The sequence below is a fragment of the Phoenix dactylifera genome, chromosome 13, assembly GCF_051530095.1.
Source record: "Phoenix dactylifera cultivar Ajwa chromosome 13, Ajwa_hap1_PhDact_Kaust_v1.1, whole genome shotgun sequence".
Lineage (NCBI taxonomy): Eukaryota > Viridiplantae > Streptophyta > Magnoliopsida > Arecales > Arecaceae > Phoenix > Phoenix dactylifera.
In genome coordinates this window covers 8014132-8158310 of record NC_143202.1, presented here as the reverse complement: position 1 = coordinate 8158310, position 144179 = coordinate 8014132, and the positions used below count along the sequence as shown (strand labels likewise).

Below are 144179 nucleotides of genomic sequence, written 5' to 3'. Positions count from 1 at the left end.
GCTAGAATGTGCCAGAATATTTCTAAAATGTGCCAGGATCGACTCCATCTCTTCTAGGGTCGACTCCTACTCTGTGCCAAGTGTTCCAAAGGCGTGCCACTTCGTTTCAAGGCGTGCCAAATGTATCAGGGTCGACTCCAAACTAATTGGGGTCGACTCTAACCATGTTTTTCTGCACTTTGAAGGTTAGTTATGCACATTGAAACAACAATATGATATTTCAAGCAAATTACGATGCAAGGCACAATAGAGTTTCATACCCTTAATAGTAGAAATTACCAAATTGCCCTTTTAGGTATTTTTAACGTGAAACTTTGTCAAAATGGATTCTTAAGCTTTCTACCATTCTCTATTACAAATTTTATCTCGTTTATCAATTCTTGAGAGTGGTTTTGACCATATAGTCCTAATGTATCATGAGTGTATCAAGGGTGTACCATTTATCAATGATGTATCGAGTTAATTTGCATTTCTAATTTGATATGGCCTCAATGATTGTGTTAATCATCAAAATAACATTATCATCCTCAGGGCTTGGTCCACTTGACCGACGGAGTCTTCCTCCTCCCTTTCGATCGCGATGAGGACTCCCTTGCTATCACAATGATCAGAAGCTCATCCTGATCCGGAGACCGGCCGGATAAGGCTAGGAGGATCTATTTAGAGACCTTCTTCTCCTCCGAGTTCATCCTAGGTCGAGCCATCGAATTTAGCTTTCCCTTAGGATTTGGGTTTTCTTCTTCCTCGGTTTGTTGCCAGAGAGAGCTGTCAGAACCTTGCCGAACCGAGATAAGAGTTTCTCATTTTCTTCTCTTCCTTTCTTGGTGTTTTGACCGTGAATCGTCATGGATTTGAGTCGACAAATCACCAGAATTTGATCGAAAATAGGGTGCCCCGTTTCAGCTTGTGTTCTTTCACCACCGGCCTAGTTCGTCGCTGTCGTCGGCTGCCAGGGTTAGCCAAGCTTGCCTCGCCGCTTCCTACCGCCGTCCAGGCTAGCCACCACGACCCCCTTGGGTCCGATCGAGAAAGAAGGAAGAGGGGTGGATCCCCTATTTTGGAGAAGAGAAAGAGAGAGTCTCTCTCTTCTTTCTCTCTCCTCTCTCCTCCCTTCTCTCTCTTTCTCTTCTCTTTCTTTTTTGACTTTCTCTCTCTTGACTCATATGAAACACGTGGATTGATCCATGTTGACCTATGCCATTGACGACCAAACTCAGATCCCTAATTGAACCCGAACTAAGATTCTCTCCCTTCTCTGTCCTTTCTCCCTCTATAAAGTTTCTCTCTCAATCTGGACTTCCTCTCTCTACCTGAACTTTCTTTCTCTAGAGATGTTAGACCAGTAAAATACTTCTCTTCGTGATTTTGAGTCAACCTTGTTGAAGGATACTGATCTAGGATCGTCAGGCGGCTTGTAAGCCCCATCCTGACCCCTATGCACTACTTCGAGCATGATTCGATGAATTTTACTTTGATCGAACCGACCGGAGTGTCAGGCACTCCTACTTGGTCTGCCTTATAAGGGTGTTGGAATTTAGAATTTTTATTTTAGTAAAATTCTAATAAAAAAATATAATTTTGGAATATTAGAATATGAGAAGGATATTTGGGATTAATTGGATCCATTAGTTGGATCGCATTTGCAATGTAAGTCATGATCTGCCTTTTCTAAATTCTTTATTTATATAATATTACATCGAATAAATTATTAATAGATTTATATGTGATTTATGAATTTTATAAGATGGTGATTTGAATGAAAAAATAATATATAAATTAGAGTAATATTTTTAGGACTATTGTTATATTTACTATTTTTGCATTGTATATGCATATTTTGATCAAATTATGATATATCTATTATTTTACAATTTTTTTTTGATGTGCATAAGATTTGGAACTCTCAGCCTCACTATGTTCTGAACCTTGTCAATTGGAGTTATATATTGACACTCGATTCTGGCCCCACCATAGAGTATAAATGTAGTATTCTGGTTCACTCTGCAGAATATGAGTGCGGTATTCTAGCCTACTCCACAGGATATAAGTGGAATATTTTAGTCCACTCTGCGGGATATAAGTGCAGTATTCTGGCCCACTCTGCCAGATATAAGTATGATTCTATTTCTGGTCTAGCCACAGGATATAAATGTGGCCATATGCTGATAAGTTGAATATGTTTTATTTCGAATCAGATTTATGATTTTGTATATGAATATTTGAAAGATATGAATTTTAATTGATATGTGTTTGAAATAGAATTGATTATATCTTTATACTAATTCATCATAATTTATATTTATATTTTATGTTATTATATGAGTTGTCTAATTTAGGTATTCATTACTTGCTATGTCGTTTGGCTCATTATACGATTTCTTACTATTTTTATAGATTCGAAGAATTAGTTCAATCGAAATTTTTCTAATTTGGAAGAGCGACTAGAAGAACTATGGCACAAGTTATCTTAGATTAGAATTTAATTAAATTGATATATTACCTTAGACTAATGTTAGAATTATAAGACATTGTAAGTTGAGTTAGTTATTGATATAAATATTGCATATTATTAGTTTAAATTATTTCATTGCATATGGATGATATCACGTTGAGATGTCTTGCATGCTCATGGGGAGAGCTTCCTATAAGTGTGCGGCGTTTGCCGTGATCTTTGGATCGTGATCTCGAGCCGAAAGCGTGACAGTTAATATGGTATCAAAGCATGAGTGGATGAATCATAAGTTATAGAATCAGACATAATATGAGTGTAGGTGGGTAGACACTAAGGACCTTGGGGCATTAGTTTGTGATGATTGTGACAGGCCATTCTAAATACTTGTACTTAACTGGTAAGTTGTTTATGGGTGTGCTGCTATCTGATGGATATACGCTAGGATGCCTCCACGTCGGATGAGAAAGACTAGTCTTGGGGCTACTGATGAGACATCGAACCAGCAAGATGGCAGCACACCCCAATAGGTTGGTAGCACCGTCGATCTTGTTTGCCGTCACAGTCGGCAGTTGGGGTTGGCCGAGCTTGCCTTGCCGCCTCCTGCCATCATCGGGGTTATCCACCGCAACCCACCTTGGGTCCGATCGAGATGGAACGGAGAGAGACGGATCCTCTATTTTGGAGGAGAGGAAGAGAGAGTCTCTCTCTCTCTTCTTTCCCTCTTCTCTCTCCTTCCTCCTCTCTCTTTTTTTCCTCTCTTGTTGGACTTTCTCTCTCTTAACTCATGCTAAACACGTTGATTGATCCAGGTTGACCTATACCATTTACGACCAAACTCAGACCCTTGATTGAACCCGGACTAAGATTCTTTTGCTTCTCTATTCTTTTTCTCTCTATCTAGACTTTCTTTCTTTATATGAACTTTCTTCCTTTAGAGATGATAAACCAGTAAGATACTTCCATTCGCTATTTTGGATCAACCTTGGTGAAGGATCCTGATCCAGGGTCGTCGGACAGCATATCAACCCCACCTTGGCCCCTATCAAATACTGTTAGATTTAATCACTCTGATCTTTGTTGAATCATCTATACCCTACTCTGAGCATGATTTGATGAATTTTACTTTGATCGGACCGACCGAAATGTCAGGCATTTCCGTTTGGTTAGCTCTATGAGGGTGTTGGAATTTAAGATTTTTATTTTAGTAAAATTTTAATAAAAAATATAATTTTGGAATATTAGGCTTTGAAAAGAATTTTTGAGATTAAGTGGATTGCATTTGTAAGGTAAGTAATAATCTGCCTTTTCTAAATTCTTCTTTTATATGATATTATTTTTACATCGAATAAATTATTAATGGATTTATATGTGATTTATGAATTTTATAAGATAGTGATTTGAATGAAATCAAAGTAATATTTCTCAAACTATTGTTATATTTACTATTCTTACATTATATTTGTATATTTTGGTCGGATTATAATATATTTATTATTTTATAAAAAGAACTTTGATGTGCATCGAATTTGGAACTCTCAGTCTCACTATGTTCGAAACCATGCCAATTGGGATTGACACTCTAATTTTGGCCCCACTACAAGGTATAAATATGGTATTTTGACCCACTCCGTAGGATATAAGCACAACATTCTGGCCCACTCCTTAGGATATAGGTGCAGTATTCTAGCCTACTTTGTATGGTATAAGTGCAGTATTCTAGCCCACTCCATAGGGTATAAGTACGATTCTATTTCTGGCCTAGCTACAGAGTATAAGTATGGCCATAGTTAAAGGCTGTTGAGTTGAACATATTTTATTTTGAATCAGATTTATAATTTCGTATATGAATATTTGAAAGATATGAATTTTAATAAATTTATGTTTGAAACAGAATTGATTATGTATTTATATTGATTCATTGTAATTTGTATTTATATTTTATGTTATTATATGAGTTGTATAGTTAAGGTATTCATTATTTATTGGGCTGTTTAGCTCATTATACGTTTTCTTACTATTTTTATAGATCTGAAGAATTAGTTCGACCGAGGTTTTTTCAATTTGGAAGAGCGACTAGAAGAACTATGGCCCAAGTTATCTTAGATTAGAGTTTATTTAAATTAATGTATTACCTTAGACTAATGTTAGAATTGTGAGACATTGTAAGTTGAGCTAGTTAATGAAATAAAGATTGCATATTATTAGTTTAAATTGTTCCACTACATATTGATGATATCACATTGAGATACCTTGCATGCTCGTGGAGAGAGCTTTCTATGAGTGTGCAGCAGTTGCTGCAACCCCAGCTCGCAATTTTGGATTAGGAGCATAACACGAGCAGTTTCAAATTCTCATGTAGTAAGTTCAGATGCTAAACACAACTATCCAAAATTTGTAGCAATCGGCCACCAATCAACAACAACAACAGCAAGCTTGCAAGGCGAGTCATCATGAAATCCCAACGTAGCTGAGCTGCCATGTTCCTGCTCGGAGCTTGGGATGGGCTCAATAGAGCTACCATGCTCGTCCTTGGAGCCTGAGGAAGGCCCTTTGCAGTCATCACTCTCATCCATGAAGTTTGACACAAGATTCTCGGTGCCAATCGTCTGATACCCCATCTTGGGAGGAACCGGCATCTAGCCACCTCTCTCCTCATTAGTTCAAGAGAGCATCCATGAGCGAGGTAGCCCTTGATCGCAAGTTGGAGGAGATGGATCGTTGTCTTAAGGCCTTGGGCAGCACTAGGCTGAGGAAGGGAGGAAAGTGGAGTTCACCATAGAAGCCCTATTCTCGGCAAAGATCATGGAGGAACCTATTCCTCCTAATTACATGATGCCGCAATTGGAGACGTACAATGGGACTACAAACCCATTGGACCATTTGGAGAGCTCTAAAAAACTCGATCTGATTGTGGTATATCAGGCTACAGTCGAACTCCATCCATCCATTTGAGTAGTTCGGCAAGATGTTCATTGCCCATTTTATGAGCAGCAAGAGGCAAAGAATGGGTTTTGATGCCCTCTTTGACATCAAGTAGAGAGAGGACGAGTCCCTATGGAACAATGTCAACAACTTCAAAGCAACCACTGGCATAAGCCATGGTAGCTCGGTGCAAGCCTTGTAAAAAGAAGAATAATAAGCGGGCATGGGAGGATCCAAACAAGCTCTACAAGAAGCTGAGGAGGAACGAGGAAAATTTCCATTGACCAAGAAGTCTTCTCTGGAGATTTGAGAATATACTTCTCTTAAGACCTCACGAGGACAAATAGTCATGGAGATCCACAAGTAGACCTATGTAAAGTGGCCCCAAAAGATGAGACCAGCTGCTCGCAAGGATATGGCCCAGTTCTACCAGTTCCACCAAGGCTATGGGCATGACTTTGAGGACTCCAAAGAGGCAAAAGTGGGATGACATTATTTCCTCCTCGAACTCTAATGCGGAGGGTGTTCAGACCCCCCATGATGATTCTATTGTAGCTTCCCTTACCATAGCAAACTTTGATGTAAAAGTATCCTAGTTGATAATGCAAGCTTAGTAAACTTGCCAGGTGATCAACTAAGAAAGATCAGCTCTCCTCTAGTTGAATTTTCTAGAGATCCAATCCTAGTGGAAGGCATCATCACCCTTCCAGTTATTGCGGGCAAGCCCTGGGTAGACCATCATGTTATCGCTTTCTAAACCTCCACTATTCTCCAAGTGTCATTCTAACTTAGGCATCAGAGGCTCCTTGTTGGGCACTCTCTAGTAAGAGGACTTTTTCATCTTTGTTGTTTCAAGTTGAACTCAGTGTTGGACTAAAATCTCAAGCATGAACTCAACCTCCCAGCAGGATTTCGGGTGCCCCACCAATCTACATGACCTGAGGAGCTGACCAATGGGCCCTCTAGCAACCTTTACTGCTCAGCACCATGGTCAAACCAATTCTCATCGACAATAGGTAAGAACATTGATTTTGCATTCAATAGGTAAGAGATTTACGATTAGGGAGAGAATCAAGAGCCAAGAATGGGAGTATCATTGTAGCCTTAAAGTGTCCACTTATCCTAACTTTGTATGTGAGTTTTACCACCACCTTGAGTTCGGGATAGGTAGTGTGATCTCAATTATGAAGGAGGTTGAGATTGAACAAGATTGCTATATGTTGGGATGTATTCTCTGCATGCCTAGCAATGGCACACTCTTGGATAGGTTGGAGAGAGGCGCTTTGGGCTTCGATGTATTTTGCACAGTGAGGATGTTAGAGAGTATTTGAAGGTGGAGGCGAATCAGCTGAGTATTGAGATGAGACTTCTCCACTATATTATGAGCAGGATCTTCTTCTTGAAGACGAGAAGATTTGAGTTTGTATCTGAGTAGAACACGTATTATGTACCATATTAGTAGAGAGATTTCTTTGAGTTTATCCACATTGATGATCCAGTAGATGCACGAGGCTATGACTCGGTCTAAAGCCTCGTTGTCTTATGATATGGGGCTCACCCTAGTATTAAGACAATATGATGCTGATTTTGAGGGAGAGACCACTCATGAGTTGATGTATTTTGATACATACAACAAGCATATACTATATCAAAAGGGATACGCAAGATAAATGGTCATTCGGTCAAGAGTAGAGGAGTTGGCCAAGATGATGGAGATGAGGAGGAGGATAAAGCTAAGGCGGAGGCACCACCATCTCCTCCTAGAGAGGCCGGATCCAGTGGACCCAGTCATGAGTTCTACTTTTCTATAGAGCAGGACATTGGAACTTTCATAATTGGAGATAAGTCAAAGCAGCAGATGATAATTGAGCAGTATACATTTGATACTTTTGGAAGAGATTTTATCGATGCTTTTCAATTTGAGTCAGATTCACCGGCCAAAGAGTATTTCATGACCGACATCCTTCAGGTAGGATAATTATCAGCTCAGGACCATCTCTGAGCAGATGGCTACTACATTGCTGGCAGCCAGAGCACCAATGTAGGGTTCTACTATGGCTCCTCCGTCAAAGATGTCTATTATGCCTCATATTTTTGTTAGAACCCGCCCATGCCACAGAAAATTTAAGAAAAATTCAGATGCAGCGGAAGAGGCATGCGCGGGATCAACCGTTCATCGCATGAACGTTGTTCAAAAATCGTTCGTAGTTAGATAAGGATTAAAAATTTTTAAAACATTATGAAGATCAGATCTTCACCTTGTGCGGGTAGATGATCACCGCAAACTGAAGTTCGTGGTTTAGGATGAAGGTTCGCTTGAAGCCGTTCAAGTGTCCGGCCTCTACGGGTATCCACACGAAGCAGAGATCCGATCAAAGCTTCCTTGTCTTCCCGGAGTGCTAGCTCCCTTGCAGAGACTACTTTAGGTGGCTGATCTCCTCCCTTTTGATCAACCCTTGATTGTGCTTGGGAGGAGGAAGAAGAAGGATGAAGATTGAAGAAGAATCAAAGCACCTTTGAAACCCTTTTCTTTCCCTTGCGTTGGATGAAGCAAAGGAGGAGGGAGGAGGCCGCCAAGCTTCTTTCTTCTCCTCTTCTTGCTTGCGGCTGAACCAAGGAAAGGGGAGAGGGAGGCCCCGGCACAAAGGGAAGAGGGCTTCTTATGAATGCCCTAGGTGCCTCCCATAGCCCTTTATAAGCAAGTGGAGCTCCTAACTTTTAGGAGCTCCTTGATAACCTTCCAAGAGGGGCGCCGACCCCTCTTGTTTGCCGCACCAAGCAAGGAAAAGGAGGAGGGGTGTGTGCCCCTCCTTCATGGTTAACCTAATCCTCATTAAGTAAGGATTGGGATGCCCTAATGTGGCTAAGCCCTAATCTAATTAGGCTTAGTCCAAGGGTAAACCAATTTTGGGTTTGATCCATGCAATGTCCTAATCCAATTAGAACTCAATGAATCATGACTTAATTGAACCCTTCAATTCTAATCTAATTAGGAGTCATTAGATTAATAATTAATTGGGACTTAAGAAATTCTAATCCAATTAGGACTTATTTAATTTTAATCCTAATCCAATTATGACTCTAATTTGAATCCAAAGTCCTAATCCAATTAGGACTTCTAGGAATCCTATTCTAAGTAGGAATCCAAATTGAATTCAAAATCCTAATCTAATTAGGATTGTTGGAATCCTATTCTAAGTAGGACTCCCAGTCCTACTCCAAGTAGGATTCCCAGTCCTAATCCAATTAGGACTTCCGAAATCCTACTCTAAGTAGGATTCGTGTTTAAGTCCAATTAATTAATTCTCATTGTTCCTTCTTCAACTGATCATCAATCAAATTGATTACTCGTGATTCATAATCACATTTCAACCATCGGATCGGTCAATACTTCTAGTATGTGTGACCCCATAGGTTCTATTCTGACTGGTAGTGAGATATATTGCGATCTCTATCACAATATCATTGAAAACTCCTTTCAATGGGTTGGAACGATTCCAACTCAACTCATTAGGGTTTATCGATCATCGAGATATTCCCTGTGAATCTCACCATCCACCGATGACACCTAGCAGCATGTAGTGGCTACCCAGCAGAATGAAATAATGAACTTCTAGGTGCAGTTATCGTATGATATAGTCCTTCTACCGTAGATCCCTATAGAACGGAGGTCATGGACAACTCGTCAAATCTCATCGTCTGTTATATGTCAAAATTTATTTCACTTAAGCTCGAGAGTGGAAAACTCTTTCTCCACTGTACAATCTGCCCCGGCCGAGGTCTTACGAACTCAGTCTTATAAATCACATAGGATCTCTCCTTATCTACCAAGGTCGATAGATTCCATATAGGTGCATATCCTACTTCCTACAGTGAACCTATTGCAGCCAATCTACACTGCATGGACCCGTATGTCTAGAGACCATATATACGTGCAGTCAAACTACAATAACCTCACTGTGAGTAGCCGAAGCACTGCAGGTCAAAGGACCAGTCACACTACTGCAACATCAAGCAAGTCACTGACGAGTGGATAGACATCCAAGTGACTTCTTGTCTTGGTCACGCTCAGTACCCTTGTTCTTAACAAGCACCTGCACTATTACTTCAGTGTCGCCACACTGTGGACTCGAGTCTCGTCCATCCATAAGGAAAGCAATGTGTGCACTGATCGGATCGATCACCGTTCTCGTAATGATCCATTGATCAGGAGCATTCAGAAATTAATCACCAATGATGCATGGCTCAAATTCTTAACTCTTAAGAATATGCATCATCATCTTATTAATTCTTGGATGATTCATAGACACATAAACAATATGAATGAAAAAGATGCCTTTTATTTATTCAATAATAAATAGTCAAGTACAAAATTATGTCCCTAGAATTAACAATGTGTCAGCCAGATTGGCTTCTAGGGCATACATCTAACAATCTCCCACTTGCACTAAAGCCAATTGGTCATATATCTTAGCCTATCTTCTCAAGGTGGGCTTCAGTCTTTTGCTGACTCAGCTGCTTAGTGAATGGGTCTGCCACGTTGTCCACGGAGTCTACTCTCTGCACCTCGATATACTTCTTCTCAACATAGTCGCGTATGAGGTGGAAGCGCCGCTTTATGTGTTTGGACTTCTGATGAGACCTTGGCTCCTTAGCAAGAGCTATGGCGTCATTATTATCGCAGTAGAGTGTTATGGCATCTGATGTCATCACGTCCAACTCTGCAATGAATTTCTTGAACCAGAAGCCTTCTTTAGCAGCTTCAGAGGCGGCGATGTATTCAGCTTCCATAGTCACTCAGCAATGATCGGTTGTTTAGAACTTTTTCAATTCACCGTACCTCCATTGCACAAGAACACATATTCAAATGTTGACTTCCTATCATCGACATGAGTCATGAAGTCTGAATCTGTGTACCCTTCTACCTTTAACTCTGATGATCCTCCAAAGACCAAGAATAAATCTTTAGTTCTTCTCAAGTATTTAAGAATATTCTTCACAGCTGTCCAGTGTTCTTCATCTGGATTTGACTGATATCTGCTTGTGACACTCACAGCTAGAGCTATATCAGGTACACATAGCATGGCATACATGAGGCTCCCTATTGCTGATGCATAAGGGATCTTGCTCATGCGTTGAACCTCTTCAGATGTGTTGGGGCACATCTTCTTAGAGAGACGAATTCCATGCCTTAGGGGTAAGAGACCTCTTTTAAAGTTTTCCATGCTGAACCTTTTCAGCACTTCCTCTATGTACATCTTCTGTGATAGGCCAAGCATCCTTTTAGATCTATCTCTATAGACTTTTATCCCCAAAATATAGAATGCTTTTCCAAGGTCTTTCATGGAGAACTCTTTTGACAACCAAACCTTGACCGAGGTTAGCATGGAAATATCATTCCCTATCAGGATGATGTCGTCCACGTACAGTACGAGAAACATGACAGCACTCCCACTAACCTTCTTATAAACATACGGTTCTTCTTCGTTCTTGATGAAATCAAACGTTTTGATTGCATCATTGAAACGAGTGTTCCAACTCCGAGATGCTTGCTTTAGTCCATAAATGAACTTTTACAGCTTGCAGACCTTGTGATCTCCATCATTGGAAGTGAAACCCAAGGGCTGCTCCATGTAGATATCTTCATCAAGATATCCATTCAGGAAAGCTGTTTTCACATCCATCTGCCAAATTTCATAATCATGAAATGCTGTAATGGCAAGCAATGTTCGGATGGATTTCAGCATGGCTACAGGTGAAAAGATTTTCTGATAGTCAATGCCTTCGCGCTGACTATACCCTTTTGCCACCAACCTTGCCTTATAGGTCTCTACCTTTCCATCCGAACCTATCTTTCTTTTGTAGATCCATTTGCATCCAATAGGTACAATACCTTCTGGTGGATCCACTAAAGTCCAGACTTGGTTGGAATGCATGGAGTTTAACTTTGACTTCATAGCTTCCAACCATTTCTCGGAATCGATATCTGATATCGCCTCGTTGTAGGTTTTGGGATCCTCTATGTGTTTCCTAACTCCAATGAGGAACATTTTCTTAGTATCCTCTTCAAGCATACCTAAGTATCTATCAGGATGATGGGAGACCCTACTAAATCTGCGAGGTGGAGGAACAACGTGTACTGGCTCTATATGAATGGGTTCTATAGGATCCATGACTCGTTGCTTTTCAGAGACTTTCTCTTCAAGCACAATTTTCCTCCCACAGCCTCTATCAAGGATAAACTGTTTTTCCAAAAAGATGGCATGTCGGCTCACAAATACATTGTGATCCTCTGAGACGTAAAAATTGTATCCTAATGACTCCTTAGGATATCCTATAAAACGAGCACTTATAGTCCTAGCCTCTAGCTTGTCCGTCTGTAGTCGCTTGATATGGGCCGGACATCCCCAAATCTTGAGATGACCAAGACTTGGTTTCTTACCATGTCATATCTCATACGGTGTGGTAGGAACGGATTTAGAAGAAACTCTATTCAGTAGATAAATTGTGGTAAGTAAGGCATCTCCCCAAAGAAACATAGCTAAATCAGTGAAACTCATCATGGACCGGACCATATCCAATAGAGTCCGATTTCTCCTCTCTGACGCCCCGTTGAGTTGAGGTGTATCCGGAGGAGTCCATTGTGAGACTATGCCATTCTCTTTGAGATAGTTCCGAAATTCTCTACTAAGGTATTCTCCTCCTCGATCTGATCGAAGAGCCTTAAGGAGTTTTCCAGTTTGTTTTTCTACTTCATTTCTGAACTTTTTGAACTTTTCAAAAGATTCAGATTTGTGTCTCATAAGATACACATACCCATACCGTGAATAATCATCAGTAAAGGTAATGAAGTACGAATAACGTTTTCTGGCTTGCACATCGAATGGGCCACACACATCTGTGTGTACTAGGGTAAGTATTTCAGTGGTTCTCTTCCCATGTCCTACAAAGGGCAATCTAGCCATTTTTCTTAGAAGACAGGACTCGCAAACTGGATATGACTCGAAAGTCAATGAGCCGAGAAGCCCATCTTTATCCATTTTGTTCATTCTGTCTTCTCCAATATGGCCAAGTCTGAGGTGCCACAAATAGTTTTGGTTTATCTCATTCCTGGATCTCTTGGATCCTTTGGCACTCACTTCTTGCTCAGACACATTTACAGATATATCCATATACAAATGATAGAGACTATCAATCATAAAACCACGTGCGACTATTTTATTTCTAAAATAAATAGAACAGTAGTCTTTGTCAAATGTAAAAATATGACCTTCCTGTGCTAGACATGAAACAGAAATCAAATTTCTGCTAGCAGCAGGTACATAATAGCAGTCTCTAAGTAATAAACTAAAATCAGACGGTAGTCGCAGATGGTAGATGCCCACAGCCACAGCAGCAACTTTTGCCCCGTTGCCAATTCGAAGGGTTACCGCACCTTCCGCCAGCCTTCTACTTTCTTTTAGACCCTGCATAGTAGTTCACAAGTGAGCACTAGAACCAGAATCTATAACTCAACTAGAAGTAGAAGAAACCGTTAGATTAGTTTCAATTACGAGCAAGTCAATACCTTCTGAAAGTGTGTCAGCCTTCTTGTTCTTCAGGCTTTCGAGGTATGAAGGACAGTTCCTCTTCCAGTGGCCGTCAACATTGCAGTGGAAATATTTTCCTTTGTCATTAGCCTTTTTCTTTTAAACTTCCTTCTTTAGCTTCTTGTCTTTCTTCTGCTTCTTTGCAGGCTTCTTTTTCTTCCAAGTAGACTTTCTCTTGGAACCAGAAGTCAGCTCAGCAGCAAGGACATTGCCCCTTGAACCTTTCAAGGCTCCCTCAGCAGTTATCAACATGTTTAACAGTTCAGTCTTAATGCATTCAATCTTATTCATGTGGTAGTTTACTATAAATTGTCCAAATGAATCAGGAAGGGATTGAAGGATCAGATCTACTTGCAATTCCTTGTGCATGTTCATACCGAGCTTCTCAAGCTCCTCCAGGTCCTTGATCATAGTCCGACCGTGATTATGGACAGACTGCCCCTCGCACATCTTTGCTTTGAAGAGCCTCTTGGACACTTCAAAACGAGCTGTGCGACTCTGCTCACCATACAACTCTTGCAGGTGTGCCAGTATGTCCCTAGCAGTCTTCATATTCTCATGCTGGCATTGGAGTTCATTGGACATGGATGCCATGATATAGCACTTGACCCTAATGTCATCGTCTGTCCACTTTTCATGCGTCGCACGTTGATCAGTAGTCGGACGTGCTGGTAATGTGGGGATGTCATTGTCGAGCACATAGCCTATTTTCTCGCAACTCAGAACAATTTTGAGATTTCTAAGCTAGTCTCTGTAATTGGTACCGGTCAATCGGTTGGTCTCAAGAATACGGGTCAAAGGGTTTGAGGCTGACATAATGATCTGCAGAGAGTAAAGATTCTAGTTAGACTTTTGTACTTGATCCTAATCTGTTCTAGGGTCTTTTAGAACAAATGTACCTCCCACTATTTTCTCGAATTCCTCACACTCCCTTGGTAGAAAAACGGAAAACTTACACGACTAGGGTTTCTAGTGGGTACTGCAGTCCCACCGATTTACATGCCACCTCACCTAACAGTTATTGGTGACACATAAATAGATGAGTGTACAACTCTTGTACAATGCTTCTCAAGCATGTTGTAGTGCTACTTGGTCTCTAAGCCATGAAGACCTCACCTAACAGTTATTGGTCCCATTTCTTAGTTAAGTCAGACCCACCGTATAACCGTAGAAATAAAGTCGTCATTGGGTCCTCACCTAACAGTTATTGGTGCCCAACCCCACCTTTACCCTACAACATCTCATGTCTATAGAGAGGTCTAGCCCCCCGATGCAACTTGCCCACTGTGTCCAGCCGAGACAAATCAACATCAGAAAGACCTTAGCAGCTCTACTCAGTGGAAGACCTATTGACTTAATATTGGTTAATTAGGTCTTAGTGTTTGCAACTTGAGCTCTTCATAAGAGGTAATCGAACAATTGGCCAGGTAAGCAGGTGGGAGGCTCCCCTTACTTAGAGAGTAAGGTCCTTGAGGATGATAGTGTTATTTTGATGATTAACAAGCAATTATCTAGAGTATGTTATAAGTTAAATCAATACTTCATTTATAAGTCTATTACTCTCGGTATATTTGTATAAATTGATATAGATACATTTTATTATTTATTTGAATGAATCTAACCTTGAGATGCAGCAAAGTGTGGATTGAGTCAACCCAAAGGATGATTGGGTCGACCCCGGCACATCAAGAAAACATTTGGCACACTTCTGCAAAAATGGCACAGATGAACAGTGAGTTGGGTCGACCCAAGGAAAGCATGAGTCGACCCAAACATCAAGATCCTCAAACAACTCAGAAAATGGTTCTCTGGATTTACTGAGAGGGTGACCCAAGATATAATTGAGTCGACCCAAGCTTGAGTCGACCCAAACCCTGTGTGGGTCGACCCAAAGGCAAGACAGAACAGAAGACAGAAAAGGTTCTCTGAAACCCTGTTAGGGTCGACCCAAGAAGAAGTTGAGTCGACCCAACTGAACCTTGAGTCGACCCAACTGAACCTTGAGTCAACCCAAAGAAAGGTTGGGTCGACCCAAGTGAAGGAAAACTGAATTGCAAGTTTCTGTGTTTCTGAGAGGGTCGACCCAAGGAATGTTTGAGTCGACCCAAGTGAAAGTTGGGTCGACCCAAGGACAGGTTGAGCCGACCCAAACACGGGCAGAAGCATAACGGCTAGTTCTGCATATGTACTTTTTGTCCTTCCAAAAGTGAGTAACGGCTAGTTTTTGAATTCTAACCATTGGGGCTTGTCCAATGGATGTAGGAAACTATTTAAAGTGGCACTATTCATCAGATAGAACATCCTTGCCAAAGAATATCAAAGTGTACACAAGAAAGAGAAAGTGTCCTAATCTTCTTCATCCAAGTGCTTCATTCAAGAATCAAAGAAAGGGGTTGAGCAGATTCAAAGAGTCATCAAGAGCTCCATCCTTCCTTGAAAAGTGAAGCATCCTTGACAAAGAAGAGAGAAGTCACTACAAGCGATAAATACTTTCTAAACTCTTCTTTGTAGATTATATTGTTTTATTTGCTCATTTAGGAGTTTAAATCTTCTTTCTTTATTTGTTAAACTACTTGTAAAGGTTGGTTGGTTAGCCCGCAAAACCAACGGAATAGGTTGATTGGTGAACCCGGAAAACCAATTGTAAAGGTTCGTTGGTGAGCCCGTAAAACCAACAAAGGTTCGTTGGTGAGCCCGTAAAACCAACATAGGTTTTTGGTGAACCCGAAAAACCAAAGTGTAAAGGTTTTTAGATTATGAGCCCGGAAAACAATCCAACATTAATCCGCGGGATTATAGTGAATTCCCAAGGGATCGCTTGGGGAGTGGACGTAGGTGCTAAGGAGAGCACCGAACCACTATACTTCTTGGTGTTTGTATTGTGATTTGTTTAAGTTTACTAACTCATCATTTAACACAAGTAAGATAGTTAAAAGTAAAAGAAACCAATTCACCCCCCCCCCCCCTCGTGGCTTGTCACCTTGGGCAACAAGTGGTATCAGAGCAAGGTGCTCCAATAGTACTCATTGATCTCACAATCAAGAGTTAAAGATCATGACAACCCAAGTGGGATGTTCTATGAGTGAGGGGCAATCCACAAATAGACCACCTCTATTTAATGGCACAAACTACACATATTGGAAAGCTAGGATGAGAATATTCATTCAAGCTTTAGACTATGAATTATGGTATATCATTACTAGAGGACCTCACACACCCACACTTAATATAGAGGGCACTATCATACCCAAACCAGAAATGGATTGGAATGAAAGTGATAGAAGATTGGCACAGTTAAATGCAAAAGCTATTAATGTACTTTATTGCTCATTAGATGTAAGTGAATTTAATAGAATATCTACTTGCATCTCTGCTAAAGAAATTTGGGACAAACTTGAGGTCACTCATGAAGGGACCAATCAAGTTAAGGAGTCAAAGATAAACATATTAGTACACAAGTATGAATTGTTTAAAATGGAATCTACTGAGTCCATAACTGATATGTTTACTCGTTTTACTGAAATTATAAATGGGCTTAAGAGTTTAGGAAAGTCTTACACTAACTCTGAATTGGTGCGAAAAATTCTCAGGTCTTTACCAAGAATTTGGGAGGCCAAGGTAACCGCAATTCAAGCAGCTAAGGACCTCAACACACTGCAATTAGAGGAGCTTCTAGGATCACTCATGACCCATGAGTTGACAATGAGGCAAAATTCGGAAGATGAGGTTAAGAGAAGAAAGCCCATTGCCCTAAAGACTACCACCCCTAAACAACAAACTGAATCGGAAGATTCAGATGATGATGATGAATTTGATGAAGAAGGGATAGCTATGCTTGGAAGAAAATTCAGAAAATTTATGAGAGGTAAGAATAGATTTTATAGAAAGAAACCTTTCCTCAAAGGTAGCTCAAGCAAAGAAAAGGGTAAGGACAAAGAAAAGGAAAAAGAAACTCCTATTTGCTATGAGTGTAACAAACCCGGGCATTATAAGATAGATTGCCCAGATTTGAAATGGATGGCAAGAAAACTGAAAAAGAAGAACTTCATGGCTGAATGGAGTGAAAGTGAGGAGTCAAGTTCTGAAGAGGAAGATCATCAAGAGACGGCCCAAATGTGTCATATGGCCAATGACGATGAGGTAGATTCTGAACTTGACTGTGATTTTACTATTGATGAATTACATGATGCATTCTTAGAACTCGTGGAAGAACATAAGAAACTAATCAATAAAAATAAAGTTCTAAAAGAAGAAAATCAATCTCTTATCAAAGATAAGTTAAAACTGTCTCATAACTATGAAACATTAAGTAGGAAACTTACAAATGAAACCAAGAATCTAATTGCTGAAAATATCAAGTTAAAAGAAGATGCCGAAAAATATAAATCCTTGGTAGATAAATTTATACTTAGTTCTACCAGATTAAATATGATTCTTGATAGTCAAAAAGCTGTATATGATAAGGCTGGATTATGATATAAAACAAATAGGAAACAAAAATTCTTAAAGAATATTTTTGTAAAAGCTAAAAGTGAAAATATTACTTGTCATTGCTGCAATAAATTAGGACATAGAGCATATGAATGTAACTATAGAAAGTCCAGTCAAAACAAATTAAGTAATAATCAAAAGATTAAATTCAAAAAAGTTTGGGTTCCAAAAGGAACATCAAGTACTAACCCTAAAGGACCCAACATAGTTTGGGTACCTAAAGCTCTTTCTTGATCTTGATTGCAGGGGTGTCTTGCAGCTGATAAAGTGAAAAAACGATGGTATCTAGATAGCAGCTTTTTAAGACACATGACCGGTGACGTAGATCAGTTTGTCACCTTGGAATCAAAGAAGGGTGGAGTAGTAACCTATGGAGACAATGGTAAAGGGCATATCATTGGAAAGGGTAAAATTTTCATTACTCCATCTATTTTTATAGAAAATGTCTTATTAGTTAAGGGATTGAAACATAATCTGCTTAGCATAAGTCAATTTTGTGATAAAGGGTTTAAAGTCACATTTGAAGCATCTGGATGCATAATCACAAATCCTAAAGATAATAGCATTGTACTTGTAGGACAAAGGCAAAGAAATATATACTTGGTAGATCTTCATGATTTAGGCAAGAAAAATGGATTATGCTTAATTACTAATGAAGAAAAGAAAAATGAAACAAGTTGGCTTTGGCATCGTAGACTAGGACATGCTAGTATGGAATTAATCTCAAAACTAGTCAAGAAGGAATTAATAAAGGATGTGCCAAAATTGATTTTTGAAAAGGACAAAATCTGTGGACCATGTTCATTGGGAAAACAAACTAAATCATCTTTCAAATCAAAGAATATAGTATCAACAACTAGGCCTTTTGAACTTATACACATGGATTTATTTTGGACCCACTAGAACTGCGAGTCTAGGAGGGAAGAAGTATGGACTAGTTATTGTTGATGATTTTTCAAGATATACATGGGTTTCATTTTTGGCACATAAGAATGAAGCATTTTCAGAATTCTTGAAACTATATAATAATATCATAAATGAAAAGAAACTCACCTTAGTAGCAATTCGAAGTGATCATGGTACTGAATTTGAAAATCAACACTTTGAAGAATTTTGCACTAAAAATGGTATTTCACATCAATTTTCAGCACCTAGAACGCCTCAACAAAATGGGGTTGTTGAAAGGAAAAATAGGACATTGGCAGAAATGGCACGCACGATGTTGTGTGAGTCAAATCTTCCAAAGTACTTTTGGGCTGAAGCTATAAGCACTGCTTGCCATATTCTAAATCGAGTTTTAATACGACCAATAACCAAGAAAACTCCTTATGAACTTTGGAAGAATAAGAAACCAACTGCTAAATATCTTAAAGTATTTGGATGTAGATGTTTCATCTTAAACAATGGCAAGGAGGATCTAAGTAAATTTGATGCCAAGTCAGATGAAGGTATCTTCTTAGGATACTCCACATCTAGCAGGGCATACAGAGTATTCAATAAAAGAACTCTAGTAGTGGAAGAGTCAGTCAATATTATATTTGATGAGTCTGATAGTGAGTCTGCTAGGAAAGAAAATATTGTTGATGATGATATAGGAATTATCGACTTTGAAAAGTTGAATATTGATGACGTGCCAATTCAAGATAAGGGAGATGATTGCGTGCTATCACAATCTCAAAACTTGCCAAAGGAATGGAGGTATGCATATGGACACCCTAAAGACTTAATCATTGGTGATCCATCTCAAGGGGTAAGAACTCGATCATCACTTAGAAATTTAAATGATTATCTTGCTTTTGTTTCACAATTAGAACCTAAGACTTATGAAGAAGCTGAAAAAGATACTAATTGGATAAATGCCATGCAAGAAGAATTAAATCAATTTAAAAGAAGTAATGTATGGACATTAACTGAAAGACCAAAGCATAACTCAGTAATTGGAACAAAATGGATATTGAGAAATAAATTAGATGAAAATGGAGTAGTTATAAGAAATAAGGCTATACTTGTAGCTAAGGGATACAATCAAGAAGAAGGAATAGATTTTGATGAAACATTTGCTCCTGTAGCTAGATTAGAGGCTATTAGATTACTTCTAGCATTTGCATGTTTCATGAATTTCAAATTGTATCAAATGGATGTGAAGAGTGCATTCTTAAATGGTTTTATTGAGGAGGAAGTATATGTAGAACAACCTCCTGGTTTTGAGAATCATGAATTGCCAAATCATGTGTTTAAACTACATAAGGCATTATATGGATTAAAGCAAGCTCCTAGGGCTTGGTATGATCGATTAAGCAAATTTCTGCTTAATAATGACTTTAGTAGAGGAAATGTAGATAAAACACTATTTCTCAAAAGAAAGGACAAAAATCTATTAGTGGTTCAAATATATGTAGATGACATAATCTTTGGTGCCACAAATGATACTCTTTGCAAAGAATTTGCTGATTTAATGCATGGAGAATTCGAAATGAGTTTGATGGGAGAACTAAACTTCTTTCTAGGATTACAAATCAAACAAACTAAGGAAGGCATTTTCATTCATCAAACTAAGTATACAAAGGAAATACTAAAAAAGTTTGGGAATGAAAATCATAAGGGAGTAGGCACTCCAATGAATCCTACTAGTAAGCTAGACAAAGATGAAAAAGAGAAGAGTATTGATATTAAGCTTTATAGAGGACTAATTGGATCCTTGCTCTACCTTACTGCTAGCAGACCCGACATCGTATTTAGTGTAGGAATATGTGCTAGATACCAATCGGATCCTAAGGAGTCACATTTAAGTGCTGTTAAAAGAATCCTTAGATATTTAAGAGGAACTACCAATATAAGATTATGGTACTCAAGAGACTCCTGTCTAGATTTGCTTGCATATTCAGATGCTGATTTTGCCAGATGCAAATTAGATAGGAAGAGCACAAGTGGCACATGTCAATTCTTAGGAAATAATTTAGTATCATGGTTTAGCAAAAAGCAGAATTCAGTGGCACTGTCCACAGCTGAAGCTGAATATATAGCTGCTGGTAGTTGTTGTGCTCAAGTACTATGGCTTAAGCAACAACTAGAGGACTATGGAGTTAAGCTAGATAATATTCCTATTAAATGTGATAATACTAGTGCCATCAATCTTACTAAAAATCTAGTTCAGCATTCTAAAGCCAAACACATAGAAATAAGGTATCATTTTATTAGGGATCATGCGCAAAATGAAAACATATGTATTGAATATATATGCACTGAAAAATAATTAGCCGACATATTTACAAAACCCTTGAGTGAAGATAGATTCTGCACGCTAAGGAGGAAATTAGGCATATGTGATCCTTTTTATTGAAGAAATATAAAAGGGAGCAAGTAGTCTCATGATACATTCCTCCAATATCTAAAAACCCATGAAACATGAGTCAAACTTGTTATCTATAGATTCCTTACTCATGTATCATTGTCCCAGAAAGAATTTATAAGGATTGGAAGCAAGAAAAATTTTTAGAAGCAAAAAGGAAGAGAAAAGAAAAATTCTGCACTTGAGTCGACCCAATCTAGAATAGGGTCGACCCAACGTTGAGTCGACCCAAGAAATTTCTTGAGTCGACCCAACGTCGGGACCCCACTGTTAAAGGGGGACCCGAGAGCACTATTAGGGCACTCTTTGCCCTTGTCCTCTTCTGAATACTCTAATCCCCACTCTCCAAACTCCTCCAAACTCCTCCAAACAGTAGATTACCTTAAGATCTTGGAGAAATGGGACCCAAAAGAGCCGTAGCCAAGAGATCCGGAAGAGTCTCACGGATCCAACGTGAGGAAAGGCAACCTACGGAGCCATCTACCGTGTCTCCACAACGTGAGGCACATGCGGAGCCACCTCCTCCTCCTTCCCCCTCAGTTATACTTGCAAGATTTGTGGAGAGACCGGTTACAACGGGGAGAAGGATCCATTCCGAGTTCTTTGATCAAGAAGAGTTTAGGTTGAGGGAATGGATCCAAAGGCAAGGTTGGGAGTATCTTTGCTCCCTAGATGTGATGATCTACCCTGGATTAGTTCGGAAGTTCTATGCCTTCCTTAAAACTGGAATGGAAGGGCTTGTTTCGAAAGTTCGAGGAGTAAGGGTTCGAGTTTCCGAGGAGAGTTTGAGTGAGCTACTTCATCTACCCTGCGAAGGAGCCACTCCGGAAAAGCCTGAAAATAAGATGAGAGCCCTTCAGTTGATAATGGAAAATGAGGACTTCGACTTTTCGGAGAAGGTAATAGCTAGCTCTCTTTCTGCTGAAATGAGATTACTGCTCAGCATTATAAATAGAATTTTATTTCCGAAGAGCGGGAGATTCGATCTCATCACAGAGCGAGATCTAGTAGTGATGGAGTATATTATTCAGGGTATTCCCCTGAATCTCCCGGCCATGATACTGAAGCAGATGAGGAAAGTGATCTGCAACTCCAGAGTATCACTACCTTATGGTATGATACTCACGTTGATTTTTCGACAGCACGGTATATCTGTCGAGGGGGAGGCATCCAGGAGTCTGCTTCATACTGATACATACACTGCACGGACACTTATACGCATAAAATATGAGAAAGTGAACGGGCAGTGGATTAATACTGGAGCAGGGATTCAGGGTGAGGCACCAGAGGGTGATGCACCAGATCATGGAGACCCTATCCCTGAGGATGAGGAGCATATGGATCATCCTACTGCACCTTCGGAGGTTGGACCATCGTCATCTGTTCCTCCGAGAGATACAGATGAGTTCTGGAGTAGGATGACTGAGATCATGTCAGTTCAGGCGAGGACTATCACTGACGGGCTGACGAGCATATTAGATAGTATGTCAGCTCAGGCGAGGACTATTACTGATGGGCTGACGAGCCGACTGGACATCATGTCTGCTGAGATCAGTGATTTGAGGCAGCAGATAGGAGCACTCCGGAGAGAGAGAGACCCATGGACCATCTGTGCCACAGGCTGCTGAGTCAGAGATATCGGCACAGAGTCATCCAGCTCGTCGTGCTCCACGTCAGACACAGTCTCACCAGGCTCGACCTCCCCTCGCCACGTACACTAGGAGGATGAGGACTAGATCCCAGCCAATAGATACTCCCTAAGCTGATATTAGCATTTCTGTTTAAAGCCTAGGCTCGATATCTAGTCTCATATGTATTTTGCTTTTATCATGTATCTTTAAATTTTGATTAAGGAATATTGTATTTGTTTTTGTTTTTGGGCATGAATGTACTAAAATGTTCCTATTTTGATCAATGAAGTTTGAATGTTTGTTATTTATTGTGTCTTTTCCCATGCATCTGTTTGATGATAACAAAAAGGGGGAGAAGTAAAGAAAGAGTAATAGGGGGAGAAGTAAAGGTAGAGTGATAAGAGGAGAAGTAAAGAAAGAAGAAGAAATAACGAAATAACTTGTAAAACAAATTGAAAATTATATAGGAAAGCATATACATCCAAGGGGGAGCAATTTGCAACAATGAAAATGATCAAGTCAAAAATTTCTATCAAATTTCAGAATTTGGCACATAGAATTTCAGAATTTGGCACGCACCTTTCACACCTCGATACATAACCTGAAACTCATGTTTTATCTCAAATTTTTGGAGTTTCATCTTTAATGAATTATAAATGAAAGGGGGAGCAATTCAAAAAGTCAAATTGGCAATATTTGAATGATATAGAGGGAGACTTCACTCTTATATATGAAAAGCTGAAATTCAGCAAGTTAAGCCCTTTCAAAAACTGATTTTAAGATAAGTATCAATAGGCTCATACTCTTTATTTTGTAATCATCAAAAAGGGGGAGATTGAGGATGATAGTGTTATTTTGATGATTAACAAGCAATTATCTAGAGTATGTTATAAGTTAAATCGATACTTCATTTATAAGTCTATTACTCTCGGTATATTTGTATAAATTGATATAGATACATTTCAATGTTTATTTGAATGAATCTAACCTTGAGATGCAGCAAAGTGTGGATTGAGTCGACCCAAAGGATGATTGGGTCGACCCCGGCACATCAAGAAAGCATTTGGCACAAAATGGCACAGATGAACAGTGAGTTGGGTCGACCCAAGGAAAGCATGAGTCGACCCAAACATCAATATCCTCAAACAACTCAGAAAATGGTTCTCTGGATTTACTGAGAGGGTCGACCCAAGATATAGTTGAGTCGACCCAAGCTTGAGTCGACCCAAACCCTGTGTGGGTCGACCCAAAGGCAAGACAGAACAGAAGACAGAAAAGGTTCTCTGGAAACCCTGTTAGGGTCGACCCAAGAAGAAGTTGAGTCGACCCAACTGAACCTTGAGTCGACCCAAAGAAAGGTTGGGTCGACCCAAGTGAAGGAAGGCTGAATTGCAAGTTTCTGTGTTTCTGAGAGGGTCGACCCAAGGAAGGTTTGAGTCGACCCAAGTGAAAGTTGGGTCGACCCAAGGATAGGTTGAGCCGACCCAAACACGGGCAGAAGCATAACGGCTAGTTTTGCAGATGTACTTTTTGTCCTTCCAAAAGTGAGTAACGGCTAGTTTTTGAATTCTAACCATTGGGGCTTGTCCAATGGATGTAGGAAACTATTTAAAGTGGCACTATTCATCAGATAGATCATCCTTGCCAAAGAATATCAAAGTGTACACAAGAAAGAGAAAGTGCCCTAATCTTCTTCATCCAAGTGCTTCATTCAAGAATCAAAGAAAGGGGTTGAGCAGATTCAAAGAGTCATCAAGAGCTCCATCCTCCCTTGAAGAGTGAAGCATCCTTGACAAAGAAGAGAGAAGTCACTACAAGCGATAAATACTTTCTAAACTCTTCTTTGTAGATTATATTGTTTTATTTGCTCATCTAGGAGTTTAAATCTTCTTTCTTTATTTGTTAAACTACTTGTAAAGGTTGGTTGGTTAGCCCGCAAAACCAACGGAATAGGTTGATTGGTGAACCCGGAAAACTAATTGTAAAGGTTCGTTGGTGAGCCCGTAAAACCAACAAAGGTTCGTTGGTGAGCCCGTAAAACCAACATAGGTTTTTGGTGAACCCGGAAAACCAAAGTGTAAAGGTTTTTGGATTGTGAGCCCGGAAAACAATCCAACTGTAATCCGCAGGATTATAGTGAATTTCCAAGGGGTCGCTTGGGGAGTGGACGTAGGTGCTAAGGAGAGCACCGAACCACTATACTTCTTGTTGTTTGTATTGTGATTTGTTTAAGTTTACTAACTCATCATTTAACACAAGTAAGATAGTTAAAAGTAAAAGAAACCAATTCACCCCCCCCCCCCCTCTTGGCTTGTCACCTTGGGCAACAGTCCTAATTAAGTAACCACCTTTCATGCTTTCCTAGGCACCAATTAGATCAATTAATCTAATATGACTCGCTCATGTTGGTTCACTCTCGACTTGATTGAGGAGATTTTAGTTTAGGCCTTATTGGGTTTGCTACATCACATGTAAACCTATCTACCCCGCTCTCATTCACATCACGTGCAAATGGCACATTGGAGGCAGTTATAATCGCAGCAATAAATAAAGCTAAACTTTAAATAGGTGATGATCATGGATTCTAATTAGGTCATATTACAAGCACATGCACGTCAATCGATCAACTGGTCTTCAACTCTTGAATTGGTTCCAAGCCCCCTTGATTCGATCCTTGATCAACTCTTGATCCAATCACCATCAACCGCTCAGATCGCCGTTCATCTCATGCACTATCTTCGACTTGATCGTTGACGCACATCACATCACAAAAATACAACCAGATATAAAATAAAAATAATAATAAATTACATCCCCTTTTAGGAGGCACGCAGGCCTCTCAAAACATCAAATAAGATGCATGCAAGCATATGAAAAATTACATGACATTGCAGATCACATCGCAGGTCTTTACAATTGATACCAAAAGGGTTTGAATCCTATGATCATCACCACATGCAGCAATTATACTTTTCATATCTGAAACTTATTGATTATGTTATGACATAGGTTGCTGATCATGCTAATCATGATTCTAAACTTTATAATCTCATTAGCAATGCATTAGAATCATCATTTTATCACATAAAAATCAGCATGCAAAAATCAGCACCCCTGAAAAATCTGCATGCAGAAAATTTTCAGCATGCATAACCTTTTAAATTTCAGATCTAAGATACCTTTAGATAATTAATCCTTACCTTAATCTACGATGCCTAGGCTCTGATACCACTGTTAGAACCCGCCCATGCCGCAGAAAATTTAAAAAAAATTCAGATGCAGCGGAAGAGGCATGCGCGGGATCAACCGTTCATCGCATGAACGTTGTTCAAAAACTGTTCGTAGTTAGATAAGGATTAAAAACTTTTAAAACATTATGAAGATCAGATCTTCACCTTGTGCGGGTAGATGATCACTGCAAACTGAAGTTCGTGGTTTAGGATGAAGGTTTAGGAATCACTGCAAGTGTGATTCCTTAGGACATGCTTGGTATCTAGCACACATACAAACACTGAATAATATATCTGGTCTACTAGCAGTAAGGTAAATTAGAGAGCCTATCATACCTCTGTACAATTTGCAGTCTATACTTTTACCTTTTTCATCTTTGTCAAGCTTGCAACTTGAGCTCATGGGTGTGCTGATTTTCTTTGCATCCTTCATCTTGAATTTTTCCAGCATTTCCTTGATGTATTTGGACTGACTGATGAAGATGCCTTCCTCTGATTGTTTTATTTGTAGCCCAAGGAAGAAGTTGAGCTCACCCATCATGCTCATTTCAAATTCTCCCTGCATAAGCTTGGCAAACTCTTGACAAAGACTATCATTAGTAGCACCAAAAATTATATCATCCACATAGATTTGTACAAGCAATAAGTCATTTCCTTTTCTTTTAATAAAGAGGGTTTTGTCTATATTTCCTCTCTTAAATTTGTTTTCAATTAGGAAATTGCTTAATCTTTCATACCATGCCCTAGGAGCTTGCTTAAGTCCATACAATGCTTTATGCAATTTATACACATAATCTGGATGTAAGTGATTTTCAAAACCTGGAGGTTGTCCTACATAAACTTCCTCCATTATATAGCCATTTAAGAATGCGCTTTTTACATCCATTTGATAGAGTTTAAAATCCATGAAGCATGCATATGCTAAAAGCAGTCTAATAGCCTCTAACCTAGCAACAGGAGCAAAAGTTTCATCAAAATCTATTCCTTCCTTCTGATTATATCCTTTGGCCACTAGCCTAGCTTTGTTTCTTATTACTATTCCATCTTCATCTAGTTTATTTCTATACACCCACTTGGTGCCTATAATTGAAACATTAGGGGGTCTTTTCATTAGAGTCCAAACTTCATTTCTTTCGAATTGGTTTAATTCCTCTTGCATAGCATTCATCCAATTATCATCTTTTTCAGCTTCCTCTAGTGATTTAGGCTCTATTTGCGAAACGAAAGCAAGATAATTACTAGTGTTTCTTAAAGAGGATCTAGTTCTTATACCTTGTGAAGGATCACCAAGGATTAGATCCTTTGGATGACCATGTGCATACCTCCATTCTTTGGAAAGATCTTGATTTCTTGAAGGAGGTTGATCTTCTTCATCTCGCTGATTTGTATCTTCTTTGATATCATCCTCATGTTGTTTGTCTTGAGTGGAGAGTTCCTTCATTTGGTCTTCAAGTATACCTACATCACCATCTTCTTCTTTTCTAGAAGAATCTCCATTAGTTTCATCAAAAACAACATGAATGGATTCTTCAACAACGAGAGTTCTCTTGTTGAAGACCCTGTATGCTCTACTAGATGAGGAATAACCTAAGAAGATCTCCTCATCTGATTTAGCACTAAATTTACTTAGATTGTCCTTTCCATTGTTTAAAATAAAGCATCGACAACCGAAAACATGAAAATAACTTATATTAGGTTTCTTACTTTTTATCAACTCATAAGGTGTTTTCTTTAAGATGGATCTAACTAAAGCACGATTTAAGATATAACATGAAGTATTTATTGCTTCAGCCCAAAAATACTTTGGTAGATCCGATTCGCACAACATAGTACGAGCCATATCTGCTAGTGTGCGATTCTTCCTTTCTACCACCCCATTTTGTTGGGGTGTCCTAGGTGCCGAGAAGTTGTGATTGATACCATTTTCTTCACAAAATTTTTCAAAATACTGATTTTCAAACTCGGTACCATGATCACTCCTAATTGCTTTTAGTTTAAGATTGAGTTCATTTGAAACCCTATTATGAAACTTGATAAAGGCGGGAAAGGACTCATCTTTGTGTGCAAGAAATGAAACCCATGTAAAGCGTGAAAAATCATCAACAATTACAAGACCAAATTTCTTACCCCCTAGACTAGCAGTTCTAGTGGGTCCAAACAAATCCATGTGAATTAGTTCTAAGGGTTTTGATGTTGAGACTATGTTCTTAGACTTGAAAGAACTTCTTGTTTGTTTCCCTAATTGACATGCAGCACAAATTTTATTCTTTTCAAAGTCTATTTTTGGTAGTCCTTTGACTAGATCCTTTGTAATTAATTTTGAGATTAAATCCATGCTAGCATGCCCTAACCTACGATGCCATAACCAACTAGTCTCATTGACTTTGGGATTCATGGCTACAAGACATTGGCCATCCTTCATGGTGAGATCATCAAGATCTACCATGTAAACATTTCCATGCCTATGTCCTGTGAGTATGATCTCATTATCAATTGGACTACTAATTATGCATAGTGATGATTCAAATGATACTTTAAATCCCTTGTCACAAAATTGACTTATACTTAATAAATTAAGTTTTAGTCCATTGACTAACAATACATTATCAATAAATGAGGAGGGTGATATGGAGATTTTACCAACACCAATGATTTGACCTTTAGCATTGTCTCCGAATGTGACTACTCCTCCTTCTTTTGATTCCAAGGTGACGAAGAGACTCTTGTCACCGGTCATATGCCTTGAGCAACCACTATCAAGATACCACATTCTCTTTTTGTTTCCGGCTGCCAGGCATTCCTGCAAAATGATCATGTGAAGCTCTTAGGTACCCAAGTTTTCTTGGGTCCTTCGTGGTTAGTGTGGTTGGTTCCCTTAGGCACCCATACTTTAGTTATATTTTTAGCTTTCATAAATGTACTCTTGTTAGTTTGGATCTTTCTTTGAATACAAGAGTAGGCTTTATGTCCATTCTTCCCACAATGAAAGCATGTAGGTTTTTCAGTTTTTACATTTTTTGCTTTTACAAAAAAATTCTTTAGGTATTTTTGTTGTGTGTTAGTTTTATATCCTAATCCGGCTTTATTGAAAACAGCTCTTTGATTTGAAAGAATAAGATTTAATTTTTCAGAGCTTTGTGTGAATTTTTCAACAATTGGTTTGTACTTATGTACCTCATTCTTAAGATTCAAATTTTCTTTAACTAGTTCTTCCTTATCTTTTTTAAGGGATTCAACATTTTGTGCAAGTGAGGTATTATTATCAAGTAGGGATTTTACTTTTAGATTTAATTCCTTAATTAGTGTTTTTGCCTTTTCATTTTCAATGCTAAGTTTTGAATTTTTGATTTCTAGGTTAGTAGTGTTAATATTTTTAACGCTCTCCTTTTCAATTAATAGGTTTTCAAAATCTTCCTTTAGTTTTTGATTGGAGGCTTTTAACTCTTTATTCTTTGCTCCTAACATACTACAATCACCCATAAGTTCTTGAAAAGCTTCATATAATTCTTCTAAAGTAAAATTTATAGTTGGGTTTTGACATACCTCGTCGTCTTCGAACGCCATGAAGCACAAATTGGCGGTCTCTTCCTTCTCTTCCTCGGAGGATGATGTGTCACTATCATCCCATGTTGCCTTCAATGCCTTCTTCTTCTCCTTTCCAAAATACTTCTTTTGTTGAGGGCATTTGGAACGAACATGTCTCGGTCTCTTGCAATCATAGCATATGATTGGATCTCTTTCTTTTTCCTTTTATTTTTCCCAATCATTTCTCCCTCCAAATTTCTTTCTTGGGAAAGGTTTCTTTCTTCTCATGAATTTCTTAAACTTCCTTACTATCAAACCCAAGTCCTCATCTTGGCTTTCTTCTTCACTCTCACTACTCTCTTCTTCACACACACTTGAGGTAGCCTTGAGTGCGATTGTCCTTTTCTTCGGCAACTCTTCTTCATGTTGCTTCATTGTGAGCTCATGCGTCATCAATGAGCCCAGTAGTTGTTCTAATCCCAAAGTGTTGAGGTCTTTGGCTTCTACGATCGCCGTGACCTTTGCTTCCCATGCTTTCGGCAAAGACCTGAGAATTTTACTCACAAGTTTTGGGTTAGTATAAGATTTACCCAAACTCTTTAGACCATTAATTATATCGGTAAAGCGAGTAAACATGCATGTGATGGTTTCCTTGGGTTCCATCTTAAACAACTCATACTTGTGAACTAGAATGTTCACTTTAGACTCTTTGACTTGATTTGTACCCTCGTGGGTAACTTCAAGCCTATCCCATATTTCCTTAGCGGAAGTACATGTGGAGACTCTATTGAACTCATTTACATCTAGAGAACAAAATAATGAGTTCATGGCTCTAGAATTAAGTTGAGCCATCCTATCATCATTCTCATCCCAATCCTCCTCAGGTTTGGGAACTCGAATGCCATTAACCATGTGTGATGGTTCTTGTGGTCCCTTGACTATAACCCTCCACAAGGCATAGTCTTGTGCTTGAATGAAGATTCTCATTCTAGTCTTCCAATAGGTATAATTTGTCCCATTGAAGAGTGGAGGTCTATTGGTTGCTTGCCCCTCGGCAGGAACATTGTTAAAGGGTGTTGCCATCTAGATCTTTGGCTAAGACGGTTAGGTCTTTCAAGAAATACACAGAGCACCGGCTCTGATACCACTTGTTGCCCAGAGATGGTCACCCAAGAGGGGGGTGAATTGGGTGTTTTAAAAGCTTTTGACTAATTAAAAATAAAACACACGAATATATGCACTAAAGTAGAGAAGGAGGAATAAGAAAGGTCAATCGCAAACACAATGTTTTATAGTGGTTCGGAGCTTCCACTGCTCCTACATCCACTCCCCAAATCACTTTTGGGAATTTTCACTATAATCCAAGATTACAGTACGATAGTTTTGCGAGTTCACTACCCAACTCGTTGTTTTACACCGGGCTCACAACAAACCCTAAAACCCCCAATTTCACTTAGGCTTGGGACGCCTTTCCCTTGTTCCAAGTCCCTTGACTGGAACAAGCACCACAACGAAAGAGTTTACAAAAGAAAGGAAAAGCTCTAAAAAGCAAATATTGCAATTATGAACAATAGAACCCGGAAGAATCCTTTTGCCGTTGGAAGCATGGGAGATATTGATTCTTCCGATGTGGAGCGCGTAGGATTGAGTGTGAGCTTTTAATCCCAAGCGCACGAGAGTGATTGAGCTTGAAATCACTTGGGAAGCTTGAAAACACTTGATTTCTTCACTTGAATGCACTCACTCCCTTGAACTTTTCTTTCTTACTTCTCTCTTGAATGATCTAGCTTTGGGTTGGTGAAGAGTTGTTGAGAAGCACTTAAGAGGTCCCTTTTATAGCCCAAAAAAGCAAATATAGCCGTTAGAGACAAAGTAAAAAGGATTTGAAATTCAAACCAAACCTGAAAAGCTGTCAGTCGCGTTCCAGGCGCTCCGGGGACGTCTCCGCTTCAACGAGAGACGTCTCGGCTACAAGATTTCACTTTTTACGTTGTCTGGGGTCGACTCGGCACTTTAAGGGGACGTCTCGGCTTGTTTGTACTTTTTGAATAGGGACGACTCCGCTGCTTTAGGGACGACTCCGCTTCTTTATCTCTGAAAAACATGTCCTCTGGAATTCCCTGAGAGAGTCGACTCCGCTCCTCCAGGGGACGTCTCGGCTTGTTTGCACTTTATGCATGGGGACGACTCCGCTGTCTCAGGGTCGACTCCGCTTCCTTATCACCGAAAAAACCATTCTCTGGAAAACCCTGAGAGAGCCGTCTCCGCTATCTTGGGGACGACTCGGGAAGTCTCCTTTTTACTTGCGGGGACGACTCCGCGTACAGTGGGGACGTCTCGCGCATATCTCTTGAAAATTGCCTTTCTGCCGCCACTGAGAGAGTCGACTCTGCTACTGAGAGAGTCGACTCCGCTAGCGCGGGGACGACTCGGCAGGTGCCGGGGACGTCTCCAAGTGTCCCAGTTCTTCCTGTTTGTGCCAGAGACGTCTCTAAAACTATCCGGAGACGTCTCGGCTGTCCCTGATCTGTTTTCTTTAACTCAAAATATTCTTCAATAAATTCATAAAAATTATGGGAACTTGCCTAGACATTTCTTAACAATATTCTCAATTAATCACATGAATTCCTCAATTAAATTGTTAAGATAAATGGAATTATACTCTAGTGTTTTGTATTCATCAAAATCAATTAGGGGTCAACACAATGCATGACATGTGTCCACTTAATCAATTGATTAGAGCCTAATCCAATTAGGTTTAATCCCTATGGCGCCATGATCAAGTCCTAATCCAATTAGGTCTTGATCAATTCCAATTACAAGTCCAATTCCTAATCTCATTGTTAGGGTTTTCCAGTGCCCTAGGGCGCAGCGGAAGATACGGGATTATAAAATTTTCTTATAAAATCCATTATATGAAACCCTAATAAGCCAAGATCGCCTTAATAGTATAACCAAATAATGTAAAAAATATAATCTTGGTATAGAAGAATACCTATCACGCTATATCCAATATATCTGAAGATGTCCTAAGGTGCCCAAATGTTCACCCTCCGATGTTGATCCACACAGGAATGGGTTCAAGACTCTAGCTCCACCAAAACTTGATTCTAATTGTTCAATCCTTCCAAAGGATTTAATTGGCTGATTTTCCTTCACTTCTTCCTTTCTACCTCTAAAACATTCACTAGCCTTTTTGTCCTAAAGAAGACCCTCTTGTCTTGGGTTAGGACAAAAGAGAGAGACTTGTAAGAAAGAAGGGATAAGGGAGAGAGAAGGAAAGGCTTTTTCTTGGATGATCTTTAGAACCCCAAGGCACCTCCTTATTTATAAGAGATGGAGGGATGCATCATAAAGGGATGCATCCCATCCACACACCTCATCATGATGAGGTGTGTGCCAAGAGGGGCATCCCATCATGATGGGGTGCTTAGGAGAAGGGTGTATCAACTTCTTTCTCACATCTCCTTCTTAAATCCTGACGATCCAAGGGCCCAAATGCAGTGAACCAAAGCCAATGGTCCAGATCTAGGCGCCATCTAATGGTCCAGATCAAGGCATCATCATCCAGGGTGCCATCCAATGGTCCAGAAGCAAGATGCCATCACCAATGGTCCAGATTCAGGCGCTGAGCAACGGTCCAGATCTTTCATCCAGAGAGCCATCCAGTGGTCCAGAATAAGGCGCTAAGCAACGGTCCAGATCTTTCATCTAGAGAGCCATCCAGTGGTCCAGAATAAGGCACCAACCAGTGGACCAGATCCTTCATCCAGGAAGCCATCCAATGGTCCAGATGAAGGCGCCAACCAGTGGACCAGATCCTTCATCCAGGAAGCGATCCAATGGTCCAGAAGTGAAGGCCCTATCAAACCCAATCCAATTGGGTTTAACCAACTTAAAGAAAACATTAAACCTAATCAAATCAGGTCTAATTAAAGCCAAATGGGTTTCAACTCTTGGCTAACCCATATTAGGTCATGATCTAATCATATTAGATCAACCTAATCTAAGAATCAGATTCAAATTTAATTTGAATCAGGAGCTAGGGTTTGCAACACGTGCTAGCATGTTCATCTTGCAAACATGATCTAATCCAATTAGACCCTTGATCAATTCCCTTGTGTGTGACCCATTGGGTTCCTTATCTTAGCCAGCAGTAGGTGCAGGTGCAAGTTGACCTAACCTGATTAGAATACCTCTAATCCAATTTAGGTTCAATTTAGTGCTAAACCTGACTTAGCAATCAGAACCTTTCTGATGCTTTGATCTAATCAAACTCTTTGATCCGATCAACCCACAAGACATGATTGACGTCTAGCAACGTATCATGTCTACCCGGAAGATGAGGAATGTATTGGACAAATCCAAACATACCCTTCAGTGGAAAGTTACTGTGCAATTCAATCCCTCAGTCATACTACATTCTGAATAAGTGCTCGAGTATGGATCAATATCAAACTCAATCACTTATTCATGTCTCTCTCAATCTTTTATATGATAATTCAAACAATGAAACATTAGAAACTCTTTCTAATATTCATTTTGCTTTGATCAAAGGCTTCGTGAATCATCATAAGATTAGAGTAAGTAGGATGTTACCTTCTCTTACTAGAAGTGACTGATTCCTTGTTGACCTACTCACAACCTTCGTACAAAATCCACCATATCCAGAATATCCCGTACACAACGCAATGTCGTGAATGAGGGTAAACCAAAACATAGCTTCAAGTGCACAAGGTACCATGGTGATCTCAGGTCTAAGGATCACTTGCACAACTCCCACTATGAGAACCATCTTTTGATAATTAAGTAAGAATCCATAAGATGTTCTCATGGCTGGTCATTTCAGTGAACTCATTCCTCTAATGAGCACCCACATCTTTGTATTAGTGTCTCACACAAGTGATTGTGAGATCAATCACCCTCTTCATTGAGCATACATAAGATGTGCCAGTCTTTCCGGTAATATTGTTCCCCGACTCAATATACCAATTTGACTGGGAATATTCTAAATTAGGATTTTAGGATTTTAGGTCTCACTGGTATGATCTCATCATAACCCTTAAAACCAATGTCCTAATTTATGGGGTTCATCATCCAATAATAAAATAGATAAGCAGCAAATGATGAAACACAATGCCTTTATTGATATATATCGAGTGTCAAAGTACATGATTTGGAGGATTACAAAGAAAAACCCATCAAATGATTGGCTTATAGGGCATCTACTCTTTCAATCTCCCACTTGCACTAAAGCCAATCGCCCTTATATTTTAACCCCATACAATCGAGGTGACGATTGAATTGCTGCTGTGGTAGAGCTTTAGTAAATGGGTCTGCTATATTGTTCTTTGTGTCTACTCGTTCAATCTTGACGTCTTGTCTTTCGATTATCTCTCGAACAAGGTGGAAGCGTCTCAAAATGTGCTTGGATCTATGATGAGACCTTGGTTCCTTAGCCTGTGCAACTGCTCCAGTGTTATCGCAATAAACTGGGACTGGTCCGGCAATCTCAGGAACTACACCCAGCTCTGTGATGAACTTCTTCATCCAGACTGCTTCCTTAGCAGCTTCACTAACAGCTATGTATTCTGCCTCAATAGTTGAGTCAGCTACAGTTTGCTGTTTGGAACTTTTCCAACTCACAGCTCCACCATTCAAAGTGAAAATATATCCAGAGATTGACTTGCTATCATCTGGATCAGATTGAAAGCTAGAATCTGAATAGCCTTCTAGTTTCAATTCTGATCCTCCATAAATCAGAAAAACATCTCTAGTCCTTCTCAAGTATTTGAGAATGCTTTTCACAATTTTCCAATGATCCTCCCTGGGATGTTCCTGAAATCTACTTACCATACCTAAGGCATAAGCTACATCAGGCCTGGTACATAACATAGCATACATGATCGACCCTACTGCTGAAGCATAGGGAATAGAACTCATTCTATTCCTCTCTTCAGATGTCTTAGGAGACATCTTCCTAGAGAGTTGTATGCCATGTCCTATGGGTAAGAAACCTTTCTTACTTCCATCCATGCTGAACCTCTTCAGCACATTATCTATGTACCTAGACTGGGACAAACCTAGCATCCTTTTAGATATATCTCTATAGATCCTTATACCAAGTATATAGGATGCTTCACCCAAGTCTTTCATGGAAAATTTCTTTGATAGCCAAGTCTTGACCGATTGCATCATTGGAACATCATTTCCAATGACCAATATATCGTCCACATATAATATCAAGAAGACAATAGCACTCCCACTAGTTTTCTTGTACACACAAGGTTCATCTATATTTTTAATGAAGCCAAACTCTTTGACTATCATGTCAAAATGGATGTTCCAACTTCTAGATGCCTGCTTTAATCCATAAATGGATTTCTTAAGCCTACATACTTGATTTGCTCTCCCTCTTGAGACAAATCCCTCTGGCTGTGTCATATAGACCTCTTCCTCAAGGTGACCATTAAGGAAGGCGGTTTTGACATCCATCTGCCAGATCTCATAATCATAGTATGCAGCTATAGCAAGCATAATCCGAATAGATTTGAGCATAGCTACTGGCGAAAAAGTTTCATCATAATCAATGCCTTGTTTTTGCCTGAAACTTTTTGCCACTAGCCTAGCCTTGTAGGTTTCTACTTGGCCATCAGCTCCTATCTTCTTCTTGTATACCCATTTGCACCCTATTGGAATCACTCCCTCAGGTGCATCAACCAAAGTCCACACTTGGTTTGTATACATAGAATCTATCTCGGATTTCATGGCGTCCAACCATTTGTCAGAGTCCCTACTCTTGACAGCTTCCGAATAGGTCAGAGGGTCATCGTTATCAATGATGTGGGCTTCATCATTCTCAATAATAAATCCATACCTCTCAGGTGCATTTCGCACTCTTTCTGACCTTCGAAAAGAAGTAGTGTGTAGTGGCTGTACCTCTTCCATGGGTACATCTGGTTGAGGATTATTATGTGTCTCACCTTGTAGGTCTTGAACTTCATCAAGTTCAATTCTTCTATCCTTGCCCTTTTCAAAAAAAAACTCTTTTTCCAAGAAAGTGGCATGCCTAGCAACAAATACCTTTTGTTCGGTAGGATTATAAAAGATATATCCTAAACTATCTTTAGGATAACCTACAAATATATATTTGTCCGATCTAGCACTTAGCTTATGTCCAAAATTTCTTTTGACATAAGCATGACAACCCCATATCTTAAGATACTTAAGATTAGGTTTCTTTCCTTTCCATATCTCATATGGAGTGCTAGATACAGACTTAGATGGTACTCTATTTAATACTAATGCAGCAGTTTCTAGGGCATGTCCCCAGAAGGAAATTGGAAGATTTGTGAAGCACATCATGGACCGTACCATATCTAATAAGGTATGATTCCTTCTTTCAGCTACACCATTTAATTGTGGCGTATATGGAGGTGTCCATTCAGAGAGTATACCCTTTAATTTAAGATAGTCTAAAAATTCACTAGAAAGGTATTCTCCTCCTCGATCAGATCGAAGGATTTTAATACACTTTCAAGTTTGTTTTTCGACCATACTTTGATACTCTTTAAATTTATCAAAGGCTTCAGATTTATGTTTCATTAGATACACAAAACCGAACCTTGATAAGTCATCAGTAAATGTGATGAAGTAAGAGTATCCATCTCTAGCTTGAGTTGACATAGGACCGCACACATCAGTGTGTACGAGTTCTAACAACTCACTTGCCCTTTCTCCATGTCCCGAGAATGGAGACTTGGTCATTTTACCCATAAGACAAGATTCACAAGTTCCTAATGATTCAAAATCATAAGGATCAAAGAATTTATCTTTATACAACTTATGTAACCTTGTCTCACTAATATGACCTAATCGGTAATGCCAGAGGAGGGTATTATTAATATTTTCTCTTTTTCTTTTATTATCTTTGCCAATATGAAACATAACATTATTAAGACATAATACTAAAAGACCATTTTTCATAGTGCCATGACAATAATACTCATTAGATAAAGAAATAGAGCAACCATTGCTCTTTCCATTTATTTCGAATCCTTTCTTAAGCAACAAAGGAATTGAAATTACATTTCTAATGATTTTTGGCATAAAATAACAGTCTTCTAGCTTCAAGAACTTTCCGGAGGGTAGCTCTAGTATGTAGGTGCCAACAGCTTCAGCCTGGATGGATTCTCCTCCAGCGCCATATAGCTCGAAGTCACCTTTCTTCAGACTTCTAATTTTCTGCAGTCCATGCAAAGATTTGCATATGTGAGAACCACAACCGGTATCCAATACCCATGAATTAGAATCAGAAGAACTTAATGTCATATTGGCATGTAATAAAAATATACCTTTTGATGCAACACTTGCATCAGGCTTCACACTTGCAAGAAAGCTCTTGCAGTTCCTTTTCCAATGCCCCGTCTTGCCACAGTGGAAACAGGTACCAGGTCCAGAGATTTTCTTTCCCTTCTTCTTTTTGATGCGACTCTTAGGGTTTAGTTTTTTCTTTGAACCCTTGTTGCCCGACTTCTTCTTTGAGCTCTCACCAACAAGAAGGATCGGACCCTTGTCCTTCTTGATGTGAGACTCTGCTGTTTTCAGCATATTTAGAAGCTCAGGCAGGGAGGAATTCAGTTTGTTCATGTGATAATTCACGACAAACTGCAAGAATGAGTCGGATAGTGATTGCAGGATCAAATCCTGACTGAGCTCACTGTCCATAGCAAAACCAAGTTGACTTAATCGAGTGATTAAGTCTATAACCTTTAAACAGTGGTCTTGCACAGATGATCCCTCGATCATTCTAGCACGGAACAACTGTTTAGATATCTCATATCTAGCAGTTCTGCTCTGCTCACCATATAACTCCTTTAAGTTAAGGAGTATGGAGTGAGTATCCATGCTATCATGCTGCCTCTGCAATTCATTATTCATAGAAGCAAGCATGATACATTTGACAGTCAAACTATCATTTTTCCACATACGATATGTGGCCAATTTCTCCTCAGTTGCATCTTCCCCTGCTGACCCTAGGTCAGGGATTTCAAGAATGTAGGAAAGTTTTTCTTGTGTGAGAACAATTTTTAAATTTCTCAACCAATCCACATAGTTGGGACCAGTCAATTTGTTTGTATCTAAGATACCTCTAAGTGAGAGTGAAGATGCCATTTTTGCAGAATTAATCTATAATTACAAAGAACACTAATATAAGCAGACCAATCATGATGACATGTATTCAATCAGACAAGGACTTTTATCTAATTGTTACTCCCACTATTTTTGTCGAATATCATAACCCTCAAGTATGATGAACGAGAAAATACTAATTTTCTTAGTCGGGTTGAGATCCAAATTCCTTATAAAAGACCTTGTGGGAATCACAACAAGCCCTTATAAGTTCAAAGGTAGGAAACTCTTTCCAATTGCATCCCATGGAATTCCCAACTTTATTCTGTCCTCTAGCACACATATAGTCTTGTGGGAATCACAACAAACTATTGTGTCTAGTTCAGTCAAACCCTTCATTTTTATACAGTCATATTTGAATAATGCTGCCCTTGTGGGAATCACAACAAGGCAACATATTAAAATATGCCATATGCATCATATGCACCAAGATATTACAATATCAATCCCTAATACTAGCCTTGTGGAAATCACAACAAGCTAGCGTAGATATTGACATAATAATATCTAAGCATGAAGGAAGGACCTTTATAGTGTTATATCAGCAATTAGCTTTTCCATGGAGGTCAATCAAATAGTTGGCCAGGTAAGCAGATGGGAGGCTCTCCTTACTTAGTAAGGTCCTAATTAAATAACCACCTGTAGCCTCTTTCCTAGACACCAACTTAGTCAATTGATTCAGAATGGCTCAGCTTAAAGCAATTAACACTACGACTTAATTATGAATTTAGTGAGGGCTTTCAAATAGTAGTATCTTACTAACATTAAGCTCAACCATAAAGGACAATCAAATAATTGGCCAGGAAAGCAGGTGGGAGGCACCCCTCACTCAGAGAGTGAGGTCCTAATTAAGTAACCACCTGTGGCTTCCTTCCTAGACACCAACTGAGTCGATTGTTCCAGAATGGGTCAGCCCAAAGTTTTCATACTACTATATTGGTCTCATTGCACATTCTATAATTTAGTACTAGCAATTATACTGTGCTACAACATGAATATAACACTATCTCATAGCATAAACTAATCATGCATACAAACAACCTAGCTATCTCATAGCATCAAGATAATAGCATGTATTATCATTTGGTTAAACTGATTAAGGATGGCTCTGATACCACTGTTAGGGTTTCCCAGTGCCCTAGGGCGCAGCGGAAGATACGGAATTATAAAATTTTCTTATAAAACCCATTATATGAAACCCTAATAAGCCAAGATCGCCTTAATAGTATAACCAAATAATGTAAAAAATATAATCTTGGTATAGAAGAATACCTATCACGCTATATCCAATATATCTGAAGATGTCCTAAGGTGCCCAAATGTTCACCCTCCGATGTTGATCCACACAGGAATGGGTTCAAGACTCTAGCTCCACCAAAACTTGATTCTAATTGTTCAATCCTTCCAAAGGATTTAATTAGCTGATTTTCCTTCACTTCTTCCTTTCTACCTCTAAAACATTCACTAGCCTTTTTGTCCTAAAGAAGACCCTCTTGTCTTGGGTTAGGACAAAAGAGAGAGACTTGTAAGAAAGAAGGGATAAGGGAGAGAGAAGGAAAGGCTTTTTCTTGGATGATCTTTAGAACCCCAAGGCACCTCCTTATTTATAAGAGATAGAGGGATGCATCATAAAGGGATGCATCCCATCCACACACCTCATCATGATGAGGTGTGTGCCGAGAGGGGCATCCCATCATGATGGGGTGCTTAGGAGAAGGGTGTATCAACTTCTTTCTCACATCTTCTTCTTAAATCCTGACGATCCAAGGGCCCAAATGCAGTGAACCAAAGCCAATGGTCCAGATCTAGGCGCCATCTAATGGTCCAGATCAAGGCATCATCATCCAGGGTGCCATCTAATGGTCCAGAAGCAAGATGCCATCACCAATGGTCCAGATTCAGGCGCTGAGCAACGGTCCAGATCTTTCATCCAGAGAGCCATCCAGTGGTCCAGAATAAGGCGCTAAGCAACGGTCCAGATCTTTCATCTAGAGAGCCATCCAGTGGTCCAGAATAAGGCACCAACCAGTGGACCAGATCCTTCATCCAGGAAGCCATCCAATGGTCCAGATGAAGGCGCCAACCAGTGGACCAGATCCTTCATCCAGGAAGCGATCCAATGGTCCAGAAGTGAAGGCCCTATCAAACCCAATCCAATTGGGTTTAACCAACTTAAAGAAAACATTAAACCTAATCAAATCAGGTCTAATTAAAGCCAAATGGGTTTCAACTCTTGGCTAACCCATATTAGGTCATGATCTAATCATATTAGATCAACCTAATCTAAGAATCAGATTCAAATTTAATTTGAATCAGGAGCTAGGGTTTGCAACACGTGCTAGCATGTTCATCTTGCAAACATGATCTAATCCAATTAGACCCTTGATCAATTCCCTTGTGTGTGACCCATTGGGTTCCTTATCTTAGCCAGCAGTAGGTGCAGCTGCAAGTTGACCTAACCTGATTAGAATACCTCTAATCCAATTTAGGTTCAATTTAGTGCGAAACCTGACTTAGCAATCGGAACCTTTCTGATGCTTTGATCTAATCAAACTCTTTGATCCGATCAACCCACAAGACATGATTGACGTCTAGCAACGTATCATGTCTATCCGGAAGATGAGGAATGTATTGGACAAATCCAAACATACCCTTCAGTGGAAAGTTACTGTGCAATTCAATCCCTCAGTCATACTACATCCTGAATAAGTGCTCGAGTATGGATCAATATCAAACTCAATCACTTATTCATGTCTCTCTCAATCTTTTATATGATAATTCAAACAATGAAACATTAGAAACTCTTTCTAATATTCATTTTGCTTTGATCAAAGGCTTCGTGAATCATCATAAGATTAGAGTAAGTAGAATGTTACCTTCTCTTACTAGAAGTGACTGATTCCTTGTTGACTCACAACCTTCGTACAAAATCCACCATATCCAGAATATTCCGTACACAACGCAATGTCGTGAATGAGGGTAAACCAAAACATAGCTTCAAGTGCACAAAGTACCATGGTGATCTCAGGTCTAAGGATCACTTGCACAACTCCCACTATGAGAACCATCTTTTGATAATTAAGTAAGAATCCATAAGATGTTCTCATGGCTGGTCATTTCAGTGAACTCATTCCTCTAATGAGCATCCACATCTTTGTATTAGTGTCTCACACAAGTGATTGTGAGATCAATCACCCTCTTCATTGAGCATACATAAGATGTGCCAGTTTTTCCGGTAATATTGATCCCCGACTCAATATACCAATTTGACTGGAAATATTCTAAATTAGGATTTTAGGATTTTAGGTCTCACTGGTATGATCTCATCATAACCCTTAAAACCAATGTCCTAATTTATGGGGTTCATCATCCAATAATAAAATAGATAAGCAGCAAATGATGAAACACAATGCCTTTATTGATATATATCGAGTGTCAAAGTACATGATTTGGAGGATTACAAAGAAAAACCCATCAAATGATTGGCTTATAGGGCATCTACTCTTTCACTCATTAGGACTTTAGGCTAGCTAGGAGAGAGAGGGTGTGGCGCCATGCATGATAGAGTGCCATGAGGATTTTAGAGTCCGCATGGTGTGAACTCGACTTAAGTCATTTGATCCTACGACGACATGTGGATTTTAAAATCCGTACAAATCCTGGTTTAATCCAATTGACCCAATCATGAAACCAAATCAATTTGGGTCCAACCCAATTTAATTTGGCTCATTTAAACAGCCCAATTGCAATTCAATTGCAATCAATTCCACTTAATTTTTCTTCCGTTAACTCACTAACACTTAGTGGGTTAATTTAATCACCAATCATATTGATGATTGATTTCTTTTGAGATTCTAAATCATAATTATGATAGTCTGACTAATTAAATCCTCTATATGTGTGACCCCGTAGATTCTATTCTGACTGGTAGTGAGAGTAGTGAGACATATTGAGATCTCCATCTCAATATCACTAAAACTCTTTTCAGTGGACTGAAACAATTTCAGTTTTACTCTCAGGATTTACTGATCATCAAGTAAATGCCTTGAGTCTCACAATCCACTAGTGACACCTAGCAGTATGTGGTGGCAACCTAGTAGAATGGAATGTCTGAACCTCTACATGCAGTTAGCGTATGATACAGTCCCTCTATCATGGATTCCGACGTGACGGAGGTTATGGATAACTCGTTAAACCCCATTGTCTGTCATATATCAAATTTATTCGACTTCCAGTTCGAGATGTGAAAAACTCTTTTTCCAAAATACCTGATCAGAAATTTATCGAACTCAGTCTCATAAATCATATAGGATCACTTCTAATCTATCAAGGTTGATAGATCCCATCTAGATGCAACCCTATTCAAAAATGAACTTACTGCAGCCAATCCGCACTACAAGGATCCGAATGGCTAGGGCTCAAGTTCACATGCTCGTCAAACTACAGCAACCTCATAGTGGATAGCTGAGGCATCGCAAGTCAAAGGACCAGTCATACAACTGCAGCATAAGTAGTCACTGACGAGTGGATAGACATCCATGTGACTACTTTCTTTGGTCACGCTCAGTACGTTGTTCTCTAACAAGTACTTGCATAATCACTTTAGTGTCTCTACACCATGGACTCGAGACTCGTCCATCTGACTAAGTGATGGGTGCACTAATCTCAGTGGATCGATCACCATCCCTCGTGATGGATCCATCGATCAGAAGCATTTAGAAATTAATCCCTAATGACACATGCCTCAAATTCTCAACTTCTTGAGAATATGTGTCATCATCTATTAATTTTTTGGACGATTCATGGACACATACAAACATGAATGAAAAAATAAATTGTCCAATCTTATTTATTAATAAGAGTCAAATTACAAATTTATGTCCCATATTACAAATATGCGTCAGCCACATTGACTTTTAGGGCATACTTCAAACATATTTTGCATGATAATAGACTAAGTTTTGGCAAACATACTTTACTTTATTCCAATTATAGTCAATATTTTGTCATCATCAAAAAGGAAGAGATTGTTGACTGAAGAGATTGATTTTGATGACCACAGAATAATTGAGTAGGTTACTAATTCTTGTATGTTTTGGAGAAGTTTAAGTTATTTCTCAGTGAAGCCTTAGAAGCTTGAACATTTAGAAAAGCATGAGAAAGCTCAAAACATCAAATTCTCAATGTTAGAGATAGGTTTGAAGGCATTCAGCAGGTTTTCTGCACAGGAGCTGACTCCAATTAGCTAGAAGTCGACCTCTGAATGTCCACCAGTTAAAATGATGAAATTTCAGCTTTCTAAGCATTAGGAGTCGACCCCCACATCGACTCCCTAAGAGTTGTTTGGCATGCTTGGCACAAACCAGGAGTTGACCCTATTAATTTGCCACAAGCGACAAACAAAGATTTGAGTTTTTTGGTTTTTTCAGGAGTCAACCCTAAGGTCGACCCCTAGACCTCGAGTCACCCTTAGGGTCGACCCCTCTATTTTGTTAGGCTTATAACAGCTAGTTTTTCTATGCAAAGAAAAGTATATTTAATGAACCCCAACCACTCTGCAACCATCTTCGGCAGCTAGAATCCACTCTCTAGCATCTCTTCTTCATAAAGGGACTTCCAAAAGGTGAGGAAAATAAGCCAAGCATTAAGAGATTTAGCACATTGAAAGCAAAAGAGCTTCATTCATTGAGAAGCATTCAATACAAGTTCAACCACTAATTCAGGAGCACTAATTGAAGATCTCTAACTGAAGTGCACATCAAAGAGGGCTTCTCCTAGCAAAAATATAGGGGATTTATTGGTTTATTTCTACTCATTAATGAGCATTTGTTATACTCATTGTTTATTTATTGTTTTGATTTGTACTTGTGAGTGACAAGTTTCAAGTGTGCTGAAACTTGTAGATATATTGATTCGTATCTTAAAATATAGTGTATGGGGCTTGCTCGTGCTTCAAAAATAAGTTGCTAGCTTAGGATAAGCTAGGGTTCTTGATCAGTGGTATTAGACATTTGTAATCGTTTGTGGATAAATAATGGATTGAAATTTTCAAGTAGAAAGCTTGGGGAGTCAATGTAGGTATTGGATTTGGTACCAATCTACTATAAATATCCTATACATGTTTCTGTTGCCTGGAGTGTTTATCGTATACATTTTATTTTCTATTTTATTTACTACTTATACTTTTTTTTTGCACATCACATATATTTTTGAAAGTTAATTTTTTGCTCCACATAATTTGTAATTTTTTTTAAAAATACAATTCACCCTTCCACTTGGGTTGCTTCGCTGGGCAACATTTATAATTTACTCTTTCTTTATTTATGTACTGCCAGAGTGGTGTTGATGTGGCCAATTATTCATAAAATAAAGGGATTTTAAGGTGAACATGGTAAACACAATGGTTGGTTTATCTGTTCAGGATATATGAGATATGGGAAATATGCTAAATCCTCCATTCCCATTTTTCAAGGTATAGAAAAACAACTAAAAGCTAGATTTGTTCTTGTTGGAAATCCATTGCTTGTTCTGCTTGTATTAGAATTCTATTTCTAATTTATCTTTATTATTTATTTGGATAATAGTTAGAATAGTTTGTCTTTTAGTCTAGTCTATTTTAGTTAAGTTGAGCCTTATGCTTAATATATTTTAAGTTTTTTTGAGTTAGAGTAGGATATTGATGTTTTTGTCTTTTAGCCGGAGATGGTGATATTTTTATCTTATAGTGGGAGAGAGAGAGCGTGATTTCATAAATAGAAGAAAAGAGTTGGCGAGAATTTTTTTTGGTTGAGGGAGGGAGAGAATTCTTTTTGCATATGGAACATCTTTTTGAGAGGGAGTTAAACTCTTTGTTTTGGCTTTTATTTTTATTGGAATAAATTTATTTTTCTCTTTTAATTTGTTTTCCACTATTTTTGCATAATTTAATTGGTGTCTGGTTGGGATCCTGGATCAGCTGACCAGCGACCCATCCGATGACTGAGATTTTATAATCGATGAAGGTGTCAATGATTGTATCCAACAAAATTTGGTGCTAGCAACCAACTAACCCATACTATTAGCTCCCGTAAACTGACCTTCAAATCATACAGGCAAAACGAGTCGAAATGGGTCACCACGGTGTCTCATTTTACTTTTTCCCAGTTAAGTTCAAAAAGAGAAGACGGCATAATAACCCGAATTATTCATTTTGCTTTTTCCCGCGAAGTTAAAAAAAAGAACAGAATAATACCCTAGATTGTTAAAGCGCTGCCAGCCTTTTGTCCTTGTCTTCTTGGTTCCTTTTTCTTGTTCGCTGTCGCGCAGTTCCTCCGGTTCTCTTCCGCACTCCACTCGCAAAGGGAGGCCGATCCGATGCTCCCCTACTCGCCCCACTCCTCCAAATCTTTCCTCTTCTCTTCTCTCTTTTTCTTCGTCGCTGTTTTGCTCGTGGATGTGGCTCTCGCTGGAGATCCGTTTGTATACTTGGACTGGGACGTGTCCTACATCTCCGTCTCGCCTCTCGGAGTTAAGCAGCAGGTCGGTCCACATAAATGCCTCGTTTACTTTCATGTATTCTTTATGTGATGCAGTCTTAATTTTTTTGGTTGGGGGCTCACAAGTCTTCAAGTGAAGCATGAGTACTGTTCTAGTGTTCTTTTTGGGAAGGACAAGTTGGTAGATTGGTATTGTTGAACGTCATTCTATATTATTAGTGCATGCCCAAAAGAAAACATATAATGTATAGGCTCTCCCAAGAAATTCCCCATTTACCTTTTATAATAAGCCTTGAAGGGAACAAAATGAGAATTTTGTTCTAGTGTTGTGAGCTGGTAAGAAAATTGGGTGGTGTGATGGGAATGGAAAAGGGAAGAAGAAGTTGACAGGTTAGTTTTGATTTGGCTTTGGATTGGTTCACTCGTTGATCCATATCCAATCCATATTTGGAAGGTCATATGTCATGATCCAAGCCTAATCCAAGTGTTTTTTATTTGAGTTAGACTGGATTATATTTTTTGGAGTCAGTTTTTTGTCAGAAGTGAATCAGTCAAATCCAGTTGCAGCCCTTGTGACCTTAAGTAAAGATTATATATTTTTCAGCATATTGTATTAACTAGTGGATTTTAGAGATTATCAACTTAAGACTCCTCTATCTAGTAAAGATTTACTTTTCTACAAAATTATTCAATTTTCCTTTTCCTACCTGTAGTCCTTTTGCAGGTGACATGCCCAAAAATTATCAAATGTGCAATAATTTAGTATAGCACCATGTCTCCTAAGTAGGTCTATCAAACAAGTGAGTTGTTCATGAGATGACTCATATTCAACTGTAAATTTGGCTTGCATTGGCTTGATTAATGAAAGGTAGGCTTACCTCACTTGAGCTAGACCTGATTAAGCTCATAGTATAAATAGATAAATAATTTAAGTATATTAACTATTATTTTAGTTATTCTTATAAAATATTATTTTATAATTAGTTATTGCAAAGAGATAAAAACTAAAATAGTTTGTCCAAAATATTTAAACGAAAGTCTTCAAAGACCTTAAGCTCTCACTAGATCTCATAAACAAGCTGTTCATGAATAGAACGAATTTAGGTTGAATAAATAAGCTGGCTTTACCTATGCTTGGCTTTCTTGAGGTCGGTTCAGTTACATTTCTACTGCTAAAGTATCCTAATCTTGAGTATTTTGTAACGGAATGAATCAAAGAGAAGAATAAGCTCTGCAGAAAACATGTTCCTTAATGAACATGGTCATCATCATACATATTGTGGTTTAGTTTTTTCCATTCTAAAATCTTGTTTTCTTAAAGTATGTAGTCAATTATAAATTATCACAATGTTCTCCAATGCCTAGAATATTCTTGAAATATACAAGATATGGAAAGAAATAGAGGGAAAAATATTCTTTAATAGGTCTAAAACTTTGCAGTAAGACTGCTTGGAGAATGATGGACGAGCCATGATTATCTCCAGGAGGCCCAGGTACTTGGATGCGGGTTAGGTTCAATAGGATTAGAGTTTCCACTAGGATGGACAACAATACATGACAAACTTTATGTTCCATGTTAAGTACATGATAACTTCACAAAGGACCACGGATAGCTTCATGTGCTTCACAGCCCAAATTTGAATCTTGAAAGCCATTTTCTCTATATTTGCCTTACTAGAAATTGCTTCTAATGCATAATAGACCTAGAGAGCACCCAAGTTATATATTAAAACTGTTAATTTTTTCTCCAGCAAGTTAGATTTAGCATGTTTTTATCACATTTCAAGAAAAAAAAAATCCAAGAAGAGTGCATCCACCTTCCTCCTTGAGTTCAAATAAGTACTGATTGAGGTTCGACCATTAAGGTTAATGATCTGCTAGTAAAGAGCTTTAGGCAAGAGCCTTCCAACCATGTAGATTTGTATAGAAGACAAAAATAAAAGGAAGGGGGTGCAAATCAGTGGCTTAGCTACTCGATTCTTGTTCAGGATTTTTGATATTTCAACACTTTATGAGAGTAGGAGTGTAGAAAAGAGGGTTGGGTGGTATGATACCATGTACTGGCATGAAGAGAAGCTGACAGGTGCATGAGTTAGCTGTGGAAAGGAGGGCTGGTGTTCTCATGGATTACATCATAAGATAATTGGGATTTGAGAGAGTGATATGATCTCCATGATGTCATTTAATTAGGATCTAAGGAATTCTTAGACACATAGAAAAGAGCCCCTGGAAGTGCATATGTTATTCTAATTGAGAATTATTGTTATTCAACTTGGTTGGTTAACTTACCTATTTTAGGGCTATTTTTTTTAAGGTTTTGCATGGATACCCTTCTAAATATCGGATTTTGCATGAATACCCTTCCAAAATTGATATTTGCATATATACCCTCATAAAATTTTGTTATTGTACAAATGCCCGTAATATAACAGTTGTTCTAACTGTGTTAAGAAAAATCATATTTATATTAATTAAAAATAAAATAAAAATTTAAAATTATGCTATTGTCCCTGTCTTCTTCCCCTGCTATCGGGATCACAATCTATTTGCATGTCTACCCATTAAAAGTATTTTAGTCATTTTAATTTGAAATCATTAATTTTTTAACGTCGTTAGATAGCATGGGTACATATGCAAAAACAAAAATAAAAAAAGGGTAGAATGGCAAAACAAGTGTTTTACGAAGGTATACATGCAAATATCAATTTTGGAAGGGTATTCAGACAAAATCTGATATTTAGGAGGGTATTCATATAAAAAACTCTTTTTTTAAGGTTGGAGGCATCTTCATTGGCATATATTGAAAGACCTAGCATGGAAAGATTCTAGGCTTTTAAAAGGGCCACCAATGGAAGTGCATCCAGAATTCTAGACTCTAGAGTCATGAGATGACAAGGTGGTTTCCCTTTATAATTTCACACAAGGAGGGTAGCTTATGCATGTACCGAGGGTTGGGGGATTTAGAGATTTTGTTGGCACATAAAGAATTGCTCAACTTTGGGAGGACCATCATCCCCTGCATGCCCTTGTGCAGTTTCATCCTTGTTGGAGATAATATCGAAAGAATAAATAGATGATTCTACTACATCTTAATGATTTAACCACCATGTCTATGAGCATGTTCTAGAAAGTGGCAACAGCATGTTGGTGGCTAGAGTATCATATAGTGCCTAAGTAGGTGCTGAGGCATTTCTTATTTAAATAGAGTCAGTTCATAAGAATAAATGAATATAAGTAGAAAGCAAAGAAAATTAGAAATGTGGAGAAAGAGGTGGCAAAGATAGAGGAGGAAAGTGAGGGGGAGGAAAAGGAGAATAAGCAAAAGATGAAGGGAGGAGATAAAGGATTATAGGAAGCAAAGCAAGAAGTGGAGAGGAGAAGAATGAAGGGGAAAAGTACTTAATTGCAAAGGGTAGCAAAAAAGAGGTCGAAACAATGCAATGATCTACTTCTTCATCTTCATTGTTGGCACTCTTTTTTTTAATTACTTTCTTTAGCTTTGTGGTAGACAACCTCTCTAGCTTTCTGCTTGGGGTTGGCATTAGCAATCTAATGGGCCTTATCAGCAAATGCCACCATTTGATTAAGGCATTATACAGAAAAATGATAGCAGATTAAGATGACAGCATGCAAATAACATAGATTCAACACTAGAATACTTGCAGTTATCAAAGAGGAAAGGCCCAACTGCAGTCGGATCTAGTTAAAATATTTTAACAACAATATTGTATCTTCGATCAATCAAAAAGAAAAAGATGAGCAACCTGCTGTTATATTCAGGCAACTGTAGCAGCAAATAAAGCATAAAAATGATTTAGATAAAAGTTTTAGTAAGGAGAAGGGAGTAGATTAATGGAACAACATGATAAGGAGTAGGTTAGAAAGAGAGAAAAGAATAGGGTAAGAAAGGGGTAGAGCAAGGGATGCCTAACCAAGGTTCAAGAAGCTCTTCTTGTCTTCAAAATATTTCTCTGTACCATCCTTTGGAACAGACCTTTTCTTCTCTTTATAGACTTTATCAATCGCCTATAACTTCCTAGGTTTGAGTCAATAAGGTTTTGTACATACATCGTAAGAAATTCCCTGAAATCTGCTAATTAACTAATGGAGCCCTATTAGGACTCCTAATTGAGCCCGGCACCACAGAAATCACTGTTCATGCATCATGCTACAGTGATGCATGAACCGTACCTTGCCCCACATTAGCGTCCAAAGTCCAAACTAATCTGAAAGAACTAAACTAAGATAAGAAATAAAAGATGCCAATCAGCAGTTAACCTGGGGCTGTTGGATGAAGTTAGAGCTTTGCCTTGCTTCAGAAATATTCCTTGCAGCAGTTTGAGACCATAAAATGCCCCGAAGCTGTCGCATTCATGGTCTCAGTCCTCTGTTTGCTTGAACAGCAATCTGATTGCTTTCAAGGCTGATTTTTGTAGCCATTCCACCCTCCCTTGGTCCTTAGCTGCTGATCTTCAATGATTGCTGCATCACCTTTAGTCCAGTCTTGGACTATAACCAAGTTTCCCAACATGGATCATTTGTCAAATATATGAAAGAATGCATGGTACTTTACTCTGTGACTTCTTAGAAGGATATCTTCCAGACTATTCACTATAGCTTTCACTTATTTCTTACCACGGAAGCAAAGAAATGCAATACAACATGTTGGTGTCGATTTAGCAGTCAGATTTTGGTGGTAGTTCTCATAAGTCTAGAGCATAGAAGGGCTAATTTAAAGAAGCTAGAGTCAAGGGACAAGAGATATATCCTTTGCAAGTATGGTGACTATTGTCAATTCTAAAATGTCTTAGCCAGTATCTATCAAGAAAAGCTTTATTGATGGAAAAGATAGTTTGGCGAACCTTTTGCTGAAAAGCATCTCCTGAATGTTAGATGCATAAATGGGTCAATTTTACTAGCAGCCTCTCATGTATGGACTTGAGCAGTGGATGTGGGAAATGACACCTTTGTGGCTGAAAACTATGAGCATCTGCTGTATGCATGTGGAAATCAGCTCTTATGTGCTTGAAAAACACATTTCTAGGAAATATTTACTCGTTGATGATTAAAGTCATTTCATCATCAGCTGTAATTATTCAAGATTGATGTATCATTGAAAGCAATACAGTAGCCATGCTAGGCTGCAGATATGGAAAGTCTCAATGATGGTCTGGTCTGGGTATTATTTGAATTTTCTAAAATCAGTCTGCTGTGAGAGCTAAAATATCTTTTTTTTTTTGGAGGATTTTCAACTGATATCTTATTAGAATGAATCGATTTGCCTAAAAGTTACTTGACCCAAAAAAATGTTGAAATGATTTTGACAAGTGCTGAGATCTAGGGACCTGTTATTTGTATGCATGTATATCATGTGAACTTTTATCTGCAACTTTGTGAGAAAGCTTTTATACCTTACATTCTTTGCTACAACACATGATGCAAGGAACTTTTGTCTTTCCTTTTTTTTGGGACAAAAGTAAACTTCATGAAGACATTTTTGTTGTTGTGAACAATTTATTACCTCTAAATCACAAATGCAGGTTATTGGAATCAATGGGCAGTTTCCTGGACCAATTGTGAATGTGACAACAAACTGGAATGCTGTTGTGAATATCCAAAACAATTTAGATGAACCTTTTCTTGTCACTTGGTATGTTCGAGGGTTGTCTGTTCTTTTAATATTTCATATGATGGTGGTCGTTAATGATAATGGTGATGCCAATTTGATGTAGGAATGGTTTACAGCAAAGGAAGAACTCTTGGCAGGATGGTGTTTTGGGGACAAATTGCCCCATCCCTTCTGGTTGGAATTGGACATACGAGTTTCAGGTCAAAGACCAGATTGGAAGCTTCTTTTATTTCCCTTCGATCAATTTTCAGAAGGCTGCAGGTGGTTATGGTGGAATTATAGTAAACAACAGAGATGTAATTCCACTGCCCTTTGGGACACCAGATGGGGATATTACAGTCTTCATTAGTGACTGGTATAACAAGGGCTACAAGGTCAGGCTAATCTCTCTTCTAGAAATTAATGATAATAAATGCAGGAAATTTGCTTGGATCACTTTTACTTTTACTGACAGTTAAGGTAGACAGGAACTCAGAAAAACTCTTGAAGATGGAAGTGATCTTGGGATTCCTGATGGGGTCCTCTTCAATGGTTTGGGACCCTACCACTACAATGAATCAATTGTGCCTGATGGCATAGCTTATGAGATAATAAATGTGGAGCCAGGTAAACAACCAAATATGTGTGTAGGTATAATTATTGCATATTGTGTTTTGCTAAATACATCAATTGTCACTGTCACATCACATGCCACTTTTTATCAATAACACAGCCACTACAGGCTCTAGCCCAGGAAATAATCTCAAAGAAAGATCCATAACTAGCACCGGACTGTTTTTCATTTATCCTTTTTGTGTGGAGGCATCTTTCTTTAAGATATATACCTAGCTAAATTATGTGGTGCAGTTCCAAACAAAATGTGGCATCTCAGATCATTATCCTGTATGAACTTTTATTAAGTGGTAAATATGGTCAAAATAGTAGCTTGGTTCTTGAAATATTAGAATTATTTTATTATTTTATTCTTCAATATTACCTTCAATATTATGGTTTTCAATCCCCTAGTAAGCAAATGATTGATATTTTGTTTGTAGCTTTAGTTAATTTAACTTCTCTTTTTATACCAGGGAAAACATACCGAATACGAGTGCATAATGTTGGCATATCAACTAGTCTAAACTTTAGAATCCAGAACCACAACCTTCTCCTTGTAGAGACAGAAGGATCTTACACTGTTCAACAGAACTATACAAACATGGATATCCATGTGGGACAGTCTTATTCATTTTTGGTCATAATGGATCAAAATGCTAGCAGTGACTACTATATTGTGGCAAGTGCTCGGTTTGTTGGTGCAGATACCAGGAATAGAGTAACAGGGGTTGCTATATTGCACTATTCCAATTCCCAGGGTTCTGCTTCTGGTCCACTTCCTGACGGCCCAGATGAGGCTGACACATACTTTTCAATGAACCAAGCAAGGTCCATCAGGTATCCTGGAGTTTTGAATTCAGGTGCTTGCAAATGCTTTCATTTGTATGGATGTTTGTCACTGTTTATGTTCCATCTTGTAAATTTTCTCTACTCAGATGGCTTGATATGTTACTTAACCCTCTAATGTGAAGCATATGGTGTCTCATAATTCTATTTTAGATGGAATGTTTCTGCTGGTGCTGCTCGACCCAACCCACAGGGATCTTTTCGATATGGTGAAATCACTGTCACTGATGTGTATGTGCTACTGAACAGACCTGCAGAGCTTATAAATGGGCAGTTGCGAACTACTTTGAATGCCATTTCTTATGTTGCCCCTTCAACACCTCTGAAGCTCGCACAACAATTTAATGTGCCAGGAGTATATAAGATGGATTTCCCAAATCAAATGATGAACAGACCTGCAAAATTTGATACATCTATAATCAATGGCAGCTATAAGGGTTTCACAGAAATTATATTCCAGAACAATGACAGTACTGTTCAAAGCTATCACATGGATGGCTATGCATTTTTTGTTGTGGGGTAAGGTTTTGAGGACCAAGATATGCATTTTTGGTTATTTTTTAATATATTTCTAGAAATTGATTCCTAATCTTTTATATTTGATATTAGGATGGATTATGGAAACTGGACAGAGAATAGCAGAAGTACCTATAATAAATGGGATGGAGTTGCTCGTTGCACAACACAGGTATAGTGTTTTTAATTTTGAACTTGCGTCCTTAAATGGCTCCAGTGACCTAAGTCATTAACATGAAAAGAGGAAAAAAAACTAAAATATTCGCTAGTCTCGAGCATAATTCACAGGTAGGAGAAAATATTCTCTTGCTGGAGTTTGATATTCTATTACTATCCATCCATAATACGATGCCATATTATGCCTAAAAATTCTAGCAGGGTCGGTGGAACCGTTCCGAACCGGACGGTTTTGGTCGTATCGAGCCGTCCCAACGGCGGACCGGAATAAAAACAAAATCCATCACCGGAGGGAGAGAAGGAGAAGGAAAGAGAGAGCGAGCGGGAGAGGTAGAGGAAGAGAGAGGAAGGTGGAGGCTAGCTGGCGGAGTGCCGCTGGAGGCCGGCGAGCTGCACGGAGGAGGCTCCTCCGGGCTTCGCAGCCGAGTCCCCCATTTCGTTCGAAATAGGGGTTCGACCTTTTTTTAATTTTGCGACTTTTAAGTGAAGTTGAGAAATCTCTCTTCTTTTTAATTTTACGATATTTAAGTGAAGTCGACAAATGGCAAGCGATTTACCGACTTCAGTTAAAAGCCGCGGAGCCCTCCTCTGCCTCCTCCGCCCGGGTTGCCGGCCCCCTCTCTCCCTCTTCTCCTCTCTCTTTTTTTCTCTTTCCTGTTCGCCCTCTCCCCTGCCTCCTCTACTTTGTCTGTACGGGGCTAGCAAGAAACAGTACGGGGCGAACCGTTCCGTGCCGCTGGGCAACCGGTCCGGGCTCCGGTTTCGGCAAACTAATAAATTTTAAAGCTATAATATCTTGATGTTATTTGTTGGCCAGGGGCATGGTATGCTGAATCGGCCCATACCGGCCGGTCCGGTACAGCGGTGGAAAACGGTACGGAATTGTATCGACCCCTGTACGGGCCCACAAAGTGGTAATCTTTTTTTGTTAACAAATACGATAATAGTCTTAGATTGCCTTATTTAAGTTGGATTGTTCTTCATTATTTGGTTAGCCAATATTGTAAATCAAAGAAAAATGGAGCAAATTCTGATCAAAACAAAATGAAAGAAATGGTGGAAATGCATTAAAAGGTCCATCTTTACTAAAGGAGATATATTAGTAACATCTGATAGGTTAGTGCTACTATTATTGCTGATAGCTTTCATGTTAGATGTATAAGTGAATACACCTCTTTTGTTGTGCTCGAGATTCGTCGAACTAGCCCTAACCACCCAGTTTAGGTGTACCAATACCGAATTGGTGAGTAACTGGGATGGTAAGGCCTCTTAATTCAGCCGGGTTTGAATTGGGCTAAAGCAGGCTAAATTGATCGATTTTTCTAGGTTCTAAGTGGTTTTAGGCAGTTCTAGGATCGATGCCTCTCCTATTTATACCTCCTCGATCTCTCTCTCTCTCTGTATGTGTCTCTCTCGAGCATATTGCCCTGGCCAATCTTTCTCTCTCAAGCATGCCGCAATGGTGATGGCGACAGCAATACACATACCCTCATACCTTATTGATCTTAGTGCCGACCATTGGAGTACCCTCTCTTCCTCCTCGCTGAGCTCTTGATTCGGAGAAGAATGAGAACAAGAAAAGTAGAAGAGGTATTTTGGTGCATTGGTGCCTGATCGGCATGATCAAGCATACTATGTGTTGTGCAGTATAGTATGGTACCCGGTACCTGACCGGCACGGATTTAGCTAACTTTGCTTCATATCAGGATTGGTGATGCCTCAGGAGCACAATAAAAATAGGAATATTTGGATCGCTAGAAGCTAAAATAGATTAGTAAAGCAAGTGTACCATAACATGTCTTCATGATCTTATGAAACAAAAAGAATGTTGGATATCAGGACCATTTTATTATTAGTCTTTATGTTTCAATTTATACTGTACGGAAAAACAAATGATTGAGCTTGCAGCACGTTTATTCTTGATGGAGGTGATTAAGAAGAGAAACAAAACATCTGTGAACTAGGACATGCAAAAGTGGAGTGATGGACAATTAGGTGGTTGACTGGATAAAAGTTTGGGGGAAGATGATAAATTGGTGACATTAGTTACTTAGTATAGATGATCGCAGTATGGACTGCTTATTGGGCTATCAATCAATTGAGTTGTCGATGGAAACCTTATGTTTGTAGCGATCCGGCAAAAGGGCTTGCAAATTAGTAAATAAACTGAGCTTTAATCTAGATTCGGAGCTTAAAATAGTTTTGATCTGAGTCCTCCTCTATTGCATTCAATGAGTTACATGCAAATATCATAGTAAATAATTATCAATATAAATGCATTATTTCTATTTATTTGATAAGTATAATATATATTAATAGAAAAATGAATTCAGTAAATTAACCTTTTACTCACATTTTTTAGTGCCAACATCACCACAAGCCCCCTTATGCTTCCCTTGGTTTGTCCTTCCTCCTTGCTGAAATCCTAACACTAGACATCCCCTCACCTTCTTCTATCTCAATCTCTACATCCTCCTGTGTTCCTAAAACACTTCACCTTGCACCATTTAAAATCACAATAACAAATCCAATTAGCGTCACTTTGAATTTGTACCCAACCTAATCCACTAGTACCACCCTCTTCGGAATCCTAATTGTTGCTACTTTGTTTCTACTCCTTTCAGATTTCCTTTTTCTTCTGGTGGATGAGAAATTTGGGTATTGTGTTGTTCTTAATATTCTTTGATGGCAACAGATTCTGTTAGCATTCCATGCAATCAAACAACAAATTCATTTCCCACTTCATAGATTTATGATAGGATGCCTTTGTTGAATTTGCATATGCTGAAGCTAGTTGGTAATCAAGGTGACAGAAAGTTGATGATATTGATTGTCCTTGAACCCTACAACTTTAGCAGCTTGAGGTAATGCTAATTAAGAATTATGTTTTTATGATAAGGCATCATAATGTACTGGATTAGAAAGCTTGGGTGTCAGAGAGTGTCAAAAGACAACAACCTATACAATATTAGAGCTAGATGCAGATAAAAAGCTCGCTCGAATGTCAGGTACCAAGATAAGGTCTCCTATGCTACAAGCTAGGTTATCTGGACCAAGGTACGCCACATCGTACTGAACCAGGTAGTATGGGAGACATACTAACACTCAGTACACTGACGAGCCCCCATACCGGGTGTACCGATACAGTAATTGTGTGGCACCGATACGAGGCCCAGTACCGAGATGGCGTACCTTAATCTGGACACTTCAGTTTTTGGGTGTTCTAGGGTGTTGGGACTTCTGAAGACACAAGATGATGAGGCAATATATGACACTCCAACAAATGGAGTTGCTTGCTTTCTTTTTAGGATAAAATAATGGAGGTTCTTGCTTACTAGAGTTAGGGTTAGCACTTGTGTTTTTTTTTTCAAAAAATATTTTGGTAAAAAAACACTCTGCAACTGATTGCATGAATTCGCAAATACATTAAATTTAAAATAAATTAGTGTAAAATGTCCAAATTCTCTAGTTAACTAGAATTTCTTTTTACTTTTTAGTTTACATTAGTCAGCATCAAATTTTGAGATAATAATAATTTTTTTATTTTGATCAATTGTACCTAGTGGAAGTATCTGCATGTGGGGATTTTCAAGGGTTAAAGCGTCAAACACTTCAAACACCTATCTACAATGTTTTAAATATTGGTACCAAGTCCTACATTGTTTTTCCATTGGAACGGGTATAGTACCAATGTTGATAGTACATACCAGGATAGGCTGAATCGGACCAAACTGCTCGGTTCGGCTTGTACCGAGCGGACTCGGTGGGAAACTGGGTTGGTTCCCCTATTACAATCGGTTTTGACCCCGAACCGGCCGGAACGGGTTCCGAACCGACTGAAACCAGCCTGAAAAGGACCGAATCGGCCGAAACTGGCCTAGAACTGGTCTAGAATCAGCCGGTTCTGTTCAGACTCAGTGCAAACCATCCGGATCGCACCGAGTCGACCCAATTCGGAACTGAGCCTCCTCCCCCTCTACTTTTGTTAAAAACAAGTGTTTGGCCTTCCCAACACTTTGTTTTGGAAGTTCGTTTAGCCGACAGCTAAACAGCTCTTCCGTTTTTTCAATTTGCAAAATCACATCGATTCAGTGCGGTTGAAGAAAGATTCAAGCCTAAATAAGGTGTGCTTTCTCTCTTCTATCTCATTTTCTCAATTTTTTTGGCTTGAAAAAATAGCTCAAAATTTGCAAAATAAAGAAAGATCATGCCAAAATTTTTGATTTGGCATTGATTTTATTATATATTGTAGATCTATAGATGATCTACATGATGACATAAAATTTTCTATTTTTGGATTATATATAATGTTTAAAAATAAAAATATATTTTTGGATTAAAAAATAAAAAATATTTTTTTTTTAAAAAATATAAAATTAGAAGTATATTTAGGGGCATGCAAACTATTCTTCAGCAAAATTTGGTATTCATTTATTTAAGTTTTAATGCAATCACGTGTATAGTGGCTTATGCCTAAATTTGAAAAACAATTAGCAATAAGTAGCCTTAGATGCATTCCTATAGTCCTAAAAATATATATGGTTCTACATACATCTGAGATGAAATTAATTTTTTAAAATATTTATATTTAAAAATTATTTTTAAATTTAAAAATAATTTAAATATATAATTAATTCAAAAAATATGAAAAATTAGTAGTATGTATTACATAACTTAGAAGTAATTCTGAAGTAGAAAATATTTTTTTTAAATTTATGATATTTAAACAAATTTTTAAATTTAAAAATTATTAAAAATATATAAATAAATAAAAATATAAAATATTTGTATTATGTATTAGATAAATCAGATGTATTTTTTGGATAAAAAATTATCTTCATATTTTAAAATAATTAATAAATCAACATACTTGATAAATTTGCAGGAATGGAATCATCAAGAAAAAAGAAACCAAAGCGTGATATTGGTTAGAATTATGGGCAAATGCTCTTGGGTCGGCACCAATGAAAGTGCGGCTGGTGTAACACAGAGTTCAAGAGCGAAGAGATAACCAGGTTGAAGTAGAACTTAGCTAGTGGTTACCGTGATATACCTATATGCTGGAAATGCCCATAGGAGGTTTGGCAGTTAATAAAGAAGCACTTCGCTGATTTCAGAGCAGCGAAAGAGAGAATTTTCAAGAAGGCGGAGGTGGACCACCGAGCTATAGAGCCACCTTTCATCACTTCAGAGAGTTAGAGGAGGCATCTGCTCCAGATGACGAGGAGGCACAAATTCAGGCTGCCATGCAGGCGAGCTTGGGTGATCAGTTATAGAGGATGAGATAGCCAGGCATAGGGCTCGATTGGGGCTCTTATATTGTGAGTCGGGATTCGATTCTGTGATCAGTAGGGAAAATTTAGAGTTCAGGAGGATCTGCTCAGTTAGAGAGGCTGTCAGCAGAGGTGGTGGCTGTCAGCAGAGGTGGTGGCCACATTGCATCTATGCTGGAGGCTTTTGATAGAAAAAAGAAGTCATCTAGAGAGATTCCACTAGGAGCGGCAATTCATGATTTAGATTTATATGCCTTTTCCAGCATAGATTCGAAGCAGCAAAGGATTGACATGATGCTGAAGAAGGATAAAAAGATGTGGCGAGTTATTGGATCCTGATTTCACTTCAGCACATCTCACTGAATGTGGCAGACAATGCGTACTATAGGTCTGTCATTTTCTTCATACATGCTGATGGTCTCGTGGTAGATTCTCTAGGCCCAAAGGACATCTACGGTGAGCTTCTTGATAATAATGAGCTAAAAAAATGGATTGCCTTATATAAGAGCAAGTAGTGCACATATGGACTGACAGTGATGTTTGTCAGTCCCGAGTGATAAAATAGTCGATATGCGAATGGCGATACTAAAGGGAGCATTGTCGAGAACTTGGTGATGAGTGATGGGGACATCAGAGCCCTTCATTCAGATGATCTTGAGCCCCCAGATTTGAGTCAGACTCGGATTGGGTCCATTTGAGTTCGAGTTATTTTCTTTTATTACATTATTTGCCTTTTGTCTTAGTCAAGTCAATTTGGTCAGTTGTTTTGTTATTAGACTAGTCAATTGGATTTATGTAATTGGGTCAATTTAGTGGACCAATTTTGCTAAAGAATTAATTGATGTAAGGGTCCAAATTTAGTCAATGTCAATTGATTGATTTGGTCAAGATGTAAGATCTATATAAAGATCACCCCTCTCATGTATGAGGAAATTGATAATTGAATGAAAAAATCCTAGCCTCCCTCTTGTTCTTCTTCTTCCTCCTCTTCTCTTCTTCCTGCATCTCTATAACCTCTTATTCCTTCTCCCTCCTTTCTTCTTCCTCCTTCTCTTCCCTGCAGTAGTTCTACATCAGCTTGGTATCAGAGCCTCGGCTTTGCCTCTGTTGCCAAAGCTCCGGGGTCCTGTTTTTGGACGGACCATCCCGATTTCATTCCCACATCTGCCGCTGCTGCCGCTTGAATCCACCACCTCCCCCACCTTCGGCCCCGCTGCATAGCCACCCACACCGCTTCCGCCTCCTCGACACCACCGCCGAGTCTGTGAAGGCCGGGATCGCCACCCGTCCGCGTCTGACCCTCTCTCTCTCGGTTCTCCCACCAGAAAAAAGGGAAACAACCCGTCGGCTTCAAAAAAAAGAGAGAGGAAAAGCCCCTTCCTCAGATCATCCCACCTGCGGCCGTCCTCATCCCGCTCGCCTCCACCACGTTCGCGGCCACCACTTCCACCCTTCACCCCCGGAAGCTGCCTTCGGCCGTCGCCGTGACCAGCTGCCGCCCCTCACCGTAGGCTACGAAGCCCCGCCGCGCAGCCGCAGAGGATCCCGCCGGCCACTGTGCCCTGTGATGTGCTGCCGGAAGCCGCCGTTTGCCGGGGCCGTGATCGCTGTCTGCCACAGCCTCGGAGCTCCACCCGCAGTCACCGCCGTAGGGGTTGGAGCGCCCTCCCGAATCCATCGGGAGGTTGAAGAAAGGCAGATTGACAGGTAAAAGCCCACCCGTTAACCCACGATCTGGTAATCCGGGTCCCAAAAAAAAAGAGCAGTGCACGTGAGTTGCACGTGCGAACTGTATGGGTATCGGAGCGAGTTGCACCCGACAACCCGAACTCGATAACCCGAACCCATAATGGGTAAAAAAAAGAGAAAAAAAAGAGAAGAAAAAAAAGAAAAAAAAGAAAAAAATGAAAGCCCTTACCTCTGTCATCTTCTTCCTTCTTTCCGTGGCCTCCCCGCCGCGACCGCCCGTTGCACCGTCCAAGCCCGCGCCGCTCCGCCACGCCATCCCCCGTTGTTGTCGAGCCGCACCTCTTGCACCGACCATGTCCACATGCCGTTGCCGGGCCGCGACGCCGCCGATCGAGGCGCCTCCTCCCCGCGGCCAACCACAGCACCGCTCGAACCAGCCGTGATGCCGCCCGAGCAGCCGGCAGGCCACCCGAGCGCCGCCCGCTTCCTCCAAGCGTCGCCTTCTCCTTCCCCCGAGCACACCGCACCCGCTCCTACCATCTCCTTTTCCATCTCCTCTCCCCTGTTCTCCCTTCCTTCGGCCGCATCTTCCTCGATTGCCCCTTCCCTCCCCTCTCGTTTACTCGGGGGTTTCAACATTGAAACCTTCCTCCCCACATCGGGGGCATTTTCCCCGACCCTCACAGCGGCCCACTCTGCATCAGGCTTGTAGTGCACCCCCCGTTCTCACCCGCAAGCCACTAAGTCCAACCCACTGCCCCTGGCCCACAACCCCCCTCTTTCCTTCTTTTCCCGCGGGCCCATTAGGCCTGAGCCGCGCCCCTGAGGCCCATATCAGACCTACCGAATTTCTTTGATCAGGCCTCCAAGTTGCTGATATCAAGTCCACCGAGTTGCTGTGATTCGACCAGATTCGCGCCATCTGACGAGCCGACTCGCCTCGCACCGATCGTCGCCTCAGTCCATGCGCACACGATTCTGGTCGACTACTTCACGACAGGTGATAGGTTTTTATTTTTCTTGGACTTGTTCATTTAATTATGTTCTAGTTCTCTTGCATGATAGCCACATGTTAAAAACTTACATTGCTGTCAAAATTCAGAACATTGAACCTTTCACATCCGAACCTACCCTATTACCCATTAAATCTTGATATTAAATTAGCACACCTTAGTAACTAGACGTTGTTTAACATTATTCGATCAGATTACTTTAGGATCAGAACAAATGTACTACTTGATTGCAATCTAATTTCTTAAATTGAATAATCTTAATCCTTAATTCCGAATAACCAAAGTAAAAATCAGCAACATTTAAGCTTTAAGTTATTCTTGTGAAAACTTGCTGATTTCTGAAATCATAATAGATTGCATTAGTAGGTTGTCCTGCATCAAATTTGGTCCTGCATCATATTTATTAGGGTTTCATTAGTGACACTGCATTTCACATCATCACCTAGTGTTGTCATTGCATGCCAACCCGTAGTGATAGGGAGTACTATTTCAATCAACCTAAAATCCCTGTAGCTATCATGAATTCGGACGTTTTGAGATCTCTCATGAAACAGTTCACTGCCATGCGAGCTGGAAACGAGGAATTCAAACAAGAGATCCGTGAGCTCATGTGAAATTCTAAGACCCCTAAACCACCAACCCCCATCGTAGCCTAACCTAAAATCGGTTTGGCCGCTGTTGCCCAAGGTGACAAGCCAAGAGGGGGGGTGAATTGGTTTCTCTTAATTTTTACTTATGTCAATTTATGAGTTAGTGGAATTTAACAAAGCAAAATACAAACACACAAGAAGTATAGTGGTTCGGTGCTCTCCTAAGCACCTACGTCCACTCCCCAAGCGACCCCTTGGGAATTCACTATAATCCCGCGGATTACAGTTGGATTGTTTTCCGGGCTCACAATCCAAAAACCTTTACACTTTGGTTTTCCGGGATCACCAAAAACCTATGTTGGTTTTACGGGCTCACCAACGAACCTATGTTGGTTTTCCGGGCTCACCAACGAACCTTTACAATTGGTTTTACGGGTTCACCAATAAACCTACACCGTTGGTTTTGCGGGCTTACCAACAAACCTTTACAAGGTGATTAATAAAAGAAGTAAGAAGATTTAAGCTCCTAGATGAGCAAATATAACAATTATAATCTACAAAGAAGAGTTTAGAGAATAGTTATCGCTTGATGAGACTTCTCTCTTCTTTATCAAGGATGCTTCACTTTTCAAGGGTGGATGGAGCTCTTAATGACTCTTGGAATCTGCTCAACCACTTTCTTTTTAACTCTTGAATGAAGCACTTGGATGAAGAAGATTAGGGCACTTGTCTTTCTTGTGTACTCTTTGATATTTTGCAAAAGGATGTTTTCTCTGATGAATAGTGCCACTTTAAATAGTTTCCTTCATTCATTGGACAAGCCCCAATGGTTAGAATTCAAAAACTAGCCGTTACTCACTGTTGGAAGGTCAAAAAGTACTTCTGCAGAACTAGCCGTTATGCTTCTGCCCGTGCTTGGGTCGACTCAACTTTTACTGGGGTCGACCCAACTTTCACTTGGGTCGACTCAACCTTTCCTTGGGTCGACCCTCTCAGAACCACAGAACCTTGTATTTTAGCCTTCCTTCACTTGGGTCGACTCAACATCTTTTTGGGTCGACTCAAGGTTCAGTTGGGTCGACTCAACTTCCACTTGGGTCGACCCTCTCAGGGTTTTCAGAGAACCTATTTTTGAATGTCATTGCCTTTGGGTCGACCCTCTCAGTGTTTGGGTCGACTCAAGTTTGGGTCGACTCAAGTTCCTCTTGGGTCGACCCTCTTAGTGTTTCCAGAGAACTGTTTTCTTGAGGCTTGAGAGGCTTGAGGTTTGGGTCGACTCATCCTTTCCTTGGGTCGACCCAACTACTGTTCATCCGTGCCATTTTTGCAGAAGTGTGCCAGATGCTTTCTTGATGTGCCGGGGTCGACCCAATTAACCTTGGGGTCGACTCAATCCACACTTTGCGGCAACTCAAGGTTAGATTCATCCATATAAACAATGAAATGCATCTTTATCTTATTATATGAATTGTACTGAGAGTAACAGACTTATAAATGATGTATCGAATTAACTTGTAACATACTCTTGATTATTGTATTAATCATCAAAATACCACTATCATCCTCAATCTCCCCCTTTTTGATGATTACAAAATATAGAGTATGAGCCTATTGATACTTATCTTAAAATTAGTTTTAAAAGGGCTCAAGTTGCTGAATTTTAGCTTTTCAAATTTGAGAGTGAAGTCTCCCCCTATTTCATCCAAATGTTTTCAATTTGACCTTTTGAATTACTCCCCCTTTCTTTTATATTTCATTAAAGATGAAACTTCAAAAATTTGAGATAAAGCATGAGTTTCAGATTATGTATCGAGGTGTGAAAGGTATGTGCCAAATTTTAAAATTCTATGTGCCAAATTCTGAAATTCAGTATAAATCTTAGATTTGATCATTTTCATTGTTACAAATTGCTCCCCCTTAAATGTATATGCTTTCCTATTATAATTTTCAACTTGTTTGTCAACTTATTTCTCTTTTCTTGCTCAACTCATTTCTCTTTCCTTGCTTCTCCCCCTTTTTGTTATCATCAAATAGGTGCATGGGAATAGACACAATAATTAACAAACATTTCAGCTTCATTGATCAAAATGGAACATTGTAGTACAATAATGCCAAAACAAAAACAAATACAATGTTCCTCAATGAAAGTTCAAAGTACATGATCAACATAAAATACATATGAGAACTAGATACATATCCTAGGCTCTAATCAGAAATGCTAATATCAGCCTAGGGAGTATCTAATGGCTGTGATCTAGTCCTCATCCCCCTAGCATAAGTGGCGAGGAGAGGTCGAGCCTGATGGGACTGAGTCTGGCGTGGAGCTCGGTGAGCTGGATGACTCTGTGCCGAAATCTCTGACTCAGCTGCCTGTGGCACAGATGGTCCATGAACCTCTCTCTCTCTCTGTAGAGCTCCTATCTGCTCTCTAAGAGCACTGATCTCAGCAGTCATGATCTCTAGTCTGCTCGTCAGCCCATCAGTGATAGTCCTCGCCTGAGCTGACATAAGCTCAGTTATCCTACTCCAAAACTCATCTGTGTCTCCCGCAGGAACAGATGACGAAGGTCCAGCCTCTGAAGGTGCAGTAGGATGATCCGTATGCTCCTCATCCTCAGGGATAGGGTCTCCAATATCTGGTATATCACCCTCTGGTGCATCACCCTGAATCCCTGCTCCAGCACGTACCCACTGCCCGTTCACCTTCTCATAGCCCATTCGAATAAGGGTTCGTGCAGTGTATGTGTCAGTGAAAAGTAGATGCCTGGAGATCTCGCCCTCTACAGATATATCGTGCTGTCGGAAGATCAAGGTGAGTATCATACCATAAGGCAGCGAGACTCTGGAGTTGCATATTACCTTCCTCATCTGCCTCAGTATCATAGCCGGGAGATTCAGGGGAATGCCCTGAATAATATGCTCCATAACAACCAGATCTCGCTCTGAAATGAGATCAAGTCTTCCGCTCTTCGGATACAAAATCCGACCAATGAAGTTGTGCAACAACCTTATTTCCGCTGAAAGAGAGCTTGCTATTACATTTTCTGAGTAGTCGAAGTCTTCATTCTCAAGAATCAACTGCAAGGCTCTCAATTTGTTTTCTGGCTTTTCTGGAGTTGCTCCTTCGCAGGGAAGATGAAGCAACTCACTCAAACTTTCTTCGGAGACTCTAACCCTTACTCCGCGAACTTCGGATATAAGCCCTCCCATTCCAGTTTTGAGGAAGGCATAGAACTCACGGACTAATTCCGGGTAGATCACCACATCTAGGGAGCAAAGATACTCCCATCCTTGCCTTCGGATCCATTCCCCCAAACGGAACCCTTCTTGATCCAAAAACTCGGAGTGGATCCTTCTCCCCGTGGTAACCGGTCTTCCCACAAATTTGGCAAGTTGTATTGAAGGGGAGGAAGGAGGAGGTGGCTCTACACGTGTCTCACCTTGTGGAGACACTGTAGATGGCTCTGTAGCATCCCTATCCGCACGTGTGATCCGCAAAACTCTCCCGGATCGCTTGGCTACGGCTCTCTTGGGTCCCATTTCTCCAAGATCTTGATGTAATCTACTGTTTGGAGATGATTGGAGGAGATTTGAGAGTGGGGAATAGGGTTTTCGGAAGAGGACAAAGTGAAAACAGTGCCCTAGATAGCTCACGGGTCCCCCTTTTAACAGTGGGGTCCCGACGTTGGGTCGACCCTAGATTTTTCTTGGGTCGACTCAACGTTGGGTCGACCCTATTCTAGGTTGGGTCGACCCAAGTTCAGAATTTTTTTTCTTTCTCTTTCTTTTTCCTTTTTAAAAATTTTCTTGCTTCCAATCCTTACAAATTCTTACTGGGACAATGATACATGAATAAAGAATCTATAGATGACAAGTTTGACTCATGTTTCATGGGTTTTTAGAAATGGGAGGAGTGTATCATGAGACTGCTTGCTCCCTTTTATATCTCCTCAATAAAAAGGATCACATATGCCTAATTCCCTCCTAAGCGTGCAAAATCTATCTTCACTCAAAGGTTTTGTGAATATGTCAGCTAATTGTTTCTCAGTACATACATGCTCAATACATATGTTTCCATTTTGCACATGATCTCTAATAAAATGATATCTTATTTCAATGTGTTTGGCTTTAGAGTGCTGAACCGGATTTTTAGTAAGGTTGATGGCACTAGTATTATCACACTTTATAGGAATGTTATCTAGCTTAACTCCATAGTCCTCTAGTTGTTGCTTAAGCCATAGTACTTGAGCACAACAACTGCCGGCAGCTATATATTCAGCTTCAACTGTCGACAGTGCCACTGAATTCTGCTTTTTGCTAAACCATGATACTAAGTTATTTCCTAAAAATTGACATGTTCCACTAGTGCTCTTCCTATCTAATTTGCATCCAGCAAAATCAGCATCTGAGTAGGCAAGCAAATCTAGATAGGAGTCTCTTGAGTACCATAATCCTATGTTTGTAGTTCCTCTTAAATATCTAAGGATTCTTTTAACAGCACTTAAATATCTCCTTAGGATCTGATTGGTATCTAGCACATATTCCTACACTAAACACGATGTCTGGTCTACTAGCAGTAAGGTAGAGCAAGGATCCAATTAATCCTCTATAAAGCTTAATATCAATACTCTTTCCTTTCTCATCTTTGTCTAGCTTACTAGTAGGATTCATTGGAGTGCCTACTCCCTTGTGATTTTTATTCCCAAACTTTTTTAGTATTTCTTTTGTATACTTAGTTTGATGAATGAAGATACCTTCTTTAGTTTGTTTGATTTGTAATCCTAGAAAGAAACTTAGTTCTCCCATCAAACTCATTTCGAATTCTCCGTGCATTAAATCAGCAAACTCTTTGCAAAGATTATCATTTGTGGCACCAAAGATTATGTCATCTACATATATTTGTACCACTAGCAGATTTTCGTCCTTTCTTTTGAGAAAAAGTGTTTTATCTACATTTCCTCTACTGAAGTCATTATTTAGTAGAAATTTGCTTAATCGATCATACCAAGCCCTAGGTGCTTGCTTCAATCCATATAATGCCTTATGTAGTCTAAACACATGATTTGGCAATTCATGATTCTCAAAACCAGGAGGTTGCTCTACATATACTTCTTCCTCTATAAAACCGTTTAAGAATGCACTTTTTATATCCATTTGATACAATTTGAAATCCATGAAATATGCAAAAGCTAGAAGTAATCTAATAGCCTCTAATCTAGCTACGGGAGCAAATGTTTCATCAAAATCTATCCCTTCTTCTTGATTGTATCCCTTAGCTACAAGTCTAGCTTTATTTCTTATAATTACCCCATTTTCATCTAATTTTTTTCTAAAGATCCATTTTGTTCCAATTACAGAGTTATGCTTTGGTCTCTCAGTTAATGTCCATACATTACTTCTTTTGAATTGATTTAATTCTTCTTGCATAGTATTTATCCAATTGGTATCTTTTTCAGCTTCTTCATAAGTCTTAGGTTCTAACTATGAAACAAAAGCAATATAATCATTTAAATTTCTAAGAGAGGATTGAGTTCTTACTCCTTGAGATGGATCACCAATGATTAAGTCTTTAGGATGTCCATATGCATACCTCCATTCCTTTGGCAAGTCTTGAGATTGTGGTGGCACGCAATCATTTTCCTTATCTTGAATTGGCACGTCATCAAGATTTAACTTTTCAAAGTTAATAATTCCTGCATCATCATCAAGAATATTTTCTTTCCTAGCAGACTTACTATCAGACTCATCAAATATAATATTTACTGACTCTTCGACTACAAGAGTTCTTTTATTGAACACTCTGTATGCCCTGCTAGATGTGGAGTATCCTAAGAAGATACCTTCATCTGACTTGGCATCAAATTTACTTAGATCCTCCTTGCCATTGTTTAAAATGAAACATCTACATCCAAATACTCTAAGATATTTAGCGGTTGGTTTCTTATTGTTCCAAAGTTCATAAGGAGTTTTCTTGGTTATAGGTCGTATTAAAACCCGATTTAGAATATGGCAAGCAGTGCTTATAGCTTCAGCCCAAAAGTACTTTGGAAGATTTGACTCGCACAACATCGTGCGTGCCATTTCTGCCAAGGTCCTGTTTTTCCTTTCAACCACCCTATTTTGTTGAGGCGTTCTAGATGCTGAAAATTGATGTGAGATACCGTTTTCATTACAAAATTCTTTAAAGTGTTGATTTTCAAATTCAGTTCCATGATCACTTCGAATTGCTATTAAGGTGAGCTTCTTTTCATTTATGATATAATTATAATGTTTCAAGAATGCTGAAAATGCTTCATTCTTATGTGCCAAAAATGAAACCCATGTATATCTTGAAAAATCATCTACTATAACTAGTCCATACTTCTTCCCACCTAGACTTGCAGTTCTAGTGGGTCCAAATAGATCCATATGTATGAGTTCAAAAGGCCTAGTTGTTGATACTATATTCTTTGATTTGAAGGATGATTTTGTTTGTTTTCCTAATGAGCATGGTCCACAAATTTTGTCCTTTTCAAAGATCAATTTTGGCACATCTTTTATTAATTCCGTCTTGACTAGTTTTGATATTAATTCCATACTAGCATGTCCTAGTCTACGATGCCAAAGCCAACTTGTTTCATTTTTCTTTTCTTCATTAGTAATTAAACATAATCCATTTTTCTTGCCTAATTCATGAAGATCTACCATGTAAATATTTCTTTACCTTTGTCCTATAAGTACAATGCTATTATCTTTAGGATTTGTGATTATGCATACTGATGCTTCAAATGTGACTTTAAACCCTTTATCACAAAATTGACTTATGCTAAGTAGGTTATGTTTCAAACCATTAACTAATAAGACATTTTCTATGAAGGTAGATGGAGTAATAAAAATTTTACCCTTTCCAATGATATACCCTTTTTCATTGTCTCCATAGGTTACTACTCCATCCTTCTTAGATTCCAAGGTGACAAATTGGTCTACGTCACCGGTCATGTGTCTTGAACAGCCGCTATCTAGATACCATCGTTTATCCACTTTATTAGCTGCAAGACACCCCTCATCGTCATTGGCCATATGGCATATTTGGGCCGTCTCTTGATGATCTTCCTCTTCCGAACTTGACTCCTCACTTTCACTCCATTCAGCCATGAAGTTCTTCTTTTTAAGTTTTCTTGCCATCCACTTTAGTTCCGGGCAATCTATCTTATAATGCCCGGGCTTGTTACACTCATAACAAATAGGTGTTTCCTTTTCCTTTTCTTTGTCCTTACCCTTTTCTTTGCTTGAGCTACCTTTGAAGAAGGGTTTCTTTTTATGAAATCTCTTCTTACCTCTCATAAATTTTCTGAATTTTCTTCCAAGCATAGCCATTCCTTCTTCATCAAATTCATCATCATCATCAAATTCTTCCGACTCAGTTTCTTGTTTTGGAGTGGTAGATTTTAGGGCAATGGTCTTTCTTCTCTTGACCTCATCTTCTGAATTTTGCCTCATGGTCAACTCATGGGTCATGAGTGATCCTAGAAGTTCCTCTAATTGCAGTGTATTGAGGTCCTTTGCTTCCTGAATTGCGGTTACCTTGGCCTCCCAAACTCTTGGTAGAGACCTGAGAATTTTTCGCACCAATTCAGAGTTAGTATAAGACTTTCCTAAACTCTTTAGCCCATTTATAATTTCAGTAAAACGAGTAAACATATCAGTTATGGACTCAGTGGATTCCATTTTAAACAATTCATACTTATGTACTAATATGTTTATTTTTGACTCCTTAACTTGATTGGTTCCTTCATGTGTGACCTCAAGTTTATCCCAAATTTCTTTTGCAGAGATGCATGTAGATATTCTATTGAATTCACTTACATCTAATGAACAGTAAAGTACATTAATCGCTTTAGCATTTAATTGTGCTAATCTTCTATCACTTCATTCCAATCCATTTTTGGTTTGGATATGATAGTGCCCTCTATACTAATTGTGGGTGTGTGAGGTCCTCTAGTTATAATATACCACAATTCATAGTCTAGAGCTTGAATGAATATCCTCATCCTAGCTTTCCAGTATGTGTAATTTGTGCCATTAAATAGAGGAGGTCGATTTGTGGATTGCCCCTCACTCATAGAACATCCCACTTGGGTTGTCATGATCTTTGACTCTTGATTGTGAGATCAACAAATACTATAGGAGCACCTTGCTCTGTTACCACTTATTGCCCAAGGTGACAAGCCAAGAGGGGGGTGAATTGGTTTCTCTTAATTTTTACTATCTTACTTATGTCAATTTATGAGTTAGTGGAATTTAACAAAGCACAATACAAACACACAAGAAGTATAGTGGTTCGGTGCTCTCCTAAGCACCTACGTCCACTTTCCAAGCGACCCCTTAGGAATTTACTATAATCCCGCGGATTACAGTTGGATTGTTTTCTGGGCTCACAATCCAAAAACCTTTACACTTTGGTTTTCCGGGATCACCAAAAACCTATGTTGGTTTTACGGGCTCACCAACGAACCTATGTTGGTTTTCCGGGCTCACCAACGAACCTTTACAATTGGTTTTACGGGTTTACCAATAAACCTACACCGTTGGTTTTGCGGGCTTACCAACAAACCTTTACAAGATGATTAATAAAAGAAGTAAGAAGATTTAAGCTCCTAGATGAGCAAATATAACAATTATAATCTATAAAAAAGAGTTTAGAGAATAGTTATCGCTTGATGAGACTTCTCTCTTCTTTGTCAAGGATGCTTCACTTTTCAAGGGTGGATGGAGCTCTTAATGACTCTTGGAATCTGCTCAACCACTTTCTTTTTAACTCTTGAATGAAGCACTTGGATGAAGAAGATTAGGGCACTTGTCTTTCTTGTGTACTCTTTGATATTTTGCAAAAGGATGTTTTCTCTGATGAATAGTGCCACTTTAAATAGTTTCCTTCATCCATTGGATAAGCCCCAATGGTTAGAATTCAAAAACTAGCCGTTACTCACTGTTGGAAGGTCAAAAAGTACTTCTGCAGAACTAGCCGTTATGCTTCTGCCCGTGCTTGGGTCGACTCAACTTTTACTGGGGTCGACCCAACTTTCACTTGGGTCGACTCAACCTTTCCTTGGATCGACCCTCTCAGAACCACAGAACCTTGTATTTCAGCCTTCCTTCACTTGGGTCGACTCAACATCTTTTTGGATCGACTCAAGGTTCAGTTGGGTCGACTCAACTTCCACTTGGGTCGACCCTCTCAGGGTTTCTAGAGAATCTATTTTTGAATGTCATTGCCTTTGGGTCGACCCTCTCAGTGTTTGGGTCGACTCAAGTTTTGGTCGACTCAACTTTTTCTTGGGTCGACCCTCTCAGTGTTTCCAGAGAACTGTTTTCTTGAGGCTTGAGAGGCTTGAGGTTTGGGTCGACTCATCCTTTCCTTGGGTCGACCCAACTACTGTTCATCTGTGCCATTTTTGCAGAAGTGTGCCAGATGCTTTCTTGATGTGCCGGGGTCGACCCAATCAACCTTGGGGTCGACTCAATCCACACTTTGCTGCAACTCAAGGTTAGATTCATCCATATAAACAATGAAATGCATCTTTATCTTATTATACGAATTGTACTGAGAGTAACAAACTTATAAATGATGTATCGAATTAACTTGTAACATACTCTTGATTATTGTATTAATCATCAAAATACCACATCATCCTCAGTCGCACCACCTATAGTCCTTCCCCATCTTCCTAGGAACCAACCACCTCCCGATCACCAGCGCGATCTAGATGAGAGGCTGCTGCGTACCGTAAGAGTAGAGGCCCCTACTTTTGTTGGTCAACTTGAGCCAAGCGTGTATCTCGATTGGAGAGCCACCATGGACAATTACTTTGAGTGGAACGATATGACTGACGATAGAAAAGTGCGATTTGCCAAAATGAAGCTTATTGGGCAAGCTCACTGGTACTTGCATAATGTTGAACATATGCGTGAGACCCAAAGGCTTCCTCGTATAACTACATGGGAGGATATGAAAGAAAAACTAAATGAGAAGTATCTGCCATTTTCGTACCGACAACGCTTTATGGATAGATGACAGAAGCAAACTCGAGGAACATCGACGGTTGCTGATTACATCGCACGATTTAAGGAGTTTCATATAAAGTGCAGTGTAATAGAAGAGGAGACTCTTACCCTCTCTAGGTTTCGGGCAGGACTCTGCGAGAAGATCCAGAAAGATCTACTCCGAGAGATTACCACTCTTAACCAAGCATACTAGTTGGCTCAAGATGCAGATACTTTCTTAAGACTACCTGTGGTGAGGCCTATTGATCCTTGACCACTAGCCCCAGGAGTCCGACCTAACTAAAATTATCTCCCACAACCTAGACCGCTTTTCAATCCTCCTAATCAGCCCGACCCAACCCAAGCACCGACTAGGACCTCCCCGATGTCTGTCTCGAACCCTTCAACTGATAAGGAAAAAGGAATATTAGGTTCCAACCCTCCTTCTCGAAGCCAAACCTAATGCTTCTAGTGCCAAAAGTCCGGCTACATCGCGTCCCAATGCCCTGCCAAGACTTACTTGATTACTAAACCAGAAGCCGGGATTCAAGAGATCGAATATGTCGAAAAAGTCTATGAACCAAATATAAAGACTATGTTGAAGACTTTGAAGATGAACCCATATTAGACTTTGTCCAAAATGATTTCCAAAGGAAGACTATTAATCTAAGTACAACCAAGTTACTTCACATTACTACTGTGGAAGAGGTAGTGAAAGATATTGAGAGCTAGTCACCTGAGTTGGCACTTGTGGCTAAAGATACCAATGCGGAGTCCAACCTTGAACATTCCCCTATAGTAGTTCCCCTTGTAGAGGAGTTTCATTCTGTAGTCCCTGATGATCTTTCGGATGCACTTTCTCCGATGCATAATATCCAACACGCAATTGATCTAGTTTCCGCAGCATCTCTGCCCAACCTTCCACATCATAGGCTCAACCCGAATGCATATGCTAGGACCCGGAATTTAATGTTACCGACAGTTGAGTTTGATATAATAGTTCGATTAACAAGTCCATAGGCATGAGTCCATTCGAAGTGGTGCATGATTACAAATCTAGGCAACCCGTAGACCTATTTTCCATGTCTCATCAGTATAGAGTCTTTGAGTCTGTACAATCATTTGCATCACATCCACATTCATTGCATCAAGAAATCAGTAATTGCATTCACTTTAATAACTTAAAATATAAATTTCTTGCTGATTTATCCAGACGTTATAAAGAGTTAAGTAAAAGAGGTTATGTCATGATAAGAATTAGGCTTGAACGACTTTTTTTAGGGACGTTCAAGAAATTGCAAGCTTGTAGTGCAGAACCATTCAAGGTCTTAAAGAAAATCAGTTCGAATGCATATGTTGTGGATCTTCCTGATAATTATGGGATTAGTGCGACATTTAAAATTGAAGATTTAGTCCCATCCAAAAAGACAATATTCATGCCTTTTGACCCCTTTATTGCTATACTTGCCCCTGTTGAATACCCTGACCTATTACCTGCTGTTGAGCCACCACCTTCCAAATTTCATTCACGCAGAGAACAAATAGAACATATATTGGATGAGCAGGTTATGTCAACCAGGAATGGTGGTTACCAACGTTACCTTGTTCGATGGAAAGGTCGACCAAGGTCTGACGTGATGTGGATTTCTAGAGCTCAGTTGCTGCGCCTTGACCCTGATCTCCTGGAATAGTACGACAGCCGACTAGATCTGTACTCAATGGGATTGAGTTTTTTCTATCCGGAAGGAGTTGATGGGGACATCAGAGCCCTTCATTCAAATGATCCTGAGCTTCCGGATTGAGTCAGACTCGGATTGGGTTCATTTGAGTCCGAGTCATTTTCTTTTATTACATTATTTGCCTTTTGTCTCAGTCAAGTCAATTTGGTCAGTTGTTTTGTTATTAGACTAGTCAATTGGGTTTATGTAATTGGGTCAATTTAGTGGACCAATTTTGCTAAGGAATTAATTGATGTAAGGGTCCAAATTTAGTCAGTGTCGATTGATTTGGTCAATTGATTACTTGATTTGGTCAGGATGTAAGGTCTATATAAAAACCACCCCATCATGTATGAGGCAATTGATGATTGAATGAAAAAATCCTAGCCTTCCTCTTATTCTTCTTCTTCCTCCTCTTCTCTTCTTTCTGCATTTCTATAACCTCTTCTTCCTTCTCCCTCCCTTCTTCCTTCTCTTCCCTGCAGTGGTTCTACGTCAACGAGGCATACATTCTGGTAGTGGGCCACTATGATAGTAAAGGCTATCAGCAGCAGAATTTGGAGCTTGATGAGCGAGGACCGCTTCTATGATCGGCCAGTTTCGTAGTCAGCGAGGCTAGGGTCGATACAGGACAATTGACAAAGAGCAATATTCCATGCATTCTTTCAGTTGATCAGCCACAACCACAAGAGAGCCGGTCACCACATGACTCCTTGTCCGAGGCATCCTCTCAGAGATATGATCGAGAGATGCTTAGACGAGGCCACTACGCTATCCGGTGAACTCGGCTGGGAGGGCGACATACATTCTCCCAATATAGCCATACAGAGAGGGACATGAAGGGTAAGCAGACAGAGAGTAGCATAAAGGGTAAGCAAGCAGCGAGTGTTATAAAGGATAGGTAGGCAGTGAGTGACACAAAGGGTAAGAAGGCAACTGTCCTGCACACGAAAAAAGAAAAACAAAAAGCACATGCAACCCTAATGGAGAGTGTAGAGGAGCCAGTTCACTCAAATTCAGAGACTAGAAGCAATAGTTTTGGTGGTCATGGATCTGCTGGCTAGAAAGAGGGTGGAGTACTTGAGACTACCGTTTATGAGACAGCCGTAGGATTGTTTTCGATTCACCGATGAGTCCTAGTTTATGCATGCTACATAGAATAGGAACCACGACGCATGATCTGGTGGAGCCCACAAGGATCCGATTGCATATAGAAGACGAGCTCCTCGAGGTTATTCAGAAGGACACGATGCAGCTGCAGATGACCTCGCAAATAAAGTAGAATCTATAGACGTATCAGATTTCGAGTCGTATATTGGATCCTATTATCTGCGGCCATAGGCAACCTATGACCCATACCAATATTGATATGGATATAGTGCGTCTGAGGCATCTTCCGATGGCTATTATCCTATTTAGCTTGGAGCATTTTATTGGTCGAATTTTGTTGCCTGAAGAATTAGGATTCGTGGAAGTGCCTCGAATGTCAGGACGCCTACAAACATGGATTTGAAGACCTGCTCATAATTTTGTACGAATGTATAGGCCTGGTTTAGCGTGGACACCTCTCGGAGGATAAGTTCTCTCCTGAGTTCATCATTGAGACCTCTACGGAACTGGCTCAGGACCATTCTCTCATCCTCAATCACATCGCATCGCTTCATGTATTCATTAAAATGGGCAATGTAATCAGTAGCTGATCGGGTGCCTTGTCTCAAGTTGTTCCATCGGTCAAGGAGATGATCTTGGTAGCTAATATAGGCATGTATTTTTTATTTTTTTTATTTCTATTCAGTCAGTTATGGCAGGTTGACGTCTTCTAACGAGGAGCTATTTAGTGTTTTGCCAGAAAAGTTTAGCTCAACCGATGAGCTTCATTCTGGCACCGGATCTTCTTTTCTTCAGACAAATTATACTACTCAAAGTAGTCCATTTCATACTAGTCTGAGAAGACCTTTGGGTCAAGATGACCATCATGTTAGATGTATGCTCTAGAAGCCAATCTGGCGGACACATTATTAATTCTGGGACATAAATTTGTACTTGACTTTATTATTATTGAATAATAAATGGGCATCTTTTCATTCATATTGTTTATGTGTCTATGAATCGTCCAAAGAATTAATAAGATGATGATACATATTCTTAAGAGTTGACAATTTGAGCCATGTATCATTGGTGATTAATTTCTAAATGCTCCTAATCAATGGATCATCACGAGGACGGTGATCGATCCGATCAGTGCACAGATCGCTTTCCTTATGAATGGACGAGACTCGAGTCCACAGTGTAGGGACACTGAAGTGATAGTGCAGGTGCTTGTTAGAGAACAAGGGTACTGAGCGTGACCAAGACAAGAAGTCACTTGGATGTCTATCCACTCGTCAGTGACTTGATGTTGCAGTAGTATGACTGGTCCTTTGACCTGCGGTGCTTCGGCTACTTACAGTGAGGTTATTGTAGTTTGACTGCACATACACATGGTCTCTAGTCATATGGGTCCTTGTAGTGTAGATTGGCTGCAGTAAGTTCACTGTAGGAGTAGGGTACGCACCTACATGGAATCTATCGATCTTGATAGAAGAGGAGAGATCCTATGTGATTTATTAAACTGAGTTCTAAGACCTTGGCCAGGGCACTAATATAAAGTGGAGAAATAGTTTTTCACTATCGAACTCAAGTCGAATAAATCTAGACATATGACAGACGACGGGGTTTGACGGGTTATACATGACCTTCGGTCTGTAGGGATCCACAATAGAAGGACTGTATCATACGATAACTGCACCTAGAGGTTCATCATTCCATTCTACTGGATAGCCACTACATACTGTTAGGTGTCACTGGTGGATGGTGAGACTCAGGGATCATCTTGATGGTCGATGAACCCTGATGAGTTGAGTTGAAATTGTTTCAACCCATTGAAAGGAGTTTTCAATGATATTGTGATAAAGATCGCAATATATCTCACTACCAGTCAGAATAGAACCTGTGGGGTCACACACATTAGAGGTATTGACGATCCGATGGTTGAATGTGATTAGGAATCACAAATAATCAATTAGATTGATAAATGGATAACCCGCTAAGAGTTAGTGGTTGGAGGAAGGAACGATTGCAATAGAATTGAAATTTAATTTAATTAATTGGATTTAATTAATTGGACTTGATTATAAGTCTTACTTGGAGTGGGATTCATGAAGTTCTAATTTGATTAGGATTTCAAATTAAATTAGAGTCCTACTTGGAATAGGATTTCTAAAGTCCTAATTGTCTTCGGGCTGAAATTTGAATAAGTCCTGATTAGATTAGGATTTTCTTAAGTCCTAATTAATTTTAAATTTAATCTAATTAATTTTATGACTCCTAATTGGATTAGGATTGAAGAGTTCAATAGGGTCATGGTTCAATTAAATCCTAATTAGATTAGGATAAGGAGGAAATTGAAATGGGTTCATAAAAATCCTATTTTGAATAGGATTGGACTCATGTAATGAACCCAAATTAAATCACCCTTTAATTTGATTAAATGGTGGATTTAATTGGACTTGAGGGAGGGGCCCACACCCCTCCCCTTGGTGCTTGCGTGAGAAGAAAAGGAGGGGGCTACGCCCCTCCTTGCTTGCCACATAAGGGATAAGAATGAGTTCCTAAAAAATAGGAACTCATTTTTATCCCTTAGCACATTAAAAAGGGCATGGGATTTCGGCCAGCATTCATGGTTTTTCTTTGTCATTCACGGCAGCAAGCACTCTCCTCTCATTCCTCTCTTCAGCCACAAGAACAAGGGAAGAAACCAAGGGCGACGTGATCTCCTTCCTCCTCTTCTTTTGGTTCTAGCACAAGGAAAAGTAAAAGGCTGCGAAGAGCCTTCGTTTCTTCTTCCTTGGCACTTCCTTCTTCTTCCTCCTCTCAAGCCAATCAAAGGTTGATTCAAAGGAGAGGACTTCAGCCATCTAAAGCCATTTCTGTAAGGGAGCTAGCATCCCGGGGAGATCCAAAGGCTTCGATCGACTCATTACTTCGTGTGGATACCTGTAGAGGCCGGACGCGTGTGCGGCTTCCACTGAGCCTTGATCAAATACCACGTGAATCAGATTTGCGGAGACCATCTACCCGCATAAGGTGAAGATCTGATCTTCTTAATGATTTTAAAATGGTTTAAAATAATTTAATTCTAATCTATCTACAAACGAAAGGTTTAAAACACGTTCATGCGATGAACGGATCCCGCATATGTTTTTCCGCTGCAATCTGAAAATTATTTCGAAATTTTCATGGCATATGAGGGATGCTAACACATCAAAGGTGGGGGCTTCAACCCGAATGCCTTTCATCACATCGTCATCATGGTCACGAGGCCCTCTAGGTTCTATAGTGTGCCGATAACCCCTATCGACATTACGGACTAGAACTGGTCCTCTATGCCGAGAGTAGGTTAGAGGGCGGTTTGGGAAGGGATTAGGGTCAAAGTGGCCCTGTTGCACAAATCCTAAATGGTCTAGGATTTCATCCTTGATCTCTGGGCCTTCCAAATGGGATGCACTACCTTCTTTGGATTCCATAATCCTCTGAAAGGAAGCTTCAGCTGAGTCTAGTCAGGCGCAGGCCTGGGTGGACACTATAGTCAAGTCTTGGACAGCTTTTAGCAAGGTTTCAATGTTGAAATCTATGGCAAGTTGGGATTCTAACTGGAAGACAACACGACCACTACAAAGGTGCATATAATGAGTGTGCAAAGGTGTGCGTGGCCCTACAATGCTAAGACAGTGGTGATTCCTAGACAAACCTAGTGCATGAAAATGATGCCTAAAGCGCAATGTAAATGCTCAATATAAACGGAAAGCTAATCCGTAGCAACTGAAATCAAGCTTAGAATTATGTAATAAATGTAGGCAAGTAATTTCAGTCAAATAGTGCGAGTGTTCTGTGTGTTGCAAGGTTGTATGGAGCCTCGAAGAACTTCCGAAGATTAGGTAGCCCTACAATTAATGACAAAGATGAGCCACTACAAGGTTTTTAGAGTTGTCTGGAGTGTATGTGTTGAATTTACAGTAAACTAAGTCAATAGAGCACATAAGAGCTTATCGACGTGGAATTTAGACGAACGAATAGATTTTCCAGTAAGGGAAGAAAACTGACCTGGGCTGGTGCGACGATAACTAGAAGCGCTGTCGCAGCAAGCGGGCTCCTCAATTGGCGCAAATAGAGCATGATCACAGCAGCGTGGTGGGCCAGATTTCAGCAACTCGTGGGCCTGATCAACGTAATTTGGTGGGCCTGTGGATTGAGAGGAGGAAGTGATAGTCAACTTTAAAGACTACGCAATAGCACGTATCTGGTAGAATTGTGATTACGGGTATCGATTCATAGGGATTGGGGTACAGATGTTTTCTTAAAAATATTTGAAAAAGAGAATTTGTGAAGACTATTGAACTAAATAATTTAATAGGAAATGCCATTAAAATGATATCAATTGAGAGAACCTAGGACAAAGAATTCACTACTAACATCGTAACAAGGATTATTTGTATTTTAATTCGTCTTGGATTAACATGCAAATTGGCTACAAGCCCTATAAGTATTCAAATAAAAATTCACTGAAGTAATTTTAGGAAAACCCATCTTCAGTAGGTATGAAATGTCTACCCTAAAATAAGGTGGCAAGCTGAAGAAGCTGGGAAGAACTCACGGACGGCTGGGAGGAAATGCCGGGAAAATCGGGAAGATAAGGATCTCTGCTTTGTTCTGAAGCTGGGGTCAATCCGGAGTGCGTGATGCGTGGGAGGAATTCGTCACGGGTGGAAGTGGTTCTGGGATGCAGGGGCTTCGTAAGACATGGAATGACGTGGAAGGTTGGGTAGAAATGTGGGAAGAATCTCAAAGAGGGGGAGGATCACATGTGTGAGACTTCCCATGTGGATGGCTTGCACGTGGAATTTTAGGAAAACTTTGAATGACTAATTACGGATGTGATAAGGATTCAAATAGTACAATGTGGGATTTTGGGGAGAGAAAGTTAAAACATAAAAGGTTGAACTCGATTAGATGTGAAAAGAACAGATGAGTTGGGCTGAATCGGAAATCCGAGAGGGTCTGATTCACGGGGTGCATGCGATTCGGGTTCAGTGATCATCCAAAATAAGTTAGACTCGACCTGCATAGATTGGACTTGACCAATAAAATCAATCAAACTTGAATTACTTCTAATAATTTATTAAAATGTAGTGATAAAGGGAAATGCATTTTCTTATGTTTAAATTTAAAATATGTGCGTAAAAATAATGATAAGTGCTATGAGTAAGAAGTTAATTTATGCATTATTTAGCACTTATCAGGAAGCGGGGTGGGCGGGCTGTTGAATAATGGGCCCGAAGGCCTGCGGGCTAGAAGGTCCGCAGTAGAGAGGGTGTGGTGGTTGGTGCAGTGAAGGGCCTGATGGCCTGTTGGATTAGAAGTGGAGGGCGGCGGGGGCAGGGGGGCTGTTGAGCCTGATGGTTCGGGAAGGGGGTGGAGGGGTGTGTGTGTGGACTGAAGGGGAGATTCCCTTAGGGTGACGGCGTGGCGGAAGAGGGGAAGATGAAGAGGGCAGAGTGCGACGGAAGGGGGAAGACGAAGGGGGCGGAGCGCGGTGGAAGGATCAAAATCGAGCCCTTGATCCCACGAAAGGAGAGGATCGGGAGATTGCCGAAGCTTGTGAGGCGGCTCGGGTTGAGGCGGCTCGGGTGGGAGGAGTGCTACAGGGCGGTCGCAACCCCTAGGGTTTGAGCCGGTAGGACTCGGGTGGAGCTCGGGCAGCTGTGTACGCCGTCCAATGCCGAAAATGGAGACCGAGGTGGACATCCAGTCGGCGACGCGGGGAAAGCACCATTGCGACCATGGTGACGGCGAGACGACGACGCAAGCGAGGCCGAAGGAGGTGATGGCGAAAGCGGTCGCTGTAAAGGCGAGACGGCGAGGCGGTGCTTGGGCGGCGATGGTGGAAACAGAAGCGGAAGGAGGAAGAAGATGAACACGTATTTTTTTCTTTTTTCTTTTTTTTTCCCTTTTTTCCCTTTTTTTACCTTTTTTTTCTTTTTTTTTTTAACTAGGATCCAATAGGGTTCGGGTTAACGGGCATGACCCGTTCCAGTAACCCGTTGGCGGTATGCTTCAGATGAAGGAGGGATCGAGAAGGAAGCGGCTTCTTTCCGTAACCTGCTCTGATACCAATGCTGATGCCGGACAGCAGGGGAAAAGAGGGAGAAAGAGAGGAGAGAAGAGGAAGGAGAGAAGAGGAAGAATAGAGAGGGAGAAAGAGAGGAGAGAAGAGGAAGAATAGAAGGAGAGAACTAGGCTTCGCACCTAGCCCTAGCTCAAGGCTTCGCACTTAGGCTAAAAGAAGAGAATCACAAATCTTTATTCATAGCATAACCCTAAACGATGTACGGTCCAACATATTTATAAGACCCAAAAAATGCAAAGACCCCTAAAAAGAAACTAGTTTCATAAAAGACCCTCAAAATAACGAAATACCAAAATAAGCCTTAAAGGCTGTCAAATAATAAAATACGCTAATAATCCCAAATAACATAAAATCACTTCCAAAATAACATCAAACTGGCTGGACCATCCTCCTGCGGCTATCGTAGACTCGAGTGATGGGTGACCTGGCACTGGTGTCCGCACCAATATTATTTTAAAATAATAAGATGTATTATTTAGATTAAACTAGGATCATAGAAACATCAAAAATATCAAATAAATATAAAAAATACATCAAATTAGACTTAAAATTATTGAAAAAGTTCAAAAAGATTGATTACCAATTAAATCAACTTGAAAACTCTAAAAAAAAATGCCGATATAGAACAAGCACGCCCAAGATTATCGTGTGTTGGTACAATACCGACCCTTCCGCCAACCCGGTATAGTACCGACCCGGTATGGTACCGACTCTTCCGCCGACCAGTATGGATCTCGGTACCAGTTTGCTAGACCTTGGTACATATCAAAACTGACAACATCCAAAAGAATCAAAAACTATTGGTACCAGTCAGTATGGTTGACATGGTATTGTTCATATGCACCACTGTGGACCGGTATGGCTGATGCGTAGCAGTACAAATGATTTCAATATCCCATCACCCATATCATTACCAGTTTTGTGTTACAATGATACTATATTGATAGTGCATCCTATTTCAGTGGTTTTTAAATCCACCCCTACATGCTTGGCATCTTTCCCAAGCATCTAGGTGACACCTCTACAAGCTCTGCAGTAGCAGAAAAGACTATTGGAGTATATAGATTTTGGTGAAGTTGTCATTCAGGAGGTACAAACATAGATTGGAGATAGATAGGATACTGAAATTGGTATTGAACATCAGAAAATTGCTATTACTGATTTACTAAATCAGACAATAAGAGCATATTTGGGTCATTAGTTATTGTTCAAGATATTAATATCTCTCAGTTGTTTTGAACTTTTCTTAGCATTTTAATGTGTCCGAGATAAACTGGGATCCCGGTCCATCTCGGTACCAATCCCCCCCTCCATGGAGATGGCTGATATCTCTTGATGTTTAGAACTCTGCCTAGGAGACAACAAAATTAATAGAAAAACAAAGAAAATAGGACCATACCTGATCCTTTGAAGAAAGGATGAATGATAAAATTTGGAAGCAAAAGAGGAAAAAGAGGTTGTTCGAGCCAATTAAACAAATATTTCAGTCGAAAATAGGTACATAGCTCTTTGCTAGTCATACTAGGTTCCCTTGTTTGATTGGAAGAGATGAAGAGCTCTCAAAATCCTTCCCATAGTTGTCCAATGTGAAGCTGAGTTGATTATGTCAAAATTCCAGGGAACAAAATTTTGGGTTCTATTTAATGGTTTCACAAAGTTATGGTTCAAAGTTTCTGAAAGTGTGTTTGATCTAGCAATTTGACACCACTAGAAAGATAGCCAGAAGACTTTGTAGTCTAAGCCAACATCTATGGTTGTTTTATCTAGCACTTTGACACCACTAGAAGGACAGCCAAGTGGTCTGGCGCAACATCTAAGTTATATATTTGAGTTTTTGTCTTTACGTGGTCGGTGGTAGTAAAAGCATGATTTCAGCAAAAACAATGCAAGTTGAGAAGGCTTTTCTATGTTGTATTTGATGCAACAATCAACTGAACAGCAGATTCGCTATGAGATGAGCAATCCCCCACAAACAATCTGCAAAGGCTAGGTGAAGGTTCTTGGATGTGAATTAAATAGGTTGCATAATATTCCAGTGGTCCATACTCGTAGGTTAACTATCCTACTCTCACATTTACAATGGTAGCCAGCCTTCTCACAAAAATCACGCCTTCTGATAAATATTATTTGAGGAGAATACAAGAGAAAAATTATCCAGTTACTCTAGTCTATACATGTATGCACACAAGTAAGCTGTCATATGATAATATGATATATTGCCATCATCTTAGTTTTTGCTCTTTTGAGGACTAGTTCACGGCCACCAAGGGTAGTCTTTATCTAGGGGGAAATATTCTTTCAGCTTGTGTTATAGGCCTACATTCTTTGTGTTAGTGTAGGATATGCCTTAAAGCCATTTGCATATAATTGTAAATTTGTATTTATTTGGAACAAAACATGGATTTTTTTTTCTTCATGTTCACTTAAATAGTATAGGGTATGTATCATGTAACAACCTTAGAGCTAGAAAAGAGTGCTTCAGAAAAAATATCCAAGTGGTTGGAGTATCTACCATAGAGAGGATTGGATATTCCTAAATATTTGCAATATGTTCACAGCTAAGAGTGAGGTTGGGCATCACACCTATGAGACTGCCGAGTTATATAGTGACTACGATATTCCTCCTCTATTGAGGTAGTGTCCGCACACCAATACCTGGGTGTGCTATCATATTGAATGTCAATACTAGTAATCCACTTTGGAAATCACTATCAAGTGTTGATGTGTGAGTCAGATTAGATAGCTTACAACCGGTCACTTGACCTAAGGACAAGATACCTTACTATGTTTTGGACATCCGTGAATTTGTAGCCAAACTTATATATTGACAATCAAGGTTCGCCATCTTGGTGCCGGACATTGTATCGGTGCCACACTAGCATTGTTGGTATGGTATGGTATGAAATTTTTTCGGTGTACTGAGTGTTGGTACATCTTCCATACTATGTTCGAGTACCAAACCGGTATGGTACGATACGGGCTGGTACGGCGAACCATGTTGACAATGATATACAAGATTATTTTCTCGATACGGAAAATGATTTACTAGATTTAGATGCGAGTGGTAGTCTAGTTGCGCAATAATGATTCTATCATATCACATAGCATATTAGAACAAACACATGGTTAGAAATGAAAAATATGAGCCTCGGAAATTATTTAAGTTTTAGGAATAATTAGTTTGATAAAATTAACATAAGTAATAATTAATTATTTTTGGAAATTGTTTATGCAAATGGATTTTGCTAGGAAGATGTTTGACAGGATCTAGGATTTTAATGGGACATCACATTGTATGACTAAGAGTTTGATAGTGCATTAGTTCTCAATGGTTTTATGAGGATACTCGTATGATGGGGGGATTGAATTTGCAATATTAAGCTTTTGCTAGAACAAGAAAACAATGATTTCATCCTAACTGACTAGGAGTCCGATAATGCATTATGCTGTCCATATTCCCATACTAGACCACATTGCAAATGCATGATAAAAATAGTCTATTGAGTTAGGTTCTTGGTCAGCGGGAACCTGAGTTGACCTACTTGGTAACACATCTAGCACGTGCCATCTGTATCCCAATTAATTGGAATTTGATTCCAGTATATTATTCTCCTATTAAATTATCCTTAATTGGATCAAGGTCCAAGCTTATTGGGGAATTAATTGAGCCTCTAATTGGGCTTAAAAGATAACCTAAAGGGTTTAGTTAGTTCAAGTTAAGAAAGATTGGACCAGGCTTTGACCTGGGTCAACTTGGACTAGGTCCAAGCATTGGGCGACTGCTCATGCAGGGCCGCCCCTCCCTTTCTCTATAGCCCGACATCATATAGGAGGAGATCCCAAGTAATGGCCTCCCCTCCCGAGTCCAACTAGGACTATTGGATGCCCTAGTTGGAGGCGCCCAAGAAACCTTGGCAATCCCTTTTCTATATATCCTTCAGGAGGCAGTCTAGGGTTTGTGATCAGGTGAAAAACCTTGGCGTGAGAAAAATAGAGAGAGAGAAAGAGAGGGAGGAAAGAAGAGAACTTCCTCAATACAAAAGAGAGGAAGAAGGATGAAGGCTTGTCCTAAAGCAATAGAACAAGATCTTCTTGTAGTTCATCTTCTTAGCCTGTAGTTGCTGGATATTTAGCACTAAGCAAAGCCTCCAAAGATAAAGCACATGGATTGAAGTGGTTGTAGGTAGTGATTTTCAGAGGATCATGTGCATTTGCGGGTTCAGTCTCTCCTAAGAGGATCAAATAAACTCTAATCACCATCATGGCCAAGTATATATATTTTAATCCCTATATGCATGCTTTTTATGCGGAAATATCATGAACAAAGTTCCTGTAAAAAAATCCATTACAAGTCTTTGATGTTCATCTACATGTCCATCACTTTAATTTGCATTAGTCATGTCCCATGTTGTTGTGACATGTCACTCCATTTGCCTTAGTGATTATACTTTCTCCATAAGAGCACACTTCACTTAGTCTGCCCACTTTCTGTGGTTGCTTTGTTAATGAGAAAATGATTTGAAATACAACAACAACAAGGAAAGTGCATACCTTGCAAGAGTATGAAGGAAATCTAGGACTGAATCACTGTTTTGGTCTAGCTCTCCAGAGTTGCTCAGGTTCTAGAACAATCACAGGAACTGAAATTTCTCTAATCATTGCACGATAGCCATGTCTTCCTATGGCAATGGAGAACTCTTCTTTGTTTCTCTATTTCTAGCAGAGAGATCTGAAGAAAGAAGGGAATATTTTAACTACATTGAACGGTTTTGGGTGGTTTCTTGACCGCCCAATTGTTTCCCTCCTCTTCCTCATTTTAAATCAGATTGGATCCAGTCGGATCGGCCCATCATGAGCGCCCAACCACGAGCCAATTCGAACAAGATTGAATACGATATATAGCAGGTTTATGTCCATGTTTGTCTACTTTGACACATCATCATTTCTACTATATATAATGGGAACTCCTAAATGACTGTCATTTGTTCAATGGTCTCATGTGATGACGTGAGAAAGATAAGAATTAAGTGAATAGGTAAGGATTGAATGAGTAGTTAAAGAGTTTCAAAATGAAAACCTCTACCAAACAGTTAATATTACGGAAGAATTTCTAGAACGAAGAAGTCTAAACTTTTTAGAGTTTCAAAAAGGAAAACTACTATCAAACATTTACTTGAAAAAGCTTTTCACATGCATGGCACACCTTAAATACTAGTAACTTTCTATTTGCACTTGGCCTTGACATAGCCTTCTTGATATTTTTTGTCTCCATCACCTTTGTATCTTTAATTCTGAATTCCTCTACTTGTATTTTTAATGTGTAGATTTTTAAATTGGCTAAGTAGCAGTTATGTCAGCTTTTCTTATGGTTACGGTATCTTTGCTGTCAGACTACAGTCCTATTGTATTATTAATTTCTTTTGTTTGTATCTTTGTTTGTTTGTGTTCTCTTCCATGTTCTGACATTAATCACAATCTTTCTAGTTATGTTTAGTCCTTAAGCGTACGTCATTGGCAATGCACAATAACCAAGGTTCGCCGTACCGGTACCGGACTCCGTATCGGTGCCACACTAGTATAGTGTCGGTACGGTATGGTATGGAGTTTTTTTTTTTTTTTTTTGCGTATCGACGGTCGGAACACCATCTGTACCGGTACCGAACTGGTACGGTACGCTCGGTACCGTCTGGTACGGTCATACTATGACAGTAACTCATGTAGCTATCTCATCAATTGATCATACTATTTGGGGATTTTATTTTCTTCATATTGCTTGGATCTATGGAGAATGCTTTCTATCATCAAGGAATATTAGCATTTTAAATGTACATCTTTCATGTTTGGCATGTACTTGTCTTTTCACAACACCAGAATTTACAATGTATTTTGAAATTTTTTCCTTAATCATTAATCTTTATCCCTTCCGAGCTGTGTATGTGCATATGTATTGACTGTGCTGCTAAACATCAAGTTTCCCCCCCTTGAGGTTTGGATATTTAAACAGTCCATTTCATCATTCACAATCTTTCTGCTGTTGCATTGTGTAGCCTTATCTTGTTTTGAAGTTGGTCTTCTTTGCTCTTGTTTGGTTCTTTTTATTTCTGCTTTTACTCTTGTCATCAACTAAAGTTATGAGTTCACTTTTCACGAAAGAATCTGATAAATTGGGTCTAAATGGGAGGAGTGAAATCTCTGCTTTTGTTCCATTGAAGTTTGACGCCTGTTTCTTCTTTAAGTATTTTTGACTTTTCATTGCTAAGAGAATTGTGTGAGCCTGCCGATTTTTGTGTAGGTATTTCCTGGAGCATGGACCGCCATCCTAGTTTATCTTGACAATGTCGGCATGTGGAATCTGCGTGTGCAGAATCTTGACAGATGGTACCTGGGCCAGGAAGTGTATGTAAGTGTGGTTAATCCAGAAATGAGCAACAAGACTGAGCTTCTACTACCTGATAATGCTATATTTTGTGGTGCACTCTCCAGCTTACAGAAGTAAGATTAACATCCATCATTGTCTACCTCTGGATCTTATTTTAATCATATAAAATTCTTTTTCTTCTTAACATTGATCATGAAGTGACTATTAACCACTTCATGCAAACTGCAATTGTATTCACCTGGTCGTCTCTCCTTTCAGAGAGCAGTCCCATAAATTTAGATATTCCGAAGCATCATCAGCTGCCAAATCAAGCAGAATGATTTTATTTTGGTTTCTTATTTCTTGGCTCAGTATCTTTTCCTTGTGACAACTTCAGCAGCTCAGTGGTCTATGGAAGGGAATGCCGATAAGAATGTATCAGAAATGAGTTTTCGTAGTTTATTTTGGCGTTGCACTCATCTTAGCATGGTAAAGACATGCAAGGCAATCATATTGCATGCAAGTATTACATTTTTCTTCATTTATATCTCCTGTACAACTGTTGATTTTAGATAATGTGTTTCCATGATGATTGTGGGCGGTGGTTTGCTGTTATTTGTATTTTCAGCATAACAAAAAAAAGTCATTGTTGTATATTTTTTTAATATTAGGCAAAAAAATAACTCCACTAGAAATATCTTGTATTTATGCCCTGTACCTTTAAACTTAGTTATGTTTGCCAGCATTTCTAAGCAGAATTCAGCTGGCGGTCGTCCTATCAATGATTCTACCGGACATTATAATGTGTTTCTCAAATTTTGCTAGTTTTAACTTGAGTGCGGCTTTCCACTGGAAGAAATAGTAATTCGATCATATATTGATTGATTTTGGTATTTATGCTTACATAATTTGCTTTATCCAGTTGTTATAGTACCAGAATTATTCAACAGTGAACAGGAAAAAACAAAGAACTAAAATTGTGTTCCAGGTCTATTTGGTGTTCATATATTACGAGGACTTGCTTTTGGAGCATTTGCTATGTCTACTAATGATTGTGAGCATCAATGATCTATTTTTGTGATTTCAGAAGATGTTGCTTTCTAGGTGTGGTGACAAAATGATTATGTTCAGCCTCAAAGCTGGATAAACACCTTTCTTACAAAATTTTAGTGCCATATACGCCTTCCAACTAGTCCTTTCATCTAATCAATGATATTTTGGTGGGTTATACATGGATTTCTTGTTCTTATAATAGCCCTCCTTGTAACAAAAATATCTTTAATATATTATAATATTTAAACTATTCCTTTGAAGAAACTTTTTTTTTTCTTCCGAATACTAAAAATGTTATATGCATATCTATTATAAAACTCATATACTTTCTGCTCGCTGTCAAATTTGGTACATTAAAATGATCATCTTTATGAGTACTGTTGCTGGAAATTGGACCCGGAGGCGGTAGTCGGCTGAGGAGGGGGAGCTCCGGTGTGCTCAGGAGGGTGGCGATCCGTCGGCGAGCGGCGTCCACCGTAGGGGTGCCTGCAAAAAAGCCGGTGGCCGGGTCTTCCGGCGCCGGCCCTACGATGCTTAAGTCAGAGGGGAGGCTTTGTTTTAGAGGAGGAAGATATGTTTTTCTCCGAGTTTTTTGAGTCTCTCCTCCTCAGGAAGGAAGGGTCCCATTTTTATAGGGGGGTCAGGTTACCTGTGATGTGATAGGGCGATGCCATCGTACGACTTAGCACGTTGCTTGAGTTGGCGCGCGATCAGGTGAATCATTGCATTGATGTCGGAGGTGAGGCCGGGATCAGAGAGTTGTCATGGCCGACTGGACCCTGTTGAGCCGATTTGCCGTGGAGAGCTGAGGATCCGTAGGTAATAGGAGCCACGTGCATTAATTGTTGAGTGAGCCGGAGATATGCATTAATTGTGATACGCCTTAATTGTTGAGTGAGCCGGAGAGATGCATTAATTGTTGAGTGAACCGTGGGTTTACAGAGATCACGCGTATTAAATGCTGGAGGCGGTGGCAGGGTATGGCCTCCGGCCAGACTTTAGAAAGGTACAACCGCGGTAGGTGGGCGGTGAGGACAGACTTCTGAGGTCGGGAGTTCTCTAGGTCGGAAGTTCCGAGGTCGGATGGTCGGAAGTTCCGAGGTCGGACGCTGACCTCGGCCGTCTAAGGTCGGCCGTCATGCGGTCTTCTGGTGGCGAGGTCCCCATGTACTAGGAAGAAAACTGTATTCCCCCAACACTACCCCCCGACTTTCGAGTTCGAGCCGCTTGCAAGCTCGGACGCGGGAAGTAGAAGTCATTATTATGGTTACCGAGGTCGAGGGAAATTGGTCTATGTCTGCGTCCTTACGCATCTCGAAGCATTTATAACGGAAGTTGCGCCCTTTGGCCCTTCGAGGTCGTTTCATATGACGAACTTATGATGGGGTCCCTGGACTCGATGGGGCGGCGCCTCGATCTTGTGGTTGAGGCGCCCTTTTTGAATAAATACGCCGTTTCGTTTTTCGAAGTGGACACGCGGTATGATCCGAGGTCGGACGCTTTTAATCTCGTATTGGTCGAACGGAGATTTGGGAGGCTGAGATTACGTCAGTGCTCCACGCGTCCCTGGGGCTTATTAAATGAGGGGAGCGGGGGTGGTATTTGCTCGTCTTTTGAGGCGGTCCGGCCTTGCGGGTTCATGATGAGGCCGTGAGATCCGATGGGACGGCGCCTCGATTTTGTATTCGATGCATCGGTCCGGGATGAATGCGGTGCTTCAGCTTCGAGGCCGACACGTGGCGCAATCCAGACGGGGGGTGGAAACCGAACCCGCCGATCTGGGCCGTTAGAGGGGCCTATTTAAACCCCCCAGCTCTAAGAGGAGTCTTGTCTAGTTGCCCTCTCTTTTTCGCCGTTTCCACCTTCGTCCCCTTCTTCAACAAAAACCTCACTGGCGGTGCTCGGAGCGATTTCCGGCGACTCCCCCCGTAGGTTCCTCCCTTGTGTCAGTTTGGGGGTTTCTCCCTCTTCCTCCTTTTTTCTTTTCGTCTCTTTTGTCTCCGCGCTTTTCCTTAGAGATGGGTTCTGGTCCGGATGAAGTCGGATCTAGTTTGTCGGGGGAGGAGCTGGAGTTGATCCGCTCCCGGTTCTTTTTCCAGCCCGGGTTTCGTCTCGAAACCGCAGGGCCGGAGGACAGGGTAATGCGGCCGCCCCCAGGTCGGATCGCGATTCATCGCGAGATGCTCTGGGCCGGTCTGTGGTTCCCCTTGCACGAGTTTGTGAACAGCTTGCTGGTGGAGTATCAGCTCGTCCCAGCACAGCTCGCTCCGAACTCGTGGAGGACCATAATCGGGTTTTTATCCCTTTGTCTCGCACATGGGATCCCGACCTCGGTGAGTGTTTTCCGCCGGTGTTTTCTGTTAAAGAAAAACCCGGCGGATGGAGGGTGGCTATACTTCGCCTTTCGGGGCGGTATGTCACTCTTCCAGGGTCCCCCTTCCTCTATTTATGAGTGGAAGGGGAAGTTTTTCTTTCTTGCGTCCGAGATGCCGTGGGGGTTTGACCCGAGGTGGGGGCACCCTCGGCTAAAGGCCCTTAACAGGCTCTCCGAGCCCTCGGCGAGGGAGCTGAGGGTGCTGGACGCCCTACGGGGCCTCGGGAAGGGGTTCAACCTGGCCGAGCTCCTAAAAGAGGACGCCTTGGCGAGCGTTGGCTTGAGTTCGGCGCGTCCCGAGGGTAAGTGTAGTCGCATTGTTTCGTCTTTGCTTTATCTGTTTCTTCCTTTTTTAATGTTAGTCTGACACCTAGAAAATATCTTTTCTGTTTCAGACATTCCTCACATGCCGACCAGCAACACGTCTCTCTTCTTCCGGCTGAAAAGGCGGGAGGCCGAGGCCGGCGGGGCTATTCCCCAGCCTCGGAAAAAATCGAAATCGGCCGGGGCTTCTACCTCGGCCGGGGTGAGAGGCCCGGAGGTGAGGGTCTCTACAGCCGCTCGAGGGCGGGAGCTGGCTGCCGGGGACGCAGCCCCGAGCTTTACGAGGGCGTCTGATTCGGCGGCCCCTCTCCGCCCCACTCCTATCTTCGAGCGGGAGGGGCGAGCGACCGTTGAGTCGCAGCGCTCGGAGCCCGAGCAGAGCAGGGGCTCCGAGGTTCCGAGCTCGGGCATGCCGAGCTCTTCAAGGGGCCCGGGGGGAGAGTCGGCCGAGCCGGGGTCCCCGCTCCTTGAGGGGAGCTCGGCTCTTCACGACGCCGACGTCGCACGTGCGGTGTTTCGGCGTGCGATGCTTCCAGCAGACCGGGCCGAGTTCCGCAACTTGTCCCTGGAGGAAATCGTCGACAGTGCTTATTGTAATACTGTTCGGGTAAGCTATCCTCTTAATTTTCCTTCAGCTGCTAGTGTATACGAATAATTTACTTATGACTGCTTTCTTCCTTTTCTTTCTTGCAGCGTGTTCACGAGGTCGACACCTTGGTATTCATCGCCCAAGGGTGTCAAGAAGAAACTCGGCGACTCAGCCGGCAACTGGAGCCGACCAAGAAGAGGGTCGCCGAGCTGGAGGCCGCGCTGGCCGAGGCCGAAGCGCGGAGGGAGGCGACAGAGGCCGGGAGACTGGCCATCGTCGAGGAGCTCGAGGAGGAAAGGGCTGCTCATTCGTTGGCCAAGTCGGCCTTGCGTGCTTCAGAGGCGCGCCTGGCGGAGGTCCAATCCGAGGTGTTGGGTCTCAAGTACGAGGGCGGAGTCCTACGCCTAAAGATTGGGCAACTCGAGGCCCGGGAGAAGAGGGCGCTCGAGCGGGCCGAGCATGCCGTGGACTTCTTCAAAGACTCGGACGAGTTCCGCGATATGCTCGAGGAGAAGACCGTGGATGGGTTCCTCCGCGGTTTTGACAACTTTCGGAGGCAGATGGCTCGGTACTGCCCCCAGCTCGACCTCTCGACAATTCGTCCGAGGATGGGGTTGAGCGCCGACTCTGACGACGATGTCCCCGCAGCCCTTGTGTCCGAGGAGGAGTCCCCCGGGGCCGAGGCGGACGCAGCCGCGCCAGCGGGGATGGAGGCTCCCCGCGGCGGAATCACCGAGGATGCTCCCGAGGCGCCTGCCGAGGTCCCCGTCGCAAGCTCCGAGCCCGCGCTCACCGAAGGTCCTCAGGTCATCACCATAGATGACCCTGGAAGTGACGCCGGCGGGACCGCTGCCCCTTAGGACTTAGATTCTTTCTTTTCCTTTTTGTAAGTGAGTTCGGCTTCCAAATTTATTGGACTGCCGACCTCCAATCTTGTACTTAGCCTTCTGGCACTTTATTAATGAAAAAATTTCTTTCGCCATTCTATGTTTAGTTTTTCCTTTTACTTTTTTCAATTGTAAGCAGGCCTGGCGCTTTGACCTCAATTTTGTATTCCAACCTTTAGGCTGCTTTTCAATAAAGACATATTCCTTGGCTATGTTTTGCTTTTCTTTCTCTCGACTTGCTTGAATGTCCACGTTCCGATTACGCTGCTTGGGGGGCTCTGAACTTGGATTCTAAGAAGTTTTATCAAGTCTTGGAGCTCGGACTCAAAGCTCGTAGGGGCTACCCAGTTTGGTTTTTGGATTTTTGAGGCACCGGGCTCGGGCCTCGGGCCCCGAGAGGGGCCTTGTCAGACTCGCATAGGTCGCTATCAAGGTATTTGACCGAGCCTTTGAGTTTGGCATTTTGGAGCGTAGGTTTATAGAAATGTTAGGGCTGTTCCCTAGAGGGGAGCGTGAGCCAGTGGTCAAACCATCATCGGGGCTTTCATAATTATTACCCTCGGGCTTTACCGAGGTTCCGGCGAACGGGGTCGGAACCTGTAGAGGGTACCTCAGCCTTCTTGAGCTTAATCGGTACGTCCGTGGTCGGGGTGATCTTCACGGGTCGAGATCAATGTCTCGACGTATGGGGGCCGAATCAGGCCCTTACTCACGAAGGTTTGCATGAGTTGTCATGGGGGTTTATCGGTAGAGAGAGCATGCATGAGGTCGGTGGGACCTTGGTCTTAGACCGACTTGTAGGGGCAACCCGGCCTTGGCCGGGATAAAGTCCCAACCTCAATCGGGATTTCGCTAGCAATACGTAGATAGACAAATATAACAAGACGGGCGTCAAGCGGGATGTACCTCTTGCACCTCCGAAATTGCGCGCCTCATAGCGGAGTGGGTTGCCTTGTTTCCTCGCTGACCTTCAGAGTCACTTTTTGGCTCGGGATCGAGGGAGCTTAGGCTTCCTATGAACCTGGTGGCGCCTCCCAAGGTCGAGGGAGTTTGCGACTCTACGGTCGACTCTCGGGGCATCTCAGACTTAGTTGAGGGATCATGCACGAGATCGATGGGGTCGGGGCCGCACTCCCGACCTGTGATGCTTCCCGAGGTCGAGGGAGTTTGGGACTCTACGGTCGATCCTCGGGGCATCTCAAGCTTAGTTGAGGGATCATGCGCTTGGTCGAGGGGTCTGGGAACGCTCTATCGACCTGCGACGCTTCCCGAGGTTGAGGAAGTTTGGGACTCTACGGCCGACCCTCTGGGCATCCCGACCTTAGTCGAGAAATCGTGCGCCAGGTCGATGGGTCTGGGAACGCTCTATCGACCTGCGACGCTTTCCGAGGTCGAGGGAGTTTGGGACTCTACGGTCGACCCTCGGGGCATCCTGACCTTAGTCGAGGAATCGTGCACCAGGTCGATGGGTCTGGGAACGCTCTATCGACCTGCGATGCTTTCCGAGGTCGAGGGAGTTTGGGACTCTACGGTCGACCCTCGGGGCATCCCGACATTAGTCGAGGTCTCAAATATGGGGCCAAGGGAGCTTGGGCTCATCGTCGACTGGGTGACGCTTCCCGAGGTCGAGGGAGTTTGAGACTCTACGGTTGATGCTCGGGGCATCCCGACCTTAATCGGGGCATCTGAGGATCACAAACGACCCAACATTAGAAGAGATAATTATAATCATTGTAAGGAGACGAATCATTATAAAGAGGAGACTGGATTCATGTTCCTAATTGCCTGGAACCCCTTGGGGTTTTATTGGCAATACATCCGTAGATTCTCGGAGTTCCAGCTTCGCGGAATAGGAGTCCCTTCGAGGGATTTCAACTTGTACGTTTCGGGTCGTTACACTCGGGCGATTTGATACGGTCCTTCCCAGTTTGGGGCGAGCTTTTCCTGCTCGGTTGGCTGAGAAACCTCGGCTCTCCTGAGGACGAGGTCCCCCACCTTGAAGAGCTTGGGTTTGACCCTGGAATTGTAGTACTGGGCCGTTTTCTGCTGGTACCTTGCCATGCGCACCCGGGCGACCTCTCGTGTCTCTTCGACGAGGTCCAGATTATTCTTGAGCCGGGAAGAGTTGGAGTCGGCGTCGTAGTGCTCCACCCTTGAGAAGGGGAGGCCGATTTCCAGCGGGATGACAGCCTCCGTGCCATATGCCAGGTTGAAGGGGGTCTCACCAGTGGGTAATCGGAACGTAGTCCGGTATGCCCAGAGGACGTTGTACAAGTCCTCGACCCACTGTCTTTTGGATCGATCAAGCCTAGCCTTGAGTCCCTGCAAAATGGTACGATTAGTTACCTCAGTTTTTCCGTTTGTCTGGGGATGGGCGACCGAGGTGAAGCGGTGATCGATGCCGAGTTCGGAGCAAAATTCTCTGAAATGGACGTTGTCGAACTGCCGCCCGTTGTCAGATATAAGGATACGGGGGAGTCTGAATCTGCAGATTATAGACTTCCAAACAAAGTCCCGCATCTTTTGCTCGGTGATCCGGGCCACAGGTTCAGCTTCAACCCATTTGGTGAAGTAGTCGATGGAGACGACCAGAAATTTTCTTTGCCCGGTGGCCAAGAGAAAGGGCCCCAGAATATCGATCCCCCACTGGGCAAACGGCCAGGGGGCGATAATTGAAGTTAGCGGGGCTGAAGGTTGGCGCTGGATGTTGGCGTTCCGTTGACACCGGTCACACTTTCGGACGAAGTCCGTCGCGTCTTCCTGGAGCGTGGGCCAAAAATATCCTTGTCGTAGGATCTTATGGGCTAGCGCCCGACCTTCCAGGTGATTTCCGCAGATCCCTTCGTGGACCTCTCGGGGGGTATAGTCCGCCTCCGAGGGGCGGAGACACCTAAGGAGAGGAGAAGTGAATGACCGACGATAGAGCCTGTTTTCATATAGGACATACCGGAAAGCTTGACGCCTGATCTGGCGGGCCTCGATCTCGTCGTGAGGGAGGGTTCCATCTTGGAGATAGCGGACGAACCCGTCGATCCAGCTTGGCTCGAGATCGATGCACATGGTTGGTCCAGGTTCCTCTGTGATACGTGTTCGGAGATATTCGAGCACCGTCGTCCTGGAAAGCTCGCTCATGCGGGAGGTCGCCAGTTTAGACAGTTGGTCCGCCCTGCGATTCTCCGCTCTGGGAATGTGTTGGATGCTGAAGGAACCTAAGGCGGACGTGAGTTCCCGCACTTTTTGGAGATATTTCCGCATCGATAGCTTCTTTGCTTCGAAGTCTCTCTGGACCTGGCTTACTATCAGCTGGGAGTCGCTGAAGGCCTTTAGATCCTCCACCTTCAGTTCTTTCGCCAATTTGAGCCCGGCAATGAGCACCTCATATTCTGCCTCGTTGTTTGAGGCCGGAAACTCGAGGCGTAGGGCTTGCTCAGCCACCACTCCATCTGGGCTGGTGAGGATGAGTCCAGCTCCGCTACCCCCCGAGGTCGAGGAGCCGTCCGCATATAGGACCCATGGCAGCCTCGGGGTCTCTTCTGTAGATGTAGGCGGTGGCTCGGGGTCGTCTGGCAAGGTACACTCCACGATGAAGTCGGCGAGTATTTGAGCTTTAATGGCCGGCCTGGGCCGGTATTCAAGGTCGAACTTCCCGAGCTCAACCGCCCATTTGGCAATTCTCCCAGCACGATCCGACCTCTGTAGTATTTGCTTCATAAGCTGGTCGGTCAGTATGATTATGGTATGTTCTTGAAAATAAAGCCGGAGTCTCCGAGCTGAAATGTTCAGGAGAAAAATTGTCTTCTCAAGTTTGGAATATCGGGTCTCGGCATCCCTGAGGACCCGGCTGATATAGTAGACTGGCTTCTGGAGCTTGTCCTCTTCCCGGGCCAGGACTGAGCTCACTGCGACCGGGGAGACGGCCAAGTACAAGTAAAGAACCTCGCCCCACTGAGGCTTGGTGAGCAGCGGGGGAGAGGCCAGAAGGCGCCTGAGCTCTTCAAAGGCTTGCTGGCATTCTTCCGACCACAGGAAGTCCTTCGGCCGCTTAAGAATCTTGAAGAAAGGGAGGCAGCGCTCAGCCGACTAGGAGACAAATCTCCCCAAGGTGGCAACCCGCCCGGTGAGCCGCTGCACTCCTTTGACTGTCCTTGGAGGCGTCATCTCTTGCAGCGCTCGGATTTTCTCGGGGTTGGCTTCAACTCCACGCTGGGTCACTATGAATCCCAGAAATTTGTCCGAGATAACTCCGAATGCGCACTTCGCCGGGTTGAGCTTCATTTGGTACTTCCTGAGCTTGGAGAACGTTTCGTTGAGGTCAGCTACATGGTGTTCCGCCGCTCGGCTCTTCACCAGCATGTCATCCACATAGACTTCCATATTTCGGCCGATCTGATCTTCAAAAATTTGGCTGACCAGCCTCTGGTAGGTGGCTCCAGCATTCTTCAGCCCGAATGGCATTACCTTGTAACAATAGGTGCCCTTGTCATTGATGAAGGTCGTCTTCTCCTCGTCTTCTAGCCCCATTTGGATCTGATTGTATCCCGAGAAGGCGTCCATGAAGGTCAGCAATTGATGTCCTGAGGTGGAGTCGACAAGATGGTCGATGCTTGGAAGGAGAAAACTATCCTTCGGGTAGGCCTTGTTCAGGTCGGTGTAGTCCACGCACATGAGCCATTTCCCGTTGGCCTTCTTTACGAGGACTATGTTGGCGAGCCAGTCTGGGTAGAGAACCTCCCGGATGAAGCCGGCTTCAAGGAGTTTATCCACTTCCTCGGCCGCGGCTCGCTGTCGTTCCGGGGCAGAGCTTCTCTTTTTCTGCTTTACAGGCCTGCAATTTGGCTTCACCTGGAGTCGGTGGACCATGACCTCAGGGTCAATTCCTGGCACGTCGGCGGGCGACCAGGCGAAGACATCAGCATTGTCCCACAGAAAGCTGATGAGGTGATCCCTCTCGCGAGTGCCAAGGCCGGAGCCGACCTGCACAGTTAGCTCGGAAAAATTTTCTCGTAGAGGAACTTGAATAAGAAGCTCACCGGGCTTTACTTGCTTCTTCCAGAGGTCGTCCCTCGCGTCCAAGGTTTCTATGGGCAGCGAGGGACTCGTTGCCTGAGTTGGCGCCTTTGCTGATGACTCTTGCCGACTCGACGCTTCAGTTGGTTGCTTCACTTTGCGGGTCGCCATGTAACACTGCTTGGCAATCAGCTGGTTCCCGCGGACCTCGCCTACTACTTGGTTGGTGGGGAATCGCATGAGTAGATGGCGGGTTGAGACCACGGCTCAGAGGGCATTTAGCCCTGGTCGTCCAAGGATGGCGTTGTAGGCTGAGGGTAGATGGACCACAAGAAAGTCCGTCCTCACAGTGCTTTCCCGGGGAGTGAGGCCGACCGTAACAAGGAAGCTGACCTCGCCCTCGACTGGGACCGAGTCCCCAGTGAACCCGACCAGCGGGGTATTAATTTTTCGAAGCTGGCTTCCCGGTAACCCCATTTTTTGGTAGGCGTGGTAGTACAAAACATTGGCTGAGCTTCCATTGTCAACTAAGACACGTTTTACATCAAATTTATTTACAATCATAGAGATGACCACAGCATCATCGTGAGGGGTCTCAACCCCTTCCAGATCCTCGTCTGAGAACGAGATGACTTCAGAAGTGCGCGGGCGCTTTGGGGAGATTCCTTCTTGGGCTGACCCTCCAGCCGAGGCTCCCCCAATTACATTGATGGTGCCGGCGATAGGCCTGTTGTCATCCGGATTTTCGGACGGTGTGGCATTTCCCACTGGCCTTCTTTCCTCACGCCGGTTCCTCACGAACCGATTGAGTACTCCGCGGCGAATAAGCGCCTCAATCTCGTCTCGGAGCTGAAAACAGTCCTCCGTGTCGTGCCCGCGGTCTCGGTGGAAGCGGCAATACTTCCTGGGATTGCGGGGAACTCCTGTATCCTGCATAGGAGGCGGAGGTCGGAAGAAGTCCCGACCTTCAATCTCCATCAGAATCTCGGCCCGGGGTGCATTGATAGGAGTGTAGTTCTCGTACCTCCCCGGGTGCGTCCGGGGTCGCAGTGGGGACCTTGGCTGAGGTGGGGTCCTCTGTCGAGGCTGTCCCCGCTGTCGAGGCGGGCTTCTCAGCCGGGGGAGGTTCTTCTCTCGGCGGGGGAATCGGCTTCTTCAGCGGCCGCGCTCCTCGCGGCGCTTCTTCTGCTTCTTTGAAGCTGGTTCAGTTGCACCCCGCCTGGAGGCGATAGCTGTTAGATGTATGCCCTAGAAGCCAATCTGGCTGACACATTATTAATTTTAGGGACATAATTTTGTACTTGACTATTTATTATTAAATAAATAAAAGGCATCTTTTCATTCATATTGTTTATGTGTCTATGAATCGTCCAAGAAATTAATAAGATGATGATACATATTCTCAAGAGTTGAGAATTTGAGCCATGTATCATTGGTGATTAGTTTCTAAATGCTCCTGATCAATGGATCATCACGAGGACGGTGATCGATCCGATCAGTGCACAGATCACTTTCCTTCTGGATGGACGAGACTTGAGTCCACAGTGTAGGGACACTGAAGTGATAGTGCAGGTGCTTGTTAGAGAACAAGGGTACTGAGCGTGACCAAGACAAGAAGTCACTTGGATGTCTATCCACTCGTCAGTGACTTGCTTGATGTTGCAGTAGTGTGACTGGTCCTTTGACCTGCGGTGCTTCGGCTACTCACAGTGAGGTTATTGTAGTTTGACTGCACACATACATGGTCTCTAGCCATATGGGTCCATGCAGTGTAGATTGGCTGCAGTAAGTTCACTGTAGGAGTAGGGTATGCACCTATATGGAATCTATCGACCTTGATAGATAAGGAGAGATCCTATGTGATTTATAAGACTGAGTTCGTAAGACCTCGGCCGGGGCAGTATGCACAGTGGAGAAAGAGTTTTCCACTCTCGAACTTAAGTCGAATAAATTTTGACATATGACAGACGAAGGGGTTTGACGAGTTATCCATGACCTCCGTCTTGTAGGGATCCACGATAGAAGGACTGTAACACATGACAACTGCACCTAGAGGTTCATCATTCTATTCTGCTGGGTAGCCACTACATGCTGCTAGGTGTCACTGGTGGATGGTGGGACTCATAGGGATTATCTTGATGATCGATAAACCCTAATGAGTTGAGTTGGAATCGTTCCAACCCATTGAAAGGAGTTTCAATGATACTGAGATGGAGATCTCAATATGTCTCATTACCAGTCAGATTAGAACCTATGAGGTCACACACATTAGAGGTTCTGATTATTAGGATTGTCGATTTGTGATTTGGAATCACAATGTCAATTGTCAATAAGATTGATGTACAAAATAACCCACTAAGAGTTAGTGAGTTAAATGGAAGAATTAAATAATTATAATTAGATTATAATTGAGTCTTTTATTGCTGATTAATTGAGTCAAATTATGTTGGATCTGATCCAAAGAAATTTGACTCAAATCCTAGTCAAGAGTTGGCTAGATCGAGTCCCAAAAATTCTACCTAAATTCAGCCTTTTTCCTTATATGAAGCCTCCCTCTTAATGCCCTATTTTGAGGAGTCAAAATAGGTAAGAGGGGGCAGCCAAGAGGGCAAGGAAGAACGTGGCCCCCTCTCCTTCTTTGCTGGGAGCCAGCGCCCCTTGATTCAAGGAATCAAGGGGCCCGCCAATGCAAAAAAAAGGGGGAGGCGCCAAGGAATCCTAGTGGGACTAGGACCCTTGGCGCCTAGGGTTTTGAACCATATAAAAGGGAGCCCCACGTCCCAGATTTTAGAGAAGAACTTCTCCCAGCCGTGGGGCAGCAAGAAGGATTTTTGGGGATTTTTAAATCAGCAAATAGGGAGAGAAAAGAATAAAAAAGGTGAAGGGTTTTCTTCTTCCTTTTGAAGGCTGCACAAGGTGGGATCCTTGTGATTTCTTCTTCCTTCTTCTTCGACATCCAAGAGAGGCTTTTGCAAGGAGCTAGCACCCCGGTGAAGCCCCATCTCTGATCTTCAGCAACCTCGTGTGGATACTTGTAGAGGCCGGACGTTTGTGCGGCTACAAGGAACCAAACCACGATCATCGGTTGCGGTGTTCTTCTACCCGCACAAAGGTGAAGATGAGATCTTCATTTGAAATTTTATATTTCTGATTTTCTAGTATTTAACAATTCATAATTAATTATTAGATCTTAGTTTAGTCCCCATCTTAATTCAAAAGGGTTCTGAATCGTTTTGATTCAGAAAAATTTTGAAATCTACCCGATCCTGTTCCGGCGTATGCGATGCACCGGGCCCGGCATGCGGATTCCGCCGCGAACGTCGCGCCGCTGTGGGGCAATCCAACAGTGGTATCAGAGCCATGGTTTTGGGGATCCAATTAAGATAATAGTTAATTAATTATGAATTAGTTCTGATTTTTAATTATTATGCATGCTGAAAAATTCTGCGTGCTGAAATTTCGTGTTGCTGAAAATTTTCAGCATGCTGATTTTGTTAGATCGATCATGCGATGTTAGTTTTAAAATTATGATATGATTATGATGTTTAAAATTAAGGTATTGCATGATCTGGATCTCAGATGGTTGCATAATAAAATTAAAATCAGATTAGATAAAATCATGCATGAGATGCATGTGGTGATGATCATAGGATTCAAACCCTTTTGGTATCGAATGTAATGACCTGCGATGTGATCTGTAATGTCATGTAATTTTGCAGATGCTTGCATGCATCTTATTTAATATTTTGAGAGGCCTGCGTGCCTCCTAAAAGGGAGATGTAATTTATTTTTATTTTTATTTTATATCTGGTTGTATTTCTGTGATGTGATGTACGTCAACGATCAAATCAAAGATGATGCATGAGATGAGCAGGGGTCTAAGCGGTTGATGGCGATTGGATCAAGAGTTGGTCAAGGATCGAATCAAGGAGGCTTGGAACCAATTCAAAAGTTGAAGACCAGTTGATCGATTGACGTGCATGTGCTTGTAATACGACCTAACTAGAATCCATGATCATCACCTATTTAAAGTTTAGCTTTAATTATTGCTGCGATCATAACTGCCTGCAATGTGCCGTTTGCATGTGATGTGAATGAGAGTCGGGTAGATAGGTTTACATGTGATGTAGCAAACCCAATTGAGACCTAAATTAAAACCTCCTCAATCAAGTCGAGAGTGAACCGACATGAGCAAGTCATATTAGATTAATTGATTTAATTGGTGTCTAGGAAAGCATTAAAGGTGGTTACTTAATTAGGACCTTACTCTCTGAGTAAGGGGAGCCTCCCACCTGCTTACCTAGCCAATTGTTCGATTACCTCTTATGAAGAGCTCAAGTTGCAAACACTAAGACCTGATTAACCAATATTAAGTCAATAGGTCTTCCACTGTAGTAGAGCTGCTAAGGCCTTTCTGATGTTGATTTGTCTCGGCTGGACACAGTGGTCAAGTTGCATCGGGGGGCTGGACCTCTCTATAGACATGAGATGTTGTAGGGTAAAGGTGGGGTTGGGCACCAATAACTGTTAGGTGAGGACCCAATGACGACTTTATTCCTACGGTTATACGGTGGGTCTGACTTAACTAAGAAATGGGACCAATAACTATTAGGTGAGGTTTTCATGGCTTAGAGACCAAGTTACACTGCAACATGCTTCAGAAGCATTGTACAAGAGTTGTACATTCATCAATCTATGTGTCACCAATAACTGTTAGGTGAGGTGGCATGTAAATTGATGGGACCGCAGTACCCACTAGAAACCCTAGTCGTGTGGGATTTCCGTTTCCCTACCAGGGGAGTGTGAGGGATTCGAGAAAATAGTGGGAGTTACATTTGTTCTAAAAGACCTTAGAACAGATTAGGATCAAGTACAAAAGTCTAACTAGAATCTTTACTCTCTGCATATACAATGTCAGCTTCAAACCCTTTGACCCGTATTCTTGAGACCAACCGACTGACCGGAACCAATTACAAGGACTGGCTTAGAAATCTCAAAATTGTTTTGGACTGTGAGAAAATAGGCTACATACTCGATTCAGATATCCCTACACTACCAACACGTCCTACTGATGTTCAGCGTGAGATGCATAAAAGGTGGTTGGATGATGACATTAGAGTAAAATGCTATATGATGGCATCCATGTCAAATGAACTCCAATGCCAGCATGAAAATATGAAGACTGCTAGGGACATACTGACACACCTGCAAGAGTTGTATGGTGAGCAGAGTCGCACAGCTCGTTTTGAAGTGTCCAAGAGGCTTTTCAAAGCGAAGATGCGCGAGGGGCAGTCTGTCCATGATCACGGTCTGACTATGATCAAGGACCTAGAGGAGCTTGAGAAGCTCGGAATGAACATGCACAAGGAATTGCAAGTGGATTTGATCCTACAGTCACTTTCTGATTCATTTGGTCAGTTTATAGTAAACTACCACATGAATAAGATTGAATGCACTAAGACTGAACTGATAAATATGTTGGTAACTGCTGAGGGAGCCTTGAAAGGTTCAAGGGGCAATGTTCTTGCTGCTGAGTTGACTTCCGTTCCAAGAGAAAGTCTACTTGGAAGAAAAAGAAGCCTGCTAAGAAGCAGAAGAAAGACAAGAAGCCAAAGAAGGAAGTTCAAAAGAAAAAGGCTAATGACAAAGGAAAATGTTTCCACTGCAATGTCGACGGCCACTGGAAAAGGAACTGTCCTTCATACCTCGAGAGCCTGAAGAACAAGAAGGCTGACACACCTTCAGAAGGTATAGACTTGCTCATAATTGAAACTAATCTAACGGTTTCTTCTACTTCCAGTTGGGTTATAGATTCTGGTTCTAGTGCTCATTTGTGCACTACCATGCAGGGTCTAAAGAAAAGTAGAAGGCTGGCGGAAGGTGCGGTAATCCTTCGGGTTGGCAACGGGGCAAAAGTTGCTGCTGTGGCTGTGGGCACCTACCATCTGCGACTACCGTCTGGTTTTAGTTTATTACTTAGAGACTGCTATTATGTACCTGTTGCTAGCAGAAATTTGATTTCTGTTTCATGTCTAGCACAGGAAGGTCATGTTTTTACATTTGACAAAGACTGCTGTTCTATTTATTTAAGAAATAAAATAGTCGCACGTGGTTTCATGATCGACAGTCTCTATCATTTACATATGGATGTATCTGTGAATGTTACCGAGCAAGAAGTGAGTGCCAAAGGATCCAAGAGATCCAGGGATGAGATAAACCAAAGATATTTGTGGCACCTCAGGCTTGGCCATATTGGAGAAGACAGAATGAACAAAATGGATAAAGATGGGCTTTTAGGCTCATTGACTTCCGAGTCATATCCAGTTTGCGAGTCCTGTCTTCAAGGAAAAATGGCTAGACTGCCCTTTGTAGGACATGGGGAGAGGACCACTGAAATACTTACCCTAGTACATACAGATGTATGTGGCCCATTCGATGTGCTAGCCAGGGAACGTTATTCTTACTTCATTACCTTTACCGATGATTATTCACGGTATGGGTATGTGTATCTTATGAGACACAAGTCTGAATCTTTTGAAAAGTTCAAAGAGTTCAAGAATGAAGTAGAAAAACAAACTGGAAAACCTCTTAAGGCTCTTCGATCAGATCGAGGAGGAGAATACCTTAGTGGGAAATTCCGGGACTATCTCAAAGAAAACGGCATAGTCTCACAATGGACACCTCCGGGAACACCTCAACTCAACGGGGTGTCAGAGAGGAGGAATCGGACCCTATTAGATATGGTCAGGTCCATGATGAGCTTCACTGATTTACCTATGTTCCTTTGGGGAGATGCCTTACTCACAGCAATTTATTTATTGAATAGAGTTCCCTCTAAATCCGTTCCTACCACACCATATGAGATATGGCATGGTAAGAAACCAAGTCTTGGTCATCTCAAGATTTGGGGATGTCCGGACTACGTCAAAAGACTACAGGCGGACAAGCTAGAGGCTAGGACCATAAGTGCTCGTTTTATAGGATATCCTAAAGAGTCATTAGGATACAATTTTTACGTCTCAGAGGATCACAATGTGATTGTGAGCCGTCATGCCATCTTCTTGGAAAACCAGTTTATCCTTGATAGAGGCAGTGGGAGGAAAATTGAGCTTGAAGAGAAAGTCTCTGAAAAGCAACGAGTCATGAATCCTATTGAACCCATTCATACAGAGCCAGTACACGATGTCCCTCGACCACCTCGTAGATCTAGTAGGGTCTCCCATCCTCCCGATAGATACTTAGGTATACTAGAAGAGGATACCGAGGAAATGTTCCTAGTGGGAGATAGGGATCACATACAGGATCCCAAAACCTACAACGAGGCGATATCTGATGTCGATTCTGAGAAATGGTTGGAAGCTATGAAGTCAGAGTTAGACTCCATCCATTCCAACCAAGTCTGGACCTTAGTAGACCCACCAGAAGGTATTGTACCTATTGGATGCAAATGGATCTACAAAAGGAAGATAGGTTCGGATGGAGAGGTAGAGACCTATAAGGCAAGGCTTGTGGCGAAAGGGTATAGTCAGCATGAAGGCATGGAATTCATCTCTCCAAGAAGATGTGCCCCAACACATCTGAAGAGATTCAACGCATGAGCAAGATACCCTATGCATCGGCAATAGGGAGCCTCATGTATGCCATGCTATGTACACGACCTGATATAGCCCTTGCTGTGAGTGTCACAAGCAGATATCAGTCGAATCCAGGTGAAGAACACTAGACAGCTGTGAAGAATATTCTTAAGTACTTGAGAAGAACTAAAGATTTATTCTTGATTTTTGGAGGATCAACTGAGTTAAAGGTAGAAGGGTACACAGATTCAGACTTCATGACTGATGTCGATGATAGAAAGTCAACATCTGGATATGTGTTCTTGTGCAATGGTGGTACGGTGAATTGGAAGAGTTCTAAACAACCGATCATTGCTGACTCTACTATGGAAGCTGAATACATCGCCGCCTCTGAAACTGCTAAGGAAGGCTTCTGGTTCAAGAAATTCATTGCAGAATTAGATGTAATGACATCAGATGCCATAACACTCTACTGCGATAATAATGGCGCCATAGCTCTTGCTAAGGAACCAAGGTCTCATCAGAAGTCCAAGCATATAGAGCGGCGCTTCCATCTCATACGCGACTATGTTGAGAAGAAGTATGTCGAGGTGCAGAGAGTAGACTCCGCGGATAACGTGGCAGACCCGTTCACTAAGCAGCTAAGTCAGCAAAAGACTGAAGCCCACCTTGAGAAGATGGGGCTTAGATATATGACTGATTGGCTTTAGTGCAAGTGGGAGATTGTTAGATGTATGCCCTAGAAGCCAATCTGGCTGACACATTATTAATTTTAGGGACATAATTTTGTACTTGACTATTTATTATTAAATAAATAAAAGGCATCTTTTCATTCATATTGTTTATGTGTCTATGAATCGTCCAAGAAATTAATAAGATGATGATACATATTCTCAAGAGTTGAGAATTTGAGCCATGTATCATTGGTGATTAGTTTCTAAATGCTCCTGATCAATGGATCATCACGAGGACGGTGATCGATCCGATCAGTGCACAGATCACTTTCCTTCTGGATGGACGAGACTTGAGTCCACAGTGTAGGGACACTGAAGTGATAGTGCAGGTGCTTGTTAGAGAACAAGGGTACTGAGCGTGACCAAGACAAGAAGTCACTTGGATGTCTATCCACTCGTCAGTGACTTGCTTGATGTTGCAGTAGTGTGACTGGTCCTTTGACCTGCGGTGCTTCGGCTACTCACAGTGAGGTTATTGTAGTTTGACTGCACACATACATGGTCTCTAGCCATATGGGTCCATGCAGTGTAGATTGGCTGCAGTAAGTTCACTGTAGGAGTAGGGTATGCACCTATATGGAATCTATCGACCTTGATAGATAAGGAGAGATCCTATGTGATTTATAAGACTGAGTTCGTAAGACCTCGGCCGGGGCAGTATGCACAGTGGAGAAAGAGTTTTCCACTCTCGAACTTAAGTCGAATAAATTTTGACATATGACAGACGAAGGGGTTTGACGAGTTATCCATGACCTCCGTCTTGTAGGGATCCACGATAGAAGGACTGTAACACATGACAACTGCACCTAGAGGTTCATCATTCTATTCTGCTGGGTAGCCACTACATGCTGCTAGGTGTCACTGGTGGATGGTGGGACTCATAGGGATTATCTTGATGATCGATAAACCCTAATGAGTTGAGTTGGAATCGTTCCAACCCATTGAAAGGAGTTTCAATGATACTGAGATGGAGATCTCAATATGTCTCATTACCAGTCAGATTAGAACCTATGAGGTCACACACATTAGAGGTTCTGATTATTAGGATTGTCGATTTGTGATTTGGAATCACAATGTCAATTGTCAATAAGATTGATGTACAAAATAACCCACTAAGAGTTAGTGAGTTAAATGGAAGAATTAAATAATTATAATTAGATTATAATTGAGTCTTTTATTGCTGATTAATTGAGTCAAATTATGTTGGATCTGATCCAAAGAAATTTGACTCAAATCCTAGTCAAGAGTTGGCTAGATCGAGTCCCAAAAATTCTACCTAAATTCAGCCTTTTTCCTTATATGAAGCCTCCCTCTTAATGCCCTATTTTGAGGAGTCAAAATAGGTAAGAGGGGGCAGCCAAGAGGGCAAGGAAGAACGTGGCCCCCTCTCCTTCTTTGCTGGGAGCCAGCGCCCCTTGATTCAAGGAATCAAGGGGCCCGCCAATGCAAAAAAAAGGGGGAGGCGCCAAGGAATCCTAGTGGGACTAGGACCCTTGGCGCCTAGGGTTTTGAACCATATAAAAGGGAGCCCCACGTCCCAGATTTTAGAGAAGAACTTCTCCCAGCCGTGGGGCAGCAAGAAGGATTTTTGGGGATTTTTAAATCAGCAAATAGGGAGAGAAAAGAATAAAAAAGGTGAAGGGTTTTCTTCTTCCTTTTGAAGGCTGCACAAGGTGGGATCCTTGTGATTTCTTCTTCCTTCTTCTTCGACATCCAAGAGAGGCTTTTGCAAGGAGCTAGCACCCCGGTGAAGCCCCATCTCTGATCTTCAGCAACCTCGTGTGGATACTTGTAGAGGCCGGACGTTTGTGCGGCTACAAGGAACCAAACCACGATCATCGGTTGCGGTGTTCTTCTACCCGCACAAAGGTGAAGATGAGATCTTCATTTGAAATTTTATATTTCTGATTTTCTAGTATTTAACAATTCATAATTAATTATTAGATCTTAGTTTAGTCCCCATCTTAATTCAAAAGGGTTCTGAATCGTTTTGATTCAGAAAAATTTTGAAATCTACCCGATCCTGTTCCGGCGTATGCGATGCACCGGGCCCGGCATGCGGATTCCGCCGCGAACGTCGCGCCGCTGTGGGGCAATCCAACAATAGCCACCTCGGCCTTTGCATACTTCCGAGCTCGGGCCAGCATCTCGGTGAAGTCGGCAGGGAAGCTTTTCTCGATAGAGAAGAGAAATCGGTAGGAACGAGCTCCAGTTTTTAAGGCCGACATGGCTATTGACTGGTCCAGCTCGCGGACTTCCCACATGGCGACGGTGAAGCGGTCAAGATACTCCTTGAGGGATTCCCCCTCCTTCTGCTTAATATCTAGGAGGGAGTCCAACGTCCGCCTCTAGCGTCGGCTGGCAGCAAAGTTGGTAGCGAACTGCCTGCCGAGCTGCTCGAAAGAGGATACCGTGCTCGACTTCAGCCCGGAAAACCAAAGCCGAGCCGTCCCTCGGAGGATCGCCGGGAAGGCCTTACAGAGCACGGCCTCCGAGGACCCTTGCAGTGCCATGAGAGCTCAGTAGCTTTCCAAATGATCGAGGGGGTCGGTAGTTCCGCTGTAGGGCTCCACTTGAGGCATCTTGAACCTCGAGGGGACCGGCTCGTCCTCGATTTGGCGGGAGAAGGGGGACTTGGTGGTGAATTCGAAATCCCCCTCTTGTCTTGCCTTCATGCTATGGAGCGCTTCGATCTGGCGCTTCAGGTGCTCGACTTTCCTGTCGAGCTCCCCAACCCGGGGAATTGTCACCGTGGTCTGCTCCAGCTCATGGTGGATCGGGGCCGACTCGGCTTCGGAGAGTTGGGGTCTTCTGTTGAGACTTCCCCCCGGCAGCTCTCTCTGGGGGGACGTCCGCCCTTCGTTGTTGGCCCTGGAAGAGCCGTGAAGGTTCTGGCTTTGGAGAATCGGGCTGTTGGGAGGAAACTCCGGTAGGATCTGGGCCTGTGGGGGGAGCGTAGGTAAGGCTTCCTCACGCCGCAGACCTTGAACGGCAGCGGCCAAGGCCTGGACTTGCTGCACTAGGGCGTTGAACTGTTCCGGCTGGACCTGAGGAACCGGGTCAGCCGGAGTAGGCGAATTCTGGACGGAGTGTCCAGGACTCTGCGGGGGACGCCGGGAAATGTTGGAGGCTCCCTTACTTCTCAACTTCATGATCGCGACTCGGGCCCTTTCTCTAGCGCCAACTGTTGCTGGAAATTGGACCCGGGGGCGGTCGTCGGCTGAGGAGGGGGAGCTCTGGTGTGCTCAGGAGGGTGGCGATCCGTCGGCGAGCGGCGTCCACTGTAGGGGTGCCTGCAAAAAAGCCGGTGGCCGGGTCTTCCGGCGCCGGCCCTCCGATGCTTAAGTCAGAGGGGAGGCTTTGTTTTAGAGGAGGAAGATATGTTTTTCTCCGAGTTCTGAGTCTCTCCCCCTCGGGAAGGAAGGGTCCCATTTTTATAGGGGGGTCGGGTTACCTGTGATGTGATAGGGCGATGCCGTCGTACGACTTAGCACGTTGCTTGAGTTTGCGCGCGATCAGGTGAATCATTGCATTGATGTCGGAGGTGAGGCCGGGATCAGAGAGTTGTCACGGCCGACTGGACCCTGCTGAGCCGATTTGCCGTGGAGAGCTGAGGATCTGTAGGTAATAGGAGCCACGTGCATTAATTTTTGAGTGAGCCGGAGATATGCATTAATTGTGATACGCCTTAATTGTTGAGTGAGCTGGAGAGATGCATTAATTGTTGAGTGAACCGTGGGTTTACAGAGATCACGCGTATTAAATGCTGGAGGCGGTGGCAGGGTATGGCCCCCGGCCAGACTTCAGAAAGGTACAACCGCGGTAGGTGGGCGGTGAGGACAGACTTCTGAGGTCGGGAGTTCTCCGGGTCGGAAGTTCTGAGGTCGGATGGTCGGAAGTTCCGAGGTCGGATTGTCGGAAGTTCCAAGGTCGGACGCCGACCTCGGCCGTCTAAGGTCGGCCGTCATGCGGTCTTCTGGTGGCGAGGTCCCCATGTACTAGGAGGGAAACTGTATTCCCCCAACAAGTACTTTCCATGCAATTAACGTCTTCTATAGGAGTAATTATAACAAAATTCTGCATATACCCAAAAAAGTAAGAACAATAGCACCAGAGAAAAAAATAAAAATAAAAATAATCTTAAATATAAGTGTTTATAACTATGCAAAATACATGCCAACTACTATCAAACACATTTACTATATGCAAGTCTTTGACTCGTCAACTCATGAATATTATCATTTACTGAAAAATGACTTTTGAATCTATGTGATGCAGTTTCATAGGATAAAACACAGAGCCTTGGTTTTAGAGGTCATGCAAGATCAAATGGAAGAGCATGCAATTTTAATCTTTTAGAGAAAAAAAATAAAAAAAATCTCTCTTTCTAGCAACAGAAAATTAAGTTCTAATCCAATTGCAATTGCAAGATTATATAATGAATTTTGAAATGGCCAAAACCATAATTAACAAATACAGAAAATTAAGGATGAATAATAGAATCACCTGCTAATAATCTTCTCCAAAGATGACTAGTTTTAGTGAGTGATTTGAGAACTTCCCATCACCTATTCGAATCAAATCTGCATAAATCAAGAGTAACAAATATCCAAAGAAGAAAAGGCATATTTTTTCTCTCTCATTTGGTTCATCATAGTAGTCCATAAAAATAAATGACCAAAAGATACCATCTTAATTAAAATTTCAACGGCTTAAAAATCTAGAATAGTAGAACAGAGAGACTTGCTAGCCATCAGTTCGAGGCTCTTGAGGTTGAGCTTGGAGGGTGAGTTGTAAAGAGAGATCCATGGCTGCCCTTGCACTTAAATCTGATGAGAATGATGGAGGAGGGCAGGTGAGGATGGAGGTGAGGGTGTAAGGATGGAGGAGAGCCAGCAAGAACGGAGGCAAGTGTGCGAGGATAGAGAGTAGGTAAGGATGGACGTAAGAGCATGAGGACGGAGGGCCTCCCCAACCAATGAGTTCAAATGCTTAAAAAAAGTATTACCATCATGTCATCATAATGAGTAGCTCTGTATCAAGGTCGTCATCAATATTGTCGCTATCATCAATATCGATCATCAATATTGATATCATCAATAAGATAACTTTTAGGCTTATCTTCTAGAAACTTATTCGAAAATACCATAATGAAAAAAATAGGAGTTTGTCGTTAAATATGTGACCAAAAAGGATCGTCCGGTTTTGATAGAATCTACCACTATAATACCCCTAGAAAGGTATTAGGCTAAGCGGAGCAAATTTTTTTTTTTCATGTGATGGAAAATTAAAACTATTAGCACCACACAAGGTTTGTGAATTAGGTTTGCTCCAGCTATTCTACACTATTATCTCCTTTCACATATCTCAAAGCAAGATGGGTGATTGGATGATCGATATCATGAAAGAAAATCAATCCTTTTTTTGCATGAAGGATACAACCACGATTCAATTTTGACACATGCATGTAAAAGTGGAGACATACCATATGAGGAAGGGGGGGGGGGGGGGGGGGGGGTGGACAGGGAGAGATAGATGATTCTGACCTACAGACATTTTGTTTGAGAGCTTTCAATATTGCCTCTCTTTTTTTCTGTCCTTTCATCTTAGTAGCATAGAGGAAGTGCCAATGGTAACTCCATATGATTTTAATTTGGATTCTCCAGTTGAGTTGGAGAGGTCCAATTTTCAAATTATGGTCACATGTAATAAATAAAAATATGTGATTAAAAGATCAGACCTCTCTAATTCAACTTTGAATTTGAGAGGATCTTGACTCACATGAAATTAACATGCATTTGCCATATAAATAACTCCCACATTAGAACCCCAATGCAAGTGTATAATAAAATAATTTAAACAATGACCTCTAAAGGTAACAACCATCCATTTCTTGGGTGGCTGCAGTAATGGAAACCTTGTATGTTCATCCTAAAAGGTTAAAAACACCAAGCTAGCACATATAGCTAACAACAACGTCCAGTAAATGCTTAGGTTAGACATATACTAGAGCATAAAAAGCAAATATAAGTTGTTTTTCCACCTAAGTAATTACATTTTTAAGCTACATGCTACAAATTGCCCTAATTCTACCATTTGAAATGAAAAATGAAGACCCAATTGCTCAAATAAATTTGCAGTGGGTCTAACATTAGTTGATTAAGTTTTATTTAGTTATTCATGGTTCAGTCTAGTCAAGTTTTGTTTAGATTTGTTGATCCATGCTCGGCTTCATTAGGCACAACTAGATCTATGATTCGGAATTGATATGTATCCAAATTTAATGCTTTAGGTTCCAGTGGTGTCTGAACTCAATTATCTCATTAGCACACTATTTATAAGTACCCATTATCTACGCAATGACATGGCTTATTTAGGGGTGTAAATAAGCCAACCATGATCAACCTAATTCTTACTCAAGCTTGATTCACACTCAAATCAATTCATCTAATTTCAAGCCAAAATTGTGTTGTTCATGAATGATTAAAGATCCAGTGAGAGCTTAAAATCTTTTAAGACTTTCATTTATATAATTTAGACTAATAATTTTTGATTGTATTTTGATAATATAATTAGAATCTATTACATTTATATAATATATATTAAATATTTATGCTTAAGCCTTAGATACATCTTTAACTATTTATGCTTGTTTTCATCCTCTTCCCCTGTTCTGAAATAAAGGTAACAACCATCCATGATTCAAGGCCCCTTCCGGATCAACTCCCAGCCATCCCGCTCTACGGACGAAGCTCACGCGTACATCTCGCATCGTCCACATCCCCCTGTGTCCAGCTCTCATCCACGAGTTCCTCCCAGCCGTGACCATCATCCCGTTCGGATTGGTCCCAAGCTTCACGGAATAGAACCGGATCCCAGCTTCTTCCGCATCCCGTGCTCCGTGCCGTATCCAGCCTCACGTCCATGTTGATCCGGATCATCATCCAAGCTCTCTTCTTCGTCTACGATAAGTCCCAAGATCTCCTCCCACATCTGAGAAGCCCGCGATTCATCCTCATCCCCTGTGTCCAGCATGCAGAGCCCATATAAAGAACTCCTCGTTTCTTCCCAACGTTCCAGATTCCCTGCATCTCATAACAGAGTCTATCTTCTCCAAAAATCAAGCCTCTCATATTCATCTTGCATTCCGGATGAAAACCAACAACCTTCTGTCGGATTACTCCCAACGTCCCAAGCCGTTTCCGAGCTTCCTCTCATTCCGGATTGCTCCCATCATCATCTTCTCGGATCAAACTTCTTCCCCTGCATCCCGAAATTCCAGAACCACTTCCTCCCAGCAAATCTCAGCGTTCGCTTGACCCTAGCCCATTTCGAGCATCACGGAAGAGTTCTTCCGCTCCCAGCTACCCACCTGCCACCCTTATCCCCTGCTTCAACGGATCAGAGCCGCAACGTCTTTGGGATCAGTCCGCGGATCAAGCTTCCCAGCTCAGCCTCTTCCAACGCCCGGATCAGCTCACGTCTTCATCCTTATAGGAACAACCAGAGAGGAAGAGAGAGAGGGGATGCTGAGCCTATAAGAGGAGGAGAGTTCTCCTCGGGAATTCATTCCTCCTCTTCCCCACCGGGGTTGATCCCATCAATCTTTCACAGGCTCAGTGGAAGTTTGGGTATTTTGGGAATGACTTCCCATAAGAGCTGAGAAGGAGCTACAGTGGAGTCTCCAGGAGAATGAATGAATAGATGGAAGCCCGCTTCTGCGCTGTTGCCGTCGTCTACAACTCCATGGAAGGCTGAGCTCTTCTCTAGGGCTGGATACAGCTCTAACAAAGGAACACAGGTTTTATGTATTTAATTTTATATTCTTGGAGTTGAATGAACTTATTGTTTTTAATGGATATCCTATTTCATCTCATTTTTAATTTCTGTTATTTTAAGTATCATGTTTATACAACTGTTCTGCTGAGTTACACCCCGTTCCATGTGACGTTCGCAGCGGAATTCGAACGGGATGTCGTTCATCGTATGAACGCGCCTCGAATCATAGAATTCAAAAAATTTTCTGGATCCAAATCCAGAAGATCTTTGAACTCATTTGGGAGGGAAGATTAGGATCTGAGGAAGGTTGATTAAGATTCATAAAACTGAAACAAAAATAAGAAGTTATAGATTTGAAGATCTCATCTTCAAAAATTCTGCATTTGTAGAACACCGCAGCATGATGATCTACTCCAGGTTCCTGTTTGAGCCGCACAATTGTCCAGCCTCTACAGGTATCCACACGAGGATCTAATCATCTGAGAATGGGTCTTACCGGAGTGCTAGCTCCTTGCAAAGACCTCTCATGACTATCATAAGTTGGAATAAGAATCTGCAACTTACCTCCTTGATGAAGAACTTTTCTTCTTCAACCTTGCTCGCGATGGAGGAAGAGGAAGAAGGAACTTTGCACATGGATCTTCCTTGCCTTGCTACCGTGGAAGAACAGGATGAAGACCCCTTGCTGCCGTAGAGAAAGAGGAAGAAAGAATAGGAGGCGTGGAGAGGAAGAGGAGAGAATTGATTGATGTCTCCTTTGCTACCCTTTTATAGATTGGATTTAGGGCCTCTCCTAATCTTATTAGGAGTATGGGACTATAACCCACCCTTAGATTAATGCCAAGTGTCCAATCCTTGTGCTCATAGATGCATGACATGTGTCCACTTAATCAATTGATTAGTTTTCTAATCACATTAGGATTCCTAATCTCATTAGAAGAATTAATTGATTTGGGAGCATGCATCATACGACGCCATGTGGACTTTAAAGTCCGCATAGTGTGAACATAACTTAAGTCATATTCATCCTACGACGACATGTGGTCTTTAAAATCGGCACAAACCTTGGTTTAATCAAAATGGCCCAATCATGAACCCAAATCAATTTGGATCAAACCCAATTTGATTTGGCTCATTAAATCAGCCCAATTGCAATCTAATTGCAATCAATTCTACTTAATTCTTCTTTCATTAACTTACTAATACTTAGTGGGTTAATTCAATCATCAATCATATTGATGATTGATTTCTATTGTTATTCCAAATCACAATTATGATAGTCTGACTAATTAAATCCTCTATGTGTGTAACCCCGTAGGTTCTATTTTGACTGGTAGTGAGATATATTGAGATCTCCATCTCAATATCACTGAAACTCTTTTCAGTGGACTGAAACGATTTCAGTTCTACTCTCAGGATTCACTGATCATCAAGTGAATGCCTTCGAGTCTTACAATCCACTAGTGACACCTAGCAGTATATGGTGGCAACCTAGTAGAATGGAATGTATGAACCTCTAGGTGTAGTTATCGTATGATATAGTCCCTCTATCATGGATCCCGACGTGATGGAGGTTATGGATATCTCGTCAAATCCCATCGTCCGTCATATATCAAATTTATACGACTTCCAGTTCGAGATATGGAAAACTCTTTTTCCAAATACCTGGCCAGAAATTTATCGAACTCAGTCTCATAAATCACATAGGATCACTCTTAATCTATTAAGGTCGATAGATCCCATCTAGATGCAACCCTATTCTAAAATGAACCTACTGTAGCCAATCCGCGCTACAAGGATCCGAATAGCTAGGGCCCAAGTTCACATGCTCGTCAAACTACATCAACCTCATAGTGAATAGCTGAGGCATCGCAGGTTAAAGGACCAGTCATACAACTGCAGCATAAGTAGTCACTGACGAGTGGATAGACATCTATGTGACTACTATCTTTGGTCATGCTCAGTACTTTGTTCTCTAACAAGTACTTGAATAATCACTCCAGTGTCTCTACACCGTGGACTCAAGACTCGTCCATCTGACTAAGTGATCTGTGCACTAATCTCAGCGGATCGATCACCATCCCTCGTGATGGATCCATCGATCAGGAGCATTTAGAAATTAATTCCTAATGACACATGCCTCAAATTCTCAACTCCTTTGAGAATATGTGTCATCATCTATTAATTTCTTGGACGATTTATGGACACATACAAAATATGAATGAAAAACAAATAGCCCAATATTATTTATTAATAAGAGTCAAATTACAAATTTGTGCTCCAAATTACAAATATGCGTCAGCCATGTTGGCTTCTAGGGCTGTTGCCCAAGGTGACAAGCCAAAAGGGGGGGGGGGGTGAATTGGTTTTTCTTGATTTTCGATTCCTTAATTGAAGAGTGAGTGATTTAGTTAATATAGATTAAGTCCAAGTAGTGAAGTTAAAACAATACACAATACAAACAATAAGAAGTATAGTGGTTCGGTGCTCTCCTATGCACCTACGTCTACTCCCCAAGCGACCCCTTGGGAATTCACTATAATCCCGCAGATTACAGTTGGATTATTTTTCGGGCTCACAATCCAAAAACCTTTACACTTTGGTTTTTCCGGGATCACTAAAAACCTATGTTGGTTTTACGGGCTTACCAACAAACCTTCACCGTTGGTTTTACGGGTTCACCAACAAACCTACACCGTTGGTTCTACGGGCTCACCAACAAACCTTACAAGATTGTTAAGAAGAAGAAGGTTGAAACTCCTAGATGAGCAGATATAACAATTATAAGCTACAGAGAAGAGTTAGAATATAGTTATCGCTTTAATAAGGCTCTTCTCTTCTTTGTCAAGGAATGCTTCACTCTTCAAAGGTTGCTGGAGCTCTTAATGCCTCTTTTGATCTGCTCAACCACTTCCTTTTGACTCTTGAATGAAGCACCTCAATGAAGAATACTAGGGCTTTATCTTTATTGAGTAAGCTTTGATTTCTATGCAAAGGATGACTTGTTCTGATGAATAGTGTTATTATAAATACTTTTCCACATGTTTAGGTTACTCCCCATTGGTTAGATTTGAAAAACTATCCGTTACTAGCCGTTGGGAGGTCAAAAAGTACTTCTGCAGAACTAGCCGTTATGCTTCTACCCGTGCTGGGGTCGACCCAAACTTTCCTGGGGTCGACTCAAACCACTGTTCATCATACTTGGGGTCGACTCAACTTCCACTGGGGTCGACCCAACTTTCACTAGGGTCGACTCCTGCAACAGCGAGGTCGGACCTCTCAGGAATCACAGAACCTTGTATTTCAGCTGTTTTTCACTGGGGTCGACTCAACTCTTTTTGGGTCGACTCAAGTACCATTGAGGTCGACCCTCTTAGGGATTTCAGAGACACAGTTTTGAACGACATAGCCTTGGGGTCGACTCATGTTCAGTTGGGGTCGACTCCATGGGGGTCGACTCAAGCATTCCTAGGGTCGGCTCAAGAAAAGTTGAGGTCGGCCCTCTCAGTAAATTTCAGAGACTTGTTTTCTTGAGGCTTGAAGCTGGGGTCGACTCAAGGTTCTTTGGGGTCAGCTCCGCTCCTGAGGTCGACTCAAGCCTACTTGGGGTCGACTCCACTACTGTTCATCCATGTCATTTTCGCAGAGGTGTGCCTGATGATTCCATGATGTGCCAGGGTCGACTCCACCTATGTTGGGGTCGACTCATTCCACACTTTGCTGCATCTTAAGGTTAGACTCATCCATACAATCAATGAAATATATTTCAAGCAATTTTGAATGTATGCTATGGTAGTGTTGTATACTTTTAACAATAAAAATTACTATTTTGCCCTTAAGAGTATATTTCACTTGAAACTTTGCTGAATTAGAATTTAGAATTCTCTATCCCTTTTCTATTACAAATTTTATCTCATTATTAATCATTGAAAGATATCTTGATCTCATTCTTCTAATGTATCGAGAGTGTCGAACTCAGTAGTGATGTATCACGTTAACTTTATAGTACTAATTAGATATTTCCTCAATGGTTGTGTTAATCATCAAAATAATACTATCATCTTCAATCTCCCCCTTTTTGATGATTACAAAATATTGAGTACGAGCAGATTGATACTTATCTTAAAATTAGAAGATTTATTTTAGAAGAGCTCAGGTTGCTGAATTTCAGCTTTTCAAATTTGAAAGTGATGACTCCCTCTCTTTCATCCAAATATTGCCAATTAGAACTTTTGATTTTCTCCCCCTTTCTTTTGTATTTGGTTAAGGATGAAACTTCAAAAATTTGAGATAAAGCAAGAGTTTCAGGTTATGTATCGAGGCATGAGAGGTATGTACCAAATTCTGAAATTTTGATTAAAAATTTAGACTTTCTTATTTTTTTAAAAAAAATTTCATTGTTACATATTGCTCCCCCTTAAGTAAATATTATCTCTTACTATAATTTTCAAACTTCTTTCTTTTTTTACTTCTTCCCTTTTTTGTTATCATCAAACGAGTGTATAGCAATATATGAGTAGAAGCAGTAAATGATAAAAAAACCAAATTTCATTGATCAAAATGGAACATTGTAGTATATTAATGCCAAAAATATAATGTTCTTTGATCAAAGTGCAAAGTACATCAACAAAGCAAAATACATATGAGAGCTAGATAAATCCTAGGCACTAATTATAATGCTAACATCAGCCTAGGGGGTATCTAAGTGCTGTGATCTAGTCCTCATCCTCCTAGCATAAGTGGCGAGGGGAGGTCAAGCCTAATGGGACTGAGTCTGGCGTGGACCTCGCTGAGCTGGATGACTCTGTGCCGAAATCTCCGACTCAGCTGCTCGGGGCACAGATGGACCATGAGCCTATCTCTCTTTGTAATGCTCCCACCTGCTCTCTGAGGTCTCTAATCTCAGCAGTCATAATGTCCATCCTGCTTGTCAATCCGTCAGAGAGAGTCCTCACCTGAGCTGACATAAGCTCAGTCATCCTACTCCAAAACTTCTCTGTACACTCCGTAGGTACGGATGACGACGGTCCAGCCACTGAAAGTGCCGTAGGATGATCCTTAGGTACCTTAGCCTCAGGGATGGGGTCTCCAACCTCCGGTGCATCACCCTCCTGTGCATGTATCCCTGCTCCTCCACGCACCCACTGCCCGTTCTCCTTCTAATAACTCATGCGAACTAGGGACCGTGCAGTGTAACTGTCAGTGAATAGATGCCTGGAGATCTCTCCCTCCACAGATATGTCATGCTGTCGGAAGACCAGGGTGAGTATCATACCATAGGGTAGGGAAACTCTCGATTTGCATATAGCCTCTCTCATCTGCCTGATCATCATAGTTGGGAGGTTCAGGAGAATGCCCTGAATGACGTGCTCCATAATGACCAAATCTCGCTCAGATATATGATCAAATCTCCAACTCTTCGAAAACAAAATCCGACCTATGAAGTTGTGCAACAACCTCATCTCAGCTGATAGAGAGCTAGCTATCACATTTTCGGAGTAGTTAAAATCATCTCTCTCAAAGATCAACTGTAGAGCTCTCAACTTGCTCTCTGGTCTTTCTGAAGTTGCACCTTCGCAGGGGAGATGAAGCAACTCACTCAAACTTTCTTCCGAGATCCTAATCTTTACTCCTCGGACCTCAGGCACAAGCCCTCCCGGTCCAACTTTTAGGAAGGCGTAGAACTTACGAACCAAGCCCGGATAGGTCACCAAATCTAGGGAGCAAAGATACTCCCATCCTTGCCTTCGGATCTAATCCTCCAAACGGAACCCTTTTTGATCCAAAAATTCGGAGTGGATCCTTCTCCCCGTGGTAACCGGTCTTTCCACATATTTTGCAAGTTGAACTGAAAGGGAGGGAGGAGGAGGAGGCTCTACACGTGTCTCACCTTGTGGGGGCACTGTAGAAGAATCTCTAGCATGTCTATCTACAAGGGTTGGCTGTGAAACTCTCCCGGATCTCTTAGCAGCGGCTCGCTTGGGTCCCATTTTCACCAAATGCTTCCTTAGGTCTTGATCCAATGGCTTGGGGAAGCAATCTTCTACTGTTTGGAGATGATTGGAAGAGATTGGAGAGTGAAAAATAGGATTTTAGGAAGAGGACAAGATGAAACAGTGCCCTAGAATAGCTCACGGGTCCCCTTTTAAAAGTGGGGTCCCGTCGTTGGGTCGACCCCAGTTTCTGCTAGGGTCGACTCAACGTGGGGTCGACCCCATTCTGGCTCAGGTCGGCCCCAGTTCAGCCCAATTTTTTTTTTTTTAGGTCTTCCTTTCTTCCAATCCTTGCCAAATCTTTGTGGGACATTGATATGTGAGTAAGGAATCCATAAATAAATAATTTTACTCATGTTTCATGGAATTTTCAAAATAAGAGAGAAGTATCATAGGGCAACTTGTTCCTTCCATTTTCTTTCAATCAAACGGATCACATATGCCTAATTCCCTCCTAAGCATGCAAAATCTATCTTCACTTAAAGGTTTTGTGAATATGTCAGCTAATTGTTTCTCGGTACATACATGCTCAATACATATGTTCCCATTTTGCACATGATGATACCTTATTTCAATGTGCTTGGCTTTAGAGTGCTGAACTGAATTTTTGGTAAAGTTAATAGTACTAGTGTTATCACATTTTATAAGAATGTTGTCTAATTTAATTCCATAGTCCTCTAGTTGTTGCTTGGGCCATAGTACTTGAGCACAGCAACTCCCGGCAGCTATATACTCTGCCTCAGCCGTTGACAATGCTACAGAATTCTACTTTTTGCTAAACCATGATACTAAGTTATTTTCTAAGAACTGACATGTTCCACTAGTGCTCTTCCTATCTAATTTGCATTCAACAAAATCTGCATCAGAATATGCAAGCAAATCAATACAGGAGTCTCTAGAGTACCATAATCCTATTTTTGTGGTTCCTCTCAAATATCTAAGGATTCTTTTGACAGCACTTAAATGTGATTCCTTAGGATTTGATTGGTATCAATACATATTTCCCACACTAAATACTATGTCTGGCCTACTGGCAATTAGGTAAAACAAATATCCAATTAATCCTCTATAGAGCTTCATATCTATACTTTTTCCTTTCTCATCTTTGTCTAGTTTACTAGTGGGGTTCATAGGAGTGCCTATCCCCTTGTGATTTTCATTCCCAAACTTCTTTAGTATTTTCTTTGTGTACTTAGTTTGATGAATAAAGATGCCTTCCTTAGTTTGCTTGATTTGTAATCCAAGAAAGAAATTTAGTTCTCCCATCATACTCATCTCGAATTCTCCTTGCATTAATTTAGCAAACTCTTTGCAAAGATTGTCATTAGTGGCACCAAAGATTATGTCATCTACATGTCACGGCTCCTCAAATCGGGGCTGGACCGGACGCGGATCAAGGTATAAACCAAATCAGGTCGCTGGACGGGTTCGAGGTCTGACGATGCTCTCTAGAGATTTGGGCAACTTGGAGACCAAATCTGGGCCCTAGGATCACCTAGGGAAACGTGTGCAAGATGTAGGAGGAATACCCAAGAGCATAGGGCCGTGGGCACATGCTCCAAGGCGTGTATTGTTGAGAATACATGCTGGTTCATCATTAGGAGGAAAGCTGTTGCAACGAGACTGATTCAGCATTGTGGGCTTATCTCGAAGCATGGACTGAATCCGGGAAATTAGGATAAATGAAAATGTGTGCCACTGATGGAGGAACGTGGCATAAGTCTCCAGAAGGCAAGGGACACATTTTAACACATTTTTATAACTAAAAACGTGTATGGTTAGAAGACGTGGCTGTAACGCTGTTTCCACGCGCTTTCACTTTGAGGGGCATTTTGGAAACTCTACAAAAATCCGTTTAGAGTGAAAAAGGTACCATCTAGAAGGGTTTTTCATCCCGAATCCAACGAATCCAGTTTCATGGTAATCCGAGTTCGTTTGGGGCACGAACTTGACTATTTTATCTGATTGCGCAGAATCCTGCGGGAATCGGGGTTTTCCTATCTTATCTAGAATTCATCCTTATCTTGTGCATGGGAAGTTGAGTTCGTGAGAGACTTGTAACTGGAGGTTGCTCCTCTATAAGAGGACCCTCAAAGGGGAGAGATTGGTATCCGGTAGAGCTGGAGAGGCTAGGAGAGCTTATTGTAATCAGTTGAGTGGTTATTCAATAAAGTTCTCTCCCCTATATTTCTCCTTCTCCTTCGTGGTATTTTCTGGTGTTGTGTTTCACTGCATTATTGTTGTTAGGCGTGACCTAAGGCATAGAGACTAGGTACCGCTAGGAAGGCTGATCGGTTATCTTCGATAGACCGAGCCGCACGTTGTTGGGATTCGCTTTGAAATCCCTTCGTACGTGACATACATATATCTGTACTACTAGCAAATTTTTGTCTTTTCTTTTGAGAAAAAGTATTTTATCTATATTTTCTTTACTGAAATCATTATTTAGTAGAAATTTGCTTAATCGGTCATACCAAGCCCTAGGTGCTTGTTTCAATCCATATAATGCCTTATGTAATCTAAATACATGATTTGGTGATTCATGATTCTCAAAACCAGGATGTTGCTCTACGTATACTTCTTCCTCTATATAACCATTTAAGAAGGCACTTTTTACATCCATTTGATACAATTTGAAATCCATGAAGCATGCAAAAGCTAGAAGTAATCTAATAGCTTCTAATCTGGCTACGGGAGCAAATGTTTCCTCAAAATCTATCCCTTCTTCTTGATTGTATCCCTTAGCTACAAGTCTAGCTTTATTTCTTATAACTACCCCATTTTCATCTAATTTATTTCTAAAGACCCATTTTATTCCAATTACAGAATTATGCTTTGGTCTCTTAGTTAATGTCCATACATTGCTTCTTTTGAATTGATTTAATTCTTCTTGCATAGCATTTATCCAATTTACGTCTTTTTCAGCTTCTTCATAATTCTTAGGTTCTATTTGTGAAACAAAAGCAAGATAGTCATTTATATTTCTAAGAGAGGTTCGAGTTCTTACCCCTTGAGATGGATCACCAATGATTAAGTCTTTAGGATGCCCATGTGCATACCTCCATCTCTTTTGCAAGTCTTGAGATTATGATGGTACTTGATCATCTTCCTTTCCTTGATTTGGTACGTCATTAAGATTCAATTTTTCGAACTCAAAAATTCCTGCATCATCATCAGAAGTATTTTCTCTCCGAGGAGACTCACTATCAGACTTATCAAAAATGATATGAATTGACTCTTCAACTACAAGAGTTCTTTTGTTGAATACTCTGTATGCCCTGCTAGATGTAGAGTATCCTAAAAAGATACCTTCATCTGACTTGGCATCAAATTTACTTAGATCCTCCTTGCCATTGTTTAAAATGAAACAGCTACATCCAAATATTCTAAGATATTTAGCAGTTGGCTTCCTATTCTTCTAAAGTTCATAAGGAGTTTTCTTGGTTATAAGTTGTATCAAAAGACGATTTAAAATATGGCAAGCAGTACTTACAGCTTCAGCCCAAAAGTACTTTGGAAGATTTGACTCACACAACATCATGCATGCCATCTCTGTCATGATCCTATTTTTTCTTTCAACAATCCCATTTTGTTGAGGCGTTCTAGGTGCTGAAAATTGATGGGAGATACCATTTTCATTACAAAATTCTTCAAAGTGTTGATTTTCAAATTCAGTTCCATGATCACTTCGAATTGCAATTAAGGTGAGCTTCTTTTCAGTTATGATATTTTTATAATAATTCAAGAATGCTGAAAATGCTTCATTCTTATGTGCAAAAAATGAGACCCATGTATATCTTGAGAAATCATCTACTATGACTAGTCCATACTTTTTCCCTCCTAGACTTGCAGTTCTAGTAGGCCCAAATAGATCCATGTGTATGTGTTCAAAGGGCCTAGTGGTTGATACTATATTCTTTGATTTGAAGGATGATTTTGTTTGCTTTCCCAATGAGCATGGTCCACAGATTTTGCCTTCTTCAAAGATTAATTTTGGCACATTTTTTATCAGATCCTTCTTGACTAGTTTTGATATTAAGTCCATACTAGCATGTCCTAGTCTACGATGCCAAAGCCAACTTGTTTCATTTTTCCTTTCTTCATTAGTAATTAAGCATAATCCATTTTTTTTGCCTAAATCATGAAAATCTACCATATAAATATTTCTATGCCTATGTCCCATAAGTACAATGCTATTATCTTTTGAATTTGTAATTACGCTTTTTGAAGCTTCAAATGTGACTTTAAGATCTTTATCACAAAATTGACTTATGCTAAGCAAGTTATGTTTTAGACCATTAACTAATAAAATATTTTCTATAAATGTGGATGGAGTAATATAGATTTTACCCTTTCCAATGATAAGTTCTTTTCCATTGTCTCCATAGGTTACCACTCCACCCTCCTTAGATTCTAAGGTGACAAATTATTCTATGTCACCTGTCATGTGTCTTGAACAGCCGAGAAAACTATCTAGATACCATCGTTTATCCCTCTTATTAGCTGTAAGACACTTCTGCAATCAAAGTCAAGAATGTGCTTTAGGTACCCAAACCATGTTGTGTCCTTTAAGGTTAGTACTTGATGTTCCTTTTGGAGCCCAAATTTTCTTGGACTTTAGCTTACTCTTATCACTCAATTTGTTATAGCTAGGCTTTCTAAAATTGCATTCATATGCTTTGTGTCCTACTTTATTGCAGCAATGACAAGTTATATTTTCAGTTTTGGCTTTCACGAATATGTTCTTTAAGTATTTTTGTTTCCTATTTATTTTATATACCAAACCAGCCTTATCATATACAGCTTTTTGACTATCAAGAATCATATTTAATTTAGTTGAATTAAGTGTAAACTTGTCCACTAAGGATTTGTATTTTTCTGCATCTTCTTTTAGCTTGACATTTTCAGCAATTAGATTTTTGGTTTCATTTGTGAACCTCCTACTTAATATTTTATAGTCATTAGATAGTTTCAGCTTATCGTTGATAAGAGATTGATTTTCATCTTTTAGAACTTTATTTTTATTGATTAGCTTCTTTTGTTCTTCTATTAGTTCTAAAAATGTATCATGTAACTGTTCTATTGAAAAATCATATTCAAGTTTAGAATCTACCTCATCCTCATTGGCCATGTAGCAGATTTGGGCCGTCTCTTGTTGATCTTCCTCTTCCGAACTTGACTCATCACTTTCACTCCATTCAGCCATGAGGTTCCTCTTTTTAAGTTTTCTTGTCATCCATTTCAATTCCGGGCAATCTATCTTGAAGTGCCCGGGCTTGTTACACTCATAGCATATTGACACTTCGTTTTCCTTTTCTTTTTTTTTTTCCCTAATTCCGACTTGAGCTACCTCTTACGAAAGGTTTTCTTTTATGGAATTTCTTTTTACCTTTTATGAATTTTCTGAATTTTCTTGCAAGCATTGCCATTCCTTCTTCATCATATTCCTCCTCATCATTGGACTCCTCTGATTCAGTTTCCTGCTTTGTAGTTGTAGACTTCAAGGCATTGGTCTTCCTTTTCTTAACCTCCTCTTCTGAGTTTTGTTTCATGGTCAGCTCATAGGTCATGAGTGATCCTAGAAATTCTTCCAATTGCAGTGTATTGAGATTCTTTGCTTCTTGAATTGCAGTTATCTTGGCCTTCCAAACTCTTGGTAGAGACCTGAGAATTTTTCGCACTAGTTCAGAGTTAGCATAAGATTTTTCTAAACTCTTTAGTCCATTTATGATTTCAGTAAATCGAGTGAACATTTCAGTTATGGACTCAGTGGATTCTATTTTAAATAATTCATACTTATGTACTAATATATTTATTTTTGACTCTTTGACTTGATTAGTTCCTTCATGTGTGACCTCTAGTTTATCCTAAATTTCTTTTGCGGAGATGCATGTGGATATTTTATTAAATTCACTTACATCTAGTGAGCAGTAAAGTACATTAATTGCTTTAGCATTTAATTGTGCAAGTCTTCTATCACTCTCATTCCAATCTATTTCAGGCTTAGTTATGATGTTCCACAAGTCATAATCTAGTGCTTGAATGAATATCCTCATCTTAGCTTTTCAATAAGTATAATTAGTGCCATTAAACAAGGGTGGTCTATTTGTGGATTGTCCCTCGCTAATAGAACATCCTACTTGGGTTGTCATGATCTTTGACTCTTGATCGTAAAATCAACAAATACTATGAGATTACCTTGCTCTGATACCACTTGTTGCCCAAGGTGACAAGCCAAGAGGGGGGGGTGAATTGGTTTTTCTTGATTTTCGATTCCTTAATTATGTTAATTGAAGAGTGAGTGATTTAGTTAATATAGATTAAGTGCAAGTAGTGAAGTTATAACAATACACAATACAAACAACAAGAAGTATAGTGGTTCGGTGCTCTCCTATGCACCTACGTCCACTCCCCAAGCGACCACTTGGAAATTTACTATAATTCCGCGGATTACAGTTGGATTATTTTTCGAGCTCACAATCCAAAAATCTTTACACTTTGGTTTTTCCGGGATCACCAAAAACCTATGTTGGTTTTACGGGCTTACCAACAAACCTTCACCGTTGGTTTTACGGGTTCACCAACAAACCTACACCGTTGGTTCTACGGGCTCACCAACAAACCTTACAAGATTATTAAGAAGAAGAAGGTTGAAACTCCTAAATGAGCAGATATAATAATTATAAACTATAGAGAAGAGTTAGAATATAGTTATCGCTTTGATAAGGCTCTTCTCTTCTTTGTCAAGGAATGTTTTACTCTTAAAAGGTTGCTGGAGCTCTTAATGCCTCTTTATGAGAGCTTGGGTCCGATGCACCCCCTGGTGTCCTGCCCACATAGAGTCATGGTGTTCTCTCAACACCTCACGCCTCAGCCCTCCACCTGAAGGCACATAGACATGTCGCCCTCGTGTCAAAATCAGCCCTCCTTCGGTCCAGAAACGGCGCGCCTTGCCATCTTTGATGAGTTCACCCATGGAAGTGGCCCATTGATCCTTCTCCATCTCGGTCTTGACCCTCTCCATTAGGTTACTTGCTGGTCCGGAAAAGGAAGAGACTGCAGCCAGCTGTGCCTTTCTACTCAAAGCATCAGGGACTGAATTAGTTCGGCCCGGCTTGTACTCGATGTCGAAATCAAATTCAGCCAGAAACTGCTGCCATCTCGCCTGCTTGGGGGTGAGTTTTGGTTGGGTCTGAAAGTAGCTTGTGGCCACGTTATCCGTGCGCACTATAAACTTAGATCCGAGGAGGTAATGACGCCAGGTTCGATGACAGTGCACAATTGCAGTCATCTCCTTTTCATGAACCGTATACCTGCGCTCGGTGTCGTTCAACTTCCGACTCTCGTAGGCCACTGGGTGCCCTTCCTGCATGAGCACCCCTCCAATGGCAAAATCTGATGCGTCGGTGTGGACTTCAAAAGAAATAGAAAAGTCCGGTAGCACGAGGACCGGCTCCGCCGTGACCGCCTGCTTGAGACGATCAAATGCCTCCTCACATTGGTTTGACCACCGCTATGGTCGATCCTTCTTTAACAAATCCGTCAGTGGGGCGCATAACTTCGAATATCCGGTGATGAACCTCCTATAGTAATTTGCCAAGCCAAGAAAAGAGCGTAAGTGTGTAACACGTGTAGGTACCTCCCACTCGGCTATGGCTGAAATTTTTGAGGGATCCATCATGAGCCTTCCATCCCCAATGATGTGCCCGAGGAACGGCACCCTCGGCTGCGCAAACACATACTTCTCCTTCTTCACAAAGAGTTGGTGCTGCCATAGGGTAGAGAAGACTTGCCTCAGGTGTGCCACATGCTCATCCAATGTCCGGCTGTATACAACAATGTCATCCAAGTATACTACCACGAATTTATCAATGAAGTCGTGGAGTACACGCTGCATCAAAGCACAGAAAGTTGCCGGTGCGTTGGTGAGGCCGAAAGGCATGACAAGGTACTCGAAGCTCCCGTACCTTATCACACATGCAGTCTTCTCAATGTCCTCCTCCGCCACGCGAACCTGATAGTACCCGCTGCGAAGATCCAACTTGGAAATCCATCATGCCTTGCCAAGTTGATCGAACAAATCATCAATCCGAGGAATGGGGTACTTGTTCTTCACCGTGAGCTTGTTGAGGGCCCTGTAGTCAATACAGAGTCTCAACGAACCATCGTGCTTCTTCTGAAAAAGTACCGGTGCTCCATACGGACTCTTCGAAGGTCGAATGAACCCGCTGTCCACCAACTCCGTTAGCTGCCTCCTCAGCTCCTGGAGTTCAGGTGGGGCCATCCTATATGGTGCTTGAGCTGGTGGACGTGCTCCATGCACCAAATCAATCCGATGATCGATTTCTCTTTTTGGCGGCAATTGCTTGGGTAACTCGGGGGCATCACATCCCCGAATTCAGTGAGAACACCCTCGATGGGCGCTGGAATCTCCCCTCCTTCCAGTAGTTCTTCCTCCTGAAGAGACGCAATATATGTTGGAAGTCCCCTTCTCAGCCCTTTAGCAAGTTGCATCGCCGATAGGACTCGCTGCGGAGTCCCTTTAACTCGCTTCCCTGGAACTACACAAGCTCCACTCGGATTCAAGACCACCACCACATCTGAATCCGGCTTTATCATGGCTTGTAGCTGGGTAAGCAAAGACATGCCGATGACCACCTCGTAGCCGTCGATCGGGGCGACCACCGCTGTCACCCGTCTGGTCCATGCGCCGAATTGGATCTCAACATCCTTCGACGTTCCGCTGGTAGCCACTTCTGCGGAATTGACCGCCTTGAACGTGTGTTCATCATGTTCAATCTTCAGATTTAACCTCTTTGCCGTAGCTAGGTCCACGAAAAAGTCAGTGGCACCCGTATCAATAAGTGCCTGGAAGGTGTGACCACCGATGCAGATAGGTGCATAGAGCAGACCTCGTGGCCCCTTGGCCTTCAGGGCATTGAGACTGAGTGAGCCCATCCTTTGGTCGGTCTCTTGCTTCTCCTCCACCGCCATAGATGCTATCTTGCCCCTCAATGGACAGTCCTTCACCTTGTGCGGTCCATTGCAAATGTAGCATGAGATGGTGCTGGTACCTTGCACCACCACTTTGCCCTTCGCTTGGGAAGCCCCTCCACTCGAGGAGCTCGGATTCGAGCCTTTTGTACCTCCTTTGTGACCTGATTTCGCTCCCCCACCTTTGCCCTGTTTCGATGCTTGGGCTTTGGGAGCTGTGGGTTGAGTCTTGAACTCGATGAGAGCCTCCGCTTGAGCTATCACCTCGTTCAAACTCTAGACTCCTCTTCGCTGCAATTCCATCTTTGCCCACGGTTTGAGCCCATCAAGGAAAGTGAAGAGAGAGTCCTCGTTGCTGAGGTCTGGTACCTCCAACAACAATTCGCTGAACTCTCGCACATACTCACGCACATCGCCCTTTTGCGTGAGTCGCCGTAGTCGTGCTCGAGCATCATCCTTAGCGAAGGCAGGGAAGAATTGCTTTCAAAGTTCAGTTTGGAATTGTACCCAAGTGGTGATTGGAACAGCCCCTCGCTTCACATCGTCGGCCCGACGTCGCCACCAAAGCATCGCCACGTCCCTCAAGAACATGGCCGTCGTGCTCACCTTCATGGCTTCCTCCCTCACGCCGGTAACCTGCAAGTATTGCTCCATGGCAAAAAGAAAGTTATCCACCTCCTTCGCGGACCGTCGTCCGCAGAACTCTTGTGGCTTGGGAACATCAAGCTTATGTAGGGGGCGCGTAGCCTCTCTTGCGACCTCCATTGTCAATGGAGAAGAGGATACGCCTGTGGTGGTCCTCTCCTTTAAAAGGTCAACCACCTAATTTTGGAGAGCCCTCACCATGATCTCCAACTCCTCGTTATGCCGCAGCACTTCCTTATAGCGCCGCTCCATATCGAAGGAAATCTGGTTCAGCTGAGCGGCGATTTCACCTCGGAGGGTTGCGTCCCTACCCTCGAGGTCCTCCATCCATCCTTCAACCTCAGCTATTTGGGCCTCGCACCTCCGTAATCGATTGTCGGCAGACATAACCGGAGATGCAATACGTAACCCATACAGAGAATCATCAACTGGATGCGCTCCACCCATCGCCGTGCCTCCTCCTGAGGCTGGATTGGGATCCATGGTCGAGGATGATGCGTCCGCCATTCCCACCATGGAAGTTACCGTAGAGGTCGTCTCCTTCATTTCTGGTATGGCTCTGATACCAAGTGACACGATCGAAGGGATTACGAAGCAAATCCCAACAACGTGTGGCTCGGTCTATCGAAGATAACCGATCAGCCTTCCTGGCGTGGATACCTAGTCTCTACGACTTAGGTCACGCCTAACAATAATAATGCAGCGAAACACAACACCAGAAAATACCACGAAGGAGAAGAAGAAATGTAGGGGAAGAGAACTTTATTGAATAACCACTCAACTGATTACAATAAGCTCTCTTGGCCTCTCCAGCTCTACCTGATACCAATCCCTCCCCTTTGAGGATCCTCTTATAGAGGAGCAACCTCCAGTTACAAGTCCCTTACGAACTCAACTTCCCATGCACAAGATAAAGATGAATTCTAGATAAGATAGGAAAACCCCGATTCCCGCAGGATTCTGCACAATCAGATAAAACAGCCAAGTTCATGCCTCAAACGAACTCGGATTACCATGAAACTAGATTTGTTGGATTCGGAACGAAAAACCCTTCCAGATGGCATCTTTTCCACTTTGAACGGACTTCTGTAGAGTTCCCGAAATGCCCCTCAAAGTGAAAGCGCGTGGAAACAGTGTTACAGCCACGTCTTCTAACCATACACGTTTTCAGTTATAAAAACGTGTTAAACGTGTCCCTTGCCTTCTGGAGACCTATGCCACGTTCCTCCATCAGTGGCACACATTTCCATGCATCCCAATTTTTCGGATTCAGTCCATGCTTCGAGATAAGCCCACAACGCTGAATCAGTCTCGTTGCAGCAGCTTTCCTCCTAATGATGAATCAACATGTATTCTCACCAATACATGCCTTGGAGCATGTGCCCACGGCCCCATGACCTTGGGTATTCCACCTACATCTTGCACACGTTTTCCTAGGTGATCCTAGGGCCCAGATTTGGTCTCCAAGTTGCCCAAATCTCTAGAGAGCACCGTCAGACCTCGAACCCGTCCAGCGACCTGATCTGGTTTATACCTTGATCCGCGTCCGGTCCAGCCCCGATTCGAGGAGCCGTGACAATAAGATGATAGGTCAAAACCATGCTTGCATTACTTTCAAGCTGGGAAACCTAAAATGGCGTTGTATGCTGACAGAACCTTTGCTATTAAGAAATCTATCATGACACTCTCTTGCCGAGGTTCCCGACTGGCAATGACTGGCTGAGAGATTACTCATTCTACAGGCACTGACTCTCCTTAGAAGCCGATCAAGGATGTATTTATTCTTCTTAACTAGCTTTCTAAAATATTCACTCTCCTGAAGGCCTCATAAAAAAGGATATCGGTTGAGCTTCCATTGTCAACCAATGTTCTTCTTACTTTATAGTTTACCAATGTGGAAAAACCACCACTGCATCATCATGGGGAATTTGGACTCCTTCTAGGTTAACATCTAAGAAGATTATATCTTTCTCAATCCTTAGCCTCTTTCGCGCTACTGTTCATGCTCAAATCGTGTGAGCATAGGCTTTTCTTGCTGACGAGCTTGATCCTCCTACTGTCGGACCTTCGTAGATAGTGTTGATCACCACTACAATAGGTTGGTTATCATTTTGTTACTCAGAAGCTCTTTGGTCTTGGGCAGCATATCTTCTGTTTAACCGATCATTAACATATTTATCGAGGTGCCTTTGCTGGATAAGGGCCTCAATCTCATCCTTTAGTTGTAGACATTCCTTCGTATCATGCCCATGATCTCTATGGAATTTACAATATTTGCTCTAGTCTCTTCTGCCTGCCAAGGACTTCATCTTCCAGGGCCATTTAAACTATCCTTGGTTCCCTATCTCCATCAAGATCTATTTTCTAGAAGTGTTGAGATGTGATACCTCTCAAACCTTTGAGGTGGGCTCCTTGGTCGAGCTTCTCTCATCCTACCTTGGCTTCCTTTTAGGCCCCTCTTCCTCATCTTGGGGTCTCTTCTTCTTTCTACATTTATCGCAATTTACCTTCCACCAAGTTGTCATGGCTTCCTCAACATTCACATACTTATCATCTCGAGAAATGAAGCTCAGCGAAATCTTTCGAGAACCTCTTTTCTAATAAAAGGAGGAATTGAGAGGGCCTAAGATCGCTCTTAAGTGTGCTCATCATGATCGAATGATTTAGGTCACAGATCTCAAATGTTCCAGCATTAAATCTGCTAATGTATTCTTTGAGGGATTCTCCCTTCCTCTGCTTGACATTTTCAAGCCTCTTCTTTGTCTTCCGCAACTAACAAAGTGGGCTACAAACTATTGATTGAGTTGTATAAAAGAGTGGATCGAATTTGGCTGAGGGCTGAAGCACCGTAGCCGAGCAGACCTTCTTAATGATGCAAGGAAAGCTCAGCACAATATGGCATCAGTTGCACCTTGAAGCATCATGAGAGCTTTGAAGCTCTCTAGATGGTCCATGGGATCCAAGGTGCTATCATACAACTCTAGTTAGGGCATATTAAGCCTTCGGAGAAGCTCTTCCTTTATGATCTTCAAGTTGAATGAAGGCTTGGTGGTGATGTCAAGATCGCCTTCGAGCTTTGGATTTTTGCCCTTTAGAGCTTCAATTCTATGGTTTATTTTCTCAATATTCTGATCAAAGTCGGCCTCCCTCGATTGACCAGCTCAAGTCAGCTATGTATCTGGACACGGATCCTCTGATGCCTAAGTTAGGTTAGGATCTTAGGAAAACAGTGGAGGTCTGAGAGAGACAAAGATCTCAGGAGGAGAGAGAGGGTCAAAGAGTTCTTTATTTATAGATGAACGTACTTGGAGGTCCCTCAAGCTACTTTATTTATAGATGGAGTTTGTTGCAGTCCATTGAGGGTTCATTGTAGGAGATTTACAACGGTGTAATTTTGGATCCAACATCTAAGATAGTGGGCCGAGCTGTAACGACCTTCTATTGGGCAAATCTTAACTGCATGTGGAATGGTGGGCCACTTAGTGAGCCTTGGTAGGTCGGTTCTGGTCAGGTCGGTTGGGACCTGATTTGGCATGATTCGGGTGAGGTAGTAGCCATGCAGTGAACTCTTGTTAGTCGGCATTTTTCTTGCTTTCCTATTGAAACCCTAGATGAAGATTATAAAAGAACCTCTCGTGTTGCTACCTTACTAGCATTAGTTATAATTTTTTTCCTCTTTTGGATGGCAATGTTAGCACATTTCAAAGTCGTGCATGATCATGTGACATTAAAGGGTAAACAATGTTCGACTCCATCAGTACGATTTTCCGATTTGGCAAGATCTTTTTTGTAGAGCATTAGATAAAAAGACTTCATTTCTCCATGTAGAGAGTTACTGAAAGAGTTCTTCTTAGCTTTCTGAAAATATTTAATTATGCTCCAAGCAATTGATTGTGAACTTTTTACTCAAATATTTTTACATCATCAAAATCAAACTTTTTGGATCAACAACTATGTACCAATTTGCACAGCATAGTCCAAGCTTTCATCATCCAGCAAAATTGAGATAAGTTCTTCGACTCGTTCCCCTCATTGTTCCTTCTACTTATCTTGGGCATCCAAGCCTTCAATTGGCAAAATCTCGATCAACTTAGCTCTTTCTTTAGGGATGGCCACACAACATTGTTGAGCTGCCACCTAGTTACCTCGAACTTCTCTGACTCCATTCTCTATGGTGAAATGCATCATAAGATGATAGGTCAAAACCATGCTTGCATTACTTTCAAGCTGGGAAATCTAAAATGGCGTTGTATGCTGACAGAACCTTTGCTATTAAGAAATCTATCATGACACTCACTTGCCGAGGTTCCCGACTGGCAATGACTGGCTGAGAGATTACTCATTCTACAGGCACTGACTCTCCTTAGAAGCCGATCAAGGATGTATTTATTCTTCTTAACTAGCTTTCTAAAATATTCACTCTCCTAAAGGCATCATAAAAAAGGATATCGGTTGAGCTTCCATTGTCAACCAATGTTCTTCTTACTTTATAGTTTACCATTGTGGAAAAACCACCACTACATCATCACGGGGAATTTGGACTCCTTCTAGGTCAACATCTAAGAAGATTATATCTTTCTCAATCCTTAGCCTCTTTGGCGCTACTGTTCATGCTCAAATCGTTTGAGCATTAGCTTTTCTTGCTGACGAGCTTGATCCTCCTACTGTCGGACCTTCGTAGATAGTGTTGATCACCACTGCAATAGGTTGGTTATCATTTTGTTACTCAGAAGCTCTTTGGTCTTGGGCAGCATCTCTTCTGTTTAACCGATCATTAACATATTTATCGAGGTGCCTTTGCTGGATAAGGGCCTCAATCTCATCCTTTAGTTGTAGACATTCCTTCGTATCATGCCCATGATCTCTATGAAATTTACAATATTTGCTCTAGTCTCTTCTACCTGCCAAGGACTTCATCTTCCAGGGCCATTTAAACTATCCTCGGTTCCCTATCTCCATCAAGATCTATTTTCTAGAAGTGTTGAGATGTGATACCTCTCAAACCTTTGAGGTGGGCTCCTTCGTCGAGCTTCTCTCATCCTACCTTGGCTTCCTTTTAGGCTAATCTTCCTCATCTTGGGGTCCCTTCTTTTCTACATTTATCGCAATTTACCTTCCACCAAGTTGTCATGGCTTCCTCAACATTCACATATTTATCATCTCGAGAAATGAAGCTCAGCGAAATCTTTCGAGAACCTCTTTTCTAAGAAAAGGAGGAATTGAGAGGGCCTAAGATCGCTCTTAAGTGTGCTCATCATGATCGAATGATTTAGGTCACAGATCTCAAATGTTCCAGCATTAAATCTGCTAATGTATTCTTTGAGGGATTCTCCCTTCCTCTGCTTGACATTTTCAAGCCTCTTCTTTGTCTTCCGCAACTAACAAAGTGGGCTACAAACTATTGATTGAGTTGTATAAAAGAGTGGATCGAATTTGGCTGAGGGCTGAAGCACCGTAGCCGAGCAGACCTTCTTAATGATGCAAGGAAAGCTCAGCACAATATGGCATCAGTTGCACCTTGAAGCATCATGAGAGCTTTGAAGCTCTCTAGATGGTCCATGGGATCCAAGGTGCTATCATACAACTCTAGTTAGGGCATATTAAGCCTTCGGAGAAGCTCTTCCTTTATGATCTTCAAGTTGAATGAAGGCTTGGTGGTGATGTCAAGATCGCCTTCGAGCTTTGGATTTTTGCCCTTTAGAGCTTCAATTCTATGGTTTATTTTCTCAATATTCTGATCAAAGTCGGCCTCCCTCGATTGACCAGCTCAAGTCAGCTATGTATCTGGACACGGATCCTTTGATGCCTAAGTTAGGTTAGGATCTTAGGGAAACAGTGGAGGTCTGAGAGAGACAAAGATCTCAGGAGGAGAGAGAGGGTCAAAGAGTTCTTTATTTATAGATGAACGTACTTGGAGGTCCCTCAAGCTACTTTATTTATAGATGGAGTTTGTTGCAGTCCATTGAGGGTTCATTGTAGGAGATTTACAACGGTGTAATTTTGGATCCAACATCTAAGATAGTGGGCCGAGCTGTAACGACCTTCTATTGGGCAAATCTTAACTGCATGTGGAATGGTGGGCCACTTAGTGAGCCTTGGTAGGTCGGTTCTGGTCAGGTCGGTTGGGACCTGATTTGGCATGATTCGGGTGAGGTAGTAGCCATGCAGTGAACTCTTGTTAGTCGGCATTTTTCTTGATTTCCTATTGAAACCCTAGATGAAGATTATAAAAGAACCTCTCATGTTGCTACCTTAGCATCATTAGTTATAATTTTTTCCCTCTTTTGGATGGCAATGTTAGCACATTTCAAAGTCGTGTATGATCATGTGACATTAAAGGGTAAAGAATGTTCGACTCCATCAGTACAATTTTCTGATTTGGCATGATTTGTTTAGATTGTTTACTAAATTGTCCAACTTCAAAGTTCATAGGCTCGATTACCAGCAGCCTAAAAGTTGGTGGTAAAAATATTTTGTTCTTTTTTTTTATCGCACCATGACGGAGAGAACCGTAGTCCGTTAGGTTGCCGTTGATGTGTCTAAGCGGACCCGGAAGATAAAAAGAGGTCCAACAAAAAGTCCCATAACCTGGTCGTGGTAACAGGGAGTCGGCAAAAACCGAACTCAACTCAACCGCCTTGCAAAGGGTTGCAGGGAATGCCTTGCACTGCATGGTGTCGGTAGCTCCGTGCCGCATCATGGGAGCCTTGAAGCTCTTTAGGTGGTCCAGAGATTGGTGGTGCCATCGTACAACTCCACTTAGGGCATATTGAACCGAGGTGAAATCGATTCCTTCATGATTTGCCAGAAGAAGGGTCTTTGATGAGAAGTCAGAATTATTGTTTGCCCTCGGAGCCTGTCCTTTGAGGGGTTGAATCTGTCGTCCCATCTCCTTGATTCTCCTATCGAGGTCAGCATCCTACTGGGGTGGAATCTCCATGAGGCGAACTGGCTAGAGGCTCTGGATGAAATCCCTGTTGGAATAGAGCTTTTGGAGTGCGTCGTTTTTCATTCTAGCAGGAACTGCTCCACAGAGTACGCCGGCTATGGCAGGACTACTCCGGATCTTGTTGTTGAAAGCAGTGGATGATAAGCGCATGCCATGCACCATTGATTGAGAGTGGTGGTTGGGCTGGCCGGATTCCGACTGGACCGGTTCCATCCGAGCCACTACTTGCTGCAAGAACTGGACTACCGCGGTTAGCGCTTGCACCTGTTGAACAAGTAGGTTGAACTACTCATTGCCCATGGTGCAACAGGTTATTCAGGGGAAGTAGTGTCAACCCTAAAGGATGAATTTTGATGATTACAAAATACTTGAGATGATGTTGTGTACTTGAGATGAATTTTTATAAGTTAAGAAAAATCAGAAGAATTGAAGCACTGCAAAATCTTAAGTTCTTCGCAAAAATCTCATTGGACATGTTCTAAAAGAAAATGATCTTAATCTAGTCCATGGAGATCAGAGATGAAGTCTAAAGTTTTCTTAAATTGATTCTGATATGTTTTATTCAAGGAACACATTCAATGAGTCGACCCCGCAAAACATGAGTCGACCCTTGTATAGTTCAAAGTAAATAGAAAGCTTTCACCGCCTGAGACAAAGTCTGAAGAGTCGACCCTTGTTCAAAATGAGTCGACCCCCGAAATTGAAGAGTCGACCCTTGCATTTGAAGAGTCGTCCCCTGCTCAGTCTCAGCGCCGGCCGAAAAACCAAAGCATGAGCTGACCCTTATGTTTAAAGAGGCGACTCCTGATGAAGATGAGCCGACCCTTAAGGATAACAAGTCGACCCTTTGCAAATATCACAGCATAAGCCTTCTCGATATTTTGAAGTGCCGATCCATAATGAATATGAGTCGACCCCTGAGTTATATGAGTCGACCCTTATACTGAGGAACATGAGTTGACCCTGAGTTATTCAAGCACTTGACTATGATTTATGCACTGTTATTGTTAATGGACCTCACACACTAACTAAAATTGTTGATGGCATCACCTTATTCAAATCTGAGACTGAATGGGATGACCATGATAAAAGAATGGCTCAGCTGAATGCAAAAGCCATGAATGTTCTTTACTGTTCTTTAGATGCAAATGAGTTTAATCGTATATCTATTTGCATGACTGCTAAAGAAATCTGGGATAGGCTGAAAGTTACACATGAAGGCACTAACCAGGTCAAAGAATCTAAAATCAGTATGCTAGTGCATAAGTATGAATTATTTAAAATGAAAAATAGTGAATCTATAACTGAAATGTTTACCAGATTCACTGATATTATAAACGGCCTGAAAAGCCTTGGTAGATCTTACTCTAACAGTGATCTTGTTCAGAAAATTCTTAGGTTTCTTCCTAGAGCATGGGAAGCAAAGGTCACTGCCATTCAAGAAGCAAAAGATCTTAACTCTCTCCCACTGGAAGAACTGCTGGGTTCCTTAATGACTCATGAGTTCTCAATGAAACAGAACCTTGAGGAGGATGAACCCAAGAAGCACAGAACCATTGTTCTTAAATCCACTCTATATGAAGATGAGAGCGAGGATTCTGAATCTGATAACAGTGAGGAAATGGCCCTGATTACAAAAAAGTTCAAAAAATTCTTTAGAAGAAATAAAGAAAACTTCAAGAGAAGGCATGTAATCAAGGAGGAGCAAACCAAAAAAAATAAAGAACAATATGTTTGTTATGAGTGCAAAAAATCTGGACACTTCAGAACGGACTGTCCTTTGTTGAAAAAAGCTTCGAAGAGGTTAAGGAAGAAAGCTATGATGGCTACTTGGAGTGACATGATGAATCTAGCTCTGGAGAAGAAGAGCAGCAACAAGAAGCTGCAAGTCTATATCTAATGGGACACCAAAATGAGGTATATCTGAATACTGAATATAATTTCACTTTCAATGAGCTTCAAGATGCTTTTTCTGAGCTTATGATTGAATATAAAAAGCTTAGCTTAAAGAACAAGGAACTGAAGATTAAGAATCAATCATTAGAAAAAGAAAATACTCTGCTTCTGGATAATAAGAAGAAACTGCATGAAGAAAATCAGAAGTTAGTAAATGAAGTTGAAAAACTGAAACCTATAGTTGATAAATTTACCCTAAACTCTGAGAAATTAAATTTAATTCTAGAAAGTCAGAAAGCTGTTTATGATAAAACTGGTTTAGGATATAATCCTTGGAAGAAATAGAAATCATTGAAGAACATATTTGTAAAGCCAATTTCTGTAAAACCGAAATCTACACTATTTAAGTTAGATAAACTGAAACAAGAATACACTGTATGCAATACGAAAAGCAAAAAACTGGTAAATAATGTTTCAGTTAGGAAGATATGGGTTCCGAAGGGAACCATCATTGCTAACATTCAAAGACCCAAGAAAGTTTAGGTACCAAAGATAAAGAATTGAATTTCTATTTTGCAGGTGTGTCTAGCATCCCAAGCATCAAAGAGAAAATGGTATTTGGACAGTGGGTGCTCTAGACACATGACAGGGGATGAATCTTAATTCATGTCCCTCAAAAAGAAAGACGGAGGAATAGATACCTTTGGTGATAATGGAAAAGGCAAAATCATTGGTATTGGTAACATTCGGATTACTCCAACTACTTTTATTGAAAATGTTTTATTGGTAGATGGATTAAAACATAATTTGCTAAGCATTAGTTAATTCTGTGATAAAGGATATGTTGTGACTTTTGAATTATCAATGTGCTTAGTTTCTAGTACTAATAACAGTGGTATAATATTTACTGGACATAAACATAGAAATGTGTATTTGGTTGATTTAGATCAAATACTCATGAAAAACATGGACTGTTTGGTAGCAATGAAAACCAAAAACAGTGAAGCTAGTTGGTTATGGCATCAAAAATTAGCTCATGCAAGCATGGACTTAATTTCAAAACTTATCCAAAAAGAACTTATTTTCGGCTTGCCTAAATTGTCATTTGAAAAAGATAAAATCTACTATACATGCCAACTAGGAAAACAGACCAGAACCTCTTTCAAATCTAAAAATATTGTCTCCACAAATAGACCTTTAGAGCTTCTGCATATGGACTTATTTGGACCAACTAGAACTGCAAGTCTAGGTAGAAAGCATTATGGCTTTGTTATTGTGGATGATTTTTTTAGGTATACATAGGTTTTATTCTTGGCACACAAAAGTGAAGCATTTTCAGCTTTTACCAAACTGCATAAAAAGATTTCAAATGCACATGGACTGCAGACCATCAAGATTAGAAGTGATCATGGAACTGAATTTGAAAATCATGACTTTAAAAATTTCTGCACTGAAAATGGTATTGATCATAACTTTTCTGCACCAACAACACCATAACAAAATGATGTTGTGGAGAGAAAGAATATAACTCTTACTGAAATGGCTAGAACAATGTTATGTGAAAGTGACTTACCTAAGTATTTTTGGGCTGAAGCCATAAATACAGCTTGTCATATTCTTAATAGAGTTACTATTAGGTCAATTCTAAAGAAAACTCCTTATAAACTTTTGAAAAAAAATAAGAAACCAAATCTTTCATGCTTTCATATTTTTGGTTGCATCTGTTTTGTTCTAAATAATGGTAAGGACAACTTGGAAAATTTTGATTCAAAATCAGATGAAGCTATTTTTCTTGGATATTCTTCATCAAGCAAAGCATATAGAATATTTAACAAGAGAACTCTAGTCGTAGAAGAGTCAATACATGTTATCTTTGATGAATCTAATGACCCTTCTTCAAGAAAGAATATAGATCTCAATGATGATAGAGAAGAACTAGATGAGCAAGTCAAAGAATTAACCCTAAAGGATGTTTCTGTATCTGAAAATTCAGAGCATGATGAAAATCAAGAAGAAGAAGATCAAATGCTTAAAGGTAAAACTAGTCTACTAAAAGAATGGAGGTATGCACATAGTCATCCTAAAAATTTAATAATTGGTGATCCTTCACAAGGCATTAGGACTAGATCCTCCATTAGAGATGTTTGTAATCATCTTTTATTTGTTTCTCAAATAGAATCAAAATATTTTGAAGAAGCTGAAAAAGATAACAATTGGTTAATGGCAATGCAAGAAGAACTGAATCAATTTGAAAGAAACAATGTTTGGAATTTAGTTAGAAGGACTGAAAATATTTCTGTAATTGGAACAAAATAGATTTTCAGAAATAAATTAAATGAGGATGGAATTGTAATTAGGAATAAGGCTAGATTAGTTGCTAAAGGGTATAATCAAGAAGAAGAAATTGATTTTGATGAAACATTTGCACCTGTAGCTAGATTAGAATCTATTAGATTATTATTTGCATTTGCATGCTTCATAGATTTTAAATTATTTCAGATGGATGTCAAAAGTGCATTTCTAAATGGTTTCATAATAGAAGAAGTTTATGTAGAACAGCCACCTGGATTTGAAAATCATAAACTTTCATATCATGTTTTTAAATTGAACAAAGCACTTTATGGCTTGAAGCAAGCTCCTAGAATTTGGTATGATAGACTAAGCAACTTTTTAATAAAGAGTAATTTTTCAAGAGAAAATGTTGATAAGACTCTGTTTATTAAAAAGAAAAATGCTGACATTCTAATTGTTCAAATATATATTGATGATATTATATTTGGTGCTACTAATGAAAGTTTATGTAAAGAATTTGCTAAGCTCATGCAAAGTGAGTTCGAGATGAGTTTGATGGGTGAACTCAACTTCTTCCTTGGACTCCAAATTAAGTAAACAAGAGATGGTATCTTCATCTGCCAAAGCAAGTACACAAAGAAAATCTTAAAGAAGTTTGATATGGAAGATTCAAAATCAATAGGTACTCCTATGGGCCTCTCTTGTAAATTAGAAAAAGATGAGCATGGTAAATCCCTTAATTCAAAGCTATATAGAGGAATGATTGGATCTTTACTTATCTTACAGCAAGTAGACCTGATATAATGCATAGTGTTTGTATGTGTGCAAGATATCAAGGAAATCCTAAAGAATCACACTTAATTGCTGTTAAAAGGATATTAAGATACTTAAAAGGAACACAACACTTAGACTTATGGTATTCTAAGACATCTACAATTGACTTAATTGGATATTCAGATGCTGATTTTGCTGGTTGTGGATTAGATAGAAAAAGTACAAGTAGAACTGTCAATTTCTTGGAACAAACTTAATTTCTTGGTTTAGCAAGAAACAAAATATCGTAGCATTATCTACAGCTGAGGCTGAATATATTGCTGCAGGAAGTTGCTGTGCTCAAATTCTGTGGATTAAGCAACAACTCGAGGACTATGGCATAAAACAAAATAAAATTTCTATAAGGTGTGACAATACTAGTGCCATAAATCTTACAAAAAATTCCATGCAACACTCAAGGTCTAAACATATAGAAATCAGACATCATTTCATAAGAGATCATGCTCAAAATGGGGATATAAAATTGGAATTTATAAATACTGATAAACAAATTGCAGATATATTCACTAAACCTCTTAATGAAGAAGTATTTTGTAAATTTAGAGGTGAATTATGCATTTGTGATCCATTTTGATGACTGATTATGAATGATAAATTGTGCATTTTGATTGACTATTAATAGTTGAATTTTAGTTGATTTGATCTGTGGTTAACTCTTATTCAAAAAGATTTTGTCTCTTGAACACTCTGAGGAGACAACTCATGTAAATGAGGAGCCAACTCATGTAGTAAGGGACGACTCTTAAGTTAAAAAAATCAACCCGTAACTTACAAGAGACGACTCTTAAGTTAAAAGAGTCGACTCCTAATCTATAGGAGATGACTCATGAGTTGAATAAGTCGACTAAAGTGGAAACTATTCGAAACGGATTCTAAAAGACTTTTTCTCTCTCTCTCTAAAACATTGAATCTGAAACGTTTCATACCCCTTAGAGCGCCTTTATTGTCTTCAAACTCTTCTTCAAACAAAAACCTTCAAAAATCCTAGAAAATCTTTCCGAGGTTCTGATTGATCTTCTAATGGTGAGGGTAAAGCAAGTGACATTCGGGCCTAAGAGGAAGAATGCCACTTCACACACAGAGAGAAGAATGAAGACTAGGGCAGAAAAGGAGATGAATCCACAAAGGCAAGCAATGTCACCGCCTCAACCTGTCACAGCCCCTCTGTCACCTTCGTCCTCGGTCTCGAAACAAGGACCTCTCTCCATAAGAAATGTATCCACAGGAAGGAGAGTGGATTTCGAGTTCTTGGAAAAGGAAAACTTCCCATTAGGGCAGAAGCTAAAGGATATGGGTTGGGAATACTTATGCTCCCTGAATGTGTTCAAGCTACCCAGACCTGGTACGAGAGTTCTACAACAATGCTAGATATGGAGGACAGATCTCGTCTAAGGTAAAAAATGTACCTATTCTGATTACTAAAGAGATTCTTAGAGATACCCTTCGGATTCCAAATGATGGAGAAAACAGAAATCACCTAGAGAATAGGAATGAAGGGATAAGTACCATTCTGAATAGAGAAATCACAGGAGATTGGACTGAGATCAGTGCCAATCAGCTGAATGTAGAGATGCATCTACTGCATCACATGATCAACAAAATGTTCTTCCTGAAGACAAGAAAATTTGATCATGTTTCAGAACGGGATATACTAGTAATGCATCATATTTTACAATGACTCCCACTGAACCTACCCTGCCTGATGCTTAGATACATGGAAGCTCAAGGACAAAGAAAAGGAGCTTCACTTCCTTATGGTATGGTCTTAACTCAAGTCTTATGTTACTTCAATGTAAATCTAGAAAGGGAGACCAAGAAGAAACTACTGTCTTCTAATGTTTACAATGACAAATCATTGAAGAGGATGGAATTTGTCAAAACGGAGGGAAAATAGACTCATAAAGGGAAGAAAATTCAAGATGAAAGTGGTTAAGACACTCCTACACCACACAAAGGTAAAAGAATTCCTACACAAGCACCTCCAATAGAATCTCCAGTCAGTCAGCCTCCACCTATTCAAAGGCCATCAGATCCTCCACTCAGACTTGAGAAATGGCAGTTAAAAGCAATTGGGGACAACATCATTACAGCACTGCTTAATTCTGGAGTCAGTTTTAGCAAAGTCCATCATCTCACTAACATGACTCAAGAAGTGAAAGCTGAATTGCAAGGTTTAAGGCAACTTGCAGCTAATCAGCAAAGAAGAATGGTAGCAATTGAAGAGCAACTTAAGATTCAAAGAAATTCTGTTCAAGGCTCTATTCAAGAATTGAAAGAAGAACACACTCAGCTCAATTGCTCCATCACTGCACTGAACAGTAAAATTGACAAGGTGATGGAAGAGCCGAAGGAAGATCAGTCTGGACCTTCATCTTCAAAACCTTTAACCTAGACTGACCTTAGACTGAACCTAACCTGAGCTTAGACTGAAACCCATATTTTCAAAATATAATCTTGTACTAAGCTGAGTTTCATGTTCATTTGGTACACTTGTATGTTGACTGATACCAATTGATACACATTGTAATTTTCTGATTTATCAAATGTACTTCATTTACCCAATGCAATGAATGATTATCTCTCTTGAAGTATATGTCTTTATTGGTTTACATACTGCTCTGATACATATTGCATCTGATACATATCAAAATTTTTAATTAAACCTTAATGTTGGTATCAGATATTCTTTTTAGCTTCCTTTCTTTTGTTGATGACAAAAAGAGGGAGAAATATAAAAATAATTCTAAT

General features: G+C 41.2%; 1 protein-coding gene across 1 annotated transcript; it reads left to right on the top strand.

Moving 5' to 3' along the window:
- Nucleotides 1–45632: 45632 nt before the first annotated feature.
- Nucleotides 45633–88202, top strand: LOC103698389 (monocopper oxidase-like protein SKU5). The gene is made up of 9 exons (XM_039116549.3): nt 45633–45899; nt 51397–51506; nt 51589–51859; nt 51953–52091; nt 52553–52916; nt 53079–53444; nt 53535–53613; nt 87442–87641; nt 87787–88202. The coding sequence occupies exons 1-9, from the start codon at nt 45735–45737 to the stop codon at nt 87893–87895; spliced, it is 1803 nt and encodes a 600-aa protein (XP_038972477.3). The 5' UTR covers nt 45633–45734; the 3' UTR covers nt 87896–88202.
- Nucleotides 88203–144179: the final 55977 nt, after the last annotated feature.

Excerpts from the sequence above, each read along its gene's own strand:
- LOC103698389 (XM_039116549.3), top strand. The coding sequence starts at position 45,735 with ATGCTCCCCTACTCGCCCCACTCCTCCAAATCTTTCCTCTTCTCTTCT. Across the intron at positions 45,900-51,396 it reads CTCTCGGAGTTAAGCAGCAG|GTTATTGGAATCAATGGGCA; the intron begins GTCGGTCCACAT and ends TCACAAATGCAG. Across the intron at positions 52,092-52,552 it reads GATAATAAATGTGGAGCCAG|GGAAAACATACCGAATACGA; the intron begins GTAAACAACCAA and ends TTTTTATACCAG.